The sequence below is a fragment of the Erithacus rubecula genome (genome assembly GCF_903797595.1).
Source record: "Erithacus rubecula genome assembly, chromosome: 5".
NCBI classification, from domain to species: domain Eukaryota; kingdom Metazoa; phylum Chordata; class Aves; order Passeriformes; family Muscicapidae; genus Erithacus; species Erithacus rubecula.
This window is the reverse complement of record NC_136687.1, coordinates 2214073-2358251: the sequence shown is the minus strand read 5'-3', so window position 1 is coordinate 2358251 and position 144179 is coordinate 2214073. Positions and strand designations below refer to the sequence as shown.

The following is a 144179-nucleotide window of genomic DNA, read 5'->3' as shown; positions in this document are numbered from 1 at the left end:
ACCAACATGTTAATTTTTTTTTACTGCCTGGCAGCACCTTCTGCTGTCTCTTTTGGACATCCTGCTCCAAAACCTCTGATCCTGAAGCCTCGAGAGCCCCAGTGGAGGATCCCTGTGGAGCGTGGGTGTCGCCAAGGGATTTTGCCATTCCCATGCAGTGCGAATCCCACCGACAGTGCTGTTGTTCCAGGCATCCTTTGCACATCTTGTGGCATCCATCTGCTTCCCTGGCTTCTACATAAACTCACAGGCAACAAGGAGGGGAGGGGGAGCAGTCCTCCCACACTTTTACCTTTGCTTGACAGTTTTAGGTTTGCAGGGATCTTGCCAAAAACAATTTCCCCGCCTCAGCCTATATGGGAATGATGTTAGTGGTACAGGTGCCTTTTAGGCCTGAAGTAAAGGGAGCAGTTTTGTCTTTTTCTTCTCTCTTTCAATATAAAAATATAGTCAGGATCTATATTCATGCTTACAGTGAATAAGTGAAGAGCAGAGCTGCATAGGAAGCTTCTCTCAGAGATTGAAGCTGGGGAAAAAAAGAATCTTAGGCAAGAACTCGTTTAAATATGAATTTAAATGTGACCAGATGCTTCATGGCACAAAGTTGGTGCAGCCATGTAGCTGGAAGTAGTGACAGTCAGTAGTGTACAGAAATACTTTGAATTATTTTAGCCTCACAGTGTCAGGTATGAACAGAGACCATGCTAGTCTGATCTCCCCTTAATGATGAGATACAAATTCTTGGTGCATCAGCCCATAACACAAGGCAAGCTGGGGATTTAGTTTGTGTCTTTAATAGGCTCCCAGGTGGCACCAAATTTCTTTTCTAGGTACTGTTATTGTCCTTCCCACCCTGATAAATGGAGCCAAGTGATATTAGGAAACTGTCACCTACAGACCTTCTGTTTCTTGCCCTTATTTTTGCCATCCAATGCTTTGGATAGCTGTTTTTTCTAGGTAGGGGCAGTGCTTTCCTTTGGAACTGGCTGTGAATAATCACAACTGGTGATGTGAATATTAATGGCAACAAGGAATGCTCCCAAACAGAACATGGTAAATTACCTACTGCTTTATCACCATGCCTTACTTTGCTAATTGAATGTCAGCTAAATGTTCCTCCAGGCATCTGACTGAAATGAGCATGAGCTATAGTGTATGTGTAAGACCACAAATAATAAATAAGCATGATTATGAAAAATGGTATTTCTCCCCTTCACCAGTAGCATGACTTCAAACACATCTCTTGTAAATTTGAACCTAAGGACTCCTTCAGCTGTTTTTTTATGTTTTTATTTAAAGTGTGTTAATTTCATAAATAAATGAGATTACTTACCTAGTCCAGATCACTTTTGTCTGAGACAGAAGTTATGGATTGCTGGACTGTTGCAAAGAGATCTCCCAGAATGCCATGAAGAAATCTGAACATCTGGAAGAGCTGTATGAACTTATTTTTCATGGTTCTGAAAGAGACTCTGTCATTTCTTTCTTTCCTTTAGGTTATTAACTGATTTTTGAAATCACCCTTATCTTTATCACTGTCTCAAAGAAAAGGAAGAAAACTGAATTTGTTACCACTGTTTACTAAAAACTGAGATAAGCTGCTAAGCTTATCAGTGAGTGAATGTAGCTCACATCAGCCAAGGGAGGCCAAGTGACAGCTCCAAAAAAATGCTTTTTACTCCATGAGATCTCCCACTGCAAACATCCAGCTATGGAGAGAAAAGAAACATCACCAAACCATTGGAAATACTGGGCACTTGGATTAGCAAGATGGACAAAAGGACATGATGTAGTGTAGTGCAAGTAATTTCCTTCTGCATGCCATTAAAATACAGCAAGTACAGATTTTCTCCATAAAATTACATGTGACATGTTCTCTGACAAAGTTACTTTGATAATGGGGATAAAATCTAAAACTTTTATCCTTGCCAGCATACCATAAGAACTTACATTGAAAAAAGATCTGAAATTAAACTAGGCATGTTTATAAATATCATCACAATATCTCTTTTCCCCCCACATTTGGCTTAACTGGCCATTCAGCTTTTGCTGTAATATCTGTCACATAATTTATCTCTTTTTTCCCCTCTGTTTTCTTGTATTTTCCTTGCATCTAAGTACTGTACAATACCAGCTTCTTCAGTTAGGCTTAATATTTGACATGTTTTCAGTCTTAAAATAGCTTAGTCTGCTTCTTGGAGTAATACAAACTGTGTTTTTATCTCTACATCTTGCTCTTGTGAGAATATCACAGCAGGAATTACCTCCCTTTCCCCAGCATAAAGTCTCAGCATTGTGTCTGTGTACACACAAGAAAACCTTTCACACCTTTTACTCATCTTTTCTGTTGTAGAACTGTCTTCTACACCAAGAGAGATTATTGCTGAAAACCAGTTTGATTGTTTGCTTCAAGAACATGAACTTTTTTGAGCTCTTACATCTTCTGTTATTATCTCAATACCTCTGTGTCTAAATGGACTTTCTTCCCCCCTAATCCTGAATGCCTGTTCCTATTTGTACAGCATTTGTGATTTAGTGAAAAAAGATAATTTTAGAGAACAGGAAAGACTAGTAGGGGTTTTTAAGGAAAATAATAATTTGACTAATATCTAAGTGAGAGAAACTGAGGAGGATCTAGCTGCAGGTGGAACTTGGAATACTTTAAGCTTCTTTTAGGCCCAGTGATCTTTAAAGACCAACCAGCTTGTTGCTTTAATGTAGATATTTGGCTGCCTGTGCTGAAGGGAGGTTGTCAGCAGCTCTCAAAAGATCTTTCAGTGCCTTGTATAATAAGACATTTCCTTTTGGACTTGACTGAGTGCACATAAATATCCAGGGATTGACTAACATCACTCCCTGTCCCTGAACACATTTGGGTATCTGTATTTTGATTTGGGTATGTCATTTTTGACACATTTACTTGAGTGCTGTATTGCACAAGTAAATGTGTCAAAAATATTTCCTGCTTCTCCTATGCAGTGAGACACTTCTGTGCTGGGTATTCCACGAGCAGCACAGTGAAGCCTCCCCATCCTGCAGGATATTTGAATTGGATATTGGATGGAGAGTCACTTGCAAGGTGGACACAGAGGCCCCTGGCTGCCCTGCCCTCTGCTTCCCCTTTCTCTGGCTGCCAGGAACCTGCCAGGAAGAGCATCCAGGGACTCACCTTGCCTCAGACCCCTGAAGCCACTTGCAGGCAAGCAGCAGATGTAGTTTGTTTGGAAAAAAAAATCCACAGGGGGTCTGTCTATCCTCCTTTTAATGCCAGAGAGGATGGGGCATGTACATTCACTGCTTTCAGAAAGACAAATTTAAAAATTCAAAAAAACCACAAAAAATACACCTGCTCTTTGCTGTTGTACTTAAATCAATACCCAGCATAGCAGGCTGTTAAAAGGCCTTTTCCTTAAATAGTTTCTTCTCAAAGCCATAGGAACAGGTTTTCAATTTTGTTAAAATTTTCCTCTGAACTTCAGTTGATGCCACCAAATGTCAAGGCAGGGGGTTGAGTGTTTGTGGGGATCATCTCAGCCTTTCATTGCAAGCAGGGCACTTTGCAGTGGATTCATTAGGTCTGTATTTTGAAGGGAGATAAAGAAGGTTTACAAATTTTGCATGTATTCAGGGAATGTGATACAAATTTTGGAATATTCCGTTCAAATACCATAACTTCTTTTTCTCACTTTTATAAAATGTGTTTCTGTCTCAAAGACTGAGACTCAGGAAATGTATCTTCTCCACTCTTCTTGAATAACTGACTTGATTTCTTTGAAGCTGCCTCAGTTTCTCCACCTCAAACCTTTCTTAACTGTACATATATCAGAAAAAAATCATTTTCTGTCTCTCCTCAGATCTCTTCTTGCCTTACAAACCTCTTGTTCAGACAAGCAGCTCTTAGGCAGAGAGTGCTGCTTCCCGTGTTGACCGCCACCTTCGAGCTGTTTGTCTCCCATCTGTTGTTTGTAAACACTTCATGCCTTGTGCTGCTGATGTTGTTAGCTCCTTGGAAAACAAGTTCTATTTTCTTATGTTTGCACACTGCATCAAAACAACAGGAAATCTGTCCATGACTGGGAAGCCCACGCAACGCCAGAATAGTTTGGGTTTTTTTTTCTTGCTGGGGATCTCAATTAAGGAAACTTGTCAGAGGTAAACAATGATGCAAGCTGTAATTCAGCATGGTTCAGCTGTGCACAGAATTTGTTTTCAGGGAGCTTGTCCAGAGGGCAGAGCAAGGAGAGGGAGACACCAGGGGAGGAGGGAAGTGAGCTGAGTGGGTGAGAAAAGGGACAGGAGGTGGCAGAGGAACAAGGCAGAAGGTGCAGATTAAGAACTGCAGGATATATTCAGGATATATTTTTGGCTCATGCCTTTGCAGAGCTGGTTAAAAGTTGTCTTCTGGAGCTTCTCTGTCCCTAGAATCCCTTTCTTTTCCCAGCCAAAGGAGAAGGATAGGGAAGAAGGAAGAATAGGAAGAATAGGGAGAAGGATTAATATGCAGATCTTAATAACTGGCACAAAAGAAGATTGACTTAAGAATTGTCAGTCTGAGGAGCAGAAGGGTTTCTGTGCTGCCATGGCTGCACATCCAGTTCAGGAATATTCTGCTCTGGAAGGAAAGAGCCAATGGATTTGCTTCACTTCACTTGATTGTCCTCAACCCTTCTGCTTTTTCCATTATTGTCCAGTACTTGCTCCTCACAGTGAAAATTGTTGGATTCCTCAGTACCCCAGTGCTGTTCTTCAGTGTCAGGAGTATTGGGCTAAATTGTGATCCTTTCTCAGGCCTTATTATACAAACTCCCTTTGCTTTTATGAGATTTATAGAGGACAGGCTTTATTTATATCTGATATAATGTTGCATGTTGGTAGTCTAAGGGTAACTAGGTATAGAACAAGAAACTTGGGTTTAGAAACTTTTCTTCTTATTTATAGTTTCTGTTTTGCTCTGCATTAAAGATTCTCTGTTCTTAATCAAGGGTTAAAGCAGATGGTTGTGATATATTGTTTCCTAATTAGAAGAAATGCAATTAAATGTATTTTCTGTCTTTTGAGCACAAAGCAGTGATGAAGATTTGTTTACTTACAATAATGTTTACAGGAATTATTTCCCACACCTTAATGTAAACTTTCTAATTCCTTTTTTTTTTCTCTTGACAGAATCCCAAGACAATGCATCTTTCCAGTAACTCCTGTAAAAATGCACAAGAGACTTTAAGCTAAAACATGGCCTGAAGAAAGTTAATGAAGTTGTTAATAGTCTGTGTCAGAAATGAGAAGACTGTGGATGCTTCTGGTTTTTTCTTCCTTCAGGCCTTGATGAGTCATGAAAATTATAGAAAGCTAATTTCTCTAATGGAGCAGGTTCTGTAAGTAAAAAAGGAGGGGAAAATCAAGAGAAAACTAAAATACAGACATCTGATGACAAGAGCTACTAGTGGTGGTGGCCAGTGTGTTGTAAGCTGGAATTGTCTTGAATCTTAATGGATGTTTTGACCTAATTTACTGAGTCTTCCTTGTTAATTAACTTTTTCAGAGAGGTCAAACCCTTTTTTCTGCTGAAGCTCATGTACTTCAACTAAGAAATCTTTTCTCATCTACAGAATAATGCAACATAAAATTCAAGGTTTTTTTATTCTGACAATATTAATGGATCATGAGCAATAAGCCTGGAGTATTTCACACCCCTTTGCCCAGTCCTCATTAAATAATTCCTTTTTGTGTTTGTGTGTGTGTGAATGATCCCAGGGTTATGCAGTTATCCAGCAGCAGGCTCATCCTCTGGAGCCTGGAGATGGATGCAGTTTCACACAGAAATAAAATGACATTCCAAAAACCCCCATGGAGCTGATCATTGTGAGAGAAGTGGGAGAAGAATGCTCCTTGTAAAACAAGGGAGCCACATTTAGATAAAAACCTTGATTTCAGTATCAGAAATGCTGTGAATGTTTCAGTTGAATAAAGCAGCTTTATTGCTTCTGAAAATGCTTGCACCTCCTGATCAGTCAGGTCAAGTGTTACCTAAGGTCTCACAGGCCTTACATAAAGCACACCTCAAATGGGAATGGCACTGCAGGAATATTGACATCTTAAATCATTCTTCCTTTTTCAATAACAGCTCAATGAACTGTCCCTTAAAAAAAAAAATTCAAACCCAAAAAATAAATAAAAAAACCAAACAAAACAAACCTCCTCCCCCAAAAAAAAACTAAATAAAAAAAACCAGAAAATGCTTTTTCATTGAATTGGTGAAGCTGCTCAGAAATATTGAAGGGACACATAGCAAACTAGAGTGGTCACAGGACTTGAAATAATATGTTGGGGGTGAGGGAGAACTACCTAATTGGGGAATTTCTCTAACAGGAAACTTGGATCCATTCCACTCCATGATTTCTTCATGCAAACAACATAAAATATTGTATAAAACCTGAGTGATTTCTATAACAGAATTTTGGCAATTTAAAGCAAAGCATGTTGCTATGACAGTTCCTACAAATCATTTAGCTTTGTTTTGTATTATAAATATGTCAAAATGAAGCCATTTCTGTCCAAACAAAAATTTTCCAGTCTTTTAAAAAATATTTCTTATTTGATAAAGTCAAGATGAAGCCTTATTTCAAATGCTGTAACTTAGATCTGCATAACCATAAACCCACAAGGACATAGCTTTAGTCTTATAAATAAGTAATGTCATTAGATACAGTATTCTTAGTTTAATTGACTTCATTTTCTACTCTGTATAACAATGATTGAAAAATAAAAGACATTTAACATTGGTGAAACCTTTTCTGGTGGTTTCTGAACTGGAAATCAATGTGCACAAGCCAATGCCAGAAAATGTCATCAGTTTTGGGGTTTTTTCAGTAGTAAAATGCTAAGTGAAATTTGAGTAGAGGGAATTACATCTAGTCCTTTGTAAATAAGAATCAGGTGAAATCTCAAAGGCAAAGACATAAAAATAGCACAGATTTATCATGCAGACATCATGGATGAAACCCCACATAAGGAACTCATTTCATTTTCTGCAGGTGAACCACTGTAAGTAAAAAAAGTGTATTTTTATGGGGGATATTTACCAAGTTGGCAGCTGAGTCTTTTCCTTCAGAGGTATTGAAAGGACTGGGTATTTTCAGATTTAGGACTTTTTACATCAGAAGAAAAGATGTTTAAGTTGGAGAAGGAGTTGTCAAAGATAGAATTTATTTATGTGAGGTAATAAAGTTGCTGAATTACAGTTAAAGCAATTTCTTCAATTCATGTATATTCCTCCCTTAAATTAACCCATGAATTAATCCAAATTAACACAAACATGGATTTAATCACAGATTGTCAGCTGATGGTATCTCCTCAGAGGAGCTGACATCTGTTTTACTTTGTGCTGTGGTCTCTGAAAAAGTGATTCAAGAACTACAACATGGCAGAAATAAATGCTTGAATTTTGTCAGGAAACTAGAAATCATTTGATTAGTGGCAGTTTATTTTCTGGTGATGTGAAGTGGCTGAGAAAGAAGGAAAAGGGAATATCCCAAAGCCAGAAACAAGCAGAGACCACACTGAAATAAAAGCAACAGAGGGTGGAATATTCTGAAAAAGCATCTGGAAAAGAGCTGATTTAAGATCAAGGAGATGAAGAACTGCAGGAGCCAGTGGTACCCACATTTTTTCAGCACATGGTGAAAAGCTTTATGCTCAAAGAAATAGAACACAGACTTTTCTCTTGGTCTGTTCTACCCCAAGCCATGGAGCTGTCTCAGAGACATAAAGCAGTTGGGAATGGAAGGGAAAGGTGGTCAATAGAACTTTGATGAGATGTTACAGAACCCTGTGAAAAGTGATTCTAATCATAAAATTGAAGAAAAACTGGTTTGTTGGGTTTATATATCCAAGCTCTAGGTAACTTCACTCTTTCTTCCTCCCCACACTCTGGCATTAATACAGTTTTTGCAATTGACTCAAAGGACCAAGATACACATATTTTATACTTTTAATGCTTCAATGCTTTTTTCCCTTTAGCAGGTTATAAGTGCATATGGGTTTGGGAGAATTTGGAGTAATAGGGAGTCAAATGGAAAGTGCTCCTGGGAAATTGATTATTTATATAAAACTGATGAGAAAACAAGAGTTTTATGGGAGGGCCCTGACTCTCTTAAAGGATATTTGGCTCAAGAACAGGGTACTTGCTGGAGCACACATTTAGGTGTGTCTGTTATTGCACTGCTTTATCCTGGGAGTGGAAAAACAATCTATCAGGTGCTTTTTATTAGATTTTTTTTTATTTTTTTATTCTAAGTGTCAGCATGTGTTGGGTTATATAGAGACTGATTGTGTGGACTTGTTTATCCAGAGATTTCTGCTGTCACTGAGCCATCAGACCATCAGCTGGGTTCAGACATGGAAAATACTTGTAAAACTGGGAGTCAGCTTGTGTAACACAACTCCTGTTTCAAGAACAGGTGTAAATTTATTGTAAAAAAATTGTACCAGGAAAAGAGACATGAGTGCTAAGAATATCTGTACAATATAAGAACATCTGTAATTGCTACACTAGGTGTGATCACATTTGATGGAGCAGAGTCATAGAAATCATAAGAGCAAGTGACAAAACAAAGATGTTCCAGAAGATGTAGAAAGAATCAACAAAAAAATCAAAATATACCATTCAGTGTCTGATTTTCTGAAGGTGAGTGGCCAATACAGGCCATCCCATAAGGTGCTCAACTCTGTTATACTGATAATATCTCAACTTACCCAACAGTAAAACATTGTCAGAGTAGTTCAAACCTGTGCTTTATTTGACACTGTAAATGCTTTTAAAAATCATACTAATGATTTAGGAAAAAAGACATGCAAATAAGCAGAAAAAAAGAGCATTATCTGAAGTGAGAGTGGGTGTGGTACCTTGACCCATTTAGAATATTAAGAAATGCTGCATTAAAGTATTGAAAATATATTTTCATTATGTATTGAGTGGCCAAAAAAAATCTTAAGAACCTTTTAAGGTAATGTATAATAACATCTCTTCTCCAAAAGTGGGTCAAGGCTTACGTAGTCTGCATTTCCAACGTGAGTCCCTCTTAAAAGGAAAATCCCAATGGTACAGAAGGAGCCAACACAGCAAAAGAGTCCAAATGCTCTATTTTGTGATATCCTTTGGCCTTGGTCTGCCTAGACCCAGAGCAACAGCCACAGGATGTGCTCTAATAAATGTTAGTGGCAAATTATCTTGAAATATTTGTCTTCAGTGCTGCAGAAGTGCAAAGACAGTGATGATAATGATGCTGTGTACTGGCTCCTTGTTTTGCCTCCTGATAAAAACTCTGTTTCCCATTAAAACAGCAAGAGGGGAGGGGAGGGAGGCTCCAGGTTACTGCTCACAACACAGAGTGGTGTAAGAATAAAGGAATAACATGCTCTGAGTGAGATACAACAAAGCACCTAATGGGATTAGCAGGGGTGAAAGGGAAGGAGTGAGCAAAAGTTGTTGCACCTGTTCAGTTAAGACCTTAATTCTTGTGCCTGTTATGAGTTTCAGGGAATTATAAAGCTGTAAATTACAAGGTAATTTGATGAGTTACAGCTGCATGGACATCAGATGCAGGTTGAAACTGTAAAATTAAGATATTGAGCAAATAATTTAAATAATACCGTTGTGCATCTCACATCTCCCTCATTTTTTTTTGCAATGGTATTTCCAAACACAAAGTTTCAGGAGTGCTTTCTTAGTAGGCAAACACTCAGGTATTCCAAGACATTCTATTACTTTAAATCTCTTTTTTTTTTTCTCTCTCTCTCTAAGGTGACAGTGGTTATCTCTTGAAAAATTGCCTAATCTCTTCCATGTTTTATCTCCAGATTCTCTCTGAAAACTGTATCATTAGAAATTGTAATGAAACTCAAAAAGTGACCAGAATAGTAATTGGCAGAAGACTTGACATCTACAAAACGGGACTTGGATTCTTAGATAAATGTGGTGGAACAGAGCTGGACTGCCCTTCATGTAAGTTCAGAGCAGCCCTGGTAGGTGTGGGGTTATGTAATACACCCATTAAAAGTGCCTCATCTGGGAAGACCAAGGGGAAACATTTTAATGAGTCAATCTAAATTGCTGAAGTAAATGACCATAATGATAGAGACTTGGAAAACTGTGTGTGCTTAGATGTGGGACTGCAGCACAGCAGAGGAGGTGCTGGCTCTGGCTGTCACACAGACCTCCTGCATGCTGGCTCAGATGTGCCTTCTGTGCCTTTACATTTCATCCTAGAACCACTTCAGTGTCAGAAAAATGGAAATTAAGAGATGCCATCTTCCAGTGCTAAAGGAAAAAGTCTGCAGACCAGTAGACTACAGTTTCAGGCAATAAATGATTTCCAAGCTCTTTATTTCTCATGCCAGACAGGAGGTCTGGGCACTGCTTACCCTCTCCTTCTGCTCAGTGAACAAGAAGGTTCCAGCAAATGCAGTAAAATTAGGTTCCTAATTTCCACTCCTCTAAGTTAGTCTATGACAATATCCCTCTGTTAGGAACTCTGTCTTACAATCAGGTATCAGCTTAAGGCACCCAAAATCTTTATTACCTCTTCTCTTGCCAAATTCATCTGGGTCCTGTAAGGTCAAACACACTTTCCCAGACAAAACCCTATACGAATGAGATCTATCAATTTTTGCACCACAAATTTAAAGAGAGGGAAGCAAAACCTTTCAGCCACAAGACTTTTCTGTTCTAACAAGAGTCTACTCAAAATTACTTAAATATGAGAGACTAAAGCAGTCAAGGTATTGCAGCTTTTCTGGGAAAGCTCATTTTAATGGACCTCCATATTCAGAATAAGAACAGAATAAGCTACTCTATGAATAGCATTAAAAGACTTAACTTTCTGTGGATTTCTGTCATATATTTTCTATACATTCTCCTCAAAATCTTAAAATATCTCCAGCTTTTATTGTGCCAGGTTTTTGACCTCCTCCCTGCAAGAAATGAGCACATGCTACACAAAGCTTGGCTTTGCCAGTTGTCCTGCTAATACACATATGCTGTCACACCAGCTGCCTCCTGGCAGAGGTAAATGTCAGGTTCTTTCCTGTCCCTTGCTATGAGGACAGCACAAAACTGTCCCTAAACAGCACAGTGCAACCAGAGTCCACTGTCTCAGTTCTGTTTCCATAATCCCCAGTATAGTAAAAAATTAACAACAAAAAGATGCATAGGGGGAAAGAATGAAGCACATTGCTTTTAATTTCTGATGAGAAATTTAAATTTTGTAGTTTTCATTTAAGTTTTCTCATCTTAATCTAAGTGCTACACAACTGATGAACTGTCTTAAGAGCTTTTTTCTTTCCTTCTGTCAATAGAAGTGTCTTTATTTCTTACCAATGAGAAATGAAGGGCCAAACCATCAGATGAGAGACAGCTTTGTTACTCCATTCAAATAAGATTTATGTCTGGCACTTGCTAGTTCTGTTCTGCTTATGTGAAAGGAAAAGAAATCCTCCTACCTGATTTTGTCAGGACTATCATTAGGGATCAAATTGACCTCCTCCTCCTCCACCATTCACATTTGGGAGTTTTTAGCCAAATCAGGTCCATCAGCAAGGTGAGAGGGTTGTGGAATAGTGGGAGAATTGTGCTCTGACATTTTTGGGGTGTCATGCACAGCTGTGGGATGAGCAAGGGGGGATGTTACTACCAGATTGATCATGGTTCATAAACTTGGGAGAGAAAATGTGTGGAAAATGTTTGCTGTAAGAAGAAAAAAAGTGAGGAATGTTCTTGCTTGTGGACTGGCCAGGGTGGACAAAACATGTAGGATGAATGTGGCTGTGGAGCAGCCAGTGACACCACATGAAAAGAGCTCTAGCAAGGGAACAAGAGCAATACTGTGTTATCTTCACTGCTGATTAAAGCCTGTAACTACTGCAGCTACAAAATTATGCACATTTTAAACAAAAACCTGCACCGTGTCACAAGCAAGAAAAACAAGTCACAGGGTGCAAGGCAAAGCTTTCCTCTGAGGCACTGCTGGTTCATCAGCCCCTGTCCCACAGTGGCTGCAGTGTCATCTCAGCTGGACACTCACAGCCCTGTGCCAAGCACTTGCCAAAATGCAGCTCCTTAACCCTTCACTGGGCTCAGCTGAGCCACCACAAATACCAAGAGAAGGGGTTTGAACTGATATTACCTTCAGTGAAAGATAGGCTCATCCCAGAATACCTCACCAGACTCCATATCCCTCCAAACAGCAAAAAAAAAAAAAAAAAAACCACAAAAAAACCCCCAAACAAATCAAAAGTAAAACAAAAAAAGCCAAATCTAGATGACCAGACATAAAAACAAAAAAAAAAAAAAAAAAACCAAACAAAAAAAAAATCAAACAAAAAAAAATCAATAGTATCCTGTTAAAGAAAGTCACTCTACAGAAAGGATTTAATACAGAAAAAAAAAATATTCATAGTTTTAAACAGGTACTGCATAACAGATAAGGAGTTCTGGAGAAACTCTGGAGGGGTTTGCTCAGTATTAAATGATGATGAAACATCTGTACATTCCATCCAGCACTGATTATGTGAAAGAACATTTGACATGGCAAATTACAGAGAGGCTTAACCCTTCAGCTTTTACAAAGAGGAAAAAAAGAACAGCTTATACAGCCTTGAAAATATTCAATTTTTCTTTTGTGCACATAAAAGCAAATTTATGTACAGCTTTTTTGTGTGTACAAGGCTTTTTCTAAACAGCTGTTCATTAAAAATATCAGTTGTTCTACAATGAAGAGCTTTCAAATATACCAAGGAAATGTGTTTTATTAAAAAAAATTCATTAAAGATATAAATGGAGATTCAGATCCTAAAAGGTTTGGGATTTTACATTGCCCAACTTAAAGCTGTTCTTAGATCTGTAATCCTAATTTCAATTCCAAATTGTTTTTTCTTCCTAAAGTTCCTGCAGGACAACCCATAACACTGACCCTCAATGCATCTTTTCCATCCTGATCCATTTCATATTGCTCTGTTCATGTTTATTAACCCCTCAAAAAACACCTTTCTCCACTGTGTTTCTACCAAAGTAATTAGAGGATAAAATCTGGCCACAAAACCCCTGCTAGGACAGGCAGCTACAAAGTGCAACCTAATTTGGGGAGTTTTCAGTTTCATCCACAAAATAATAACAATCCTGAGCTTTAAGCTGTCATAAAATTGTGGAATGGTTTGGGTTGGAAGGGACCATAAAGACCAGCTAAATACAATTCCCAACACATCCTGCTAGGTTGCTCCCAGCCCTGTCCAGCCTGGCCTTGGACACTTCCAGGGATCCAGGGCAGCCACAGATTCCCTGTGCCAGGGCCTCCCACCCTCCCAGGGAACAATTTCTCCCCACTATCCCCTCTAACCCTGCACTGTGTCACTTCAAGTTATCCCAAAGCCAAATCTTTGAACATGAGCCAAAAGTCAGCCTTGCTCAAGTATCACTAATTGTGTCTCTCCTGATGCTGCTGCCTTAAATCTCTTCAAGTCTTAAATCTCCAAAATCTGGTGTTTGCTCAAGCTGACATGAAATTGTTGCTTGAAATTCCCTTTCAATCTGAATAAAGACCATGATACAGGGGCAAGGTTGTAGCAAAGGAATTTTTGGGAGCCTCAGAAGAGCATCCCCTCAAAGCATTTCCAGCTATTTTTTGCACTGTGTTCAAAGTTCAAGACAGAACTTACTCTGAGATTTTGAATCATAGTGTAACATTTCCAAAATGCAAGGCTAAGCAAGAAATGTCATTCACTCAAGCCATCACCAAAATATTTTCAATTTCATCCCTGACTAATTGCATTACCTTATCCCTTTAAGTAGTTGTTTTAAAAGTACCATTGGCTCAAAATTGATTCCTTATTTTTAGGCAATTCTTCCTATCAACTTGAACCAACAGTGTTTAATCAGGTGATAAGTTTTCACACAGAATTGCTGATTATAGTCCCAAACCTGCAAAGTGATGCAGGATCAGAGGGGAGAAGGGTCATAATTTTTTTTTTTAATGGACTGGATCATTTAATAATTCAGCTAGGAATAATTAGTGCAGTTATTTTATATGATATCCTAAGGATACACTGAAACTTGCTGTCCTTTGTGTGATACCAGAAAAGGACACTGCAAATGCCAATTGAAAATAGACCAGAAATTTGAGATCATTGCTCCCCACCAGCATTTCTGGCACTGAATGGGACATTTCCATACAGCTGGAAGTCCTGAGTCTCCAAAAGTTGTCATATAATTCAGTTGAGGAGCACTGGAAACACAGCTAATGCTGTGCCATTTTCTTCTGTTTCTTAAATAATTTGGCTCTGATGGCATGAAGAAGCCAAACATCCTTGGAAGTGTCCAAGGCCAGGCTGGACAGGGCTTGGAGCAACCTGGGACAGTGGAAGGTGTCCCTGCCCATGGCAGGGGTGGGACTGGATGATTTTTAAGTTCCCTTCCAGCCCAAACCATTCTTTGATTCCATCACAGCTTAAAATTCAGGATCATTGTTCTTTTGTGGATAAAACTAAAACCTCACAAAATTAGGTGGCTCTTTTGTAGTTGCCTGTTCTTATGGCACAACTATAACCAGTTCTGTTTGATTTTCTCTCCCACCCTCATCTCCCAACAGCAGCCACCTGCAATTAGGTCAATATTCCTCAAGTAATTGCAAACTGATGGCCCAGAGGGTTTGGAAGCTATTTAAAACACACCAAACATACCAAAAGGTGATTTTTTTCCTCTCCAAACCCTCTCCAGCATTTTTCAGGCTCTTAAACTGACAACTTAACTAAATTTTCTGATGTTTAGCCTCTTGCTAAAGGCCCAAACTAATGGGTACAGATAAATCCTTGAAGGAGTACATCATCTCTTGCCAACATTCTTGGCAAAATTTATGATCTTGTTAATAGTTTTGTACTTAGACATTAAACAGCCCTTAAGTTCTCCCTCTTGGCTGTATAAATAAGGTTTTTATTCTTGTGAATATTTCTGTTCAGCAGATTTGTTGAGAGATACCTGACTCAAGTTTAAATCTGGAAAAGACAGGAAAAGTAAACAATTTCAATCTTTTCCTGGCAAAATGGTTTGGACTATGAATAAAAAATCCACACTAAGGTCCAAACATTTTTGTGGCAGGTGTTGCACAAACACTAAATAGAGACATCATTGCCCAGCAAACTTTGTAGATTAAGACAAAAACACATGGAATTGGACACAAAGTCTGAATTTGCATATAAATGAACATAGTAAAGAATTAAAACATTTTGTGGTCCATTTACGTCTCTGAGTATGGGAAATTTCTCTATCAAATCTTTTTGATGAAAATAAAAAGCTGAAATATATCAAGCAAATTATGTGCATAATGTTTAAAAAAAGGGATAAAGCTGAGAAGGATCATTTTAAACTAAAAGTAGTATTTAAAAAGTCCATTTCTTTATAGTAAAAAACAGAGTTTAAGAAAGAATTTGAATTACTTTGTTTAAGGTCAAAAACATACTCTTTCAAGTCAAAATAATTTAATCTTTCTTTTCATTTTTTGCCAGGCTGACTAGAAATGAAAGCAAAATGAATTATCAGAAGAAAATATTTCAGTCCGTGGAAAATAACAAAAATTAAATGAGGTAATTAGGCATTTGTAGTATTTTTGTTGCTGTTAATGCAGGGTAGAGGTTGGAAGTAAACAAGTAGCAAATGGAAAACGTGAGTAGGTTGCATGAGAAAAATGAGCTATAAACCAGGATTTAAAGAAAGATAACAGGGGTTTGGGTTTTAATGTGATACTCCTACATTTGGAGAGCAGTCCAAGGGACAGTGTGGAGATCCAGGATGAATGGACAGAAAAGAGAATTTGAGAATGCTGGGAAAGATCAGAGTCCTAATGGGTTAATGGATCCTGGATCTGGAGCTGGGAGCTGCTGGGGTGTGAGCACAAAGCCAGGAAGCCCCTCTGTGCTGGAGAGGCTCCAGCTGAGCCATCCTGCTTTGGGCAGCTCTGCCCAGATTTGGGGGCTCTTCTCAAAACCAGCGAGTGACAGGACAAGAGGAAACAGCCTCAGATTGTGCCAGAAGGTTTAGATTGGATATTGGGGGGAATCTCCTCACCCAAAGGGGTGTCCAGCCCTGGCACAGCTGCCAGGGCAGTGCTGGAGTCCCCATTCCTGGAGGGATTTAAAATCCATGTGGATGTGGCACTTGGGGACATGGTCAGTGGTGGCCTCTGCAGTGCTGGGTTATGGGGTGGGCTCAATGATTTTGGAGGGTTTTTCCAGCCTTAATGATTCCATATGAGAAATACCAATATAAAAGGTCATGGATATGAATGTGCCTCGTGTTTTCCTCATTTTCTCACCCAGTTTTCCTGTGAAAAGCCCCAGTGGCATTAGGCCACCCTGGCTGGTACATGAGGCACAAGATCTCAGCTCACTTTTCAAAGTAGTTCTTATTTTCCAGAGGGGAGAAAATGTTTAAAACCATTTCCAGTTCTGTTTCTGTGCTACCTGAAATCTACAGTGTAATCTGTCTGTTATTTCCCATTGCCACCAGGGTCACACCAATGTGGTGTTTCAGATGTTCAGAGTTAAACAGTGTTTTGCTGCTGTGTGGACAAAAATTATAGTGTTCAAAAGCCACACTCACCCTTGGATAATTTGTTTGTCTTTATTGCAGTAAATTTGTATATTGATCTTTATTACAGTATCATCTAACAGGATGTTTAGCATCCACACTGTGTCAGGCAGGGCTCTGCACAGCTATGAGGGAAGAATGCAGAGTAGGTATTATACCAGACAGGAAACAATAGATTTCTATTTTACACATGTAATTTAGGTTTATATGGAATAAAAAATTATATGTGTCTGAAGAAGGAATTTTCCTGATATCTGATTGACTGTAAAACTTAGAAAATATTTTCCCTGATAGGTGGGGTGTTTTTTTCCTATTGCCCTTTCATGACTTTTTTTTCCACTCTTTCATTAATTTTGTTGGCAAATTTCTCAGAATTTAACTGAGATGAATTTTTCTGCCTATTATACACCTCTACTTTTTTTTTTTCCTAATAATTTCACACTTGTTAGCATTTGGAAGGGTATCATAATAGCAGAGCTGCCATGCTGCTTTCATTGGCCATTCCACTGAAGAAAAATACACTGTGACATAATAAATAGACATGGAAGAAAAATTAAGTCCTATTTCTCAGAAGAACATCTAAAAGTGAGCCTATATATATAGGCTTAAGTCATCTAAATGACTTGGTGCATATTTTTATTTTAGTATCTGCAGGAAGATGGATCCCAGCCCATTAAAACTAAAATTTCCAGAAAGACAGGCACTCTGATGTATCATCTGTCAAGGTAAAGGGACTAAGAACCTCTAGCTGACTGATATGATGGATTTTCACTTTCCTACTTGCTTCAAGAAGGAAGAAAGTGTGGAGCTGAACAGCTGGTAACATTTGCTAAAAGATTATGGTGCTGAGATTCTGATTTAAATTTGACTTTTTGGTCGTAAACACATGAACAACACATGAAATGTTCTTATTCCTTGGCATACTTTCACTTGAAAAGAGTGATTCAAATGCTTCCTCTATAAAACCTGTATAGGATTAAAGAGCAAAGAGGTCTCCAGCTGAAAAAAAAAAAAAAAATACATGTATTTCCTGGAAAAGGAAGTCAAGCAAGAGTCTCAAAGCTTTCTTTAGGGTGACTGCTACCACCTTCTGTAAGACTGTTGAAACACATGTAAATGAGAAGTTTAAAAGTATATATATATATAGAAATATTTGGCAATATAATGAGACTCTTCCCTATATTGTCCCCTTTAGGCTTAGAGCTACAGAAGATTTTCCTGGTGTACATTTGCAGAATAACCACGTGAAAATATCTCTGGCCACTCTACCATAGGATGTAAATTTGGAAATATTTTAGAAATTATGTGAAGCAAGCCCACAAGCTGTCACAAATACTGTTAGCACCTCTTGTATGTGCAAATAAAGAGAGTAGCCCATGGTATTTGCAGCCTTGGATCAATCAGGATGGAAATCATATGAGTTATTTTGGCAAATTTCAGAGGAAAATGTTGGCTCAGTAAAGCCAGACCAAGACCCCCAAACCCATATGGATAAAAACAAATCAATCAATCAATCAATCAATCAAGTCACAGTGTTTTCCAAGCTTTGTCATCAGATGTTGTCTATCAAAAACCCATCCAGAAGTGAAAAGTTGAAGCAGCATGTGAAACTCTGATAAAAATAAATTACAGGATCATTTAGTGGAAAGGATGTCCAAGATCATAGAGGAAAGCTATTTTACTGGTTTTCTGAGAGGAGTCTGTAAACAAACTGTGAACATGATCCATCAGAACTCTGCAAAACCTAAATAAAATCTGGATTATAAATGGGGTAAGTGGTCAGACAGCACCCTTACATCATTTATCAACAAGAATTTTCAGTGATAAAATCACAGCAATAAAAGACTGATTTCACAGAACATTCTGAACCCTTTAGTGAGGTGGCCTGATTTAAGCTACAGAAACTTCAATAAAACCAGGGAAAAAAATCACACAAATAGGAGCAGAAAAATATGTCAGATATTTCAGATATGAAGCCACGCCTTGCAAAGTAGTGAGTCCAAAAGAGTGTTTGGATTTATAGAGGTCTGGAAAGCCTTCTTTACAGCCAAAGACCAAATAATATTGATTTGTTTGGTTTAGCTGAGGAAAGATTATGATTAAATCACCTTCTAATCTATAAGTAGGAACATGGAGAGAAGACATCTGATTATGGAAAACTCTTTAATGTGGCTGACAGAAGCATGGCAAAGGTCAATGGACAAAATCACTTTAATCACTTTGGAAATGAAACACACATTTTGAAACCATGGGGGTTCTCTGTAACAAATTGCTAAAGCTGCTTATTGATTCCCCATCTTTTTGAGCTTTTGGGGATGTTTTTCTTGAAGAGACCTGATGCTGTCAGAACTTACAGTCTTGATGCAAGACATGCTGTGTAAAAGTGCATGAGCTGCACCAAGTTCAAATTAAGTGAACATGTTGGTGTCTTCTGAGTTTATAACCTGTAAAGCTTTAATATTAGGCCAAATTATGCGCATCTGTATTTGCTGAGATAAGTTTTATTGTCCTTTGGGGAAAAATAAAGTTGATAATTTTATTATTTTCCTTTCATTTAATGACATGTCCAAATCTAGTTGGGTGGTTTGTGCCTGCTGGAAAGGAGAGTTGGTGTTATTTAATACTTCCCAAACATATGTCTCTGGGCTTCATTTTGTACACTACAGCTCACAGATTCTAAGAATTCATATCTTGTGTCCATCATTCTCCCACACACATCACTTGTTCTTTTTTTTTTTTTTTTTTTTGTTGTCCCTGATATTTTTAAGAAATCCAGATAACTTCCTACAGAGCAGTAGCAGCTAAACACTCTTATAATCTTCATTTCTGTGATATTTTGGGTTGTCTATGCATCTATTGCTGCAGCTGGAGTTGTGAATGTTGTTTTAAAAGTTTCAAGTGAGACCAATCTCTGTGGGAATATTACAGGATATTGCTAAGAATATGTATTGACAGATAAGTTTATTGAGCAAGAGGGAAGAATTCAACAGCAATTTCTAATACCTATAAATTATAGTTGGTTGGTTTGGTAAAAATAAAATAAAATAGGCTGATTTCACACACAAAGCAAATGGAAATACCAAGTTATAAAGGGGGTGTGTGGAGGGTGTCATAAGTTGTGCTCATCAAGCACTGGGAGACTTGAGCAGAGGTTTTGTAGCAGAAATGTTCAGGGAGGGCACATCAGTCCTGGTAAATAGAATTGGTGAGAAGTGATTTTTGACAAATAATGCAGGAACTGGCAGTAATTTTAACAAACAATTCTGCTGGCAGTGAGTGACTCACTCCAGCACAGTAAAGACTTTGTTGTTAAAAGTACTTACACTCACATTAGGAGCCTGAAATCATCCCAGACGTAATGGCCCACTTTGAAAGAGCAGGAAACATTAAACAGATTGGCCAATCCAGAGAAAATAATCAGAGGAAAATTTATTGAAAGGCAGTTCACCAAATAGCATATCCTGCAGTTAAATCCAGTGGATTTCGTTCTCCTCAAACCAAGACTCCAGCCTGTGATTTCAACTCAACAGCATGACTGTGTAAAATGACTGTGTAGGTCTTTCCAAGACTGTAAAACTAAGAGAGATTTTGGGGCAAGGACTGTGTAAAGATAGAAGCAACAATAAAATCCTTGTTCTGTAAAGAGGAGGGAAACCAGTGCAGCAGCAGCATGATTCATCCTCCTTAACTTTAGCCATCCAAAAGGTAGGTGTTGAATCAAAGTTAGTCATTCCTTTTTTGTCACTTGTGGAGGAAGATGTATCCTGCCTGCTTCAGATAACCACTTTGGGAACTGCTATTTAGAAAGAGTTCCCTCTCTCCATTGCCATGGAGGATACCCAGGAGAGCAGCCAGCAGAAAGCAACATCTTCCAACCTAAATCTAAACAAGATTGTTCTATCTCTAGGCTGCACCTGGGTCCCTGGAAGTGTCCAGGGCCAAGATGGATGGGGCTTGGAACAACCTGGGCTAGTGGAAAGTGTTCCTGCCTATGGCAGGGGGGTGGAATGAGATGATTTTTAAGGTCCCTTCCAACCCAAACCATCCTGTGATTCTCAGAAGTCCTTTCATAAGGCCCACTCTGCTGAAACCAAGGCTCTGTAATTTGCTCTCTTCAAGGTGTGTTGGTTTCAGTGCATACACAAGGTTCAGTAAAATGACTAAACAGAAGATAAATCAAGAGACAGACAAAGGCAAAGTAAAATTAACCACAAGACCTCAAGAATCACACTTGGCATCTGTAGCAAAAAAACCTCAAATGCCCCATATTCCTAATCTCAGTGAATTGAGGCAAAATGAAAAAAAATTGTTTTCAAATGAGATGATTTAACCAACATACTGTCCCAGTTGTTGAGGGTTAAGGGGAAATAAGTAATAATCAGCAATGAAAGTATAAAAAAGAAATGAAAGAGATGTTCAGATTGGCCTTGGATTAGATTGCCATGGGAAAGGAACAGGAAAACTATGGCATCACTGAGACATCCCTGGAGGTGATTAAAAACCACAGCTGTGGCACCTGGGGAATGGTTTAGTGGTGTCCTGGGCAGTGCTGGGGAAATTGTTGGACTTGATGATTTTAGAGGGCTTTTCCAACCTAAATGATCCTGTGATTTCCCTTTTTAACAGCTCTCTGCTTCAGAATGATTTACTGCAGGGTTTTTATTGATTTACAATTATTAGACAGTTATTGTAATTTATGTTGATGAAGCAATAAGGGAATACTGAAAATATTTATTAAATATGAGAAACTTCATAGCAGTTGGACATTAATCAAAGTTGATCATCTACAATATATGTGCTAATAAACCATTAGTGAATATTTAACCTGCAAACACAATGAAAAAAGCTGATAGATTACTTCCTTCAGGAGCAGAGAGAGACTTTGTGAGAATTTTGAATTATTTAAATTGTGACACAGCACAGGATTTAGAAGTGGGAAGCAATTTTACTGTGAGATTTTCTTTTTTAGTTGCTGAGTTCCTGATAGAAAGAGTGATGGAACTAATTTTGTTTCTTGTTGATTTAAACATCAGCAATCCTGGGGTTTGTAAAAAACGTTAAATATAGTTGTGAGTCAGATACTCTATTGTATAATGGAATTATTTGCCTTCTTTTATTTTAGTGCAGAAAGCATAATAAAAAAAGAAAAGCCCTGAGGAACTCGGGTTTCTCAGCACTTTGTTGCAGATGTCAGAGAAAGTGTTAGGGGTCAGTTTAGCATTTGCCTAAGTGACCTGATTAATTGGAGATTAAATGATCATTTGTTCAGCAAGTGGTGCAGAAGGCTGGGCACGCTTCCCTGCCCAGCTGAGCCAGGCTTTGCTAGGCACATCTCCAGGCTAGGGGACACTTCTCATGCTTGCTCTGTCCTTGGAAAGGTGGAGGGATGCTGGAAGGGACACTGCCTGGAAAGGAGTTAATCCATTAACGCCTCCTGGTTGATTAATTTTCTGCTTCAACTCATTTTCATTCTCATTCTGCTGATTGTTTCCTTTCAGGGAGGGCATTTGTGGAAAGGTTATCAGCCTCCTGGAAGGACACAGCAAAGCCTCCCAGCACAAACCTAGCCCACTTTTCCAAACAAACAGCTGCAGATGAATCCTGGCTTCACTGATGGGAATGGAAGTTTTCAGAGAATCCCAGAATGGTTGGGATTGGAAGGAACCACTAAGATCATTTAGTCCAACCACTCCACTCAAGCAGGTTTTGAGCATCTCCAAGGAAAGACATTCCACAACCACTCCTGTCAGTCTCCTCCAGTGATGTCATTCTCACAGGAAAAATGTTTTTCTTCGTATTTTGGTGGAACTTCCCATGCTTCAGTCTGTGCCCAGTGCCTATGGTCCTGTTGCTGAACACCACAGGAAAGAGCCTCACCCCTTCCTCTTGACACCCACCACTAAGATATTTTTATGCATTGATAAATTTCCTCTCAGCTGTCTCTTGTGGCTGAACAGCACCAGCTCCCTCAGCCTTCCACTATAAGGAAGATGCTCCATTCCCCTCTTTGTAGCCCCCCCAGACCCGCTCCAGGAGCTGCCTGTCCCTCCTGTCCTGAGGAGCCCAGAACTGCACCAAGGCTGAGCAGAAGGGCATGATCACCTCCCTTAACCTCCTGGAAATTCCCTAATAAACCCCAGGATCTTGTTGGCCTTATTGGCACAAAGATACACTGCTTGTCATGGACACTTCTTGTCCCTTCTCCCCAGAGCTGCTCCATCATCAGGTCATCCCCAGCCTGGGGTTGTTCCCCCCATTTGAATTGAATTTCAGAACTTTGCTGAAATTCAGGGCTTGCTACATTTTTTTTTTCTTTTTTCTTTTTTTTTGTGCTAACAAAGGAATCAAGCACCCCAATTACTTTTCTGATAACATTCCAATGGTAAAATAAATTAAAAAGATCCAGATGTTTGTTGGACATTATCTTAGTTTTTTAAATATCACAGAATTCTGGAATGGTTTGGTTTTGAAAGGACCCCTAAGATCAACCAGTCTCAATCCCCCTGCCATGGGCAGAGATACATTCCCCTATCCCAGGCTGATCCAAATCCCATCCAGCCTGGCCTTGGACACTTCCAGGGATCCAGGGGCAGCCACAGATTCTCTGGCACCCTGTGCCAGGGCCTCCTCAGCCTCACAGGGAAGGATTTCTGGTACTCAGGATTTTTCTTCCCCAGGTGCAGGACCCTGCATTTGCCTTTCTGGATGTTCACTGGGTTTCTCTTCACCCAACTCTCCAGCCTGCCCAAGGTCCTGCTGAATGGCCCCACCACCTTCAGGTGGATCAGCCACTCCTCCCAGTTCTGTATCCTCAGCAAACATGCTCAGGGGTCTCTGTCCTTTCATCCAGGTCACTGCAGAATAATAAGAAAAAGACTGAACCCAGCACTGGCCCCTGGGGCACAACACAGAGAACTGGACTGTGCCACTGGTCACAACCCCTGGGCACAATGAAGATGGTCAGGGAAGACCAAAATTTGGCCTTAAGCAAAATGTTTCAGCTCTGAGCAATGTGTGTATTACAAGCAGCAAAAATTGGTTGCTTTTCAATTAGGTCTGGGGAAAGGAGGAAATGGGCCATAACAAACCATGTTCAGTATGGGTGGGACATGCAATGAAAATCCAATTGCAGCAGAAAACTGCTTTTAGCAGGAGAGCATAATATGAGGTGTGAAACATTAAGCTTTGTAGATAGGGAGTTTCACTACACAGAAGTTGGTTATAATTACCAGAGGAAATTATAACATTAGGGCAGTTACCAAGGACATGTATGGTGCATTATGAGAAAGATTAGTCTGAACTGCAAAGGCTTCCTTTAAACTATCTTAATTAAAGGTCATTCAAAACTTCCCCCAACACCTTATTTAGATTGGCTGTAAAAGTACACCAAGTGCTAAAAATTTCCTCTGTAAGGTTTTGATCTGTGAACCATTAATATTTCCCTTAATTTAGCTTGTGTTCTATTTACAAATCAGAATTGCCTGCCTATGGAAATGGAGTTGTTGGAGGTAGTTATTCCATTACATGGGATTATTATTTTGTTATTCCCCACCACTCCAGCAGTTTACACCACCAGACTATTCTGCTCATTCACAGAAATAATTCTTCACAAGGATTTTTATTTCCTAATCACAATATTGATACAAAATACATTCCATTATTCTTAAGTATTCGTGGCATGCACTGTAACAATCCATCTGTTACCCAGCTCTGCAGAATGTTTAAACAGTGGGAATTAGGCATAAGAATAGGTAGGATTTCTTTCTTTAACTCTACCTGTGATTTGCTTAGCACAGTGGGCATGGGAGGAAGGAGAAAATAGCTTGGCTGATGTGTAGGTCTTTAACTTTTAATATTTTTGGCTATTTTTAAAAATATTATCAGCTGTGCTGCCCCAGCAGAACATGTAATAATAATAATATAGACAAGCATAGCTGTTAGCAGAGCTCTGGGCTTAAAATACTTAAAATAGAGATATTCTGCAATAATTTCTCTGAGGACTCTTTTTGTGGGCCTAATCAATGACAGAGGTGTAACCTGTCTTTATTACACCCTGTCACCAGCACTGATGCTTCTCTGGACTTTTCCCCACCACATTTACATCCATGATTCATCTAACTGGACATTCACAGATTTACTTCTGTTGTTCAATGCAAAGATGATGTCGATACCCAGTAAGTGATGAAATTCTCTTTTACTTCATACTATTTAATAAATCAATTTATACACTGTGAAAAGCTGCAAAAGATTATTCTTTTTATCCACAAGATCCACATATCCAGAGCTTCCATTTGTGTCCTAGATAGACTGGAGGGTGGTAGTGAGAAAAAATCTTGTAGGTATATCCAGTGATTTTATCCTTGGCAGCATTTAGAAAGGAAACAAAAGAAGTTAATTCAGTACGTGCTTCAATGTGGTAAATTTTAGACAGAAATTCTGCTTGCCCCTAACACTTTTACGAGTTCCAGGTGGAAGTTCTATGGCCTCAATGATTCAGCAATATCTGGAGATAGCACAAGCCATCAAAAGTGCAAGAATTATCCCGATCCTTCCTGTCTGCTGCCAGTAGAATACACAGCCAGCAATTCCCAAAGTCTCCCTCAGGCACTTCTCTGTTGGATTCACACAACATGTCAAAGAAATGATTTTTCTCTTTGATTACTGCAGTAAAATAAAAAGCACTGAAAAAGCAACATCTCAGAAACTTACCTTGCAGTTACAAGAAGAATCCAGTTCCCCATAAAGAAACGTAACGAGGAGGGAGTCAGGGTTGTTACTCCTCCTTACAGCACTCCAGAGCAACAATGCCATTTGGAGACCCTGAAAAGCAACTCAGCAATCAACTCCACAGGCCAATAGATTAAGATATATCAACTCCAACTTTAGTGCATTTGGACACTGTGGAAGTTCCTGTGCTGGCTGAAATGCAAAAGTTGGAGCACAGCAATATTTTTCTGTCCTGTTGGCTTTTTCTGCCTCTTTCCATCTGGCAGTGACCCTTAGTAGTTAAAGCAGGAAATGGAATTCTGGCTCTAAAGGTCTAAAATGGAGTTATTGTCTTAAGTAATAATGGAGAGAAATACACACATATACACACACAAACATATATCTACAGAGAGAACTTTAATGTACAAGTGCTTAAGTTTTACAAAACCATTATAGAATTAGGAAACTAAGCACCTTTCAAAAGCTTACACATCCCTTTCAAGTTCTGGTCCTGCCTTTTCCCCCCCTTCTTTTAGATTTCTGAGACAACAAAAAACATCTGTGGGATTTTTTAGTGATTTACTTTCAGCCCTGCCAATTATGTGCTGTTCTAATTAGAGTCAATGAGAGGTGTGGGCTTCTACTTCCCCTGTTAAAACATTATCAAATGAAACAGAGCATTTTATTCCAGCCTTCTTACTTGATTCAGCACATCACAGGTGTGGTAATGAAGTTGTGAACATATTTTTTTAAGCCTTGAGAGGAGAGATGATGGAGATGGTTTTGTGCATTAAGAGCTACAACCATTTGATTACTCTGATTTTATAACAGGTGTAAGTGGAACAAGCACAAACTGACCCAAAGAGAACAGTGACCTCCCAAACAGTGCAGGCTTGGCTATGCAAGGCTGTAACTACAAAAAAACCCCATGTTATTTAAGAATTCAAGATAACCTCAACTCAAGAACTTTGTATTTAGTGTATTTTCAATACAGCAAGAGGACATTTGAGCTCAAGGTCTCAGCATCCCCTGTTCAACACTTCCTATTTCCCTTTCCACTCCCTCTACCCATTCCTGCTCCTTGACTTGGCTGGCTTCACACCACACTGAATTGGCAATTTTTTCTCTTTGCCTTAGAAAACAAATTGAAGAAACAGCCATGTGTGCCACGGATAGAAAGGCAGGGAGGGGATTTAAATCAGCTGGCCAATTCCAAGGTTGGAAATGCTTGTTTGTAGCAAAGGGGAACTAATGGGTCTTACTGAGTAGCACAATGTTCAACTCTGCTTTCTCACCACTGTTCTCCATCAAACAGGGCTGCACTTACATATTTGTCTGGGGAAGGATAATGAAGAAACTGTGAGTAGAAAACAAAGAGCTTGTTACCAGTCAAAGATTAGCCCATGTTGTAGCCCAGAGATTTCCCTGCAAGCAATGTAGTCAGCAGAGCATAAAACTACATTCTACTGTTCGAGGTGCATTCAAATACTGTAGTGATAGGAAAATACACAACTTTTAACAAGGCAGCAAAATAACTTGGATTTCTTATTCGGCCAGGAGATTAATTCCTCACAACTTGCCAGATGTTCAGGAGGAAAGCAGATTTCTGCATAGAACCCAATGGGTTGACTTGTGTCAAAAAATTGTGAAGGCAATCCCAATTTAGATACCAGGTGCCTGCTTTGGAGATTGATGATTAACTTGAGAAAATCCACTGTTCTGGCTTTCAAACAGCAGTGAAATTACATCTGCAGGAAGATCAGACTGGTTTTACCCTGCAAAGGGTCATAAATGTCAGTCACCTGTCACAAATGATGTTGGCATTTATCACAGTGTATAAGAGAGTAAGTGGTAAAATAGAATTCAGGATACAAGAGAATTGATTCTGTATGGCTTTGGGATGGTTTCTAATTAATTATTTAGAGGTGAAAAAAACCTCCAAACAACAACTGCAGGTTTCCATCGGAAATAGAGAACAAAGTTATTTAATGAGCAGCCATAAAACACAAACAAGTTCAGTTGGCATTATACAGATAAGCTCAAAGAACTTTTTCAAGATTGTAGTTTAACAAGGGTACATATTTCAGAAGTTCTAATAACATTACCTCACCATCCAGCTGTTTATATTGTACTTGCAGCTCCTTTGAAAAGATGCCAAAATAAAGTAAATTTGAATATTATCTGCAGAGAACTTCTCTATGGAATAATCACCAGACTGCTTTTCATTATACCACAATTATATCATCAGCATCTAATGATCAGAATGCAGAGCAGCTGATTATTTTCATAATGCAATTACTTCATTACATCTTAGAAAACTCAGCTGCATGCAAACAGTTCTCTCCAAATAACTCATTTGTCTGATTAATCATCTGACGGGAACTCCTGTCTCTCTTGCCCCCTTTTAAACATTCACCTGTTTTCCCTGTGCTTCCTGTCTAACTTGGTCATTACAGCATTAATCACTCAGGAGGAAAGAGGAAGATGGGCTCTTTCTCAAAATATACAGAGAGGTCCAGATTTTCCAAGTGAGGCAAATGCAATTGCTCACAGGGATTTGCCCTTGCCACTTTCTGTGTGTGCAAACCTCGGGGTGTGCATATAAATCAGGTATTTGTGCAGGGGTTTATTAGCTGACAAATGCAGATGCTCCCTGGTACTCACACCCAGGCATTTGATGTGTCTGGTGGGTGTTTTTTAGGCAGACATTTCCAAATAGCTGACTTTAACCCTCTGCTCCTCACTGTCAAGAGGAATCTCCAAGGCTTTTGCTAATAACTGCTGTCCTTCATGTATATTTTAAAATAACTTGAATCCTAGTGGAGCAAACCAGATAAAAAGATATAAAAAGCTGCAGTGTTTGATTGTTCAGCAGGATCGTTTATACAGAGATGCTGGAGTAAAAATAATTAGCACTTCTAGGGATTTCCAGCTGAAGATCTGAAACCTTATTTGTGGGGAAAAAAAATTAGGCTTACATTCAGTCCATTCCTTTTGCAAAACTCAGTGACTCAGAGAAGAAATGTGAGGGCCAATATAGTGCTTCATTTTTGTTGGGTTTTTTTTGTGGTGCTTTGCTCAAGTTCACAAATCTCAAACAAGATCCTCCCAAGGAGGATCATACCTCCAGATTCCTGATCCCTTTCCCTAACAGATAACCACAGTTCCTTAAAGGATCAATCACACGCTCAGAAAGGGAGAGCTTTAAATGAAAATATTTTAGGCAAATCTACTGAGGCCTAGACATAAGAAGAATGATATTTAATTGAAAGAGAATCTGAATTAAATGCTCATATGAGAAACAGACTTATGAGATTGTAAAAAAAAAATTATTGTAACAATTATATTGGTAATAACAATGCTATTAGATATAGGATTCCTATTGTAAAGGCTTCTGTCATTTTGGGCGAGTAATTTATTCATTTTCATTTCTGTATACTGGTATTCTGATAATCAGCTTTACTCCAAAGGGGTTTTCTACAATTTGGAAGGGGAAGAAATTTGTAAAATTGCAGCTCCTTATGCTTAAAATCTAATTACAGCTGTAGAATCCCCTCTGTCTAACATTTTGCTTCATAGTGGTCCAAGTCACACATTTCACAGCTGGGTTTCTCTACAACTGTTATACCTCTGCATTTTAATTTTGTTAGGTAGGTGATGAACAGCAAGTTTAGGCTTGATTTTTAAACAGAACTTTCCACTGATTGCATTTTTACAGTTCCTATTTAACAAAGTTAAAAAGCATCCAAGTAAAAAATACAGAACCATAGAATTCCAGAATGGTTTGGGTAGAAGGACCCCTCACAGACCATGGTGTTCCAAGCCCTGCCATTGACAGAGACACATTCCACCATCAGTCCACCTTCCAAACTGTCCAGTCTGGCCTTGGACACTTCCAGGGATCCAGGGGCAGCCACAGCTGCTCTGGGCACCCTGTGCCAGGGCTCAGCATCCTCACAGGGAACAATTCCTGTCCAATATCCCATCCATCCCTGCCCTCTGGCAGTGGGAGCCATTCCCTGTGTCCTGTCCCTCCATCCCTTGTCCCCAGTCCCTCTCCAGCTCTCCTGGAGCCCCTTTAGGCTCTGGCAGGTCTCTGAGCTCTCCCTGGAGCTTCTCCTCTCCAGGTGATCACCCCCAGCTCTCCCAGCCTGGCTCCAGCCCTGGAGCATCTCCTGGACTCCTCTGGACTCTCTCTAACAGGTCCAGGACTTTATTGAGCTGAAGAGCCCAGAATTGGGATCACCCTGACCAAGGTGCAGCCCCTTCTCTTGGATATGGGGTTCTCCTGGGCCCTTTTCCCAAGTTTGTCCAGGTCCCCCTGCATGTCTGAGTTCTTCTCTTGCTCCAGCTTCTCCCCTCAGCCTCGTGTCACCTGTGAAGTCACCAGGGCTGCCCTCAATCCCACTCTGTGTCACTGATAAAGAGTCCTTGTCCCAGGCAGAGCTCTGAGGGACACCCCTCATCCCTGGGCCTGGAGCCACTGACCACAGTTCTGGCTGGATGTGTCCATCGAGCCAATTCTTTGCCCACTGAGAACTTCACACATCAAGTTTGGACAGAAGGAGGTCATGTGGGACCATCTCAAAGGCCTTTCAGAAATCTGGGTAGATGAGGGTCCTTCCCTTTTCCCTGGGCATATCCCTGTCCTTTATTCTGAGAACTATGAACCCCACTAAAAAGACATAATTTGTTTTAAATCAATTCCCACCTCCTCACTGGATAATTCTGAACAAAAGATTTGTCAATATCTAATACAGATTTTCCCTGAAGCTCCCAAATCCTCTTCAAGACATCAGATGTTGTTCTGCTGTGGAGAGATGTCACATCAGGAGCACAAACCCAAATAAACAGCACATCTTGCCTGCAGTGGGGATTCCAATCCAGTGCATTAAACTGCTTGAATTGATTCTTTATGCAGAGCAGGTACAGAATGGAAGAACTTCTGTAAAAGGCTTTACCTGAAGCCAATGTAATGGGGGAAAAGGGCAAAAGAGAAGAAAAAGCTGAAAGTGAAACAGAACTTCTGCCTGTGCTTAGGAGGGTCTGCACATCCTTGCTGAGTGGCTTTTACTGGGTTTTAGGAAGCAGGAAAGCATTTGGAGGCATTTAAGCAAAAGCTTAAAAGTGGAAGCTGCTCTCCTTCTGTCCTCAGGGCTGGGCTTCAGGCATCCATCAGAGCTTCATGTGGAAAACTCATCCCATGTGTGGAAAACCCATCCCATGTGTGGAAAACCCATCCTGCTGGCCCAGCAGGACACGAGCATCCCCCTAAACCTGGAGCCAGGCTGCCTCTGAGAAAGCAGCAGGGAACATGAGGCTTCTCTCTCCAGGTACCAGCAAGCAGGTTTGGTAAATACAGAAATAAATCCTTCAGGATTCTCCTTCTTGGGATTCTCCTTCTCAACTGATCTTGTTCCCAGCAGCTCTGGGAGGCTGTTAGTTGAACATCTTTCCAATTTCTTCAGCACTTTAAGCCAAGCCATTTTCAGTTAGTCATTTTTTACACTGTTTTTTAAACACATTGTCACCAAAAGATTGGCTGAATTTGAAACAAAGCTCCTAAATTTGTGGCAAACAAAGCATTTAAACAATCATCATGGAAACATCTAATTAAAAACTACCTAGTTATGAACTTTTTGAAGGATGCAAATTTTAGGGAATGAAAAAGTCTTTTGGATATTCCCAAAAAAGTGTGAGAAACAATCTGCTGCAATGTGATATCTTCACATCCTTTATGGCATCAAAATAGAGGAATAAAAACCCCATCTTAATAAAAAAGCCCCTCATTAGGTGCATGTTGTTTATTGTGCCTGTCACACTGGTAGTGTACAAGGGAAATATTACCCTGTGCACATCTTTCTTTTCACTCAGCTGGACTTTTGCCACTGGTTTCAAAGAGAACATGTTATCTCATAATTAGAGAAAGCCCAGGAAAAGCAGAAAAATAGGTCATCATGTTCAAAACAACTGTGATTCAATGCTTCTGGCCAGTTATTTTCATACACTGTGATTAATTTAAGTTAATTTAATTTAGCTTGTTTTAATAATTGCATAACTTTTATCTGGATGCCCATGCCAGATGGCTCAAGCAGCCTGAAAACAGGAAGATGCTGTAATTGTGGCAGCCTAATAACATTTATTTACTACAAGCCTGGCTGCCTGTCACCCTCACCAGAGCTCTCCAATATTGTGCTTTGCACTATATTGCTTCAGTGCACTTCACTTTTAGCCACACAATATTTTGCCTCTCCAACATTTTCTGAGAAAATTTGGGGTTTTATTGCACTTTTTCCCCCCTTTGTGTTTCTTGTGAGGATTCAAAGGGCCCCAGGTCTGGGTTTTGCCTCTTTGCCTCTGCAAATCCTCAGGTTAAACTGTGTCAGCTTCCTGGACTGATCATGGTCTGGATGATTTCTGTGCCTCAATAATTATCTCATAACATTTGGAAAATTAGTTTATCTTCAGGTTGTTAATTCCTTGATCCAAAATTGTGGAAATATTCTACCTCTGATTTGTTACAAAAAAAAGCCTTTCATTTTTAAAGCTGGAAAATGAGTAATTTACTGCTTACAAACAAGTAACTTTTCCTTTGGTTTGTTTCTGCTTATTTAATTTCCATTTGCTCACAGTTAGTACACCAAATAATTTTTAATCTCAGATTTAACATCAGCAATTTCCAATATTCCTCCTCTCAGACCTGTGAGTTTCATTTGCCCTTGTGCACCCCAAAATTCCTGCCAAAATTCTTGGGTGACTTTTTCAGCAATGAGGCAAATAAGGTGGAAATGCCACTGAATTAGGTAGTTCAAAGGGAAATATCAGAATTTTGGAGTTATTTTGGTATTCAGGTTTATTTCTTTTCTTTAAAAAAATCTTAACAATTGCCACACTGAAGATCACCCACTCTGACAGATGATCCACCTATGAAACCATGTACAAAAAATATGGATTTTCTTGAAAAATCCACTTCTGCTGATGTTTTTCTGCACTAATGGAGAAAGAGATTGTTATAAATACCCACCCTTGAGTATGTTGGTGCAAAACTTGTATTTAAATGAAATAAATCCATCAATATGCATTTATTTGGAGCACTTTCCTCTGTCATGCTCATCTGTGTTGTGCTACCAGAGATCCAAATACTTTTGTCAAACAGCAACAGGTCCTGTAAAACCATCTTTTTCCCCCTCACTTTTTACAGGAATAATGTTTTGTTTTTATGAAGCTTTTTAGGTAATGGGGACAGTTTTTATTGCTGAACTGAACCAAATATTTTCCTTAGAAGAGCTAAAAATCAATTGACCTAAGGAAAGATTTCATTAACAGGGACCAAACTATTTTCAGTGAAATCAGATCAGTGGGAAATTTGCTATGCATGACCAGGGACCCACATTCTAATTACAATTAATCAGTTATTCTGTATATTTGGCTGCTCTTTTCCTGTTCTCAAATAATTTGCAAATCACACTGAATTTTTTGCATGCTTATTTCTTGTCTGGAATTGTTCAATACTAATTTAAGTGAACCCATTTCAGCTCATGACATGTTTGTTCACTATTTATTTAGATTTAAGGGGTATTTTATCTTTTTCTGAATGAGATATGGTATTCTTCTTCCCTGAAATATCAAAGAGGGGATGACTCAAAAAGAAATGATCAAGATTTATTTGGAACGCTTGTTTTGTTTATTGATCAAATAAAATGTGTTCAGGTTTTCATTTTCCTTCCCCATTATCTGTTAAAAACCATGGGAAAAAGAAAGGTGGGGAGAAAATAAAGAAGACAATAGCCAAAAATACTGGTGTGTTTTTTATTCTGTTTGAAAAACCAATGACTGCAAAATGCTGGGCAGAGAGAAAAAGAAGATTTCTTGAGAAATGATGGTTCTCCTAAAAAAAAAGAAAAAAAATCAATGATATCTCATAGGAGGATGATGAATAAGAGATGAAAAATAACAATAGTATAATATTGTGCATGTAAGAATATAGGTGCAGAACAGCTGCTCATTGGGCAAATACCTGATTCTACAGAGTTCAATAAAAAACAAGAACTGAACAACCATTCTTAGTCCAAATTGGTGTTTCTGAATGCTGATTTTACAGCAGTCAGAGAGGTCTAGACTCACTTTCTTGGGAATGGATAAATGAGGACATAATCCAAACTCATTGCTGGAAAAATTCCCCTTGATATGAATGAATTTTGGGTCAAGAAAGGAAATAATGAGTTGGGAAATGAAAAGAAGCAATGGAGTTGTCAGGAGCTGTCAGGGCAAGTGTGATGGAGGCAAGAGTTGCCTTTTTGTTTAGGCATAAATCCCAAATTTCTCCCCACAGCTGGGACAGGGAGTGGCATCCTGTGGACACTTCCCAGGGTGTGAAGCCCAGACCTTTGGGGTTTGCATTTTAACAGGGGCAAATTCTCTCCCCACCCTCAGTTTCCTGTAGCATCTTTTTTTGATCCATCCCCTCCGTTCTTGGCAGTTCACAGTTTTCAAGTCATTCAGGAAAATTTACAAATTAACTTCCCCAACATGCTGTATCAGATACTCCATTTAATTTGTCTTTATGGTGTCCCAGGATGATTAATTATCTTCTGGAAATGCTCTGAGTATCTCAGACTTCTGTTTTACTGAATTTTTTAGTGTTACCTCTTTGTTGCCTGAGAGTGCACCTGCTTCTAATTATATGCAGATGATATACAATTATATCTTTAGAGGGATTCAAATGACAATGTTTCCCTGACTTTTAGTGCTGCCTTTCTGACATAAAGCTGTGTTTTAGTACAGGTTTTAACAAAGCTAAAATCAATTAATCATATACTTTGAATTACATCAGCTTAAGCATTGTAAAAGAAAAAAATAAAATGAGAGCTGGGGCCTCTTCATTCTAAATTGGGCCAGTATCAGGGAAAGATTGCATGAATATTTTAATTTTAAGTGCTTTTAAATTATTATGGTATTTTCTTTTCAACAGTTCCCATTCCAACAGACAACTGTAGCAGCAGAATTTTGAAAATCAATTTAGAAATTGATAACTACCTCATTAGAAGCCTAATTTTGTGATTCACAGTAATCTAAAAAGTGATTTTAGGCATATAACATGATGTTTTTGAGCATCACTGGCTCTTTGAATACAAAATCATTACAACCAGATATTAGCTAATGAGCCATAGGAAATATTAAGCTATTGATATAAACAGTGTTTTCTGAAGAGGTTGTAAAATGGATAATTCCAGAAACAGGAACAGGTAGAATCCATAAAATACAATTATTTTTATATTTTTTAAAAATTTCTTTATTTTTTATTAACATTTGAGTAGATAACACAAGTATTTCCTGCATGTTGGTGGCAATTTTATGTAGAACCATCCTCAAATGCCTGTGTGGGGAGAAGCATTTACTCACTGAATACAATATTAACACTGTTTCTTCCACAGCAGAAATGCACCAATCCTCAAAACACCCCCTAATTCTGCTCTCCTGCCAGGTGTGTCCAAGGACAGGCTGCAGAGAGCTCTGCCATGGCAGGAGATGCTGCATTTCCACTGCCCATCTCCACTTGGGAAGGAGAGATATTAATGGATGCTCCAAGCCAATGCTGGATTTGCATAAACCATTTTGAAGTGATGTGATTAAAGATGGCAAAATTGCAGTGAAGTTTTGGTTATTTAATAGCTCTGCAGTGTCCTTAGTGATAATAAAAGAAGTTGTGTTGTTGAAGGAGTGTGTAGATTGGTAAAAGGCATCCATTCCTGGTACAGAGCAGCAAAATTACTGACAAACCTGCTGAACTGGTTTTTGCATCCTTTATTCCTTTCTTATTAGGTAGCACAGAAAAATAACCATCTTTCCTGGTTACTCTGAGCATGAGAGAGGGATTCCTCTACTATATTGAAATCAAACACAAATATTCATAGAATATTGGTTTTGGGTTGGAAGAGACCCCTAAGATCAACCAGTCCCACCCTCTGCCATGGCAGGGACACCTTCCACTGTCCCAAATTGTTCCAAGATCTGTCCAGCCTGGCCTTGGACACTGCCAGGGATCCAGGGGCAGCCACAGCTGTGCCAGGGCTCACCACCTTCACAGGGAAGGATTTTTTTCTCTATATGATCTCACAGCCTGCACAGACCCTCCAGCATTGATCCAAGGGTTCCAGTTCAGGGTCTTGTCCTCAAACAGAAGGTGATTGGAGAAATCAGATGCCAGTGGAGCACTGAACACTAATTCTGCTCTGTGTGTTACATCAGTACTAATGATTTATTCTATTTAGCCAAGGACATGCACAGACACAGGCTTAGGAAGATCTGGCTCAGATGAAGAGGGAAATGGTTATTTCATTTCATGCCCCTTGGTACAGATGCAACAAACCTCTGGGCTGAGTGATTGCTAAATGATACTTTCCACATCTGCCCTCCCCTACACCCTCTATCCACTTACCATGGAGTGTAACTGAGGCTTTGCATCTATTTATTATAATTTTCAGTGGAGCACAGTTGACCTTGTGTTTGCAGGCAACTTCTTTTGACCCATCCACTTTAAAGCAAAAAAACACCTCCAATCAGTTTATAACAGTGGAACAGAGGGAGGAATATAATGATATTGATGAAATGGATATAAGACTACTGAGGCTGCATTTTAATTCAGTCCTGGTGCTGTTTGCATCTAATAGAATTCCTCTCAGGGAATTTTTTTAAGCTGACCTCTTCAAAGTAAATCACAGCATGATTCACTGTAGAGCCAGTTTCCATAATCAGAGTGTGTGAGATAAAGCAGAGCTGCAGTCAGGCATGCAGCTACAGGACAATTGCAAACCTTCATCCTGCTAGGAGCGAGCAGAGAAATTCAATTAATGCTCCACTTTTGATGAAGAATCAGCAAGGATTCATTGTGTTTGCTTGGAAGAGGAAATGGCATCAGGATTTCAGCACTCAGGTCCTGGCACTGCCACTCTAAAGGTGGCCTTGCTAATGGCAAGACCATTTTTCATGGTTCCTCTGTAGCTGGGGCTTTCTAGGATGCTCTATGGCCACTGCTTCATTGCTAAGTAGTGTAAGAACAGATCCATGGGGTGAAATATTTGGCCCACTGTGTGTATGTTTTAAGTATTTTCATGGTGGAGCAACATCAGTTCTCTGGTGCAGCAGCTTCTCCAAAGCCAGTCCATGGTGGGAACCAGCATGTGCTCACTCCAAATTTAGTGATTTCCAAACCACTCATGCAGTCTGAGCTGAGAGGATAAGCTGATACCATCCATGGATTATGAAGCTTTCCATCATGTGGCAACATTGCAGTGATGTACAAAGTCTGCTTTTGATTCCACAAGGCTGGGTGAACTCCACACTGCTGATCTGAGAAGAAGACATGAGTTTTAATGCTGAGTTTTACACTGGGAGATGATTTGCAATAAAACCACTTCAAAGAAGAAACAGCTTTAAAATCCTTCTTAACTTAAGCTCTTCTTCCTTCTCCCCAGACTTAATGCAGTTTTATTTATTTTTAAGATAGGGATTCACTTATAGGATAGTACTGGATGGTTGTCTCAGCCAGCTCTTTTGAAACTATATTTACCTACTGCATGTGGCCTGTTATGAGGCTTAAGGCATCTTTTAGAGGGAGAAAAACCAACAGCAGTTGCTGACATTTTCATCTGTATGATCCTGATTTCATCAGGTTCAGGGATCAAAATGCAGAGGGAGAAAATGCTGAAATAGTAGAGTCATTTATAAATTTTATAACAACAAATATGAGATAGAAAACAGACCTTTACCCACACGTGCTTTGGGTGCAGGCAAGGCAAACAGAATATGCATACAATATTTTTCTAGTGAAAATGAATAGACAAAAAGAAAGAAGAAGACACAGATCCTCCTCTCCTCATCCTGTCCAGACCCTACTGAGGTATCACTGCTGTCCTGGATGGGAGTGGTGAATTCTGTTCCTTGCATCACTGTCTCCTCACTGAGTGGCTTGAATTGATTGCAGATGGGGCTGATGGAATGTACCAGTTTGCTCCCCATTAAAAGCAGATTTTTTTCCATTGAGACACTGTGGGAAATACACATACAGGCCTGTGGGAGTGGAGTCCAACTCCAGAAAAAGAAATGAAAACAATCTCATTGTTATTTATGGTGAGTCTGGAGTCTGGGTTGGACTGAATCACTTTTTTTTTTGTTCACATCTCTGCTTAAATTCCTGCTGCCTTGTGTCTAGTTATCTACATCTGTGATAGGGGGTAAAGATGTTTGATTTGTCCTTTTTGCTGGTCAATGTGTGGAGAAAATGCTGGCAAACCAGGATATCTCCCTGAAACACTCCTGCAGAGACCCAATTTAACCATCCTCATGTTCTATCAGTTTCCCTCTCACACTGATCCTCTCTTGCCATGGAAGACATTCACAGCACTGTAAAATTACAACAGTGCCCAGGCTGCCCCAGAAGCAACAGCTGGAAAAAATAAGTTTATTCCTCAAAGGTGAGGTTTTATGTTAAAATAATTCACATGGAAAAGAAAAATCAAGAGGAATATCAGGAGCCAGTGTAACTTCCAAAACTCTGATATTATAATCTGTGGTGCTACACACTCACAGGGATCCTGAAATATTTCAGATTATCTGCCATATGCTGCTTGTCAAAGTTGTTGTGCACCACTAAGCTTTCATTAGAAGCAGAATTTCTTTTATAGTGAATTTTTAACGGCTTTGCTTTGAATTTAAAAACCTTTAGATGCAATCAGGAGCCCTTTTTTCACTCAGCTTTTCTTATCACCAATCCTTCTTTGTATTCCTCTTTATTGTAGTGCTTATGTATCTCAAAAGAACAGTGTGGTTGGCAGCCACCAGCTGTGACTGTGTTCAGGGCAGGACTGGTTAGCAGGGAGAACTCCTTTCAGTGTGGAAAATAAATAAATTCCCATGTGCATTTCAGTGCCTGCCAGAAATCATCTTTTTATTTCCAACTGAATGACCTGAATTACCTTTTTACATATACAGATGAACCAGGACTCTGAAGGCAATCAAAAGACCATTGCACCATTTTAGATGTTGATCTCTGAAGCAGAATAGCAAGAAGTCCAGAACTGTGTTTAGTGGTAAAGTCAGGTTTCAAAGTGTATTTTCCAGGTTCATGTAGAAAAGAAATGAAGTTTTGTAAATGTATTTTTGGTGACAAATACAAAACAAGTCCTTGCCTTCCTTAGAACACACAGAGTCTGGTGTCTGGAGCTCTGCTGTGAGGTGTGGGGAGGCTGGAATCAAATTCCTCCTCCTTGTGTGTTGAAATGACATAGGAAGAAATCATCCTGGCCATTCACCTCAAAGCCTCCTGGATTTTTCTGTCATTATTCTATATTGGGCATTTTCTTGGCGAAAAAAAAAAAAATCAGCAAAACTGCAAAAAAACAGCAAAACTCCCTGGGTAGAGTTTTCATTTGGGCAAATGATCCCAGGTCTTGTGCACATCTGTGAGTGAAGGTGTCCCTTTTCCCAACCACTCTGTGCACATCCTCTGCTCCCTGCTAGCCCAAGGAGTCACTTTTGGCACAGTGGCACCTCCCTCTTTATCCTGGGCAGGGCAGGGCTGACCTCTCTCACACTCCTAAACACCCCTCTGAGCTTCCAGAAAATGCATCCCCAAACCAGAGAAACCCTCATTAAATAATTTCAGATACCCACCACATAGCTGCTATCATCTGCAAATTCTCCAGCCAGCTCCCTTCTGACAGGGTTTGATATGGTGTAATGCAAAATGCATATTTATCCTTGTTTTTTGTATTTTATATTTTGTTATGGCACACTGCCTCCCATCATCAGGCCATACCCTGGAACTGATGAGATTGCAGCTGTTTGGGGCATGCATCACCTAAATTTTATAGAGTGCCTTCTACTCTTGATTTTCAATTGTCACAACCCACCAAAGATGTGCTGCTTCACAGCTTGGGGCTCTAAGTCACAGGAGATAAAGTGCATATTGGAAGAGTAAATTGAGTTTTTTACTTTAAATGGAAGGAAAGTCATAGTTGGGGTAAAGAAGAAATAATAAATCTATTTTCTGGAACAAATAGCAGCTCTCATGGTTTCCAGCAATAAAAGCAGGAAGAAAGGCCTAAAGACATGAACATTTAAACAAACAAGTTGAAAATCTTAAAGAAATGACAGTAGGAGCTCTGAAAACTGCTGCGAACTTAAAAAAAAAAAAAAAATCCCTCTTTATTTGTTTGGGTTGGTTTTGTACAGGAAGGAGGTGGGGAGAGAGAAAGCATTTTAAATAAGAGCTTTCTAACCACATGGGTTGAGGTAGGAAACTATGTTTTCATACTGGTTGCATGTAGAGAAATTGTTATTTTAAAAAATTTTAAAGGGGAAGCTGCTAAAAAAATAAGGGGGCAGAGAAGAATAATAAAATAACAGCAGATCCTCTGAACTGTGAGGCTTTGGGGAAGAATAAACAAGCAAACCCCTGTCCCTGGGAGAGGTTTCCCTGCTGGATTGGCTTTGCATGGCCAGGTTTGGTGGTGAGGGGGATGCAGGGCTGGCTTCTGTGGGAATCTGCTGCAAGCTCCTTCCATGGAGCCAGTCCCAGGAAGAGCAGCCCCAGGTGAGGGTAGAAGTTGAATTTGTTTCCCCTGGGATGGTATTTGGTGGGGGATCTCCCTCTGTGCTCATCTCAACCCATGAACCCTCTGTTAGATTTTGTCCCCCCTGTCCAGCTGTGCAGGGCAGTGCCAGAGTGGCTTTGGGGGGTGCCTGGTGTCCAGTCAGGGTTAACCACTACATATGCCATCAGAAAAGTTCAGGTAGAGGAAGTTGTCCAAATCCCTGTCCAGGGACTCAGCTACAGTAACAGGAATGTTCACATTTCCCTTTGGGGCTGCAGGAGCTCTGCTGTGCTTTGTAACCCAGTTTATTCCTCCCTCCCTCCCCCTGTGAGAGCCAGAAACCCACCTGCACCTTCTGTCCTGGGGTTGTCACAGAACAGTTTGGGTAGGAAGGCACTTTAAAGCCCCTTTTTTTCATCCACCTTCCTCTACCCCAGCTTGTTCCAAGCCCTGTCCAACCTGGACACTTCCAGATCTGCCTTCCTCACTTAAAGGCTCAAAGAAGGGAAGTGTAACCATATTGCAGCTGCCTACTTTGCCTGTTTTGTCTTTATTTGTTTAATTTATGACTCCTTGTCAAGTTCATGCCAAACCTTCATCAAGAGGTTCAGCAGAGAGATCTCTGCAGAGACAGGGCCTGCAGCAAAACTGAAAGTAAGGCATAAATATGTTACTTATTTTTCACATCTAATGTATTCTCTTAAAATCTCTGCTCTTTATTTGGAAGCTGAGCAACATGGACCAGATTCCAGTGTAATATTTCATTAACTCTGTTGGAATGACACCACTCTGTTGGTGTGCTGTGTTATTTAATACTTAGCCACAGACTCCACTGAGATGTGGAGTCAGATGCCAGCATTCTTGCTAGAAAAAACAATATTCGTGTTAAGAATTCACATCAGCATTTAATTATTAATTGTGCCTTAATTGGCTGTCATAAATTCATTTGCCCTTTGATCTACAACAGTGATTCTTTGGGGTTGTTATGCCTGCCTGCAAGCATGAGTAATGACTTTGACTTCAGTGCAAAGATGTCAGAATTGTGTTGCTGCTACAGCTGAGGTGACTAAAAGAAATTGAGTTGTGGAGGTAGTGGGAAGGTGAAGTCACAGATTTCCAGCATTTCAAAGTGTGAATATTTCACACCAGAGAAGAATTAGACCAGCCTGCCAGAATAGTGACAACACAAACATCTATTCTTGCAAATGAAAATTAATAGAAAATAATTAATGTGGTCTTTCGGTACCTAAATAGTGTCCAAGAAAGTTGGAGAACAATGGAGAGACAGGACAAGGAGGAATGGCTTCAAATTAACAGAGGGTAGAAATAGGTGGGATATTAGGAAAAAAATATTTCCCTATGAAGGTGGGATGTCCCTGGCACAGGATGCCCAGAGAAGCTGTGACTGCCCCTGGATCCCTGGCAGTGTCCAAGTCCAGGTTGGACAGGGCTTGGCATGACCTGGGACAGTGAAAGGTGTCCCTGCTCATGGCAGGGAGTTAGAATGAGATGAACTTTGTGGCCCTTAACAATTCAGACCATTTTATCATTCCTTAAAATGATATGATTCTATGATAAAGGAAATAAATCAATAATAGGTCCAAATGAACGAGCTAAAAGGTGCTGCCCATAGAACAGATGGGTCCTGTTACCTGACAGCTCAGATAAACTGGGAGGCTGCTCTCAGGCTGAGCCATAAATCTGAGCTGGCTTAGTCCAGCTCAGACTCTGCAGAGGGGACTCCTGGCAGAGGGGCTGTGCTCAGAGCCTGGTCCCAGTGAGGACATCTGACAATTCACCCTCCCAGCAGAGTCTCACATCCCTCCCTGTCCCTCCTGCACGTCAGAAGACACAAACTCCTCCACAAAACACCCTGAAACGAGCACAGACACTTGCACAAAATGCCAAAAGTCACAAAAACATGCGGAGGTGCTTGAGAAGGAATATTTTTAGCCCTGGTGTATAGCTGTACATATATAATCTGCAGGAGGATGTTTTTCCTCTGAGTTCTCTGGTAAGTTTTGCTCTGTTCAGATGAATATTATGAGCAGAAGGTGTCCCAGGCCAGTACAGGAACCAGCTGCTGACTTCTGCACGAGCAGGTTGGCAGCACATTTGCTCCAGGTCAGTAGTCAGAGCAAGAACATCCAACTGCATTACATAACTTGGCAAACTCCTTCCTTTTCCAGGCTCCTGCATATCCAACATTCCTCACTCCCTGCAACTTGAAAGTACAGGCTATGAGGAAGAGCCAGCTTTAGCTTTGGAATTCCTACATCCTGCTCTGAAATAACCTCTCCCCCATCCCCATGTCCCACATATTCTGTTGAAAGAAGATGTTTTTGTGCACTACAGGTTTTTGGCTCACGTGGATCTGAGCAGGCTGAGGGCAGGACCATACCTGGCTCCCTGTACAAGGAGGAAACTCCTCTCACACTTGCTGCTCCCAGCATAGATCTCCATCTCCAAGGAAACAGCCACTCTCATTCCCCAGCTGCTCCCAGAGATTCCCAGGAATGCTGGGGGTCCCTTTTTCTAAGGCAACAAACTGGGATTTTTGCATTCATTCACCACTGTTGCTCCCAAGCTGTTGTGTGACCTTGGGGTGAGTCATTTCCCCTCTCACTTGTGGGCATTTTGAATTTGTAACTCATTCAGGAGACTTGCTTTCTGCCATTTTTTTTTTTGTTGTAGTTTTTTAAAAAATCACTATTTTTCTTACATTACTTTTTATAAAAAAATTCAGACCATTGAGATTTTGTGTCTTCTTTACTTCTCCTTGCAATGTGAAGAAGAGAAAATATTAAACTCTTTAATGCCTGTCATGGGCACCTTCAAAAAGCATCCCTGGTATCCTAAGGGAATGACTATGAGAGGAATTGAAGAAAGAATGGATCTTCATCCTGCTACAGGATTTCTCTTTCTTGCAACAAACAGTAGTGGAAAAGTTCTCAATTTTGTTCTGCATCTGTGTGTGTTGGGGGTGGGGCAGCATTAAAATTTCACCTTTATTCATAGAATCACAGAATGAACCTTAAAATATAATATTGTTCCAAACCCCTGACATGGACAGGGACATCTTCCACCTTTATCCAAGAGGGTCAGCCTGACACAGGAAGGATTCAGAGCTTTTTTCCTCCCAAGGCATCTCACCCTGTGTGTTTGGCAGCTTCTGGCTCCAGCCAAACCACCCACCTGCCTGGCCCCCTGCCATGCACTCAAATAAACTGCACCCACCACTTTCACACCTCCAAGTGTTGAGAGGCTCCTCTCTTGGCAATGGCACAGTGAGGAATTTATGCCTGAGCACTGCTGAATGACAGGGAGACAGAAGAAAAACCTCTGCAGAAGCACAAATAAAGCAGCAGCAAGGAATCCCTCCCTGATGCTGATCTATTATTCCAGTCCCACGAGGAAGGCAGATGTCAGACAGCCCAAATCTATTTCTGGCTCACGGTCTCACCTTTTAAAACCTTGATTCTCCATGCAGAAAGTGATGATGCTCAGATCCAGAGGATGCAAAGGGAATTAAAAGTGCTTGAAAGGAGCATGCCAGAGTGCCAAGTATTTGCAGCAATGAAAAGATACCTACAATATTGATGACATTTTGGGTGGACTCTGAATTAATCATCTGTCTCTGATTCAGCTTTTCCCCTTTATAGAATCACTGAATCATTTAGATTGAAAAAACCCCTGGAGGATCATCCAGTTCAACCCCTCAGCACTGCTAAGGCCACCCCTAACCCCTGTCCCCAAGTGTCACATCCACACAGCTTTTAAATCCCTCCAGGCTTGGGAACTCCACCACTGCCTTGGGCAGCTGTGCCAAGGTTTAAAAACTCTTTCTGTGAAGAAATATTCCCCAGTATCCAATCCAAACTTCACTTCTTCCCAAGGGTGTACTGCATGTGTAGGAATCCATTTTCACATGTCCCTGCTGTCTATGACTGCCTCAGGTTTTGGGCACACGTTGTCTTTACTGGGTTATGAATATCTTCAGGCTTCACTGATTTCAATCAGGTTGTTGGCATTGAGCACCTTTGGAAACTGGCAGGCTTGTCAGTGTCTCATGGCATCCAGAGCCAGGAGGTTTTTTTTCTAGATTTTTACAGATTTAATGATTCAGTCAAGGAAACATAGAAGTGTTTTTATTTTAAGACAAGGAAAAGAATCCAGAATCCAAGTTCCTTGATTTAAACTCAGAATTGTAGAATCAGAGAATGGCCAGGCTTGACAGGGAAAAGTGGGGGTTTGTTAAGCTTTCCAGGGAAATGGCACATTTTTTATTTTATTTAATGAAGAGACAGCATATTTACATTACCAGCAGTAATACTTTTCAAATGAAAATGAAGCCATGAATGCACATCCTTCTCTCCCCGAAATTCCCTTCATTCAATGCAAGCTTTACATAACCTAACATTTCTATACCACTGATATCAGACTTTATTCTTTAGTAATTACTGGAAGTGCACACAGCCACTCAGCATTAGTGCTTTTTCATCTCTCTGAAGGATTGAGATCTCCATGTCTGGGATAAGATGAATTCTTTGCCTTTGATTCATTGAAACTCCAAACGTTTTACACTCAGAGCAAGAGCAATAAACTTTTAAAAAGTGCTTTTTTCTCACCAAAGCCTTGGAGGACAGCCCCAGGAATGGGCAGTCTGGAGCACTGGCCATGGCAGCAGCTCACAGCAGCATCCTGTGCTCAGCCCCTTTTGCTGCATTATCCTCTCCTGGGGTTTTCCTCACATCAGCTCCTCGTGAAGGCTCCGGGCTGCAGCTCAGCCACCAGCAGCTGAAATCTGCTCATCTCCACCAAACCCTCCATGCTTCACCCTTGCACTGCTTGGAGAGCTGGGGGATGGGGACTCACCATGAAAAACGGGGTTTTGTGTGGCTGAACAAACAAATTTGAGCCAACATGTATTTACTGGTGTTTATGTCATGTCAAACTCCCTTTGGGTGCAATGTGTAATTTTTGCCATTTTTCTTCAAGCCCTCATTGCCATGTCTCCACCTGTGGCGTGGCTGATTTTAAGGGGTTGATTTCCAGGCTAAAGCTCAGTGACACCTGGGTCCCCTGGTCCCTGCATGGCTCCATCAGTGGATGCTGAGCCTCAGGACAGCCCTGGGAGCTGCCTCTGCCAGCTGCAGATTTTCCAGCCTTAAACAGATTTGTAGCAATCAGCAGTTCCCACTTTCCAGAGGGACACAGCTACGTGTTTCTGGATTGCTGCTAGTTTTTCTCATCTGAAAGCTCTTCTCCACAGAACAAAAAAAAAAAAATATAATTTTTAAAAAGCCAGGGTAAAACTTCACATACTTCAAGAAATTCCTTTTTTCTCAGTTTCCCCCGAGCCTGTCCAATGTCCATCATCCTGTTATCACTTCTGCCCAGCATGATGAGCCCTCTTGAAAAAAAAGGGCCAAAACCAGCTGAAATAAAGCATAGGGGAAAAAAGAAAAACAGCAAAAAACCCCAGACTGACTCTCCCTCCTAAAAAATGATGTTCCAAAATGTTAAGAGAAGCTTAGATATCCCAAAAGCTTTAAACCAGACTGGGTTTTTATCCTTTTATATTTCCTTGTGGGTATAATATCTTTGTGGAAAAATGGTTGATTTAAAACAAACCCACAAATTCTTCTGAGGGGGAAAAAAATACACTTTGAAATTACTGACTTTTGCAATGTGGCCTATATTTTTAATGCAAATATTTTTAGTGCAAATATAAGGCTATTTTATTACATCAAAATTCATGGCACTGCAAACACATGAGGTGAGAAGCCAAAAAAAAAAAAGGGATGCATTTAGTCCACATAGCAAAATGGAAACCATTTCAATTTTGAGGAGAACAGTTTTCCTGTTACACTTAGGTGTGTCAAATGATTGTAATATATATGTTCTGACATATTTTAGGAATTACAAAGCCTAATCAGAAGTCTGAGCTGCCAGGTTATGTAATGCAGGAAGGGGAAGAATTGAGGTCAGACAAAACCTGTAGGATATTAAGATTATCCAAATAAAAACAACATTTCTGATTTGCTAATTTTTAACAGTCCTGAGGCATACAAGGTAAAAGAACAAGTGTATTCAAGAAAAAACAATAAACCCCCTATGGCAGCTGTCAGATTGCAAAAGGCAAAATAAAATGCTCTTTTACAGGTATTTAAAGCCAGAAGCATCAGTTGGAGCTTGATGTGACTTACAGATAAAAAGAAAATCTGTGAGTGTTAAATATTCGCAGGAGGAGGAAAATCACAGAGACACCACAGGGATGGCATTGAAGCCCTCTCCACTCCAGGCATTCCAGCTAATTGCTCACTGCTGCCTTGTGGCAAAGCCCACATCCAATATTCTGTGACTGGCACAGGACTGAGATGCTGCTGCTGATGATTCCTGATGCAGATGATGGAGAGAAGGTCCTTTAAAAAGGATAGGAGCTCAGAATCTGTGTAAAATTAAAGAACACAGCTCATGAGTTCTGATTCATACAGTCCATATAGTTTTAACTGCCTTAAAGCATCTCAAAAATGCTTGTCCTGGTACAGATCCACCTGTCCTGTAACAAGAACTTTAACATCTGGCTTTGTTTAAGCTGGAATAGAGTGAAGGGATGTGAAGGAAATATAACAAACACCTTCACAGGACAACCAAAGATAGACACAACTGTGATCTCTGCCTTAAAATACAGTGACTTAGGGAATGGTCCATTCACCCATGAGGTGTGAGTGCTGAGCTGAAATCCATCCTTAGCCTCAGAGCCTTCATCTCTTCCTAGAGAACAAGAAAATATTCAGCCCCTGACACACAGGGATCATTTATGGAATTGTGAAGGAATAGTTTAGGTGAGGTATTTGCCATTGGGCTGTTCTGAAGCTGCTATTTTTTCCAGCCAAAGAACAAATCAGGGGACCAAGAAACCCCATAATATATAAAATAAACCAGATTACTGTCAATTTTTGCTGACAGATAAGAGAAAAAGGTAATTCTACATTCTCTCCATCTTACCTGGACAGCTTAAGCACATTCTATGAGTGTTAAATTACAGGAACTGTCCCAGGAAACAAGTGAAAACCAGAGATCTCCCCATGCTGAAGCACCAGGCTACAGAGAGACAAATTGATGCCATTTTCCTCTCCTGTACACATGCATCAAATAGTAACATTAAGAAGCCAAGTACAAAGTACCCAGAATAGCCCAAAGTTTAAAAAGATTAAATTTCTCTTCTGCAAGGTGAAATAAGTGGGCTGAAACCCTTTGAGAATGAAAAAGGCAGGGAGCTGAGCCTCCTGCTTTCATGCTGAGCTCTTCAGCCACCACCAAACAGAGTGAAAGGTGCTGAGTGTCACTTTGAAAAGACAGCAGTGAACTCCAATCACAGTTTTCAAAGAGAAGGAAGCCACTTCAGAGTCTTTTTATGCAAGGACAGGTTAAATGTTTGTAGGCTCTCCATGCAATGTGCTGGTGGATTGTTCTGACTTTCTATGAGTAGTCCTGAGGCCCTAAGGCTGAACTGGCCAGAAGAGCCAGAACATGGCAGTGAAATAACCAATGGAATGGGACTTAGAGAGACCCAAATTCCCACTTAAAATCTGTAAAACAGGCTCCAGAACAACCCCCACATTGTGGAATAACCCCCAAATGTTTTTCAATGGGCATGTCTATTTTTTTTTAATCTTGTTTTATACCTCCCATTCTGTGCAGTGTGTGGAGCACAATCACTTTGCCCACTTGCCATGCTCAAGTGATTGGTAGATTTTGCTGAACATTTGTTTAACATTCCCTCTGCTGAGGGGAACTCACGTTGCATTAGACACTGTTCTGCGTCAGGCTCAGCAGGGCACTGCTGGCATATCATTAGATCAGATTTCAATGTACCACCAGACTGCTTTGGCTTAATCATGTTCTATCTTTCAAGGGGCAAAAGTTCCCATTTGCTCATTTTTTTTCCAACTAGAGGAGACTCAAAAAATATCAATTTAACACTGCTCTGGACATACAAGTCAACATAATGCCTTGTTTCAGAAACACAAGGTAAGAAATAATATTTTTGCCTCAGTAAAATGGTTCTAAGAAGTACACAGAATAAACAATGGCCATCTACACTTATTCCTAAAGTGGCTCCATTGGATCCCTTTGATAAGACCAGAATTAATTGCAGCATTGTGCATCACAGTTGGAAAAATTGGGGAGAAATATTCTGGACACTGACACAAGGCTGAGCAGTTTGTTGCTGGAATCTCTGTGTTTTGTTCAAGAACGTTCAGGTGGATGAGCTGATGTTTATCACAATGTGGGCACAAAACAAAAGCTGCCCAGGGACTCTGTAAATGTGCCAGAACAGTCTCAATGGGACTGCTCTCACAAACATTTTGGAAAGCTCTCTTTTCATAAAAACCACTTTGCTTGTGGATTGTGTCGTGTTGTGGCCGTGCCTCACCCTTGCATGTGATTTGATTTAGTGGGTCAGTGGAAATGATTTGGGGACACGTGGGAGCTGAGCCTGTTCTGCATCATGGGGTGGTCAGAGGGGGAGCAGAGGGAAAAATCCTGGAGGATTCCACGGGATTGCTCATTTATGCTCCTCGTGCTGGAGGCTGGCTACATTTAAAGCCTGGAGCGTGGTTCAGTTTGCAAATAATGGCTGAGTCATCACTTACATGGAAATAGAGGGGGGAAAAGGATTTTTTTATTTTAGAAATGTGTCATGTGAGGGTGGTGACACATCCTACACAGATAGACCATGGATAGAATCACAGAATCATAGCTTGGCTTGGGTTGGAAGGGACCTTAAAGATCATCTAGTTCCAGCTCCCTGCTGTGGGAAGGGACAGCTAATAATAATCATCAGCTCTATTCTCCTCAAGAAAATAGGTCTACAAGTAGTAAAATCTGCCAACTAAAGATAGTTTGGTATTAGAGCAGGGGAGAAGGTGCCACTTCATCACTTTAAGGACAAATCAGTCATTTCCAGAGACAGTTAAAACATGCTCAATTTGTCCTCAAAATATTGTCCTCAAATGGTCCTCAAATTGTCCTCAAAATAGATTTGTCCTCCACTTCCATGACTGGATCCTGCATTGAGAACCAGACAGGCTTTGCCAGATAGGATTCAGGAGAGGGGAGATGCAAGTGGGTTCAGAAGGAGTGGGAGCTCAGCTTTCAAGCTGAACCAAGACAGGCAGTGAAGGATAATTCCCTTTTGATTATTCAGCTCTGGTGCCAGCTCTGGATGCCTCACAGGCCAGGAAATGCTTCCCTAACCCCTTCATGGCTCTCAATGGATGTCACATCTCAAAAGCCAGAACTGAGGCATTTACAAATGGATGACCAAGTTTGTCATCTTGAAATTAAAGCCAAAGGTGTGAAGGTTGTTTTCAAAAGCAATGTGATTTATCTCAGTCACTTGATCAGGAAGGAAGATGAAAAGGGTTACATTGAAGAACTTTAGGAACATGTTTACTCTTATTATAATCATTTTTTGGCAAGACAACAAGGTAACAGGACTGAGTTACAGTGATTAATGAATAAAAGTAAATCATTTTCTACACTCACAAACATCACAGTTGGATAGGACAATACATAAAGATGTCATTCAAGCTTACTGTTTCCTTTATTTAAGTACTTGCACAGCAATCAGAATTTCCAAGAGTTTAGGAAGAAAAAAAGTGATTACAATCAAGAAATCTCCAGCCATAAACTGATTTGCAGCCTCCCTTATTCCTTCCTTCTTTCTTCCCTCTCCCTTCTGTGTGAGTCCCACTAAGCCAGCATTAAGGGATGCTGTGTGCATAATTAATGGCAGCTTTCTGGTTTGTCACATTAATAAACCAGAGGGCAGAGGAGCATCTCCAGGATATCAGGCACCAGGAGGAGAAAGGGTGCAAAGGTTAAAAATAGTCCATATGGGGTTTTTTGGCTCATATATTATCAAATTAAGAGGAGGAGAATTTTCCAGCCATACAATTTTGAAGCTGTCCTTACAGAGCAAACCCCTGACTTCCTGTGTCCTGGTGTCCCTTAATTCTTTATTTATACCCCTGAAGGACTCCCTGTGTAGGGATGAGGCAAGCCCTGCTTGGAGGATTTTACTGGTGACTGCTTCACTTGCACTTGAGCTCAAAGATATCACACAGGATGGATGGATGGAAGTTAAGCAAAAGAAATATGCAAAATTTCAGAGGAAAAAAAATCAGAAAAAATATTTTTAAATTATTTTTAGATGCCACCAGCTGCCAAATATTGTTTGTTACACCATATATGACAAGTGAATACCAAACCCAGGCCCATAGGGAAAGCTGTGCCTTACTAAGCCTCTTGGAAAGTAATGTTTAGCTGTCATGCAATTAAGTTTATTTGAATTAATCAGCTTCTTGAACTGTCTGGGCAAATGTTCACCCTTGAGACAGCTGATTTGTAGCAGTTTTCACTGATGCACTACAAAATTGCCCTAAAAATCAAACTGGAGGTCTGGGTAAACAACCACCTGTAGGTGATTTCCCCTGAGTTATGAAAATTTCTCTCAACAGCAGCGACCGCCCCTAAAATCACCCTGGTTGGAAAAGAGGTCCTGAGCCAAAGTTTCTGCAAGAGCAGCTGAGAGGGCAGCCCAGAGTTACCCTTCTGCTTTTCAAGGATGATATTCACCCAGAGCCAGGCTGTGTCTGTGCATGCACAAAATAAAATGTGCTCATATGAATTGTTTTCAGTTTACTTGTTTTCCCTTGTGTTTGAAATAAGAGCATGCAGAAGACCAGTGAGTGCAGTTTAGCTGATAAATGGCTCTGCTTCAACCACAGCAGTGCCAGTGCTTGCAATATTTCCACAGGGACTTACCTGTACAAACAATATTTAAATGAAGAGGCTGTTGACCCAGATTGCAGCCTCTAGATGCTACTGAAAAAATAGGAAATGAACACCACAATAATTGAAATAAACAGTCGAGCTTCCTACGGGCTGGAATGAGGTTCTTCCAGAGTTCTTATCCTCTGCAAATTAATTTTGTCCTTTTTAAGTACAATTGCAGAGTGGCTTAAATTTTTATTAGCACATAAATAGTATAAATAGGTTTTGTTGGTGTCACAGTCCCTTTTTTGCAGGGAGATGGTCTTGCAACCATTGAATGCACCAAAAGAAAACTCTGCTGCTCAGCTACATGTGCAGGAGTAGCTTCCATGTGGGCATGGAGAGACTGAGTTTCCAGCAGTGTATTTCTGCAGTGTGCACATTTACAAGGCAAGGAAGGTCTCTCTGAAGAAAGAAGACAAGGTATTACCCAGAGGTGTTTGGGACATTTCTAAGAAATTGCCTTTTCTTTGACAAAATGCAGTTTCATCAAAACTTTTTTTTTTTTTTTTTTTTTTTTTTTTTTTTTTTTTTTTTTTTGTTATTTTTCTTGAAGCAAACTAGATATCAATTTTCTCAGAAAAGGCATTTGGGTGCAGGCAGAAATTCTTGTAGAATTGAAAAGAGATGGGGATAAGGGACACAGAGCCACCATCCACTATTTCAAAGAGCTATTACTTCAGTGGGAAAGAGACATGAGGCACTGAATCTTGTGTTCCTACCACAAAGAACTAAATTGGAGTGCTCTAGGTGCCAAAAGGAAGAAACATGTGGCACCACTTGCTTTCCTTGCTCTGCAGTTTTTGTTGGTATCAGTTTACAAAGGGGGCTCAAGAATCACCTGAGCTCCACCTTTGAGAAAGTGAATCACTCAGGGCTGAGATCCTGAAATGGAAATTTCTAAATTTCTTGGAGTTTTTTTTTGTCAGAACATGTTAGAACCCTTCCTTTCCTTCCTTTCCTTCCTTTCCTTCCCTTCCTTCCCTTCCTTCCCTTCCTTCCCTTCCTTCCTCCTTCCCTTCTTCCCTTCCTTCCCTTCCTTCCCTTCCTTCCCTTCCTTCCCTTCCTTCCCTTCCTTCCCTTCCTTCCCTTCCTTCCCTTCCTTCCCTTCCTCCCTTCCTTCCCTTCCTTCCCTTCCTTCCCTTCCTTCCCTTCCTTCCCTTCCTTTCCTTCCCTTCCTTCCCTTCCTTCCCTTCCTTCCCTTCCTTCCCTTCCTTCCCTTCCTTCCCTTCCTTCCCTTCCTTCCCTTCCTTCCTTCCTTCCTTCCTTCCTTCCTTCCTTCCTTCCTTCCTTCCTTCCTTCCTTCCTTCCTTCCTTCCTTCCTTCCTTCCTTCCCCACTTTTTTCCACAATTAATGTATTTTTCAGAGTTTTTCTCCATATGTAGACATATTATTTTTTAAATCTCACATATTTTTGCCAAGCTGCTTCCTGCCCTGCCCTGATGTTAACTGCTTGGTTCCTCAGGTTGATCCCATTGTTGCTCCCTGCACACAAATCTTGTTTAGTCAATAGGATTTGCCTGCCTGAAGGAATGCAGGATCAACTGCATAAAGAAGCATAAAATAGATTTTTGTGTTTCACATCCTTAAATTTTTTATTCTTTTTTTTTTGGGAAATAATTCCCAAAGCTGTTTTTGGCTAATATTTCTTTTCCCTCACTGAACTATTTTCTTACACTTTTGACTTGCTGAAGGATATGAACTAGAGTCTCATTTATCAAGTCTTTTGGTCCAAATTTTACTTTTCCTTCTATTTTCTGAGTTTGCTGTACTTCACCATTTTATTTCAACACTTTGGCTCGATGCTTTCTTTCTCAAGAAGTTTGAATCCTTGATTCAGACAGGTTAAGCAGAAATCTAGCAATATTCCAGAAATCCTGAGAGTATTGTGATATGGGATGGAATATTGCAGGCAAACTGGAGAACCCACAATGTAAAGCCCTCAGAAGTCCTTAATGACTATGAAATATATTCAATAAACTGACCAGAGGGGATGTTTCCTCCAAATGTCCTTTTCTGTCACTTGGTTGGTTATGTCACTTCTTAGGGTACCCATCTCTGTTTGAATGTTGACAGCTTTTTTGATAGTGTTTAGGGTCTTGAGCTGAGAGTTTGCAGGAATATGTTGTTAATTATGAAAAAAAACCCCAAAAAATTACTTCTATCAGTTTGTCTTTTGGACAGTGGCCAAATCCACAACTTGTGTTGCAGGGGAGAGGAAAATGAGATTTTCTATTTATCTACATTCCACTTCTTATTTCAATGTTGCCCTCACAATATTTTTTCCTGAATCTTTTCTCTTCACAATAAATTAATTCTGAATCACATTTGATGGCAGTGTTCAAGATGTCTGCACACCTCTGACTTAGGCCATGGCTTTATAATATTCCCAGCCTTAAACCCTTACCCTCTCTGAACACATCTTGGCATTTACTTTGCTTCTTGATCCCTGCTGTGCACTGAGCAGATGTTTTCATGGAGTGGTCTTCAGTGACAGCAAGATCTTTTTATTGAATAATTGCATTTAATTTATAACTCAGCTATGCATGTGAGCAGCTGAATTGTCCTTTCCAGCATGTGTCTCCTCAAATTTGTCTGCAGTGAATTTCATCTGTCATGAATGTTGTGCAGAGAGATAAGTCTGGCCATCTAGAATTCTCCAAAGTCTTATTTGGTCTTGGCCAATCTAAATTATGTCACATAAACCACATTTTTCCTGGTGGAAAAAAAAAAAAATTTAAATTGCTGCTGAAGGCCTTGTTCCAGATTATTTACAATATTTGTTGATATTTGTCTCAGCTGCTGCCTGGATTTTGAAAGATATTTTTCATGTCCCAAATAACGTAGAAGGTATCATCCAAGGAGTTCAGTTTTGAGGCAAGGGATCCACAATATAACTGAAATATTCAGAATGATCATTATCTATACCTTGTTAAAATAGTTTTTTTTAAAGCATAAATATATAATTTTTAATTAATTTTGGTAAAAAAACCCCAACTGTTCATAATTACACTTCAGGTTACTCAATATCCCTGTAGGAACTTTACAGAGTTTCATTCTTTTGTGGATTCTTTTGACAAGTGTCCATGAAATGTGACAATCAAGCCTTGCCCTTTTTTATCTTTTTCCCAGTTTTTAACCCCAGGCAGAACCTTACCCCATGATAGACGACTTTCTTAAGCAGTTTTTTGTAAGGAATGCTGTTAAAAGCTTTTTAATAAATAATGTTAACTGCTTCTCCTCTCACCACTGCTTTAACAACATCCTCAGGCTCAGACCCAGCAGTCAATCTGTATTTAGCAGAACATTTCATCACTAAAAACTGAACACATGTCCCAGAGTTTGGTGGAGGAGAGCTGGATTAACCATATTTTCAGCCTTGCTGAACAGGTGACTTGCAGAGCAGATTAAGCTGAGCAGGGACTTGGACATCCAAATTATTCTTTATAATGTTATCTTAATCTCTCAGCCTTCTGCCTTCATCTTTTTTTTTTTTTTTTTTATTTTTCCATCCCAACCACCTGCTGTGTGTGTAATCCACGGATTGGGATTCTCCTGGGATGCTGAGCACTCTGCTTTGCTGCCTGACCCTTGTACAAGGAAACTCCCACCCCCACTTGGTTTCCCAAAGAAATGGTGTAGAAGTGTGCAAAACTCCTGGTAGTGAAGAAGTAGAAGCCTTTCCTAATTTGGAATGTCAGAGGATTTACCTGAGTGCTGTTTGTGAGTGTAATATTTGTGACTGAGAGAGATGGGGCTGGAGAAAAGAATATTCCAGGGACACTTTTCAGGAGCTGGCAGTACCTAAAAAGGCTCCAAGAGAGCTGGAGAGGGACTTTGGACAGGAGATGGAGAGACAGACAGGACACAGGGAATGGCTTCCCACAGTCAGAGAACAGGGTTAGATGGGATTTTGGGTAGAAATTGTTCCCTGTGAGAGGAGCTGTGGCTGCCCCTGGATCCCTGGCAGTGTCCAAGGCCAGGTGGGACAGGGCTTGGAGCAGTCTGGGATAATGAAGGGTGTCCCTGCTCAGAGCAAGAGTTTTAAGCAGATGATCTCTGCTGTCTCTTCCACCCTGAAGCACTCTGGGATTCTGTGAATATCCTCATGGGATGAGATTACCACATTCCACCCTCGTTCAGCCCTGCTGGAGAAGTGACCATCCATTCTGCCTGAAAGCAAGATGGAAAGGGTTCATTTCCCCGTAGCTAATTCCCAGGGAGAGAAGGTTTCAATGTGTCACTTGTGCCTGCAAGTCTAACATTCGTGGCAGCCCACAGATCACCCAAACAGCTTTTAGCTGCAGCTCTGTTTTCTTCCTTCTTTGCTCAATTTATGCCAGACCAATATTCTGCAAAGTATTTCAGTATCTGGCAGCAGAGAAGATTGATGTAGATCAGGCTTCTCAGCTTCCCCCATCACCAACTTGGCAATGACAGCCAAAGAGAAGAGCCTTTTACAGCACTGAATGAAGAATAAATCTATACAAATTTAATTAACCTCTGCAGAGCTTATTGAATCCTGACCAAGTTTAGTCACAGTTCTGTAAGTTTGGAAGTGCTTGGCATATTTTTGACTCTTGTACAATAGTTTGAGCTGGTTATATATACAAGCCAAATTTGTAAAATGAAATTAATAGTTGCTCTTATTGGGGTTTACTGGTGTAGGAATTGCCACCTACATATAGAAGCAAAAAACCAGTTCTTCTATAAATACAGCTTTTAAAAAAAATTTTCTCGAATGCAGATAACTAAAAAAGAAGAAAGCCAAAATCAACAAAGGTGACATGAATCAATGGATGGAAACAAAATAGCAACATTCTTTATTTTCTTCTGATTGGGCTTAACATGGCTGGTGCTCTTTGGGTCCCAAAGATGTCGGTGTGAGTTATGTCAGCTCATGCTGAAAGAGTGGATTTAAAATGAGTTGTCTGGATTAATCCACCCCTCCTCCTCTGTTCCAAGAGGATTGAGTTAAAAGCTTCATTCCAGCACTAAGGAGCCCTCAGTGCCACCTTTGTTATTTATTGCTGTTCAGGGCTGTCACTCCTCCAGCTCGGGGTCACTGGCCAAGGCTCCACTGAGCAAAGCAGGGTGGGCAGGAGCAGTTTTGGCATTGAAAGATTGGCTCTGAGAATTGCAGGAGGGAATTGTGTCAGAGGGAAATCTGAGGAGGGAATGAAACCGTGCTGGAATAGGCAGCAAGAGTTTACTGAGCTGCTGGAGGGAAGTCAGGAGCAGCTCCTTGCAGTGAGGACACAAACAGACAAAACCTTCTTTTCCACACACATTCTGCCACCCTTGCCCAAGCTCTAAGTGAAATACAACTTCTGCTGCATTGGTGACTCTTTCTAACAAAGTGGGAAGGAGTTCTTGGACCTGCTTTCCTTCCTTTGCTGTTAAATCCTTGTCCAGGTATTTTTGTCATTTCCTAGAAGCCCACAGGAGGACTCTTCACCTGTCCTGCCATGCTGACCTAATTTTTTAGTCAGTGATTTTTAAAATTCTTTAAAGAAGTCTCATGGGGAAGTTAGGTGTGACAAATAGCCAGAGCTTTAGACAGAATCTCAGGTGGATGCTTTGACTGGTGTCCTTCCTTGGTACCAGCCCAAATTCTGGATTCATGCCAAATAAAAAAAGGATTTCCATGGAATAACAGTGAGGAACCACTGAGGGGATCCCTCAGTCATTGTTCATCCAGTGTTGTCATCCCTAGGGCAAAACAAGGTTCTTTTACATAAAAAAGCTGGGTAACACAGTTGTCACCTCCCTTCTCAGGAGTTTAAAGGGAACATAGAATTTATATTTTTGAAGGTGGTCTGAGTGGACAAACCCCTGAGTGAAAATCTGTCCCCAAGGGTCTCATATCCAGTTTCTGGGTCTGTACCCACCTTCCTCTGCCTCTCCACTCTTACTGTGGATTTCTCTCTCAAACAATATATTTATCTCTTTATAATTTTGCTTTTCTGCAAACATTTTAGCTTCTCTTACTGATTTCTTTGAGTAAGATTTAAAGAGTAAAATAAGAATATATAAAATCTGTAGGGTTGTTTTTTTCCAGTTTTCAGCATTAAAAATACCACATGTTAAATTAGTTTTTAAATTCTCTCTTTTTTACCTTCCAGTACCTGAAAGGAACCTACAAGAAAGCTACAGGAAAACTTTATAGAAGGACATGGGCTGACAGGACAGCAGGGAATGACTGCAAAATGAAAGAAAGTAGATTTAGATGGGATGAGGGGCAGAAATTCTCCTCTTTTAGAGTGATGAGGCCCTGGCATAGATTGCCCACAGAAGCTGTTGCTGCCCCTGGATCCCTGATAGTGTCCAAGGCCAGGCTGGACAGGACTTGGAACACCCTGGGCTAGTGGAGGGTGTCCCTGCCCATGGCAGGGGGTAAAACAAGATGATCTCTAATGTCCTTTCCAACCAAAACCATTCTATGGTTCTGTGTTTCCATGCTTTTTACAAAGATTCATCATAACTTTGCTCTTTTTACAAATCAAATATAAAGCTTATTATTTTGCCATTCATGAACTCAGTTGTTTTCTCCAAGATGTGGGATATAAGCTCAGAATATCTGAAAGTCCTTGTAAATCTCCAGAGTAAATATCATTGTCAAAAAGTTCATTACTTTGCCACACTGTGACTTTCTTCCATATAGTGAAAGGTCAAATGTGCAGCAGATTTACTGAGGCCATGACAATATCCTCATAAATTTTGCCACCCTCCTGTAAAGGGTCAGATACTTGCCTTATTTTCCTATTTTTCACACCTCCATAAAAATATATAAGTGTACTAAAAGACAGCCAGACTTCATGCCCCCTAATTAATAATATCCTTAAAAATAGGAACAAAACTGACCCCACAACCCTTTGAGAGGGAAGCACTTCACTGCACTGTTTGTCTTGCTGCTGAGACAGGAGAAGGAGAATTGTGATAAATAATGATGAAATGAGGCTCTGTGGAAAGTGTTCAGATGCTGTGAAGATGATCTTGACATTGACATAAAAGACTCCAAAGCAGAGGAAAAGTGGTCTTGGACTGGTCCCAAAATTTCAAGTCTAATTGTGAAGCACAGGTAACACTTTCCTCCTGTTCTTATTTTCAAATCCTGATTTCTGGAGCTGCTGCTCACATCACATAGAGTTTCTTTTCTCTGTCTAATCAGAAATGGAAGACTTTCAGTGCTGAAATCTCTTCTTTCAGACCATCAGCTGGCAGAAACCTTCCACTGTCCATTACACATCTCTCTGCACCAGCTGAGCTTCTGACCACAGATGTTTTCCTGGCAGTGAGTAGGAAATGAGCATTCAAGTGAAGCAATAAGAGCTCTCTATTATTCATGAGAAGAAGAAAAAAAGCTACATTGTCCTATTCATAGAATATCTTCACTTTTGGATACCTCTATGAGGACTGGCCACACTTGCAGTGCTGCATTGCTTGTGAAACAGATCTGAATCTGCTCAGAATTTTGGTGACTCATTTTTCATTCCATATGTGCACTCGTGTGCTTTACTCACCCTTAGTCCAGCTGGAAAGGATGTGGAGAGAGGAGAAATGTAAGCTAATGTTTGAAAACCCTTTAATGCAGAATAAGCTAAACCAGTGTTTTCTGTAATTGGAGGACAACACAGGTTGCATGTCATAATGCTGGGTCTGTGATGGAGCTGGAGATCTTTGTTTTCAAATGACAAAATTCCTCTACTTGCTTATAAACTCTGTGTATTATTAGATATCTGATTTTCAGCTTGCATGGGAACACTGCTGCTCGTGCTGCATCCAAATGAAACAAGATCTCAGGCAAGAAAAATTCCTTCTTTAGGCCAAATGGAGAAAAAAGCCTCAAAAACTTCACATGGTTTTGTGTAAAATAATACAGTGGCTGCTTGGAGTCAGAGATTTTGAAAGTCAGAACTTGGAGGGAAAGACACTAAAGGTTAAAGTACAGGTGAGGAGGGCATGAAAATGGAATTTTTCACGTGCTTGTGGGGTTTGTCACATGAATATCAACATCAAGTGGTTTTTTTGCATATATTCCTGATCTTTTCCAGCAAAGCATCATCAGCCTTCACAGCAGCTCAATGCATCAGGATACAGGATACTGGCACTTCCCAGTATATCAAATATATACACTCACATTTTGCAGTAACAGCCATTACTCTGGGCTATTGTGCAAATAGGTCTGAATGGATCTTTTAAAATTCCATTTTAAACAGTGGCAGGAAAGGAGGAATGTGTGATCTAGTTGCAGGAAGAGCTGGGGAAAGGAAAATATATTATCCAAATGTGCATTTAGCTCAGAAGGGGACTGAATACTCCCAAGCCTTGTGAGCAATACCATGAGATTAACTCACTGCAGGCTGTCAAGGGCTTGTCAATGTATAATGTTTAATTATATATATCCTATGTTATAATTGCACCTCGTTAGTAGCTTGGCTTGTTCCATTGTCAAGGCATGCTAATAATTGCCATTTCTAGATAAACCATAACCAAATACAAAATACCTATTAGGATGATTATCTTTGTAAGTAGAAAGAATTAAGCCTAAATTAGTTTGGGGTTTTTCTAAAGGCAGCTAATTATTTAATTTTCTTCTGCTTACTTTACCAGGGTTTTGCTGAGCATAAACATATTTTCTATCCTGGCTTTTAGCCAATGAAAGGAAGATGGAGGATAAAGGGGGAGAGAACCTTGGTCATTGATTTGTAGCCTTCATTGCATAAAGGCATAATAATTATCTATCCCTTTGTTCTGCATTGCTCAGGTAGGAAAAAAGGAAAAATGTTCATTCCTAAGAAACAGGATTGCCATACCTGGTGACACAGGTCCAGTATAACCACTGCTGTTAGCTGGCTCTCATTAATAACTACAAGACTCCTGTTCAAGCCTAATTTAATTTAATTTTCCAAACGTTTGAACTTCTCCCAATTTCCTTTTGTTACTCAAAGCACCAAAACTTGGAATTCATAGGTAGTTTTCTAGTGCTTCTTAGTCAGTTTTTATTGAAGAAAGGCACTTTTACTCTTAGATCCTTTATTTAGAAATGTAGTTTTCATTCCACATGTAAATGATGGAGAGAGGCTGATCCTTAGCTCAGGTGCTCTGCCCTCCTTCTCTGTGACCTCTGGAAACAGTCTCAGTAGAAAACGAAAATAAAATTTCCATTTTAGAAAGTGGGATATTATTATTCAGCCCTTTTTTTTGTATGGGAGCCCTTCAAGCTCTTTAGATGTATTAGACTCATCAGGTCCTCAGTAGAAGTTACTAAAATATTCAGTTTTTCTTGGGTTTTTGCTTCACAGGAATTGCACTGTTTGGCACCAGACATAGACTTGATCCTTTTTCTGGCTGGAATTCTCATCAGAAAGTCTCTCATACCTGTTCAAATGCTACTGAGGGCCAAAAATAGAAGCACTGAGGTCACATCTGTTCTGCACACGGAGAGGAATGGGTGGGAACTTCAAGGGAATGGGAATGAAAAGGAATTTATCAGTATTGTGGTGGCTATCAGTGGGAACTCTGCCTGCCAGCAGGGCATCACATAAAAAGAAACTCTCAAAAAGCCCCTCACCATATGTGGGTTTATCCAAGCCATGTCCTTACAGAAGAGTCACAGATGAAGAAGTAGAAATGAGGAATGGCCACATTTTGGTTTCATCACTGGAGTTTTTGGCAGGCTTTGCTGCATAATTTTTTAAAGGTAGCAACGTGCAGCTCCTCTACTTATTTTAATTGGATCCTCCCTGTTTACTTATTTAGCAGAATTTTGGATATGAGGAAATAAGCTCAGTCTCTGTAGAAATGTTGGGAGACCCAAGTGACTGGGGGTGGTAGAAGAGGGAGAGATCTCTGACTTGGCCAAACCCATTCCTGTTGTGTTTCTCTCCTCCTTTGCACTCTGTAAAAACACACTCAGGTTTTCCTCAGGAAAAAAGTCCCTAAATTTAGGCCCCAAACTCATAGAAATGAAGATGTAACTGTGATTTGCAGAGAGCCTTGTCCTTTAACAATCAGATTTCTTGATCCTAAAGGTCTTTTCCTGTCGTTGGATGCTGCTGGGAACCAGGGAGAAAGCAGCCTTAAAGCCTTGGGTTTCTCAGGCTGCTCAAAGACAAGAAATTATAACAATGACTAAACACCTGCTGGAGATGTGATGTTCTGCACAAAGCATGATTTCAAAGAGGTGTTGCCTTCCTGGACCAATGAGCCTTTTCTATTCTGCTTTGCACAAACTACCCTATATAAGTGTAGTGTTTCTTTAAATAAAGCTCTCTCTCTTTTTTGCTTCTCCATTACAGGAGGAACCATGTTGCATTATCCTTTTCACTTCTCTCCTATAGCCTCAAATGCAACATTTTCATCCTTAATGATCCTGTGAATCCACATTACAACAGGGCAGCTCGTGTGCCTCAGGTCTTGCAGTGCCTTTGCTGTCCTGCCCTGAGTTCCTGCAACATCCTAACCTTGTTTACCAGGAAGCAAAATATCAGGAAATGATAGAGCAGGACAAACCCTCAGGAGGCTGGAGAGCAGCAGGATAAATTTGGGGGCAGCATGGGTCTGCTTTGCCAACAAACAGCCACTTTTTATGAGACTGTCCTATTAAATAATGATGACTCACTCTCCAGACAGTAATTTATTTATATGCCTTCTTTAATGTTCTGCAAATCACTGCTTTAAAAAAATGTCCAGCTGGAAGACAGGGAGGCTTGGGAGGCAGAGAATCAGCTTGATAGAGAATCAGATTAAATAAAAATGACATGGAATTTGACAGCGAGGACACGTGGCTGGAATAAAAAACATAACCATCCCCCAAGCAGAAGTGCAGCCTCATTGCTGGGACTGGTTGCTGTAGCTTGAGAGACCAAGTTTTTACTGGATCCAATGAGACAAAAACATTGAAGAAGATAGGAAAAGGAAAGGAGAGGTTGGCTGATATTTAGTGACAGCATTTCTTCCAGTCTGAAACACTGATGAGCTTACATTTTTTCAAGCCAGAAGGGACTACTTTGATATCATAGTTTGAATTAAAAAAACAAAAAGAAATGCTGTGCCTTGTAAGGACAGACCAGTAGAACCAGCATGAGACAGAAGATACTTTTACATTATAATCAATATTGGAGATATATATATATGGGGTATAGTTCACACACAGAAAATTAACATATCAGCCTCAGGGGAGGTTTCAGTGCAGGTTGTAGCAGCTGTGACAGCCTGGGATTGGCATCTGGACTGGCAGAAAGGTAAGGACAAGTGGAAGAGACAAGGCTAAAACTACTGTTTGATTTTTAATTGTGCCATGCCTTGAATCCCCCAGGAGTGTGTGGAGGGTAATACCCTCCTTGTAAGGTCCATTCAGTGCCATGGGTACAGATGCTTCATAGAGGGCCAAAGTGGGGATTACCAAGGGTCTGACTCAGTTTTAAAGATGTTGAGTTTTAAATATATTAATGGTGCATTTAAAAATTCCCCTTAACTGCAATTAATATCTATGAATTTTAGGTGAAGTTCTTTGCCACTGTCCCAGGCAATTCCCCCATTCCCCTCATGCCTGTGATTTCCTGGACATTTCTGCAGTAGCTGTGCAGCCTGGAACAGCTCAGCTTGTCTTGGCATTTTGCTTTGAGATGATTATTAACTGTAACAGAAGAGGGTTTTTTGACATTACTTCCCTTTCTGACCACCTGCCTTAATCTGTGCCTGGGTACACAACCTGCATTCTGAGCTGCTGTCTCTGTCTGGAGCTGGTGCTTAAAGCCCACACAGGAATTTTATTGTTTGCTGGGCAGCAGGAGCTTGGCCAACTCCCTTAGAATCATAGACTCATTTAGATTGGAAAATACTTCCAAGATCACAGAGTCCAATTTTTCACCCAGCACTGCCAAGGCCACCACTGCCCCATGTCCCCAAGTGCCACATCCATGCGGCTTTTAAATCCCTCCAGGGATGGGGACTCCAACATCACCCTGGACAGCTCTGGCAGGGTTGGACAACCCTTTTTGGGAAGAAATTTTCCCTAATATCCAATCTAAACCCTCCTTGACACAACTGGAGGCCGTGTCCTCTTGTCCTGTTGCTTGTTACTTGGGACAAGAGTCACCTTGTTTTGATTTGATGTCAGGGAGTGGTGGAGCCATGAGGTGCTGCCTGATCCCCCTTTTCTCCAGCTGAGCCCCTTTCCCAGCTCCCTCAGCTGCTCCTCACTCCCTTTAGAGGATGAATTACAGCTGTTCTCACAGCCTGCCCAAACACCAGGACTGTCTGTTGCCCCCCTTTAGGTGTCTCACTGCAGATTTAAACAGAGCCAAGTACTGCCTTGGTGTGGTTCAGCCTGCCTTGCCCAAGCTCCCATGGTTTGACATGAGCCAGCTGCTGGCAGGAAACCAGGAATCTCCCAGGCCATGCATGGTTGTCCTGCAGGAGCTCTAATGCACTAATGTGCTTATGCAACTTCTGCTGGGGAGCAGGGAGAGGAGCTCAGCTCCTGGGGGTGTTGACATCATCACAATTTCTCCTCCAGTGTTCACATATTGATGTTTCCCTTAGTATGGGGTTTCCAGAAAGCTCTTGAGATGTTTCAGTCTGAGAAATCTCAAACCCTGTGTTCTATCCCCCTCCCAGCCAACAACATTGAAACCCCTCTTGCCTTGGTTCACATTCTCTGCATGTTCATTATTTTTAGGAATATCCTTAGCTCCTCTGAAGGTTCAGAGGTCCTTTCATGGGAAGCCAAATGCAAATGGAAGAATAAGTCATTATTAACAAAATTCTCCTAATTCCAGGATAGTAAAGAAGCCCAGAGTGCTATAATTTCCACAAAATAGTATTTTCCACCTTCTTTCAGTTTTCAGGGGAACAGGGTAACACAGCAGTTAAAAAATAATTTGATAAATTCAGAGGCACAAAATAAGTTGATGCTCTGGATCTGGGCCACAACCTGCTTCCAGGTGACCACCTTGTCCATGGATAAATGGTTGTCCTTGATGGAAATGATTGCCTGTCTTTGCCTTTGCAAAGCTTGCCACCTTATCTTAGGAAGCTGTGTGCTTTTAAGTGTAAAATGAATGCACCTCTGGAATTAGCTAATGTCTCCATTGGCTATAGAAGGGGCACAGGTACTTTGCTGTCACTAAACACCTGCCCTAAATACCTGTGAAGTGACTTGGAGCTTTAGATTTTGGCAGGCATTGGTGACTTTTACTGCTGGACACAGAGGAGACACAGGGCTCTGATGTGCCACTGAATGCTGGCTTGTTTTATTACCATTAACATTTGATTAAATACTGTTGCTTGCAAAAATAATTAACCTCAAAATTAGGAGGAAATCAATAGCCAATGATCTTCTGACACCAATTCTTTGCTCTTGTGACTCTAAACCAGTGGTTATTTGTGCTGAGTTTTTGCTGTGAATTTCAGTGACAGAGAAGCATCCAGTGTGGAAAATGCTGTGTAAAACCTGTTTAAGTCAGATCACTGCCAGGTCTGTGTTTCTTGCATGCAGTGATCTATCCCAGACCTCAGCATAACTGGATTAATGCTGCATTTCTTCTTAATGTTTCCACCAGCAATTCACATCAGATGGCTGCAAAGCTTTCCATCAATAAATCCTCGCCCAATTCCTGCTTTATTAAGTAGAGAAACATCTGGATTTGGGGCTCAGATGTGAGATTCAGCCCCCACCTCTGGAGGCACAGCACCATAAGGAAGGGCATCATGCCCTGCAGCTGGTGATGGGATTCCCCTGGGACATCTGGCATAAAGGTGATAAAGGTGCCCTTGCAAAGTGCCTGGGTGGAGATGGGGCTGTGTGGAGGGGCTGCCTCCTGCCAGCTCCCTTTTTCTGCAAATCCACACAGCCAGGACCACCTGGGACCCAAAAAACTGTGACTTTTCAAGGTGCAATCCAGTCACTCTCATCACCATTATTGCACCGTGTGCTGTTATCCTCAATTTTTCTGCTTTTCTGCCTGTTCCTATTTTTTTTTTTTTAATTTCTCCCTGCTGTTCTTCTCTGTGCCTGGATGGCTGTGGAGAGCATTCAGTTCCACTTAGTAGTGATTTCAGGGAAATGCTCCTTGACATGCAGAAGCAGTGAAGTTGGGGATTTTGTTCCCTGTCCTTTTTCTGGAGTGTGTGCATTTCCTTGCACGCTGGCTGTACACAGACTTGGCTCCTCCAGGGACAGGAAAGGAATATTGCTTTGGTCTCCAGACACTTTGCAATGTCACAAGCTCTTTGTGCAACACATTTAAAATTTAGCAGTGAAAAAAATGAGGATAAGTGTAGGATGGACTGTGCAACACAGCAACGAGTTCTGGTGATTTTCCATCTTAAATATGAACTTCAATATAACTTAATTATTATTTTTCTGTTCTCTTCCCTTAGCTCCAGGTTTCATATCAGCATCACAGCACCATCCAGTTCCTGCTTGCTGAGACAGCTTTCATTCAGGGTCAGAATCAGGAATTCAGTGGATTTACTCCTATGTAAGACCACAGCAAAGAGGGAATTGCAGTTCTTCAAACTTGGCTCTTTTTCCAAGGCTCTCTTCTAGATTTTTTCTCAAGAAACTTACACTTGAAGAGTCTGATGGAGATCTGCTAATAGGTTCCAGGTATATCCTTAAAATCTAAACAAAGTATGTAGATCAAAAAATGGCTTATTTATAAATTAAATGATCTCTTCCATTGGAATGAGCTGTTTTTAAAGAGTAGAAGTTAGACTGTGGAACCTGATGTGGTGGAAAATGGTCAAGGAAAGACCTGAGTTATAAAAATTGCAGCATATCAGCACAGATTGCTGCTGCTGAGAAGATATTCTTGACATGATATTGATAATTGCTGCAACATTCAGTAGAAATTTATCTTCCCTTCTCCCCCTCCAAGCAAATAAAAGTATTATTTTCATCTACACCCATGGAACTGGCTTTTTTGTTGTTTGTTTGTTTGTTTGTTTTGTTTGGTTTGGGTTTTTTTGTTTGTTTGGTTGGTTGGTTGGTGTTTGGTTTTTTGTTTGTTTTTTTTTAAATTTTGATAGACATTTTTTCACTGCTCTTGGCCCTTTTTAAACAAAGCCTAATAAAACCCTGAATAGCTGTAAGTTCTTTAATTTTACTTACTCACTTTCAGCCCCTGCCTTCAGCTTCCTCATTATCTACCTGGAGTCTTCTGTGTGCAAATCTTGATTTAAAAATATGCAATTCCAGGTGGAAGGATTATGACACTTTTATCCCTCATTCTACCAGTCCAGCCCTCATTTTAAGCACAGTGACATCTGCAGAATTTAGAAAGGGTCTTTTCCTGAATATTCTCTGTCATCATTTAACTGAGAAGACAGAAAGGAAACAAAACTCTATGGAAAACAGAAAATAAGCTAATTTCAAAGACTTCACAAACAATTGCATTTAAAAAATGATAAATTAGTTGTCTGGGAAATAAGTCAGAAGTCTCAGCAGGTTTATGTTGCTGAGATAATCTGAAGTTATTCAGCACTTTAGGATGTGTCCCCTCAGCCAACCAAGATATTTTTGTCAAATCACAGAATCCTTATGGTTGGAAATGACCTCAAGATCATCAGGTCCAGCCTTTGACCAGGTACCACCCCTCCCACTAACCCATATTGTGAGGTGCCACACTTATTTTTTAACATCCCTAGGGATGGTGACTCCACCACTGCCCTGGGCAACCTGTGCCAGTGTTTCACTACTCTTTAAGTGTAAAAATCTTTTCTAATATCCAACCTGAACCTCCCCTGTCAGAACTTGAGAACATTTGACCTTTCCCAATGAAATGGCTCATTGGGTGACAGCCTGTTAGGAGAAATTACTTTCTGTTCCCTGTTTGACTCACACTGGCTCTTTCTCATGTGAATCAAGGTGGAATCTCTCTTTCCTCACTCACATCTCATTTCAATTTCTTTCTTCTAGCAAACAACAATATCATATTATCTGTTTAATATCTTTATTGAACTAGGGCTGGCTAGAAGTGTGTGCAGAGCTCCAGATGAGAAACAGCTGCTTTGGAAGGCACAATTAACATTTCCTGATGGCTCCTTGAAGCATTCAACCTGAAGCCTCCAGGATCACATTTGTCTTTTTGATGGCCTTGCCATGTCAGTGCCTCACAGCCATCCCCTGACTGACCAACACACCCTGGCATGTTTTCCTCTCAGCTGTTTGCACTGGAAAACTCAAAGCTTTACTACATTAATAGTTCCTGATCTCCAAATGTGTGACCTTATCACTTCAAAGTGCTAAACCATTTCTGTTATTCCAGTTCCCATTCAATTATTTCAGTTGTCTGACTCTGTGTCAGTGATGCCCCTTGTCATCAGTTTAATTAGTAGACTGTCAGTTTTGCCAAGTTTATTAGTGAAAGCATTATCAAGATCATTGTCAGCACCCAATAGTTGTAATTGTCCTCAAAAAAATCACTTTTCTTCTTCATCCCAATCCACTAACATCCTCCTACTGCCTCTCATCCTCTTACTTCCCTTGCAGCTACAGATCCTCCCCTGTTCTTCCACTGAACTTTCTCTGGAATGCCTTATTAAAAATTTCACTTATATTTAAATGAGCTAATGTAACATCTAAACCAGCAGTTTCCAGGAGATGAGTGTCTGTGACAACAAAGAACTCGTTTCCATATCAGTGACAAAGAAGGAAATGCTTTTTCCTTTTTGATACCAAGATTCCTAACTGATGGCATGTGCCATGCAGAGTTCTGTTCCCTTGGAAAGGCAGCTCTGAGTACAAGGTTGGATGACACATATCTTATCCCTGAGGTTCTTCAAAAGGAACTTCTTCCCTGATAAAAAGAGAAAAGGAAAGGAAGAGAGCTCCATTTCCTGGCTATGAGAACAGGTTTCCAGACAGGCTGGACAAAACCTTGCCTGACTTGGTCTGACCTCAGAGTTGATCTTGCTTTGAGCAGAGGCTCCTGATAGTCCGTCCCACCTGAATTTTTCTAGCACTCTATGATCCCACATATTATTTTACACTATCTTTCTCAAAATGATATCTGATCTCCAGGGTATCCACATCACTGGCAGAGAGAAAGAGAGTTTTCCAGAGGCAAAGCTTCCTCTAAAGAGTCTTTCAGTTTAAATGAATTGACCTCCATTGAGGTTTTGTGAATGGATGTATTTTCTGATTTGCAGAACTGAGAATGTGATAAAAATGAAAGGTATCTGAATACCTACTGTTGTTTTACAGGAGGTTTGTTTGTCTGTTTTTGGTTTTTTTTTCTATTTTCCCCACTATAATTTGACATGAAAAGCTCTTTTCTCTACTCTGCCTAGAATTGTTATGAAAAAGCTTTCTGCATGTACATGCTCAGAGAGCATAAAATAAAGTGGCCTGAATTGCTGGGAACAAACCTCAAGCTCCTCACAGACACCCAGAACAAACCACTGTGTGCACACAACACACCACAGTGTCTGCACTCTTTCCCAGCCTATAAACTCTGACTGTGGAGGCAAAACATGGAAAAATATCACCATGGGACAGGGGCTGGCTGAGGCTGTGATTGCCTGGAGCTAAGGGCTGGAATTTCTTCATGTAACACTGAGACAACTTGTTTTTTCCCCCTTCTGTCCTGAGGGCAATATTTCACTCTGCAGCTCCTCAAAACAAAAGGCCAAAGGAATATTATGACAAGTCCCCCAGTGATTTGTTTTTTGCCACACAAACCCAAATAGCCCCCATGGTTTTATTCCATTTCCTTTTAAACACCAGCTGCTAATGAATAACGGGCAGGTTGAATGTGTTTCATATATGGAATAGAAAATAACTAGAAGAACAAAATGCTTGGGTTGTAAAATCAAATAAGTAAAACTCAGGAAATGCCACAGTTTAAGTTGTTCATGCAACTTGACCTTGACTTTGTTGTGGCTGGGCTCTGGGTTGCAGTTGTTGCATGTTATTTTCCAAAGGCACATGTTGTGGTTTCATTCTGCTTCTCTCTGCTCCCACTAAGAAGTATCACATTTCTAAAAAAGCTCTGCTTATTTTTGCTAGGACTCCTCAAACCTTCTTGTCCCTCTTGTCCTCAACTACTGTCCTTCCCCAAAAATGAAATAAAATTAAATAAATCAATAAACCAGCCAATGAAAGTAGGGATAAAGTAGCTTTTGCTTTTTTTTTTTTTTTTTTTTTTTTTTTTTTTTTTTTTTTTTTTTTTTTTTGTGTGTGAAATTAGGAGAGCCAGGGGTGTTACTTATTTCAATGTGGCACTTGTGTGAGAAAGCTGTGTTTGGAATTCAGTGGAAGGTGGCAGTGGACATCTTTATATCAGTCCACAGGTCCTCTGGAAAAAAGAAATGTTCTCCATTGGGAAGAAAAGCAGTGTTCTCCATGGGGAAAAAAGCAGTGTTCTCCATTGGGAAGAAAAGTAGTGTTCTTCATTGGAAAAAAACAGTGTTCTCCATTGGAAAAAAGCAGTGTTCTCCATTGGAAAAAGCAGTGTTCCTCACTGGAAAAAGCAGTGTTCTCCATTGGAAAAAGCAGTGTTCTCCATTGGAAAAGCAGTGTTCCTCATTGGAAAAAGCAGTGTTCTCCATTGGGAAAAAAGCAGTGTTCTCCATTGGGAAAAAGCAGTGTTCCTCATTGGAAAAAGCAGTGTTCTCCATTGGAAAAAGCAGTGTTCCTCAGTGTTCCTCATTGGAAAAGCAGTGTTCTCCATTGGGAAAAAAGCAGTGTTCCTCATTGGAAAAAGCAGTGTTCTCCATTGGAAAAAGCAGTGTTCCTCATTGGACTACTGGGGTCTGGTGCTGCTGGGAGGGATTCAAACCCCCAGCAGTGAGTGCTGCCCTGGAGGCTGTGGTAAAACTCCTGAGGTTACAAAGGGCTTCTGACAGGGACAGGAATGGAACAAGGCACTGAATCCCAGCCCAGCTCCTTGATTGGAGAACCATTCTGCCAATTTTTCCTCCTTCATTCCTATACAAAATGAGAGAAACATGAAGTCGTGGGATGGTCTGGATTGGATGGGACCTGGAGGACAATCCAGTTCCACCCCCAGCCACAGGCAGCAGCAGCTTCCACTATCCCAGGCTGCTCAGAGCTCTGTCCAACCTGCCTTGGGCACTTCCAGGAATGGGGAATCCACAAACATCAAGCACTGGGATTACCCCAGGGATGAGCATGATACAAATGCACTGACAAATCATCTCACCCTTCTCCTAGGACAGCTCATGAACCTCTTGTGGAACTCCCTCTCATAGATTTCTGAAAAAGACATTTCTCTCCCTATTAGTTTCCTTTCTTGGCCTTGTAAACACATATGGAGGGAATTAATTTTGCACAGTTATTGTCTGTCAGTTACTACTTTATGCACCACGAGGTTTATTTGGAAAATTAGGGTGCTGCTCCTTCAAGCATTAAGCAGATGTTCACTGCTCACAGTGAAGGCAGCCCCTGAAATCCATTAAATTATTTGTATGTGGGAGGCTAAACAAACCTGCCTGCATTTGCAGGAGCAGGGACCTCTTAGCTAAAAATAAGACATGTTTTGGATAAAAGTCCAAGATTTCCAGTTAAGACAGCTGGTCCAGAACTTGTCATAGAGATGCTGTTTGCTTGTTTTTTGTTTTTTCTCACTGATCTCCTATTAACCCTATAATGGAAAAAGGGCAGCAGATAGACCTAGACACAGAAATAGCAATGGTAATTTATCTATTTATGTTCATGTAACCCCAGCATATGGTGGCTCACCCTTCACAATGTTCTCCTCCCCCAATATGATTTACATTGACTGAGAAGGGAGCTATGAATATATTTTTTTCTTGTTGGCATCACATATTAAAAGGTGACAGCTCTATCATATCATAGCAGCAAACCTTTGCCTGATGCCTGAGTCACACATTTCTCCAGGCTGACAGAACTGTTATTATTCTCACACTTTTGGACACATGTGAGCACTTTGTAGAGCACATTGATGCTCCAATATGTTTAGGAATTTGTACTACTTGTACTTTGTTTATGTCATTTTGGGGTTATTTCCATGCTGAGTTCCTTAGAATTTGAGTGTAGATCCAATTAAACTGTTCCTATTAATACCTACCAGTCATTTTTAGACATTTGAATGTATGAATATTCACTTTTTCAATTAATTTTTTAAAATAAGCAAAGAAAGTTAATGTGATTTTTTAAAATTTATTTTATTTTTGGTTTGGTTTGGTTTTTTGTTTTGTTTTTTTTCCAAATATGATCACAATCACAGAGCGGTTTGGGTTGGGAGGGACCTTAAATACAATTTAGTCCCAACTCCCCTGCTCTGGGCAGGGACACCTTTCACTAGAAATTTCAACTTTTAAATAACATTTAATATAGCCTTTATTTTCTTTCTGATGGAAAAAGTTGGAATTGGAGCAGGTCCCATGAGAAGAATCAGATTGTATCACTTAAGTGCTTTGTGCCTCAATTTCCTCATCTGCAGAGTAGAAATACTGATGACAGGGGTTTGGAGACATTGTCCACAATAGAGAAAAGGCCAAATTTGTATTTATGGAGGAGAGGAGACTCATTTAACCCATCTGTGACTCAATATCCTGAGGAGATGTGTTGGAGTCAGTGAGTCAGGTGTCTGAATTCTTCACAGAGAAATCAGAATGCAATGATTGAATTAAAGCCTTTGGATGGGTTGAAGTATATTAAGCCACTCACACATAAAGTAGATGCTTAAGTAGAAGTAAGTCAGTAAGTTTTAGTGTGAGCTCTAATGCTTTTAGTAAGTGAAAGGTTTCAAATGCCAAAGTTGCAGTGAGAGTTCTAGTGAAGGTTGAAACATACTGATATCTTCAGTAGAGGCTTCAGGACCACAGTTGTAAACAGTGATTAGACATAATAGAGCTATAATAAGAATATTGCTTACATTTTTCACATAGAACAAGATAATTGTATGTGTAGTTCTGTACATAACCTGGTGTATTAAAAAACTAGAATTCTAACAGGTTAAGGAGTGGTTGTCTGAGTTTGCATCTCAGCTTGTTGGGAAAATCCTGGGTAAGAGTTTGTAAAGGGAGAGTTGGTGCTTTTAGCCTTTGGCTTTTGCCAGGGCTTTTAGCCATCTGCTCTTGCCATTTGCTTTTGCTTTGCTGCTGCTTTGCCATTGCTTTTCTGCTTGCCTTTTGGGACTGATGTGATTTGTAATAAGATGCAATAAATAATGTTTTTAGCAACTATTAGCTGCTTGGCTTATTTAAGATAACCTGACAGAGTAGGTGTCTTAGAGCACCAAAGGTTAATAACCTGAAAGTGATGGGTGAGGAGAGCAAGGAGATTTCCCTCCCCACCCAGGAAGGGCACAGCTCCCTGAGCCAAGTGCACTCCTCCTGCACTGCCAGCTCTGATTTTGATTTTACCCAGAGCATTTCTAATTTCCTTGATTAGTGCAGCTGAAATCCAGCTGGGAGCCCCTTCTCCTCCCCTAGTGCCATGACAGGACTGAAATCTCTGCAGGTTTTTCCAGCCTAATGGTCCCTGTTGAAATCACCTCTTGGCTTCTGGCAGGGACAAGAGCTTTGTAAATCCTTTGTCCCAGGGATCCAAAGAGAACACACTTCCCTAAACATTTATATTTGTAACAAAGGTCTTCACATCTCTGCAAAATTCAGCTACTTCCACAACATGCTGCACATTCTAATTTTTCATGAACATCAAGTTTCTGGCCCTGCACTGAAGTTACAGATGTAGAAAAAAATTGCAACAACAAAGAAAACCCCAAAACAAAACCAGGAAAGGAAAAAAAAAAAAAAAAAAAAAAAGGAAAAAGAAAGACTATTGTCTTTTTCCATACAGGCTTATTTGACATCTACCCATGCTAAAAGATTATAGAGAAAGCAAGTCCTCTTAAATCAAACACAGTTTTTCTCAGGTATTCATTTCTAGGAGACTACAGTAAGAAATTGATGGCTTGATTTGAGTATTTAGGCCTGAATGTTATTTAATGCCTTTGAAATGAAGGAGGTAGTGAAAGAAGGATTTTGGGAGGGAAAAAAGAAGAAAACAATGGAAAAAACTGATTAGTATTGTCATGAGAAAATAGCTTCCTTCAGGGGACAACAAACTGGGTTGATGTACTGTGTGTACCAGAAGCTGAAAAGATTTGTGGAGCTTGGGAATTCAATTGCTGATTTTTCTGGAGTAATTTTCACATCCTTCTTCTCCCCCAGCCCTAGTCAAGACACCAAGTTAGTCCAGGGGTTTGGAAACTGAGGTGCCGCCTGCTGCAGTAATTAATTTGGTAATATTTGTAAAATCCAGGTTGAGTGTGGCTTGGAAAAACCTGGGATGGTGGAAAGTGTCCCTGCCCATGGCAGGGGGTGAAGAAGATGTCTTTAAAAAAGTCCCTTCCAACCCAAACCATTCTGTGCTCCTATGATTAAATTTTTGATGTGATGGAAAAGAATCTTGCCTGGACTGCCAAACACATCTCTGCACATTTCCATTCACCTTAATCTGTTTCTTTAAAGTCAGTCAAGTGAAAATCAGAGGTTTGGTTCTGCACCACTGACAGAAAGCAACACCCAATGAGGCAAAGCTCTGCAAATGAGGGGCAAGGACTGAGGGAGAGGCTCAGGAAGTAGATGCTCCTGCTTTGGAGATATTTGAACCCCTCTGAGCTCTCCTGGAGAACTTCAGAGGCATCTGAACTCAGAAACCTCAGTCTGTTACCTGGCACAGAAAATTGAATTGAGGTGCTGAGGATGGGAGATCACCTCGAGGTTCTTTGACTTCTTGGTTTGTTTTTGTTGTCTCTTTTCTTCTTTGACATAATGTTGTTGGCTTTGCTGGGGGGTTCAGGCAATATCAGACCTGACTTCTTCTGCATGACAAAACATAGAAGTGAAAAATGAAATATTTGCTTGCTTATGTTTAATTTTTTAATTTCTCTTTTTTGTTTTTCTCTCTAAAAGAAGAGTAAAGCTTTGAAATGGAAAAAAGCTCTCTCCAACCAGGACACTGTAGAACCTGATATATATCCTGAAGCAGATTAATGGGTCAAATTTTAAACCTTCCCTGTAGGTGGTGACCATTTCCAGAGCTTCCACCTTGCAGCCCCAACCTTTTACAACCAGCTCTTCCCCCTCACACCTAAAATTTTTTATTCAAACCTTTACCCATAAAAGATTAAAATGAAAAGGCAAAATCAAAGTGAGTCATTCTTGTGAAATGACTAATGTGATTAGTGTTATTGTAAAGAAGAGGTGGTGGAGCTGCAGTTTTGATCTCTCCCTACCTTGGGAACCATAGACATATTGAACAACAGACTTTTAGATCTCATGCTCTTGGGCAATGGGTTTTGCCTTTTGAAGTGCTTCTCTTTTTTCCCTTTCTTCCCTCCTCTCTCTTTTTCTTTTTTTTTTTTTTTTTTTTTTTTTTTTTTTTTTTTTTTTTTTTTTTTTTTTTTTTTTTGGTTGGGCAGGAAAACCAAAGAAAACCAATCTCTAATTGATCCCTGACCAGGGATGGTCCTCACAGTTTGCAATGTGACCATCAGGATCAGGATTTGTGTTTTGAGCTGTTGGTTTTGTGTTGAACATGGTGATAACTCTTCCCTAATTCCCATGGATGTAAAAGGGCAAACTGTATTTCACAGCTGGGATATCTGAGGTGCAGGGAGTTTAAGAAACCACTGAATTTAGTGCAGTAACTAATGGAGCTAGGAATGAATATTCACATCTCCAGGCTCCCATGCACTTATTTTGGAAATGAAGTAAAAAATATAAAATGCACAAGGAAACAATAGAATCATAAAATAGCCCAGCCACCACCACCATCTCCATCTGCCAACCCTGCTCAGTGATGAATAAAACCACTTTTTTTTTTTTTTTTTTTTTTTTACTGCTCCCTGGAGTGCTGTTTGTCATCAGCCTTGCTGAACTTTTCTCCTTTTTTTCTCAGTGTTAATCACAGTGGTGGTGGCTCTAAACTGTATTTGAGGGGCTAAAATCTGGGCTTTGCCAGGAGGGTTGTGCTCACAGCATTTACTTGAAACTTTCACAAAGAAAGTTGATTAATGCAAGTGGTTATTAATTAATTAGTAAAGACTTTAGATGTTAATCCAGAAATCTGCAGGATGGAGTCACAGCATCATGTCCTTGTGGGGATGTTCTTGTGGGGAGAGGAAATGAGAAGAGCCCCTCAGATCTGAGGTGTTTACAGGGCAGGGAGTTCACCTCTGAGTTAGTTCTTGAGCACCATTTTAGAGCCAACCAAGAGAAACAATTCATTTATCTTTTACAACAAATCATTTATCTCACCACACTTAGACATTTCAAATCCACACTGGGATGGTCTCTACTGTAAATTCCTGTTAGAGCAATTTAAATTGCCAACTCACATGTGGACACTGGCACTACCTAAAGTCAAAATTTAGAAGGAAAGTGAATTCCAAATGAAATTATTTTACCTACACAGCTGGATGTGGCAATCAGTGCTGTGGTTTAGTTGTTATGGTGGTGTTTGGTCAAAGGTTGGAGTCAATGTTCTTAGAGGTCATTTCTAACTTTCAGAACTCTGTCATTCTCTGATTTATTTCTTGGCTTGTTTAAAATATTTTCTTTCCCCTGAGTTTATGTAATTTCTGTGTATGTCTTTATGTTTGGACAGAGAAGCAATCTGAAGAAATAAAGGCTGAGGAGAGAAAAGGGTTGGAAGGAACATACAAGGATCATCTAATCCAAGTCCTGGCCCTGCACAGGACAGTCCCAAAAATCCCACCTTGTGTCTGAGAGGAGTGTCCAAACACTCACTGGGCTCTGACAGCCTTGGGGCCATGATCACTGTCCTGGGCTATGGAAAAAGGACTTTGGTTTATTCCAAATTTCATTTTGATGCAAGGGGTCCAAAGCATGAAATGCTGACAAGGAAATCAGTAAGGCAGCACTGCACTGGAGACCTGGTGATGGCAAAATCCAAAATCCTGTAATCACTAACTCTCAAGGAAAAAAAATGACTGATGAACTCAGCTATTACCAATTATCTGCATGACAGTTCTCTCCTAGAGATCCTACACTGTGCACCTTGAAGACCTCATTCAGCCTTACACCAGAATGAGAAATGGCTGCAGAAACTTCCTTTTTCAGCAGAACACAGGCAGCTTTGTGGCCTTTTTGCTGTTTATTGTTGTGAATGAGGGCCCTCTATTGAGGTTTCCCTCTGTAAGTTTTATTTTGCTAGCGTGGTTTTCTCCTTGATTCCAACAAAGTGGAACAGATCAAACTCACAGTTTGATAAGGACAGAGTCTCAGGCAGAATTTCAGCACTGGGATACAAGTTAAATTCACCTTACAGAGCCTCTCTCTAGGTTGAAAGCTAAAAATAAGGCAGCAAAAGTACTGGTGTCCAAAACTCACTGTTTCCACCATCAACCTCCCTGTTTTATAGGATTTATAAATCAGCTTTGAAAAGTTTCTCCAGGCTAAATTTTGGCATAGAAGGTCGCAGGCAAGACTTGGTTTACTAAAACTCATTAAAAATGGTTTGATGTTTTAAATTACACTGAATCAAGAGAGGAAAAATTCTATTTCTGTGGCTTTCAGCATTTCCTCCCATCCAATTTGAATTAAAATGTGTCTGAATAACTATGCTATGGTTCCACTTTCTTTTCTTGTGGTGTTGCCATCAAGTCTTTCTGTGGGTAAAGCAGCCCCTTTCTAATCTCCAGAATGTGCAGCTCAGCTGCTGAACACAGTTGGAAAATGTTTCTATTTCAGAAGTGGATTTTTGCTTTGAAAACTTTATAAAATCTGTGGCAACCTGATCCATCTGAGACCAGCTGAACACTCATCCATTTCTCTCTGCTGACCCCAGTGGACACTGGAAGAAGCAGTGTAAAAAATAAAAATGGCTTTGGTTAGTTTTTTATTGCAATTATGATATGGGTGGCTGGAAATGGGAAAAGTAGAAGGAATTCAGCATTGCTAAACACAAAGGGGCCCAAGTGGAAAGAATCCACCATAAATATCCATTCCTAGTGAAAGGCTCTACATTAATTATTGCCACTCAGAGCAGGGATCTTGGAGACCCTTCAGGCTGGGGCAGAAATTAGGAAGTGCTTGGAGCCAGAAAAGATCTTGGGGGTCACAAGGATGAGAATGGAGATCCAAATCACCATCACAACCCTGCTTGAATTCACATCTCTTGTGCCTCCATAGACTTATGGTATCTCAGAATGGATAATTCACCTCAAAAGCAGGGGGGAAAAAACCACACACAAAGGCAGCAAAAATGGCCAAAGGTGTGTAACAACTTCTGCAATAAGGAAGAATTCTAAAAAAATTCTTTTACTTAGCAACAACCAGGATGAACATGATCAGACACATAGAAAACAATGAGAGACATTGAAAAAGTGAGCAGGGAATCATTACTCTTCCTTTCTTAAAATACAGAGAGTAGGGGACATCCAATTCAATTATCAGTCAAGCAGCTCAAAACAAACAAAGTGAAACAGCATTTCATATGGAGCGTAATTAAATTACCCCAGAAAGCTGTGGAAATTTAAATGACTGTGCTCAAAACCTGGCAAGACTTTTTCAAGGAGTAGATGTAAGTTTGGAACCATTAACTGCAGTGGAAAGTCCTTATGCCACTTTCTGCCTGAAGGATTTTCCAGGGAAAAGATTTCATTGCAAATGTCTTCTCAGTTATCTACTTTCCTTGAAGATGTGCCACTGGGTGGAATCAGAGGTAAGGAACTAACCTTGGTGAATTTTCTATCTCACTCTACACAGTTATTTATAAATTCTTTCCTTTATTTTTTGGTTTATAAATTCCAGCCCTGGAAAAATGTGTTTGATTAATTAAGTTTTATAGCCTGTGGGTGGGGAAGTATGTTCTGAAAAGCTTAAGAAAGCACATAAATCTACAAAAGAATGTCCAGCTGAGAGAGCCTGAAGAGATGGGGAGGGTCAATTTTCAGCAATAATTGTAGCTGGATGAATCCAGTTATTGATCCACTTCACCCTCATCCTGCATCTTTTCAGGGAGATTCTACATCCACACCCAAATCTGCAACTGGCCTTGCTGTTGAATGGTTGGGATGATGAATGTGAACAGCTGGTGCATTCCTGTCACAAAATAAAGCAACACATCCCTTTGTGTTGGCTTTGGGAGCAGGATGGAGCCCAGGGTCACAGATTTCATGATGAATTAAAAAACAGAAGCAGTTTATTCATCAGGTGTGACAAGGTACTAAATTGCTTTTGCCAGCTCTTGAGGGATGAGCATTTTTAAGGCCACAACTCCAGGATTCTGGTTATTATCCAGGAATCTCAGTTTTCACTTAAGAAAAAGAAATTTAAGGATGAGATTCAAACAGCGGAGCAGCTGGAAATTGTGATATCACAGAATCACAGAATGGTTTGGGCTGGAAGGGACCTTCAAGAACATTCAGTTCCACCCCTGCCATGGCAGGGACACCTCCCACTGTCCCAGGATGTTCCAAGCTCTGTCCAGCCTGGCCTTGGACACTTCCAGAGATCCAGGGGCAGCCACAGCTTCTCCTTGTCCCCAGTCCCTCTCCAGCTCTCCTGGAGCCCCTTTAGGCTCTGGCAGGTCTCTGAGCTCTCCCTGGAGCTTCTCCTCTCCAGGTGAGCACCCCCAGCTCTCCCAGCCTGGCTCCAGCCCTTGGAGCATCTCTGGACTCCTCTGGAGTCATTCCAGCAGATCCATGTCATGGGATGCTTAGTCTGGGTTTCCTCACTCAAAGAAATAATGAAACCAGTGAGTCCTTACAGATTCTGCCTCATGAGGCTGCTGGAGTTGTTTTCTCTCTCGGCAGTGACTAAGTGAGATCTCAGCTAGACCTCAAAATTCCAGAAAGTTGGAGATGGCAGAGATAAAACCTACCTTAAAATTAATTCATTTCCAGTAAAAGTCTGCTAAAAATTGGGCAGAAAGACAAAATACAATTTAAATCACCAGGTAAAATAGCAAAACATAGAAAAAGTCATACATCTTTTCAGTTTTTTTTTTTTAATTTTGAAGCCATTTAGTTTTGTCCAACACACCTGACTACCTTTGGGAAAGCATATCAGGAAAAAAAAAATTCCTATATAAAAGAAGCTCAGAAGTGCTGGGAATTAATTGTTTGTGGCAGTTGGTCTGTTTTTCACACTGTGTTAACAACAGACTCTTGTTCCAGATCACAGGTACCTTGGGAATTTCTTTATTGGTTCAAAAGGTTTACTGAGACCAAGTTATGAGATGTTCTTTGAGTCCCATCATAAGTTATTGTTTTTTTTTAGAACACCAAATTGTGTAAAGTAATGGAGTTTTTGAAATAATTTCTGCTTCCACCTAGGAAGGAACTGCTGTTCTCATAGTAACTGAAGAAAAGCCTGAAGAAATAAACTGACAACTACATCAATCCTCAGACATACATAAAAGGAATATCAAATTTATCTGTTCTAGAATCTTCCTGCAGTAGGGGCCAAGCTTTGGGCTGCTAATACCTTCAGAAAGTGTTTATTTTTCTAAACATTCTTCAGATATTCTTTTAAAATGTTTTTCAACAGGTAGGATCCACAAGAAAAATTTCTGAAGGTTTGGATGGAGGCAAATAAGAGAACATCCAAATCCCTGTTGTGATTCAGCAGGTTTGACTTTGTTAAAATGTCCCTACAATTTGTAGAGGACCAAGGCAGATGCACTTTACATGGGGAAAGTGAGATGTTATCACCTGCTTAACTTAATGCACTGAAACTAGTCAGGTTCATGAATTTAATTTTCAGAGGCAGTGAGTTTTCCTTCTGAAAATCCTGCTTTTCCACAGAATGAAGAGTAGTCTTAAAGAAAAATAATTCCCTGTTAAGGTTTGAAGCTTGGTCATTTTGTTTTTGTTTGGTTGGTTTTGTTGTTGTTATTGTTTGCTTTGGTTTTTTTTTTTTGGTTTTTAATATTTATTTTTCCATAAGGAGAAATAGCCACCATATGTCTTTTAAGATCCTCACTGAAATGTACTATATTTTGAAACTGGTTACCATAATTGAGATCAGCAGCTGAATACAATCTTGAAAGACAAAAGGAGCTTTTTAACCCACCTGAAAAACTTTATTCTTCTGAGGAATTGCATTTTACTTCAGAGGCTTCTTCTTTTTTTTCCCCCCCTGAGAAACAGCCAGACAGTACACATAAAACTCAAGTAATGTTTTTTCGTTGTTTTTTTTTAAACAGAAATTCTCACTAGAAAAAATTGGTTTAGACCAGTTCTACAAAACATTCTCCTAAAAATGAACATTTGAACATGCTTCTTGATGGGGATTTGGCTTCTTATTTAAGAGTACAAACTTAAATTGGTTTCAAAAAAAACGAGCTCTTCAACACATCAGAATTTCCAACCATTTTGTGAGAGTTTTGGGTGGACACTGTCAGGCACTTTGCTGGTTGCATTTAGTCACAGCAGAGTGAGAAGCTTTAACATGGTGTTGACAACACTGGCTTAAGCCTGTTTGCTTTTGTTCTAAATACTACTGGGCTTTTTAGCCCTAAACCATTGCAAAGTCAAAGTAATGAATGAGCACTTTATGGCCTTTTGTTTTTGCAGAGAGAGAGAGAGAGAGAGAAAAATTATCTATCTTTATCTATCTTTATTGTGTTTAACAGTTGCTGTGCACCCAAGCAATAATTATTTAAAGATGAAGCCAAATATCAATATGACCTGAAATGCCTCAGTGCATCCTACTGCAGCTCGTGCTCCATAAACCACATTCATGAAGATTGAAGAATGAAGATTGAAGAATCCAAGTGGTGCTTGGGTGAGTGTTCCCCAGGGAAAGTTCATTCCTGGCTGGAAGTGTTGCCAGCCCTGGGGATCACACCCAGTGTCTTGATTTGAAGGACAGGTATCTGCCAATAAAGTCAGAAGCTTCTCTTTGAAATGGAGAATGTAAACCCCTTCCTTATAAATTATTATAATTTCGAAATTAAGGGGCTCTCAGGCAAAGATATGGGAATTAGGAACAACAGTTCTTTATTAGGAAAATTAAAATAGAAATGCAGTATTACACAGAACAATCCCAACCCTGCCAGAGTCAGAATCCAAGCTGGCACAGTCAGTCAGTCAGGGTGGTGGCACAGTCCCATTCCATGGTGCTGCATCCTCCTGCAGGGGCAGATGTGGTTCAGCTGGAGCAGTGCTCCTGGAGAAGGTGCAGTTTCCTCTGAAGCTCCAGGGATGATGTGGAAGGGTCTGGCTTTCCTCTGGAATCCAGTGGAAAGGCTGCTCTGGTGTTCCAAATCTCAGTTTTTCTCTGGGTAGGAAAGGCTTGGCTCCTGCCCTGGCTGGAGCATCTCCCAGTGGGATGATGGAATTTTATCAGCCATGCCCTGGGACTCAGTGGCCATGAACAGGAGATATCTCCTGGAGGGAGGATGGGCTGTGGGAAGGTAAAGATGATTGCCCAGCTGGTTTAAAGATGGCCCATTAGCAGAGAATATGTGCCAGGAGATCAGGGGCACTGCCCCAGCCGGGTCAGCAGATGGGACAGAACACACAGTGCTGGCACATCCTGGATTGCAACCCAAGACACCCAGCCAGGGTGAAACTTCTCACCATGGAGGTTTTTGAAACCTCAGAATTATCCTGGGGGGCAGGGGGTGGCTCTGGGAAGAGTGGGACACAGAACAGGGAGCTAAAACACCTTCACAGCCCCAAAATGACTGCACAGCTCTCCACTGGTTCATGGTTAAGCAGTGGGACGTGCAAACTGCAATTTGAGCTGTGACAGAGTTAATGCCTGACACAGGAATTAACAATTTTCATTCTTTAACTCATTGGCTGACAACTAAAGGTCCCCCAAGTGTGATTGTGGATCCTGTGAAGTTAATGCACATCTGTTGACTCTGTGCTGGCCAAGAGATCTCTGGAAGCTCCCTGAGGACCACCTAGTCCTGTAGATCATGGGCTGAAATTCACAGGCAGTCACCCAAACCTGAGAAAACCGGGATGGAAATTGAAATGAAGTTTCCAAATTCAACAAGTCCACGGCTGTGTGTCAGAGCCTTCCAAGAGAAAAAAATGGCACAGATCCTACTTGGATTCCAAGCTTCACTGATTTATGAATGAGATGGTAAAAGCCCTAAGAATTTAATTTTAGGATTATTTTATGTTTTCTGGTATGTGTCCTTGAATTCTTCCTAGGGGAAAAAAATATTAGTCAGCATAGGAAGCCTTTTAAAATTTAGTTGGCAGTTTTTAACATTTAGCAGTTCTACAATTTATTTTTCAAGCTGCTGATCATTTCTGTGGGGAAAACATTTGATAAAACTACAGAATTTGTTCATGGTCCCACATTTGGAATTGCTTCACAGTAAAGGTTGGTGGATATATGGCAGCAAGTTGGAGCTCCTGTATTTCCATACTGAGCATATAGGCATGTGCAACAATTTTGATGATTTTAGAAACTGTTGGTCACTGCACTGATTTTGTTCATGAGTTTCCCAATTTTTTCCATAGAGGTCTTCAGTATATCCAATACCACAGTTGTAATTTCCAGGGTGCATTTACCAGTTTTATACCCTGAGATATTTCAATATAAGCCACAATAGGTCTGGCTTAAATTAAAATTAAATTAAATTAAAAAACTGGTGACTTGACCAAAATCAAGATTTGTTGGAAGATTTTGTGAAAGATTGAAAACAGCAGACTTAATGTTCATTGAGAAATCCCCACCTATTTTCTGAGATTGGGTGGCTGAACATGGTTTAGTGTCACTTATATTTTGTTAGTTAGTGTCACTTATATTTTGAGGTAAAACCAGGTTATCTGAAATAATTCTCAGTGTGGCTTACCTAACCCATCCAATTGCACATGTGACTTGAGAATGGCATGGCCAGGATCACACTCCATGTGAAAGTCTAACTTCCTTTAGATCCATTAGGAAAAAAATGTAAATTTTTCCACAGAAACATAGGGTCAAGAAATATCCTGAGCTGGAAGGGACCCACAAAGACCCTCAAGTCCAATTACTGTAGCTTTGCGATTTCTTTTCAATGTATTAATTGATTAAACAATTGTTGAAAGTCAATTTAGTGAAGCAAGCCCATTTTTAACATATGTAATACATTATTTTCAAGCCATCCTTCTGCTGGCTTGAGCCCTGCTGCAGTTTTAAATTCAAGCAACCTGGAAGGAAGCTTTTTGCCTGAATTCTTTTTCTCTTAAGGCAATTGCAGAATCTACTCAATGAGGGAATAAGATCTGGCATTAGATGTTTGACTAAAGTGCCTTTGCCTGAAAATCACTTTCTTGGGATGTGATCCCTGTTTTGCAGACAGTTTGGAGCTCTCCTCAAGGGTATGTCCCTTCTTAGGTACAATGTGCAAACTTTATGCTTCGATTATGTGCCTAAATTGTTGATGATGACTGCTAAGCCCAGCTCCTACTTCACAGAACTTATCTTACACTTTTACTGACTAAACTAGAGTTGAGGTACACAGAGGTGCCACACAAGGTCTGAGCTCCTGGAAAACCTTTTACCTTTGAGGCAGATTGGTGCAATGCAGTGCACTTTCTATTTTGAGCCAAAAGGGAAATTCCCATTTTCTTTAAATATCATATATTCCTGTTTAGCCTCTAGGACTTACTTCTGCTTCACCAGAGGCAGGTAATTCACACAAGTGTTTTTTCTTCCCTCCTTCCACCTGTGCTAACCAGCAGGGGGGGGAAAAAAAATCCTTTCTTCAAAGATTTTCCCTTTATCCTCTTGGCATGAACACAAGCAGGAAGCAGGAAATTGCTTCCTCGCAAAATATCTGATAAACTGGCTCTTAGAGCCTGACAGTGGAAAGACACAGCTTTTTATTTCCTTGGACTGAGGTGGAAATTAAAGTTATGTTAGCTGTCTCCTGGGGTATTGATCACAAGCCTCTGGAAGGCTGCTGATGTGCACTTTTTGCACAGATGACCTCAGTGAGGAGTGTCCTCAAGCAGAGCCCCCTGCAGCCAGCAAGGATTGCTGGATTCCCCTGGCAGGAGCTGTGGCTTCCAGCCTTCTGCCTGGCATGTTTACTAAGGGGTGAGGAAGGCAGGGTGATTTTCCTTCTGCTTTTCCTCTCTGTTTCTTTATCCTAATAATTATCTTAGTAGAAATTTCTGAATTAAGTGGCTGAAATGGTGTGGTGCTCTTTAGGGCTACAGTAATGCACAGCTCTGCAGCTGCTGCCCGTGGGGGTTTGTCCTCAGCCATGCAAGAGACAGGCTGAAATGCAGACAAAATGCTTACCTGACTGTAGGATGTCACAGGAATATATGAAAAGAGTGGGACTGATGGAAGGAGTCTCCACAGGGGAGCTTGTCCCTCTTTCCCCAGACTAGGACAATTATTTCTGTACCATTTCAGACAGGTTTGATCTCCTCCATTCCACAAAGGTATCCTGCAGTGGTGTTTCCACTGTATCCCTCAGTGCTGGTATCCTACAGGCACTCTTGGTCTCAGCCTCCACTTTCTTCAGCTCAACTCAGCTCAGCAACTTGATCACTCTCACTCCTCTTTTCTGGATTCCCTCCAGCTGGACCATATTTTCTTTCAGCTGTGGTGTCCATAACTGGACACAGTGTTCAGTGGAGCTGCAAGTCCAGTTTATGCCTCCCTGAGGGTTTTTGTCTCTTCAATAGCCTTTCTCATCTCTAAGTCTTTCACTGATCCCAGGGTTCCAGCCAGTGAAATTTGCAGAGAAGTTTTGTTGAAATTATAAGCACTGACCAGATTTCAGTCTTACTTGCTGAAAGCTTTACTATATCTAGTCATAATGTTAAAGGTTAATGTGAAATAGGAAAAACAAATAGATTGGAGGGGAAAAAAAAAAACCAAACCAGGGAGAGTTTCGAGAGAAAATAACAGGTTTTTTGGGGGGATTTTCCTTGCATTTTACTGCAAAATTGAACTGTCTCCCTGTGACTGACACTTACATTGCATCTCCAGTGTGAATGGCAGGCTGCAGGCTCTAAGCTGAATCCTGTCTAATAGTTCCAATTTTTTAATGGGATCTGTGTTCAGGACTGATGGAATCAAAGACTTCATAGGAGGCAAATGCTTGTCCACAGAAAAACTTCCCTCCATGACTGAGATTTTATCTTCTTAGCATTTTAATTTAGGTGATTGTGTACAAATATTCAAGGAGATGATTTCAAGAGCAATGACTCCATGGGGTCTGTTTTCCTAAAAATGTCCTACAAACTGGTGATTTGTGGGTAGTTCATATCAGATGTACAAATATTAATAAATTCTCTGCGATTCTATTCCTTGTTTGAAAACTGGGGCTGATTTTACTCACATCTTAAATTTAAACCTGGGTTTGACAATAATAATATCTGCATCAGTCGTACACATGTCCAGATCAGCTGCCCATGTCATGAAAAGGACAATGTCTTGTCAAGGGAAGAATTTAAAGGCTCTAGATCAGCTTATGAATTTGTACAACACTTTGGGAAGGGTGCCAGAGCTGTAATGCAAGCCTGGTCTTTTTAAAGCCCACTGAATTGTATTATTAACCTTGGACTAAAAGAAGACAGGACCATTTTCAAATTTTATTTTGATAATTATCATGCACAAGTGATAGAGAGCAAACAGCAACCTTCCCCTGGACACCTACTCCTCATTTGCACATTCTAATTACTTACATTTGCATACACACATGAAAACATGGTGCTTTCCCATTAGTGCTGATCACATTCCTCATTAAGTTAAGTAAATACCCCCAAAATACCAACACAGTTGTAGCAGAATTTGACATTATTTTACACACACTAACAGCCAATGCATTCTTCTGGTTTTTGGTTATCTTGGATAACAATTTTAAAGAAAAAAAAGCAACAACTACTTGGTTTGATACTGGAAATAAACAAACTCATGGCTGGGTCACCTCCTGACTCTATTCTGGTTTTGCTCATCTGCACACAGCTAAAACAGTATTTTCTCCCTGTGAGTCCTGAATTGAGCTCTGGGCAGCCCTTGAATCTGCTGTAAACACAGAGAGAGTCTGGAGGGGAGGGTGGGAATAAACACACAACATTCCTGCCTGGAAGTTAGGATGGGTGTTGCATAATCATAGGTGTTATTTTGTGAGGGGGATTTTGGTGGAGCTGGTTGGGGAGCATGGAGATTGGTTTTTAAAAAGTGCTGTGAAGTCGTTCAGGCCACCACTGGAGCCTCTTGCTGGCACAAAAATTCAGCTCAGAATATTAGGGATGATATAAGGATGAATATTTAGCTTAAACCCAGAGCTTACATCACAAGAGAGACACCTAAATCACAGAACTGTAGTTTAGCTTGGGTTGGAAGGGATCTTAAAGACCACCTAATTCCACCCCCCAAATGTGCTGCATGCTCTGAGATAGCTCAGTGCTGGGCAGTTTTGGATTCTCAAAGACAATGAGCTCCACAGCAATCCCAGTGTTCTGCCCTGCCTTGAGCTGAGCTGGGCTCTCATCTGCTCTGCATCAGCAGAGCCAAGCAAAGCAGGCACAGAATACTGATTGCTGCTTTCAGGGGTGCTGCTGCAAGCACAGGAGGGCTGGCATAAAGATGTCAATTTGCTGAAACCCTTCAGTATTTCATTGAAGGGTAGGGACAAGCTGGTTTTTCCTCAAGGAAAATTTATCAGTGGGGAAGCTGAGAGGTGCCCTCCAACCACGGTGGTGTTTAAAGGATTCTTTAATAATCTACAAGAGACAGTGAGCAGGGGAAAAGGGGAATTTGCAGGTAACTACTGTGGCTTCCAAGGCAGGAGAAATCCTGACAAAAGGAGCTTTCCAAGCTGTATAAACAGCAGAGGAAATTCAGTGTAAGATGCAAAAATAATGCATAGTATCTTGAAATACTCAAATGTTTATTTTATACAGCTGGCTATGGAAATTCTACATTGTTTCAGCTCTAGCAGATCTGGGAGTCATTATAAATAACTTAATGAAAGTGTTTACTGTGGAGGCAAGGTCAGTGGAACAGTATTGTTAGTGTGCAATGAAAACTACAATGGAGAATAATAAATAAAATGATACAAACCTGTGTAAATCAAAATGTCTTTTCACCTTGAATACCATGTGTAATTCCAGGCACCTAAACTCAAAAGTTGACACAGAAGAAATGGAATTGATTCTGAGATTTGTAGCAAAAACTATTCAAAAATGAGATCATACATCTCAGAGAGGAAAAATGATTCACACCATTATAAATATGTATAAACAAATAAGCTGTAGAGATTATATAGTTGCAGAGCTCTGTTTAGAACTTTCTTCATTTTTTAGAACAAATAATATTTCCTGAAATAGAAAGGCAACCTTTTTTTTTTTAACAGGAAAGAGGAGTAATTTTTGCAGTAAAATCATAATTAGCCTTTGCACTGCATTGCTACATGATATTGTGGTGATCATAAAAGCTTAAAGATGCTTTTAACAGCAGGTAGAAACCTGGAATTCCTGAGGGTTGTATCCTAAATCATTCCTCTCTCCTGGCCTCACTGGCACCTCTCCCACCTGCTGGATTGAGGAGGTGCTCTGTGTCCTGGGCAGGACACACACACTGATGAGTTAATAGCTATTTCTCTGAGGGGTGAGATTAACATGGCAAAACCTTCCCTCTTTCTTCTTTCTTCCTAAAGGCTGGTGGAGCTTGACAGCTCAGAGACTTCTCTGGTTGAAACTGAGAAAGATGTTCAAAAGAGAAAGAGATAGAAAGGTTATCAGATCAAAAGAAATGAGGATAAAAGAGTCCTGCTTGTCCCTGGAGAAATGTAATTTGCTCCAGGCTGCAGTTCAGATTTCATCCTGGAGCAGCTTCTAAGGAGACTGATCCCAGAGTGCCACCAGGTCTGGGGAATTGCAGATCCTGGGAGTGTTCCCTGGGAGCACTGGAGCTGGACAATGCCAGGGTGGCTCTTCTCTGCCTCTGCCCACTGCTCTGGCAGCTGGAGGGGCAGGATGGAGCTGGGGAGAGCCAGCAGGATGCAGAGGCACAGGAGCAGGAGGTTTGCTGGGGCAGAGCCAGGGCTGAAGCCCAAATTTGACACAGCAGAACTTGAAAAAGTTGCAGAGCAGCTTGATCAGGAAACTTTGCCAATCTATTTCTGTTTGCTGGAAAGATTGTGCATCAGGCAAGGCTTTTTATTTCCTCCCTAGCTGCAAGAGATACATTCTACAGTAATTGTGGATATTTACTTTATACTCAGATAAGCCTTTTATTTTTTCTGACATTCTCCCTGAAAAATAAGGATGTCTTGTTTCTGATACTCCTTTTTCAGCTTGCAGCAGATGCTGCTTAGAGAGTGAAGAGTGAGTACTTCCAACCCAACAACACCTACCTGGGATCAAACAAAACTGTGTGCAGGAATAAAATGTCTCCAAGACACATTTTGTTGTCCCTACACATCTCTTCTGTACAAATACAGTCTGGGAAATAAAATACCTTCTGCCATCACATGCAGCTGGAGGTTCTTCAAAGTCAGGGAGTGCAATAAAAAGCAAAGTTTTCTGAGCTGTGCAGCATCCTGAGCAAATAGCCCAGATTATATCTGCACTCTGCTGCTGCTGCCAGAGAGCAGTGGTGGAAGATTTTGGGGGTACATTTTGATCCCTGCATCCTCTGGTTTGCCTTGAAAACTTTTCCATTGGTGGTCCTGGAGCTTACTGTGAAATGAACTCAGGAGCTGAGCCTGCAAGGCCAGGTTGTGATTTCTTCATCTGCCTTCACTGTTGGGAGCCAGCAAAAAATCAGGTGCTCAAAAAAGTTTTGAGGAGATATTGTGGGGGTCCAGTGAGAACAGATTCCATGAAAAATCCCACTTGTTACCACTGGGATATGTTTAAAGGTATCTCTGCTCTTCCTGGGTATTTGTACAATATCTGAAAAGTCACTGAGAGTCCTTTTGTGGGATGTACATGGAAAAACCCCTAGAGATGAATGAGTTTTACTGAGAGGTCAGGCCTATTTGCAACTTCTTCAAGGGAGACTGAGCTGCAAAACTTTGAAGTGGGAGATAGAAATGCATCCTTGAAATTCTAAATTTTTTTATTTTGTCATTTTAGGAAATGTATTTGTGTGCTGAAGTATCTGGTTGTTCTTCTGATGTTTTTATCAGATCCATGCAAAATGCAGTTGGTTCCAGCCTTGAAATGCAAATTTGTCTTACACTGCTCTTGCTGCCAGTGGGAAGACTAAAAATACATATGTAATGATGTTCCTGGAACATTTTCAAATGCCTTTAGATGATTTTTCCAGTTTTTTTTTTTTTCCTCCTGCTATCCAAAATAGTGTTAATTTCTCAGGCTCATTTTTGGCCAAAAATGTGTGGATTTGTATTTCAATTCAAAAATTCCTCTGAGGATAAAATAACTCAGCTATTAGAAGAACTTTGCCAAGTAGGTAGGTCATCAAAATGAAAAAAAAAAAAAAAAAAAAAAAAAAAAAAAAAAAAAAAAAAAATTGGGTTTTGCCAATTTATTATGCATACATCTGGTTTTGTGATTTTCTTGTTACTTTCAACATTCTTTGCAGTATTAGAATCCCAAAACAGCCCACAAGCCCGGTAATTCAGGAAGGCTTATAATTGAGGCAGGTCTACTTAATTTTGTTAATGAAGAAAAATGAGAGAAATAACAAAAAAGAAGCATAATCATCATAACCAAAGAAAGTTGTTATAAAAGCTTCTGACTGATGCCAACAGTGATTTTTGAAAGTGGGGACATTTTAAGGCTCATGCCTAAAAATATGGGCTTGGGAAAGCATATATAAGTGACTATTTAAAGTGTCAGAGTCATTTTCCTGCTAAAACCATATTTTAGAACTGTCTTGAGTGGAGGCAGAATTAGATTGATATCAAGAACCAGCATAAAATTCTTTCAAGAGACTCCACGCTCCTGTGTTTTTTGAATGGGAAGCAGGAGCACTCAGACCTCCTGAAAAGCAGAAATTTTAGAGATTTCGATCATGTTAGCCTAGAAGGATAAGTTGGGACATTTTGAGCTGGCTTCAATGTCACATCTTTAAATTTCTGGTATCCATCTTGTTGAACTCCAAGCATCCAGGGTGGATATTTCTGTTGGATTTGGTTGTCCACTTTGCCTCCAGGCAATGGAGAGAAGAGAGGATGAATCATCTCATCCTGGAGCAGTTTTCTAAACCTGGTCACATGAATTTTCCCCTCCAAGGGCACATTCCTCTCCCAGGAGTGTGGGATGGGTGTTGACACCACAGATGTCTGAAATTTGAAGTTACATCTTGTCCTGGAAACTAAAATCCAGACACCATCCTGTGAACATTTTGCTTCCTTCCTTTCACCACTTTTAACATATGATACAACAATGTCCCTTTAATGATTTCTTTTCCATGGGGCCCAGAGGTGGAACAGACTTTTGCTACTTGGTAAATTCAACTTCATACTGGCTGCAATAAAGAAAGTGAAGGTGCACTTAAGAGTTATAAAAAACCTTGGCTCTCAAACCATAAAATTTCCACAATGTGGGTATTTCAGGTGTCTTATTGTTGAATGTGCTCAAAGTAGCCCAAATGGGCACTGATGATAGGAAATCAGTATCAGGAGTGTGGTAAATCAATGTGTTGTCTGGATAGCAGGGTGAGGTTAAACATCACAGGCAATGATATCAGAAAGTGTTTTCAGAGATAACCACGTACAAAATTCTGGAGAAAGAGGCTTTGAGGTGAAGCTAATCAAAGATAACATGGCTAAGCTGGAGTGATTCAAGGTGAAATTCAATTCCCAGAAATTTCTTGGTGCTTTGATGAGAGCACGTTGCTGTCGTATCTGCAACTCCTAAAGAGGCATGGCAGGATCAATCAGACTTAGAATGAAATATAGTTTAATGATTAGCTGCAGAAAAGGATTTGAAATGATAAAGAGCATCAACAAAGAAAATAAATAACTGAAATACTTGGCAAAATTATGTGTGTTTAATGAGAATCAACTTAGCTTCATTTAAGATTGCTGTAGAGACTTAAGGTCATTTCAGTCATCAGACAGTGATGATTTATTCCCTAGAAACTAATAGGCACACTCCAAACCTAAATAGAAATGAAGGATTTGCAGCATATTACAATATTCTATATTGGCACTGAGCTAGAAGCCCTCCTGAATGAAAGCAAATGACTTTTTGTAGCTGTAGCATGGTAATTGCTTGAAGAACAACAACAAAAATTCCAACAAAAAAACCCAGCAAGCTATTTCTGAAATACAATGAACTAACAAAATAAGAAATGGAATTGAATGAGAAAAATATATCTGCTGAGGACAAAATCTGACAGCAGGGAGAATTTATAGCCCTGTGCTAATTTCCCACTATCAGACACTGAGCTGGATGGAAAAGAATCTTATCTAATAGATGTGGCAGAAGTGATGGGTTTGAAAGATGACAATCTTATCTGAGCCAATAACAAAGATTCATATTCATAGAGCTAAGTGTTAAACTTTCTCATAAAAGTGAAGTGTTTGCACCTCATATATTTAGGAATTAGAATCAGGAAGAGCTTCTCCTCCCAAATCAACCCCTATTGCTTTTTGGAATAAACTAAATGGCTTTACTGTGCTTGGGAAATCAGGTAAGTGCCTGCTGAGCCTGTTTGCTCATTTACTCCCATCACCAAGCTAAAGGACTTGTAAATGTGTTTGTAAACTGTGAGTTATGGGGTTCTGAGTTTGCTGTGCTGCAGGATTATGCAAGTCACGTAGTCCTGTACATTTATTCCTGCAGGTTTTCAAACCAAGCAGGAGCAGGCAGGGTGTGTGAGGGGAAGGGGAGACCCACATGCTGCACAGAGACAGGGTCAGTGTTTCACTGCTGACAGTCTGCCCTTTAAAATACAGAGTAGCAGGGAATGAAGCAGCTTTACCAGGATTTAAACCTCAGCCTTTCACTTAACTGCATAAATCTAATTTGGTCTGTTTTGCTTAAGCTTCTGGAAAGCTCAGGAATGCTTAGCTGCAGCTTTGGGGTCTCTTGGATCCTCTTTTGCATTAGGGTCAGCCTGGGCAGCATCTTCCATATTTCCTAACTTAATCTGTGTCAGTGTCTCCACCTGAAAGTTCCTAGCAGACCTAAAATCAGTGTAGTCAAAACTGAATTTTTTATTCCTTTCCCTACCAAACATCCACTGACTCGAGTTCTTCAGACACAGGTAACTTGTGTGCTCTTCTCTGTCTGTCTGCTGGGTGAGCTTGGCTTGACTCTGACTCATCTCTGAGCACTCCTGGCATAGCCAGGTCTAAGCTATAAATAGTTTTGGGTGATGCAATGACTTCAGGATTGAGGAAATCTCTTGTTCAGGTCATTCTCATCTCACACCCTCATTTTCTCTTTCCCCTGACAGCTTTTCTCCATCCATGTAAATCATTTTCAAACAGAGGTGAAATGACTGTTCCTGTAGTTCATCAACTCATCATTTAAGGGAATAAGGCACTTTCCTTTGTTTTTTAATTTATTTTTTTTAATTATTCCTCCATTGGAAATCTGCACAGCATTCAGCACAAAACACTTGTGCACTTTCACAGACCCCCACAGCCTTTACCAACCCTTCTGATGGACTCCTGGTTTCCTTACACTTCCCAATCAAAGAATCTTTGTGTATTGCATAAATGTCATGGTTTAATCATCAAATATTGATGGCAAAAACTTCAGGAGAAACATATTCACTGCTTGCCTTAGGGATGGATGTCTGAAGTGTTTGGTAAGACCATTTAACACTGAAATATTTACTGTGTAAAAGAAGAGCCCTGCTAGCAATGTTGTGATGGGAGAATTGGATGCTAACACATTACTTCATATAGTAAAGAATTATAAATGCAGCCACAAAAAAAACCAAAATCAGACACTGCCCTGGAGTTTGGGCCTGATGAAACTCTAGTTGAATTATTATTAAATCTCATCACTGTGTCTATTAGGCCACAAAGAACTTCAACTCAGGACTGAGCATGAGAGTGGAAGCAGAATTCACCTGCCTGCTGTCTTTCACATAAATATAGATGATGAGATCAATTATGCAAGAACCAGACTCCTTGCTGGCTCATTTCTCTTCTAGCAAGAAATCACAGAAGTTTCCAGAAGTTCAGTTCTCCCTAATCTCCTCAAAAGCTGGGACAGCACATTATCTAATGGAGATTGCAGACCTCCAGCATGTCTGAAACCATGAATAAAATAAATTCACTCACCCGAGATGAGTGATTACTTCTGCACTGAAATATTGCTTGAAGCATCCTGCTGCCTTAATTGCAGACCAATCCTCATAAGGATATAACACATTTATTTTGCAATGTGAATATCACTATATATATTTTTTCCCCTTGATTTGGGAGGAAAAAATTTCAACAAATTGCTTCTGGCTAGCTGGTGTCATAATGGTGAGAAAAACTATAAAAGGGAGGAAAAAAAGGTGTTGGCTTCAGGTGAGATGAAGGCTGAGATTGGTGTGATCTATTTGGCCATGAACTGGTTAAAAATCAGGAGTGCAGAGCCCTTTGGCAAGGCAGTGAAACTTTACCCAAACTAGATCCTCTCAAAGAGGGAAGTGCTGGAGAACCTGTGGTGAAAGATATAAATGAATATTCCAGGAAACCAGTAAAGTTTGGGCTGTATCTTTGACTGGTGCAAACTGGAGTTGGTGGAGCACTGAACTGTGGCTTGGATCTGTTGCACTTTTCCTATTTCTCCACTCAATGAAATGGTGGAGAAAAAACCAGAATTGCTCCTACCCAGGTGTGTGAACAGCAAAACATCTGCAGGGATGAGGGGAAGTCAGGGTGGGGAGAGCAGAGAGGAGATATTGTGAGGATATGCAGCAAGACAAACCAGGACACTACAGAATAGTTTGCAAATGTATTCCCAGCCTTAAATAAAACATTTTCTGCTAAAAGAAACACTTTGAGAAGATAACCCAAAGCCAGCCTGGCTGCAAATCAGTGAGGTATCCACAGGGCAGCCCATCAGAAATGCTGGGGCCACTTTCACCCCTGCCTGGGCAAGCTAAGGCAGCTCTTTATCACCCCTGGATCTTTATCACACTGGATGTGCAGCTGGCAGGCAGTTTTGGTACTTCCACTGCATTCAGGGCACGCAGAAACATTCCCATACAGTCTTTTATTGCTCCTGGGCTGCTAAAGGATTATCTGTAATTCAGGTGATTTGCAGAGAATTCCAGTTACAGCCTCTCACTGAGCCCTGTGCAAGAGATAACGATGAAAATGTATTTCAGACTGGAAAAATGCTTCCTATCTCTTACCCAGTCAAAAGTAGTTGCACAGCAGCAAGGTACTGTACTCTGAGATGGATTTTAATCTGCCTTACACCAGTTGAAATTAGAGAAACTTCAGGTGGAATCAGTAGAGTTGCAGTAACAGAAATCAAATCCTTTTTCAGCTCTGCATGTAGGGAGAGATTTATTTTTTTCCAAAACAAGGAGGATTGAAAAGCAGAGTTCTCTTTCCCCACATATCTGTTCCTTGAATATACTGATGAATTTCAGGTAGAATGAGTTAAGACAGGGCTGTGCACAAAGGGGATCAGGCAATGTTGACAAGAAGTAGCTGGTGACAACAGCAGTTAATACCAAGAGGCTGAGAGAGGATTTAGTGGTTATGGCACTATTACACAGACTGCTGGAGATAAGGCAGAGTCAGACAGCAAGGAGGCAGGAGGAACAGTCAGCAAGAGACAAAAGGTGCGAAAGGAGCAGCTTGGTCATCAGGAGAGCAAAACCACTTGGAGGTGTTTGTGCCCTTCAGCCCTGTGCTTGTTTGTAGTGGCAGCACAAGGGGCTGTGTCAGGACAGGAGAATTGAGCCCTGCAGGTGGGAAGGGTGTTTATTCACCATGTTCTGAACAGCCAGGCAGCCACATGGCCCCATCACCAGCACTTTGCCCAGCTTGCCTGGCACTCTCACACACCAGAGGAGCAGCTGCTGAAGGATTTGTCTCCTGACCCCACGGTGGTGCCCGCAGGGACCAGCCCTGCCACTCTGCCTCTCACTTTCTACTCCTAATATCACACAGAAACTTTGTGCTGTAATTTACTCCTCCAGCCTGTGTCAGGAGATTGCTTTTCATAAGGTCAGTGGCATTTTCAAAGAGCAAACAACAGGTTTTTTGCAGGATGCTGCTGCCATGTCCTGAGCACTCACCCAGATGCCACCGCCAGGCAGGCAGCAAGGTGTTAAGAGCATTGATGTACTGACATGGAGCAGGAAAAAAAAGAATTTCTATGTGCTTTTGAACTGCTTGTAGCACTCCTTCAGCCAAGTGATTCAAAGAATTGGAGAACATGCACAGCACTGTGCTGAATAGGGATAAAAGGAGCACAGATTCAATGCTTTCAGCCGAGTGCATCAGGCTGCAGATTTCTGACAACACCCCGGTGCTGTCACTGAGGAACCACAGACAAAAGGTCCCTGAAGCCCTGCCCTGCTGACCATCACACAGAGGGGACAGCCTGCCAGCCCCAAGCAGGTCTTCTGCCCAGAGGACTGATCATTATCATCTCTCTTTTTAACCACCCAGAGGCCAAGACCCCCCTGGAGCTTGGTATTGATCCACACTAAAGAGTAAAATTTTACTTTTTAATAAGGAAAAGCAGGTGGAGGCTGCAAAGCTGTGGCTTTTATCAACAGAACATCTTTTTTCTTACTTACTTGTTTGCTTAAATGTGAGCATTTAGGGAGTACCACAAAAGAGGTGCTCATCCATGTGTACCCAGATTTTGACAAGGAACAGTTTGGAAGATTTTACCTTGCAAGAACAAATACTCACCTCTTTTAGCTGAATTAGATTATTCTTTACCTTCATTACAAATAACTGTTTCTCAGCAGGGAGATTTCAAATGTAAAACACCAAGACTAACAGTAAAAGACAGAGAAAAACAACCCTCAGTTCCTTTTGTTTCCCTGTTTTTAACGTGTGCCAATTGCCCCAAAATCTGTTCTGGCAGCTGGGGACCACAAGCCAAATCTGGGCAGGTGGATTTCCAGCAATAACCTTTGATCCTCAGCCACATCCCTTGTCCTGGCCAGGGTGTAGCCATCACAGTGGAAATGCAGATTTTTAGGATTGTGGCTACAGTGACCAGAGTGACCCCAAGGTTATTTCCTACTGGCAACAAGCTGCAGAACAGCCCAAGCAGACCTGAGGAGAGGCCCCTGGATGTGGCCAGTGTGATGGTTTATACATGGCACAAGCTCTGAGCAAAGCTGTGCCAGAAGAGTGGTGGGAGCTGCACTGCATTTAAATGAGAGCCTGAAAAGCACTCTGAGCTGCTCAGATGGCAAAGACATCTGCATCAACATCCCCAGCCCAAGACTATAAAAGGCACAGATCTCCAAGTGCCAGGGCACAGTGTTGAGTTCACCAATGGCATGCAAAAATCAAGACAATACAGTCTTGGCTACTGATCTGTTGAATCTGTTACCAAAAGGAGCCAAAAAAAAAAACAAACCAAAAACAAGAAAATAACCCACCCCAAGAAACCATTCAGCACAGATGACTTCAATGAGACTCTCCCCATCTCCTGCAGCAAGTTCATTTCCCACAGAAAATAATTGACAAAGAATGACAGTTGCAACCCTTGTGTGTGTGAGAGACTGTATCTCAAAGCAAATTTTTATGAGATTCTGGAAGGAAGCTGGTCTGGGATAATTGTTGCTGGAGACACTGAGAGGCACTGAAAGCACCAGCAGGCATTTTTGACAAAACCCAAGAAATTCTTAAAATGTAAAACTCAGTGTGAAAGGGAAAAAAAAAAAAAAAAAAAAAAAAAAAAAAAAAAAAAAAAAAAAAAAAGAGAGAAGAAAAGAAAAAAGAAACCCCACTAACCTCCCCCAAACCCAAACTCTACAGTTGTGCAGCCAAAAGAGCCTCTGAAGACAGACAGTAAAGTCAACTCCCTGCAATGGAGAGTTCTTGCAATCAGAGAACACACAAGTGAGATTTTTTTTCTTTCCTCATGACCTGGAAAAAAAGTCTTTGATATTCTGGAGGGAATTAGGGAAAAAAAAAAAAAATTAAAGTGAGTGAAGTTCACTAACAGCCTTCTCCCCTTGCCTGCCCCTTGGCAAAGGATATTTTCGGACAGAATACTCTCCTGTTTGAAAATATTTTTCCCTGCTATTCACTATTTTTCTGAAAGTTTTCTTTCTCCTTTCTGAAGGCTGATCTGCCTGATTTATTCATATTTCTTAATGTCCAGAGTTTTACCTTATAGACAACAACAACATTATCTGTGTGGCTGGCAAAGAGGCCTGGAAATGTGTGGGGCAGAAGACCTGCAGTAATATTTTAAAAGTAATAATTTAAATCAGTAATGCATTTTGCTCAATTGCTTCTGGTGGGCTTTTACTTAGCTGGAAAATTCAGGAGCAAGTAACTAACTGTTCTCTTGCCCAGGACCCACCTCAGCCCTCAAATATTTTCCTCTGCCTCCAGAAGCTACCAGAAAGGAGATATATCCATATCAACAAAATCCTTTGCCTTATCTTATGAAACACAGGGAGATTTAAAGCCTTTCCCCTGTAGCACTTAGCAAGTGAGCCTTATATGCAATGTGGGGAGCAGAGCAGCCCTTTTCCTGTATGGATCAGCACACAGGAAATTTTCTTCTTTTTTTAATTATTCCTCCTATATATTTATGTCTGAGATCCTCTGAGTGGGTAGAAGACACCCTGAGAGTGGGAATGCCTCACTCCACAGCATGTGAGGGTTCCACAGCAGTGCCCCCCTCACAGCAGATTTTTGGGTAACACAAACAATTCAAACTGGCATCAGCTGCAAAAGTGGCTACAACTCCCCATTAAAAAGTAATTGCTTTCATTGTAATTTAAAAAAAAAAGTATTTTCATCTGATTTTTCATCTTTTCTCTACAGCTGAGACTCTTTTATGCGCCTGTCAGTATCACAATGTTGCCTCAAGAATGAAATTTCCTCCAAGCATCTGTTTCAGCTGATTGAATATTCTCCTACTGTACAAGACAAGTCCATTGTCTGATGAATGCATGTGATTTAATTTTTAAACAACATGTCAGGGATTCCTACAGCTTGTGTATGCAAATTCTTTACCTCTATGAAAGAGCCATCATCTTTGCATCTTGATGGATCACTTTCAAGGGAAAAGGTAGATAATTCATTTATTATATATATATATATTTGGTAGAAAATATACAAGGGTGATTTAACAGAGGGAACAATTAAGAAGATGTGAAAAGTTTGCAGAATTAGGAGTGCTGGCAATGCAGATTGGGTTTCCTCACAAAGAGCCTTTGTCAGGGACACATTGATATTCTAGGTAAGTCCAGACACTTCTAGGTTTTTTTTGTTGTGGCTTTTATTCATGGTTTACTTTAGGTTGCCTTTCTTTCTTCTTTTTTTTTTTTTTTTTTTTTTTTTTTGTTTTTTTTTTTTTTTTGTTGTCTGAGGTTTTACAGTAACTGCTCTGAGATGTACAAATTACAGAGCTGAACACAAAATGAAGTGGAAATGGGAAATTAGTTTACTGTGCAGTACAGTCTGAGGGATGTCTGCAGTTCACTTTCAGCTTGCTTTGAAAACAATGCTGCTTTAAAATAATCTTTGTGAGCTGACTTTCCTTTTCACTCCTGCAGAAAAGAAAAAAAAAAAAAAAAACAAAAAAACAAACCAACATTAAAAGGTTTGTTCTTAACTTGAATTGACTTGACATCATTACTTTGAGATAAAACCTGGGTAAGACAAGGAAGTTTGGCACTTTAGCCCAGGTTGCCACTGTAAATTAGAGCCTCCCTGGGGAGCCAGGCACAGGCTGGTGTAAATCAGGAGCAGCCCCTGGGACAGCCCCTCTGATCCAAACCCACCAGCTCAGTGACCAGCAGAGCACAGGGGGTTGCTGTGGCTACAAAGCGAAATAAAAACAAACACACCAACTTTTCCTGGTGTTTCTCCACAAATTAACAATGTCCAGCAAAGGTGGATTTAGCAAATCTGGCATTGAAATGTGAATGACTGGGCAGCAGACATGACATCCTGCCCACCCAGTGCTCTAGTGCCAGAAATTTTGGGTAATATGATCCCAAAATGGCCAGAGCCAAAGCAGCTCCATCCTGGCTGAGCAGCCCAAGGAACAATGCACTGCCTAGAAAATGTTCTGTACTAATGCAAACCTGCTGCCTGCCCTGCTCTCAGTGAGCTCCTTCACTACTGGATAAGCAATTCTGTCTCTCAAGGCTGTTTGATAAAGCTTTAGACCCATCCTGCACGTCCATGAGGTGACACAGTTTCAGAGATATTAAAGAATACTCTGGCTGCAGTAAAAGCAGCTAATAAAAGTTCCTTGGAGCTTTCCAAACTAGATTTTTTTTTTAAACTGCCACAAGGATCAGCATGCCAACATCAACCTCGTGCGTTGTGGAATAATGCAAAGATTTCCTTTCAAAATGTAAGTACTCTGAGCAGGTTATAGATCTGTGTTTTATTAAAACAATAGGGATTTTTCTCCAAATGCTGATTCATTCAATTTTCTTTCTGGTTTCATAGAAGAGAAAGTGCCAGAAACAATTACAGGCCATTTGCTTGGAGGACTCAAGGCAGGTTGTGGTTGTTGTGGAGAGTGCAAAGGTGAATAATCCTGTATGTAATTGGATTAATAGAAACAGACTGCTTTGGGTTGGAAGGGACCTTAAAGAATATCTCATTCCAAATCCCTGGGTGGGTAGGGGCATCTTATCCTAGACCAGCTTATTTGCTTATATTTCCTCTATTTTATGCTCAAACCAACATTTTTCAGGTGATTGCTTGACAAGCTCACCCCTGTGACAAACAGCACAAACTCCTACACCAAAAACTTCATACCTGGTCACAGATGTTTATCCAAATCCACTGCCTTAACCACACAATCCAACCTTCACCCCCAAATCCCAGGGATGAAAAGGTTGCTCAGGTCCTGGCTGCCAAATTATTTCTCCTACAAACACACTTTCTTCTAGCTGCCTCTCCCTGGTGCAGCTCTGGGAGGTCACAACCAAGCTCCTGGTAAATGGAACTGGGAAAATCAGGGAATGGCAGCAGATTGCTCCCACCAGGGGTAGTTTATCACTGGGTTTGACAAGGAGACTGCTGGCAGGAGTGTGTATCCACAGGGGAGGTGAGGTAATGCAGGCACAAGCATTAAGTTTCCATGAGGTCACTTTTTCGTAGCTGATGGCACAAAATGCAATTAGAGAGGGAGAAAAATTAGATTTAGTGACTTCCCATCTATAAACACAGGCACTCAAGCTGCATTTTAAAGCAGTGCACAGAGAGATGCAAAGGACTGAGTGGCTGCTTAATTTGAGGGACCAGCTCCTCAAGTCTTGGGCCAAGATAAGGAATCAAGGGCAGTTATCTCAGTGTGGAGGAGACTGAAGATGAGAGATCTCTTTTAAAATATTCATAGAATGTTTGAAGCATTCCATGGATATCAATGGAAATCAGCAGGCCTTGGATAAGATTTCATTCTGAACTACAGACTCTGAAGATTTTATATTCTTACTGAGGACCAGGAATAGAGTATGGTTCTTCCTCTGTAGGTGAGCCAATTTCTGTTGAAATCAATGTTTTTCCTGCAAAGTTATTGCATCATCCACTTCATTAAACACACAATGACCCACCCAGCCTTTTTAATGTCCAGCACCTCTGTTGCAACTGACTTTATTCTTCAGTTTTAAAATAAATTGTTTAGATTTTATCTTGCTCTATGAATTTGAGGATCTCCAAGCTGGTTATCTTCACTAACTCTGCTCTAAATTCTGTTTGAATTTCTAGGTGCTACAGCAACAGTTCTTTCTGATGAGAAAAAGGGGATTTTTTTTTTGTCTAAAATCATGTTCAAGGAAAGAAAAATTCGGTTACAATGATGCAATACCTATTTTTAGATGGCTCAATTTTCAAAAAGTTGCCCTTGTCTTGTTTAAATAAACACAAATATGAAAGCATAAATGTACAACGCCATTAATGTTTCTTTGTTCTTTAACGGAACAGAGGAAGAATCTGCCAATCCTTTTTCAATCCTCTGGTTGGCTTCCACTGAGAAATGAGATGATATAAGGTATTTCTAACAGGGTTTAAGTTATGTCTCAAACAGTTGTGAGGTTGTGTTATCTGAAAGGGTAGGGGAAATAATTGCTTTAACCTCAACTAGAAACCATTACATTGGGAATTTCTAATGGAACTTTAACCACATAAGAGTTAAATGTTTGATTCCAGTGCACTGTCTGGAGGAAGAGTAAAATGAGGAACAGTTTTACAAGGCTATTCATCTTACCTCAACATAGATAACCAAACCAGGAGCCTGGATCTTACCTGCTTCCAGTGCAAGAGTTACTTAATGAAGTATGACCTAATTAGTTGGTATTTGACGTCTGGCTGTGGGATAAATCCTACCAAAGAGAAATTTTGAAAAGCCAGGCTGAAACCACATCAGGAAGAATATTCACAGAGACAGGAAGACATGTATAAATCAGACTCCTTTTCCTCCTTCTCAGACATCATCACTCACAAATCATCTTTAATGTACGTTATAAAAATAATTAATGGGCCAATTAAAACTTATTTTTTCCCACAGCACTTCAGACACCTAATGTGTGTAGGCATGCTCAGAAGATGCCAGAAAGTGCCTGTTTGCATCTGGAGGAGCCTGGAGATCTTTGAAAATCTGCTTCTGAGAGGATTTGAAAATGCTGCCCTGTTTTTAGCCTTTTTATGTGAACCTTCCTGCTGTTATGCTCATTCCTTACAATAATGAAATGCAGAGTGGTAGAACGAGGGAGAGACTCTCTCCAAATACATTTGGAAGCTGCACAGCAGCACTTACAAATTGCTTTTTGACTAGCATGATTCAACAACAGAGACTTGTTAACTCCAGTCATGGATGTACATATCTGGTTTGTTAAAGACTGGCTTTGCCAAACAAATAACATCTTGTAGTGTTGCAAGGAAGCTGAAGCTTGGATTTCTTATGCAAGAAGAGGCTGCTGGTAAACCCCATAACATTGCTTTTGTCTTTAAATAAAGTATGGTGAGAATTCAACATGAAAGCAGACATTGAGCATGTTGTCTGATAATTTGGCTTGGGTTCTAATCAACAGTGTTTACTCAAGTGAAACGTGGTGATAAATACTCTGAATCAGAAGCTTGTTGTGATGCACTGCAAAATCCTCAGTGTTAAATTGGCTTCTCCCCCTCCTGACTGAAACTCTTTCTTTCTTTGAACAGACACGACACAAAACAATTTCTTCAAGGAACCTTGTAAGTCAAACATGTATCAAAGCTTATTCATTGAGCCTGGAGCTTCTATAACATAATTTGTAGAAAGAGAATTATTTAAAGAAGATTTCAATTGAAAGCCTTGGATTTGATTTTGGCTGTTTTTTTTTTTTTTTTTTTTTCCCTAGCTTATGTCTCACATAAACTCTCATCCTTATGGTTTTCTTTATAATTTTTTCTAATTTCATTTATGCAAGTGAGAATTGGGAATGACATCACAAAGTCATGGAGAAGCATGAAGGAAAGAAGCCTTTGCATAAGACTTGTTTGGATATTTTTTTAATAATTGCTGTGAATATTTAGAAGACTCACTTCAGCACTGCTGCATTTTGTTGTTTGGGCCTCTGGGCAAACCAGCTTCCCTTCCCTTCCCTTCCCTTCCCTTCCCTTCCCTTCCTTCCCTTCCTTACCCTTTCCTTCTCCCTTACCCCTTCCCTTCCTTCCCTTCCCTTCCCTTCCCTTCCCTTCCCTTCCCTTCCCTTCCCTTCCCTTCCCTTCCCTTCCCTTCCCTTCTCCCTTCCCTTCCCTTCCCTTCCCTTCCTTCCCTTCCCTTCCTTCCCTTCCCCTTCCCTTCCTCCTTCCCTTCCCTTCCCTTCCCTTCCCTTCCCTTCCCTTCCCTTCCCTTCCCTTCCCTTCCCTTCCCTTCCCTTCCCTTCCCTTCCCTTCCCTCTGTCTTTGGAAAATCTTGTCTTAAATCTCAATTCTCTGTCATACAGATGGAGAATTATCTTTTCCTCCACTTTTTGTACATCCTGTTTACTTAAATTCCTTAAGGATGGTCTTTGGTGAAGCACAATGGGACCTTGATCCTGGAAAAGTTCCTGGATTCTTCAATAATTCAGATGTGCAGAATCACCTCAGTTCCCACAAATGAGCATTGTGCATATAATGTATTGATTTTTTCCCACTTAGTGAGTTTCCCCTTTCTTTTCTCCTTTTTCCTCTGATCTTTTTGTTAGATAAAGGAGATAGAGATTTATGAGGTCAGAGGCCTAACAGAGAAAGAGCAATTTAACTGTGCAACAGTAAAAAAAAGAAATCTGAGCAAAAAAAATATCAATCTGCAAAGGAAGAAAATTCAAAAGATAAATAAGAAGAGCATATTTGAAAGAAAATTCCCTTTAAAGATGAAAGACAAATGATCTTTAACATCAAAAAGTACTACCCAAACAGAAGTCCAACATGATTTTGTTCTAAAGTAGTAAAGAGAGAAACAATTAGACTTAATATGAAAGATGGAAAGAGAGCTGGAGGAAATTCTAACTCAACAGAAAACAGTGCTAGGAAACAGAAATGCAAAGCAAGTGGGAACTAACAGGAAAGGAAGAAGATTTGTAGGCTCAGAAAGCCACACAGCAGAATATTATTGTCAAGTGACACATCTCTGCTTCCTTGAAGGTTGATGGGAATACCTGGCAGGGAAGTTTCAGCTGTTTTTTGACATACCTGCTCTGTGATTTTAACTGGCAGCTGTCTTTCCCATCAATGCTTTGTCCTCACTTTCCTCCCCCATTCATTTCCAAAATGATGAAATCTCATGGTCCACTCCTGGCCAAGGAAACCCAGACAGCAACATCTGTGCAGGAAATGCATTTTCACAGCAGAGCTCATTTTGGTGGTGACCCCACAGGAGCAGCTGCTCAGAAAGAGACTAAAATCCATTTAAAATGCCAGCTTGAAAGAGCAGCTGAAGGAAAGCTGGGCACACTCTCCTGAAATACAGACCAGAGGTAGCTGGGTACATTTTCTTTGAATTTAAAATGAAGAATCCTACTCAGTGACCTTCCCAACTAAATCTGTGTATGGCAGAATGCATAGAAACTTAGATTTGAAATAAAAGCATAGAAGATACCCACTCCACATAGAAAAAGACAAAAATTTGGTGTACATATAATTCAAAGCAATTTTCAATGCCATTTTCTGTCTCTGCTATCATTCACAGTAGGAGCAAATGTCCCAGCAGTGGGTAAATCATAATCCTTACCTTTCTGTAGAAAAAAAAAAAACCACTCAAAAACTCCAATTTTCTTTTGTAAAATGTTTGCTAAAGACCTTGATTTATTATCATGTAGGCATGGAAAGTGAAGACCTGCCTGTAACCTGTGAAGCACAGAAAATGAATGGTAAAGAATGCATGATGGGTCCCAGTTAGGATAAAATATTAATATTGTGAGTAGGACTGTGTGGGTATTGCAAGCCTGCTGCCATCTAATTAGAGCACATTGTCTCCTAGCAGAGTTATAATACAAATATTTCTCCAAACCCTCTGCTTCCCACCCCCAAAATGCCTAGGAAAATTCAGCATGTATTGTTGTTTAGATTTTTAAAAAAAGTCTTTTTTTTCATGGTGGAGGTGAGCTCTCATGGGAATTCAAAATACAACTCTTAGAGTTTCTTTTTTCTTTTTTTCCCTCTGCTGCATAAGGTGATTAAAAATAAGTGTTGAAAATGGGGTGGTGTTTAGAATATTTTAGAATGTGTGTCTTTTTAAGCATCCTACTTGCTGAGAGCTGAACCTCTGGATATGTTAGACACAGTTTTCTAGCAAATATGTCCCAGAACCTGGGTCTTCCAGGATGCTCTAAATATTTGGAATTTGGGCAGATGTTTTTTCAGGTTCAAAATCATCTCAAATTTCACTTGACTTGCACAAGCACCCCACTCATGGTTCTTTATTAGCACATTATAACAATTTTAGAACTTTCAGGAAGAAATCCTTTGCTGTGAGGATGGTGAGGCTCTGGCACAGGGTGCCCAGAGAAGCTGTGGCTGCCCCTGGATCCCTGTAGGTGTTTAATGCCAGGTTGGACACTGGAGATTGGAGCAGCCTGGGGCAGTGGAAGGTGTCCCTGCCCATGGCAGGGGTGGAACCAGATGAGCTGTCACCTGAAGATTCCCATTTCTCTGAATAGGAGTGTACAGGGGAGAAGACTTTTCTCCAATTTTCTCAATTAGATATAAAGTTGGGTAGGATCTTGGCTATTCTGCAGGGTAAAGAACTGAAAGCTGTGAACTAACCTCTGAGTATGGGACTGTATCTGAAAAGAATTTGTGTAAAGAGAAGGGTCTGAGCACTTGAAGTCAAAGCTCACAATTTTAATATTGAAAAACTGGTGATTAAAAGCCATGAGCCAGGCTCAAAGATACAGCAAAGCTGGCTGATAAACAATCTCTTAAAACTGGACATGTACTTTCTTGCCCTGCAGTTGCACTTGGGTTACATCTTCTCATCAGAGATTTTTCTCATTTTCTCAATGCCACATGTCCCATGCCTTGGTTTCACTGCTGGTATCAAGTGTCAGCACCTCAGCAGTGTGATCCTACACAGGGCACTGTGGCACCCAGGATGAGACACTGGAAAATCATAATTATTGCAATCAAAGGTTCCTGCACATCTGTCAGTGCAGACCTTGCATCTGAATTTTTTTCAGAAGGTCATTTTCATGTCATCACCTCACCTGAGTGTTTCACACAGGGTTGCCTCCTCCTTCACAGGGTATGGCAGGGAATATTTTAGACCTTGCCAGATGGCCACTACTTCAGGACCAGGAATACTGAAGGTGATCCTTTCTCAGCTAATTCCATGTTTCTGTTCTATGTTTCCAACCACTCACCATCAGAGAATGGCTTTTTCCCTTTTTGATAGGAGCATTCAATTAACTTAAAACAAGAAACTAGACTCCAGCTTCACTACTAAGTCTGAGTGTACGTAATAATAAATCACAAGCATGTTTTGGTTTGCATCTCCCATCCAAGGATGCAAAGAATTTCACAAGAAATCTTGTGTTTGAAGTGATGCTTGTGAAAGTGTTAACTTGCAAAAGGCAGCTTTAAAAAAGGAACTGCTGGGGATTTGCCTGTGATGAATGTAGGGCAAGATCAGCCATTGAGATTTCACAGTATTTCTCCCGTGATCTATTAAATGTGGTTGTCATGTCCCATCTGACATGATCTGGTTTCTGACTGACTTTGTTGGTAATAGTCAGGGTTTCTCACATAATTGAAGGCAGACTCAGCCCCTGGCACTGACTGTGCCTTCTAGGAAAGCACCAGGCTTTGATTGAAGAGCCAACATGAATCACAGTCTACTCACACCAGTGCAGGATTGTGTCAGATGAATGAGCAGGAATTTCCTATTAACAATCTCAGATTATTAGGCTAATTTTTTTTTTTTTTTTTTTTTTTTTTTTTAAGGAATAAAACAAAATAGTCACAGATGACCAGCTGAAGTGTGTGGCACAAAGCACTCCAAACACAAATTTTGCCCTAAGTGTCCCAAAACTTTTTGCACTTACAGGAAAACACCCAAATATCTGGAGTTGAGTTGTGGTTTCTCATGGTCAGGGACTCTCTGATTCCTATGGTGACAAGTAGCAGCTCAGCTCCCTTGTTATCCTTGCTATCCATGGAACACTTATAGCAAAAAGTGTGGTTTGCTCATTAGCATCCCAGTCATAAGAGTTATCCTGCTCATTACCATCTTAACAAGGGCACTTGAACAGGTGTCTTCTCCAGAGGGACATGACAAATCTCCATCCCTTATAGATACAAAATTCATTAGACATTTCTTTTTCTTGCACTATTCCATTTACCTTTTGTCACGGACCAGCAGTTTTTAATTCTTGGTTTCCCACAGCTCTTTATCTTCTTGCAGACTGGAGTGGAGTACATGCCTGTCTGATCCAGCAGAACTGCTCTCTCTAGTGAACTGGAAGAAATATGGCTAAATCAGAATTCAGCTGAAAAATAGGACTTCCCATAGCTACTGCAACACTGAACTAATTTTTTTTGTATTGTTGGGAAGACTTAAGATGTTGTTTTTTGTTATGGTGCTGCATTGTTTTGGATAAGATGAACCAGACAGCTGGTTTTTAGCTACCTCTGCTCAGATGTGTCTTACATCTTCCTGCAAGGTGCTAAATTAACTGTATGTATTCTACTAGGATCCTGAATTTTCAAAGACATGAGCTATTCCAGGTGATAACTCATTTTTTTGAGAAATCCTTCTTTTTTCTTGACTCTAGGTGATGAAGTTCCTAATATTGGCACTTTAGAAAATGCCCATAGTCAAATAGTCTGAGCAGGGGTTGTTGGGGGACCCTTTTTGGGCTATTTTGGGCTATTTTAGCCATTGTGGTTCAGAAAACTAAAAAACAGAGCCCAAGTCCCCATGGTAGGGATTGGGCAATGATTCAACCTGCAGGACTGAGCTGCTGCTGCTGCTGCTGAAAAACACCCAAAGCAATTTGAAGGACACAGCAGTGGGTGCAGGAATTAATCTGAAGTACCTGATCTCAGTGCCCAGCCCTGCTTCCTTCTAAGACACCCAAAAAGCAGATTTCTTACAGAATTTGGGAGTGAAGTTGAGTGCAGGAAGAAGGGAGGGTTGGAGGGAAGGTGTTTTAAGATTTGGCTTTCTGTCTCATTACCTCCACTCTGATTTGATTGGCAATAAATCAAATCACTTTCCCCAGACTGATTTTCTCTCCCCTGTCCAGCTGAGGAGGGGTGACACAGTGGCTTTGGTGGGGACCTGACATCCAGCCAGCATCAACCTCCCACAGACAAACAAAATTCAGGAAAAAGAAATCTCAGTCTACAGATTCACTCATGAGTCTCAGAAGAGTCTCCTTGACTACTATGTGTGTGTGTTCACCCACTTAACCCCAGGATTTTGTTTTTTAATTTCCTTATTCCATATTTGTGATTTTACTTAGGAATATGACAAACCACTGCCCCCAAAGTGGAATTAGCCTCTTTCCAGTGTTACCAAGATGGAAGAAATTATGGCTCAAGCACATAGTTTATGGTGGAAAAAATAAAAAAAGCTGAACTTGCTAAGCCATGTGGGAGAAATGGGCTTTAATAAGGGCATAGACTCAAGTCTGCCAATTCCCTGCTTGAATTTATCTCAATGTCAGCAAAGCACATTTGTGTTGAACTTTTTCAATTGCCTCAAGTTCAGCCCAGGATTAGCTTTGCACTAATCTTTCAAATTGGGAAGGACCTTAACATTTCCTGCAAGGTGAGCTCAGACAGAAATACGGGAATCACTTGAATGTCATAAATTACCTCCACTCTCCTCTGTCTGTGTGTGTGCTCATACAAGTAAATAAACAAGTCTCTATGTTTTGTCCTTCTAAAGAGCCTGTGGAAGCTTTTTTCAGTGCTAGGCTGACAAATTGAGTGTTTAATTTCCTAGAGAGACAATCAAATTTTGTGTGCTCCTAAACCCCCCTCCTCCTTTCCAGCTTCCTCTCCAAGTGAACAACACATTTCTGTCCTCTGCATTTGATTATGTGTATGATGAATTTTGAAGCAGGAGAATATAAAATATGTGAGCACTGAACAAAGAATTCAGTAAGGTTTTCCATGGCCTAAGGTAAACCAACCAGTTTGTTACTGCATATCAAATCCAAGCTTCAACCTTGCATGAAAAAACAAGCTGCTTCCCAAAAGTGGGAATCTATGAATGCACAAAAACCTCAAGAAAAAGTTATGACCCTTATCCTGACCCTTTCTAGTGTTACCAGGCCTTCTGTGCCAGGGCTCTGTAAAAATTTCATTATTAAATTATAAAGCAAACATATTCCTTTGCTAGCCATTCCTAGTTCTAGAGCAGCTCCCAGAGTGGAAGGAATATATGTGATAAGGCAAATAACCTGACAATCAGTCTCAAATCCCCCTGTGTATATAAAAATATGCTTAATTTCTATTTCTGCCAAAAAGCATTTACTTGTGTGCTTAGCTCTGAGTCCCATCAAAGGCAATTACTGTGATGATGAGACCATTTGGTATTTCTGTATGCAACCCATCTACAGACCCAATATTGAGGTAACTGCTTGCTTAACATTTTCAGGAGCACTCAAATACCAACAAATTCTGGATACAAATATATTTGATGGACACGGATTTGATTTTCTCAGCTACAAGCTGGTTAGACGAAACAGTCTGTGTGAACTTGTATTAAAATATATTCAATATATTTTAAGGTCTTCATAGATAACTGCAAGCATTTATAAAATGTTAGCTTAGTCAAAGCAACCACTAAATCAGCTGTGGGTAGCAGTCTATAAGGACTATGATGGAACAAGGGACTTTGAAGCTAAACCTACCTATATTCAATTAAATAGTGTTGGTTTTAAACTGCTATAGCAAAATAACCTGTTCATCTCAAATTTAATTACAAAGAAAATATTGCAACAGTTGTTTCTTACGTTGAAAAAAATTACAAACCACTGATAGTCTGAAGAGAGCTACAAGAAAATTAGGAATGAATGATGAATTGGATTCATCTTGGCTGCATGTTGAGGTCAATGGCTTTCCAAGGAAAGTTTCTCCCATGGAATTACATATTGGGGGAAATTCCTTCACCCAAAGGCAATGTGTCCAGGGTAGTGGTGGTGTCCCCATCCCTGAAGGATTTTAAAAGCCACGTGGATGTGGCACTTGGGGAAGCAGCTCAGTGGTGGCCTTGGCAGTGCTGGGGAAATGGTTGAGCTTGATCATAAAGGTATTTTTCAATAGAAATGATTCTATCATTCTAATTCCTTACTATTTTTCTTAGCACCACAAAGCTGCAGTGCCAGAAGAGGATTAACCTGTGTTGTGTACTGTGGAAACACATCCTGAAAAAGAAGAACTTCCCTGAAGAATTTAAATGTAAAAAGAGATGAAAAACAAATGAATAAAATTACCCTGGGAAACAGAGGAGAAGGAAGGGATAGAACTATTCAGTATCACAGGGCACAGCCTCAAGAGGACTTTTGAATTTTCAGAGAACAGACACATCTGGGAACACATGTACCTGCCACAGTTACATTTGCCCTGACAGCATCCTGCCTTCCTGTCTGTCTAAAGGGTAGGAAAACATAATCTGTGGAGCATCCCTGTACTTCTTTTCCAGCTGCTCATGGAGCTTAGGTTTTTAGCTTAAGCCAGATGCTGGGCATGCCTAAACACAGCTAAAACTAGGAAAGATGAATCCCAAGTGATGGGAATTTGAATGAGAGTTTTGCCTCAAAGTCAAATAGAAAAGGTTGGTATTTTGCTGGTTTTTATTTTAAGGTATGCTAAGAAAACTTTCCCTACCCTCAGCCATGATCCCTTGCCTGAAGGACAACACAAGCTGTCTGAATTTGTGGATGAGCACAAGAATGGCTAAAGAGAATGAAGATAGCCCAGAGGGATCACAGGGAAGGATTATAAACTTGGTTCTGACCTTGCTGAGCTTGAATTGGTACATAATCACACAGAAGATGATGTGAGTTTGCCTGGAGGGAGACTGGAGTAGAGAGATCACTCTCTGAGCTTCCTGCTTAGAAAGGATGAACATTTTTCCTGAGATTTACCTACAGGTGATTGACAGATCAAGATCAAGAAGGACTAAGGCAACTGGCCTTAAAAAATACAAGAAATATTTACCAGATGGGAGGAGGAGGCAGGATGGAAACAAGAATCTGAACTCATTTTCTCATTCTGGGCTTGTTTGATGATAGCATGGCTACAGCTAAACTGACACTGGTGAAATCTCTTTTTGTCATTGCAGAGGGGTTCAGAGGTGCTCTAATGCAGCTTCCAGCAGGCAGATATTGGGAAGTCTTCCTGGAAATCCAGGTGGTTCCCAAATATTATTATCCTTGTTCTTTGAAAGCAGAAGACACTCAGATTAAGAACACATTCATCTGCATAGTGAAGTGTTTGCTTTCATTCTTGGAGGCTGCCTCTCTGCTGCTAAATTAAAAGGGGAGAAAAAAAATTCTGCAGACCTGAACTGCCTTTTTGAGGTTTGATATGAGGTCATCTAGTGTATTTTGGAACACAAAGCCTCCTGAGGCAGCTTTGGAGAACTGTATAAAGTGGAAAGAAAGTTCACACGTTCTCCACACAATGTCCCAAGAGCAGCCCCATTCCCAGATGACTTTTGGCAGCCAGTAGATGATAAAAGAGCACCATGGAATGTGTTAGTGATTAGCAGCTTGGGCAGTCATGGGTTAGCACTTCAACCAAATTCCCTGCTGAGCTTGATGTCAAACAGTTCAAGAACCTGGAAGAGCAGTCCCTGGCATTGGTCTGCTTTCATCATTTATTCCCTGAGGAACAAGAAGAGCAAAATCCTCGCACATCAACAACCCAGAACCTGTGTAAATCAAATTCTTCAGTGGGAGTCACATCTTTCTTCTGAGCCATCCCACCCATTTAAAGGCATTTAACTAAAAGGAATATACTAAGACTTAAGTGATCTTAAGTTTTCTCCATAGTCAAAAGAAGGAAGCAAAAGAAATTAATTATTTAGAAAGCTTAAATTCATCCTTTAATAACTAATTTTTTCTATCCAATATTTGTATACTTGTTCAGTATTTAGTCAAACAGTAGTACAATATATAATTTCAAAATAATGACATTTTTTGCCTATTGACCAGTGGTTACTGTTCTGCAGTTATTAATCAACACCAGTTATAGAACATTGATTGACAAAAAATTCCAAAGTTGGGATAAAAATCTACCAACCCGTGAGACAAAACTTCCTGCCTGTCAGAGGTAGGGAACAGAAGTTGGTTTTCACATCCACAACCCCTGCTAGCCTAAAAACAAGCAAAGGAAGGAGCATCTTCACTATATGGGAGGTGTTGGATAAATGCTAGAAAAGGGAATAAGGATTCCATGCAGAGTGTGTACATAAAAATAAACATCCACAAACATAAGCATGCAGCCATGATCTCAGATGAGAGGCACTGGGTGATTTAAGTGACTGGAAATTTGGTTTGCTGCTGTCAATCCCATTCTTTTCCATGTGGTCTCATTTCCTGGGTTGCTTTCCAGGGTTCTGCTTCAATACTGAAGAATGGAATAGAATAGAATAGAATAGAATAGAATAGAATAGAATAGAATAGAATAGAATAGAATAGAATAGAATAGAATAGAATAGAATAGAATAGAATAGAATATCCTGGGTTGGAAGGGACGCAGCAACCCAGCTCCTGGCCCTGCACAAGGCACCCCAACAATCCCACCCTGTAACTGGGGCCATTGTCCAAGCATTTCTTGAGCTCTGTCTCTCTGGGGAGCCTGTTCAGTGCCCAACCACCCTCTGGGGGAAGAATCTTTCCCTAATCTCCATCCTAAACCTCCTTTTCATGCCATTTCCCTGACTCCTGTCACTGTTCACAGACAGCAGAGATTGCTGCTGCCCCTCGTGAGGATGTTGAATTCCACAATGAGTTTCCCCTCAGTTTTTTTTCTCCAGGTTGAACAAATCTCAGCCATCCCTCCTATTGCTTCTCCTCTAGAACCTTCACCAATTTTGTGGTCTTCCTTTGGGTGTTATAGCTTTATAACTTTAATCCTGATGCATCCTTATGACATGGCTCAGGAGAATGGACAAAATCTAGATGGTGATCAAAATCTGACTGGTTTCTAACTGCATCAGCATCCTCAGCTATCTACCTACATGATGCTGCATGAAATATCCATGTTTCTAACAAATCTAGAGGAGCCAGTTGGAAAATGAAGGCAGGAAGACAAGGCTGGGGGTGAAAGACAGAGAGTGATTTACAGGCAACCTCACACACACACATGGCCAAGAGTATAAATGAGGCAGAAAACCTTGGACAGATAGAAAAAGTAATGTTAATAAAAGCTTCAGGGAATGATGGTACTTTGTCTGTCTGTAAAGTTCCTAGCACACAATGGCAGCAAAATAAAATAAAATAAAAGATAAAAATTAAAATATTAGCAGGCCTCTGGACCAGAGGAGGTTGGCAAGGGCAAGCTCCCAGTCTGAAAAAGTTCACATGTGGAAATGAGGTGCAGCCCTGCCATCAGTGGCTGATGGAACACAGTGAGTGTGCTCTGTGGAGGCAGCAGAGACACAGCAGGTGATTCACAGCCTCGTGGTTCTCATCCTATTAAATGGAAATGAGGCATCCCCAGCCCAGGCTGCAGCTCAGGGGAGGATTGTGGCTGTGGCCATGAAATAGCAACGGGTGAGGGATTTTCCAATTATTCAAACAACAGTGAGTGAGAAGGGCTGCCCTCCAGAAATGCCATGAGTGCTGTGGTCACAGTCACACTTCCAGAGGAGTTATTTACAAAGCTTTATAAATTCAGTGCACTTCTAACCCATAACTTTAGGGCTATGGGATATAGGGAGTCATCTAGATCCATGAAAATCTCTCCCCTCCCTAGGAAAAAAGTTGTATCATACTGGAAACTAACACTGGGGGTCTCCTGATTGAGGTCCAGACTTCCAGAACCAGTGAAAAGTTCATCAGAATCAAGGGAAGTGCTTCTGGTCTTCCATCACCTTTGGACCAGGCTCTTAATGAAACCATCTGTTCCAATGCATCTTCCCAATGGAAAAGCAGCTCCAGGGGGAGTTTGAGACCATTGCTCTTCTTTGCCTTTTGTTTTTCATCCTTCACCATCTGCCCTCCCTTCTTCAAGTGAGTAATTAGAAGGTTTTAGGTGCCACAGAAAGAGATGAGAGGTGAGGCACAGGTATGGGCATAGATCACTCACCATTCCTACCAGGATGAGAAAACCTGTGATGGCATTGGAGCAATGAGTGTGTCCTAAAGCTACTCCTGAGGTGGTAATTTCTTAGCAGGAGTGTGGGTACAAACACACAAAGGTAAATGCAGGTACTGCAAACCCACTTTTAGTTTTGCCAGGTACTGAGCAGTGCTGAGTCAGTTTTCTGAGACTTTTGGTCTCTCTTCCTTAGGAAGCTGTTGCCAAAGCAACTTCAATCAACAAAAACAAGCAACTTGTACAGAAATGGGAGAGCTACACAAAATCAAACCAAATGGGATTTAAAAAACATAAGGAAAGAAAATATCTCCCACAAAGCTTGACCATCCTCAGCTCAGAATTCATATAATCAGGAGAAATACTGAGATTCCTTTTTCACAGCTGGTTCTACTCATCTGTCTTAGGTGTGGCAAAAGGAATTGCTGAGGATTTGTTGCTGCTCTTTGTTCTGCCACCTTTACTGATTGGATGATGCATTAGATTTTTTCTTTTTCCAAAAGTTCTGTTTAATCTCAAGGCTTGACTTGAAGCCAGCAGAAGTCATTCATTGAGTGAAAAGATTTTCAGCTTTTTAATCCACCTTCACAGACCATGTAGGAGTGCCCTGCCAGGCCATCAGTGTGTGATCCACACAGGGATGAACAGATACTGAAATACAGGTACTGAAATAGCATTTCTGTAGCTTTTTGTGCAGTCAATGAGAAAAAAACATCCCACCTATTTGAAATCAATATCTCAGGATGGGATCAATAGTACTTCCACAGGTGCCAAAATCCTTTTCCATTGATTCCTGAGAACCCAGAAAATGACCTTAGGTCAGGCACTCAGCTTTTAGATGCATCTACATAAATGAGTGGCCTTTGCTGTAAATTCTCAAGGCTTTCTGCTGCTTTCAGTGGTCAAAGGAGAGCTTTCCCTTCCTCTGTTACTCTCAGCAGGACAGCCTGTGAATCAATCCATATGCTGCTTCACAGACAAAAATGATAATTTTTGTCTGCATTCCTGGAGCAGGAGGGGCTGTCAACATTGTCCTCTTTGCTTTTTTTCCCCCCTGAAGCTGCAGTAGGTAAGGCAGTGAGATCTCAGCAGAGAGGAAATGAAGCTCAAGAACACTCAGTAGAATGTCCTGTCATGTCATGTGGGAGTGATGCAAAGTTAAACTCTCCCCTGTAGTGCAGATAAAAATTTTGTCAGGTTCTGGTATGGATGAACATCCCTGTTACCAGGGACATCATTTTCAAATATTGTGCTGCTCCAGGTCATTCTTAAATCACACTGGCTGTTGGAATGGTTAAGGTGCATAATATGAACTCAGAGACTTGTGGTTATTCTCTCAGACAGCAAAAATATTACCTTATTTTTTTCTGCATTACTGGTCAAAAAGCAAGTTAGGATTGTGATAAGAAAATGTGATTTGTGGGTTGGATTTCAGTTCTGGCTCCTATACACTTGTCTGGAGTAGTGCCTAAAGTGTCAGTAGAGCTGTAGGATTTCCACAGTTCCCCTTAACGTGGCTAAAACTCAGACAAAAGCATTGCAAGCACACCACAGAAAAAAAAAAATCTGATTATGGTCCCACTGCTGTGGAGAACAGAAGTCTTATCCACTATTTCAGATGGGTGTGAGAAAGCCCTTGAGCACCTAATTTCAGATGCAATCAGATCCTTTCCAGGCTCCTGAGTGAAGAAGAAAATATTCTTGTAGTGTGTTTGGTTGGAAAATGGATGAAAGATTTTTAAGGTGCTTTTAGTGTGTGCTCAAACCTGGCTCAGATTTGCACAAGTCACCTCTGAGCCCCTCTGTCCCAGCAGTACACTTGTTTTCTGTGTAATGTGATGTCTTAAGTCTGACAACCTGCATTGAAATAACCTTTCTTTAAGGCTGATAATAAAATAAATGTGAGTGTAACAATGCAAAAAAATGTATTAACCCCTCCAAATTCTCCTTGCTGACTTTGTGCAGTTAACTTGAAATGCATAACAAAGTCAATATGCTGTCAACACTCAGCTTTGAAAATCCAGCTGAGATCTAAAGATAACAGATCAAAACCTGTCATGGAACGGGGGCACAGTGCTGCTGGTGAACAAGCTGTCCTAATATTTACAGGTTGTTTTAAACAATAGCAATGTTCTGATTCCCCTGCTGATACAATCCCTTCTCATTGCAAATATCCTGGATATTGGCCCAGTGTCTCCATCTGATAGAAAGCTCCTGCTGGTGGCTGGCTGGAATAGTGGATGATGTATGGCCTTCAGCTGCTGGATGTGGCAGGAAGATGCATGAAGCCATGTGAGATAAGAAGGTCACAGGCAGAGCTCACTGGATAAATGCTTCCTTGAGGATCTTTGCTGCCTGATATAAGTCAGTTGTCCCAAGGGGAAAAGAGCATTTATGAAAGTCAGAGATATAAGTGTCTTCAGAACAAAGCATCACACAGAAAGGCTTTGATATAAAAGTGTTTACATTCCATGATTAGGGTTTGGGATTTTAATTTACTGCTCTGGTCAGGCTAAAAAGGAGCTGCTGGAGGTTTAAATGCTTGCAAAGTGTTCCTTTACCTTCCCTTAAATAAAATATAAATGTATTTATTGTGGCTTATATCTACTCATTTCAGCTTAGCCAATAACAGACAGGGACTGGGTTGGTAAGTCCCTAAGTGCATTGGAACCTTGGGAAAGTAGAAGTGCCCTTTAATTTGTTTGTAATTCAGGGCTGAGAAATCTGAACAAGATTAAACCCAAAAGGCACAACTGGTAAATTTTTTTTCTGTGTGTAGAAGCAAAAAGTGCCATGGTAGGACAAGAGGCTGGACATGCCCCAGCCTTGTGCACTCACAGCCCAGACCCCTCCATGCCCTGGGCTCATCCCAGGGTGGGCAGCAGGAAAATGGGGGAATTCTGTCCCTGTGCCCTGCTCAGGTGAGACCTCACCTGCAGAGCTGCCCCAGCACAGGAGGGACCTGGAGCTGCTGCAGAGCCCAGAGAAGGATGAGCAGAGGGATGGAGCAGCTCTGCTGGGAGGAAAGGACAAGAGAATTGGGATTGTTCAGCCTGGAGAAAACTTTGGGGTGACCTCACTGTGACCCTCCAGTGCCTGAAGGGAACTTACAGCAAATATGGAGAGACACTATTGACAAGGGCCTGGAGTGACAGGACGTGGGGGAATGGCCTCACAATGACACAGAGTGGGTTTAAAGGAGATATTAAAAAATAATTCTTTACTTGTCTTTACTTACCCAGAGAAGCTGTGGCTGTCCTTGGGTCCCTGGAAGTGTCCAAGGCCAGGCTGGACAGGGCTTGGAGCCACCTGGGATGGTGGAAGGTGTCAGAAGGATGGGATTTAAGGAGTCAGAACTGAATGGGATTTAAGATCCCTTCCACCTCAAATCATCCCACAGTTCCAAATGTGCTGCATTGTAAATATCTTGAAAGTCATGGCAGTAGAGAGGGCTTTTGGACTGATTATTCTTTATAAATAAGTGTCTCAGAAGTGCACTCTTTGCAAGAAGGACTGTACTCAAGAGCATTAACAAGGCCTAAGCAGATGTGAATGTCACTGTAATTTCCTTTTTCTGGGGCTTACTGTAGTCCAGATGTCAACAGCTGATGAAATGGAAGACCCAAAAGCTCAAAAGTGTTAAGAAATCAAGACATCTTGACAAATAGATACCTGCTTGTCCAATATAACCATGACTCAATGAAAAAAATTTAATTCATTGCTTAAGATTGAACATCCTTAAAGGACATTTTGGGAATGCACTTCAACAATCCATGAAACACATTCAAGAGCACAGCTGCAGGGAAGGAATAAAGTGTAGGCAATTATACAGAGGCTTGAAAAAGATACAAACTGGGCAAATTGTATGAATGTAATTGAATAAAAGCCTCCATTTTCATCAAATTATTCTCTATGCACTAGCAAGGTACTTAAAAAATAAAAAGAGATTTTTTTAAAATTAATGTTTGAGTTTGCATTTAGGCAACAGAAATGAGGTACCTTAGTCTGTCTATCTAAACACTGTATGAATTTTTATTGTAATTAGCATATGGAGATCCCAGAAACAGCACTAGAATTTAAGGGTTTTCAACAACATCAGAAAAAGGGATCATTTTATCTGTGTGCTAAATACAGGAGTGGTGCCAAGCTTGGTGCATCTCTGTTGTAAAGTTTGGCCTCGGGTCATAATTGCTAATGCAAAATGCAATCCAAGATTAAAAACACCCTAAACAGGGCTTTAATGACAAAGATCAGTAACTACTTGATCTAAACTCGCAGAGGCTCATCATTCTGCAAATGCACTGACTTGGACACTTAACTAGGGAAGAAGGTGCAGTTAGGTCTGCCTGTTTTAAAATCCTTATCTTAATGAATGTAGGAGATAATGTATGACTACAAATGAGGAGAAAAGAGGACAGCAGTTCTCAAGAGTTAAGCAGGAGTTTTGCCTGGACTTTCTTCAGTCTAAAAGATGGTGATAAAGTGGGGGCTGGAGTGAAATAAAAAGAGAAAATCACAGGGGTTTATTAAATAGAAGCTTGGAAAACACAGATAGATCTGGTTGGTTACCATGTGCAACACAGTGTGAAGTGTAGGGCCAAGATTGCTTTAAAAGACAAAAAACGTGCTAAAATGATGTCAAACCTTACCCTTAGCAGTGTCACCTGCCATCCAGGATCTGTGCCCTTCCCAGAGCTGCCCTTGGTGTCAAATCTCTTTGTCTGTGTCATCACAAAGATTTTCCCCACTGCAGCCAACAGAGCAGCCCAGCCTTGCAGTAGAAATGGAATAAAAGGAAATCCAGATAAAAAGACAAGTAAGAATGGATGAAACAAAAAAAGTGGAGAAGGACTGAGGTGAGGAGTGACCTTTTCCACATTCCCAGAACTGCAGGGTAGCAGCCAGATCCTCAGCTGCTGCTGAGCTCATGGAGAGACCCAGATTCAGCCTCCCAGACTTCACAGGGATTCCCAAATGTTGGATCCCTCTATAATAGGTGGAGACCATCCCCCAACCCAAATAACAGGAGATATTTGTAAAAGAAGAAACACTTCTTCTCCTTTGCTGGTTTTCAGAGCAGAAGTTTATCCATGTTTGCAGGGTTCAGTGTTGATTTTTAAGGCATGGATCATGGATTTCTGAATATGGGTCATTTTTAATCCTGACATAACCTGAAAGGGACTCCAAAGGGATAGGTATTAAAAATGTCAGATATATTGTGTTGCACTGCATTATTTGGTGATTGAGTGATTACTTCTACAAGAAATATAATTCTGATGTCAACATGTGAATTATATGGATCTAGTCTGCTGGAACAGACCATAGAGGTGTGAGAGAAATTTTGGTTTTGACTGTAAAAATTAATAGTTTAAAGGAGAAGGAAACACACTCAAATCTCTTTCAAGGGATCAGAGTGACATTTCAGCTTTCATTTTAACCAAAATGTTCTGTGTTTGATTGTAAATATTATTGTTCATTAGAATACATGCTTAAAACACCACATATAATGCAGTCATTTCAGCCCTGGTTCCCATAAAAACCCAACCCTAACAACAGCAGTCCAGCAAATAAATAAAACCCAAACCACTGATAAAATTAATCCATCCATGGGAATTTAAAATTCTCTCCTCATCAGAGAGCACAAGAAAAAACAAGGTTTTTGAAAGCCACTAATTATATTCAGAGCATAGCATGTCCTGAAATTCAGCCTTTTTCAAGGTGTCTCTGTCTGAGCACCTGAAGCACCTGCAATAATTAATTGCTTTTCCAAAACCTGGATGAGGACCCAGATTCCAGGAATTGTTCTGGGTCAGGACAGCAACATTTGGTCCCTTGATGAGATTTCTTTCTCATGCCACACTCCTCTGAGGTGCCTGAAAAAGAGGAAATGCACAATTTCCAGAGTGATAGTGAAACTTCTGCTGAGCTTGGAAAGCTTCCAGCAGTATTTTAGATGCTGCTGCAGTACAGACAAACCCAGCAGTAACAAACCTTGTTTGCCATTAGATATATTTTCTAAAATAAACGTGGAGGTAAAATTGCCAGCAAATAGGACCATCTGAGGCTTTTTACTTTCCTCCTGATTTATAGCTAGAACACCCCTGCAAATTTTAAGCTAGTATCAAATCCCTGCAGAATCTTTATCCTTCTTAAACCAAATAATTGTCTTCTGCAGGAATACCAATTTTCCTGTGCCTCTAGGCTTGCAGTCTTTGATAGAAATTTCTTTTGGATGCTAATTTATTTTGTTATATTACAGAGACAAAAATCTGTTTGCAGCCAGTTTCTGGTAGGGGAAGTAACACAAAACTATACCATCAGTGTGTATTCCAGAAAACTAGGAGTAGGAAATTATGGATAAATAGTCCTCCTGAATATATGGGATTCCCCCAAGTATTAGGATTATTCACTCTAAGTGGCCATGCAAAGAGGCTACAGAGGACAATGAAGATTAAAGGGCTGGCATGGGTCACTCAGGGGATCAGATTTATTCTAGAGCTGTTGCAGCTTTCCAAAAATTTGGCATCTTTCAAAGTGGTTGTTTGGACTCTCAGTGGCTGTTGTGGAGAAAGGAACTCTGGAGGATTTGCTTCTCATCCTAAGCCAGGGGTCTGTGATAGGGAGATAATTTTTCTTCAGAAAAAAACAGATTCAGCTCAGACAGTTCTCATTTCCAGCCAGCTTTTCCTTCAGCTTTAGTAATTTAAATATTCTTTGCCATGAAGAAGCTTTGGTGGGCCCAAAGCTCAGCTGATGTGACATCTCACAGGAATGAGAAGGACTCCATCCTCCAGGTGTTTCCAGACTTTTCCCTCTGGCTTGTCAGGTACCTCTGCAGTTTTCAAGGCTGATAAAGCATCCTCCTCCTCTTTCTTTTTCTTCTGCAATCTCCTGGAGAAATAAATTGACTGGTGAGGCAATGAGTTTTACAGCTTTGGTTGGCTTCTCTATTTTTCTATGTATGGAGGTAAATTAATTCACTCATTGCATCAGTAAAGATGATCAGTGCAAATCTGGAGTGCTAATTGGGATATCTCTAATTACCTTCTATCTTAGATTGATCCCCCAGGGTGGGCAGCAGGCAGGGGGATTCTGCCCCTGTGCCCTGCTCAGACCTCACCTGCAGAGCTGGGGCCAACAGCAGGAGGATGTGGAGGGGCTGGAGAGAGTCCAGAGGAGTCCAGGAGATGCTCCAAGGGCTGGAGCCAGGCTGGGAGAGCTGGGGGTGCTCACCTGGAGAGGAGAAGCTCCAGGGAGAGCTCAGAGACCTGCCAGAGCCTAAAGGGGCTCCAGGAGGGCTGGAGAGGGACTGGGGACAAGGGATGGAGGGACAGGACACAGGGAATGGCTCCCACTGCCAGAGGGCAGGGATGGATGGGATATTGGGAAGAAATTGTTCCCTGTGAGAGTGAGGAGCCTCAGAGAAGTTGAATCTGCTCCTGCATCCCTGAATGTGCCCAAAACCAGGCTGGACAGGGCTTGGAGCAACCTGGGATAGTAGGAGGAGTCCCTGCCCATGGCAGGGGGTGGAGCTGGATGGGCTTTAAGCTCCCTTCCACCTGAAACTGTGATCCAGAGACTTTTCTATGACACTTTTGCATGACTGACAAGTTGCAGATTTATGGAGCCATCCTTACACTGATTATTCAACATGATTTTTAAGCTCAGGTGTTTTCTCAGAGATGTAGTCAAATCTGTCTTCCAGCAACTGAGATTCCACTGACAGGGACCAGAGCTCTAAATTCCCAAGGAGTTGCTGACAAAGGGTAAATTAAATCCTTTAAGTTACCCCTGTGAATTCACACCAAGACAGTGACACTGACATCCTTGTTCCTCCCTGAGTGGGAAATCTGTTTAATCTGAAAAAGTACTTAAAAAAAAACCCCAAAACCAAAACCAACAATCAAACAAAAACCCATACCAAACTAAAACCAAGCCAAAACCCCCCAAACCCTTATTTTATTGACACTTCTTAACTACTATAAATTAAAATTTCTGTATCAGCAAGAGCCAGATCCTTAAAGCTAACTAGATGTCTGACTCATAATGCTCCATTTAGGGATTATCTCTTTGATCTCTTTGGAAAATAAGCTTATATTTTAAAAGATGTGATTTTCTCTTTTATGAAACAAAACAAAACAAAAACAAAAACAAAAAAAAACCCAAAAAAACAAACCCCACGACAAACAAGAAACCAAACCCAAACCTCATCTGGTGTTTATGCTCCTGTTCTGAATAAACAAAGAGATACAGACTGGAAACCTTCAGCCTACAGAACTTTTTGTGTTGCTTTTTTTTGCTTCTTTTACCCACCTTTGGACTTAATTGCCAAGACTTCATTGTTCATCAGCAGAAGTTGTGGAAACAAGTCACTGTTCCTGCAGCTCTGCAAGCTGTGGGAAATCATATTTCTGAAGCTGCATTGGTCTCAACAAACCAGGATTTCAAAATCTTTATTAACCATAGATGGCTGCTGCTCCAGTAACCCTGTTGAGCTCTCCTTCCCTCTTGCTAAGCAACAAGATAATTAACTTGACCGATGTCTTCGTAAATTTAAGTCAATTTTTCAGCAGTTAATTACAGAAAAATGATAACAACATTACACTTAAGGCTGTGCAGTTTTCTTTGCAGGAGGAGTGATAATGTTTGCTGCAAACCTCTGTGCTCTGAATTACAGCATTAATTTGAAATGGTTATTGTAATACCTGCCATGATTAAAGTTTCTAGGGCAATTTGAAGGTAAAAGAGAAACCTCAGTGCTGTTAAGGTAGAAAAAAATTATTAAATGAATAGTTGAGGTGACAGTCAGAGACTTAAGGCAGACACATCGTGGACCTATTCTGTGGTGATTCTCTTCCCTAGCAGTCAGGGGAAATTTTCCCAGAGTTCTTTCATTTGTAACAACACTTTTTTCAGATGCATTATAATCTAATACTTATTGTTCAAATTCTCCAGCACTTTAAAATTAAAAATCATATGATTCCAGAGTTTCTCCCTTTTGTGAGTAAGTCACAAAATCAGGATTTTATCTCTGGGATTTTCCTGTCAATGCATACCACACAATGGGGCATTTGCTGCTATTCTGATTTTGCAGCAAGTCTGATTGAAAAATCCTGCTTCATTTCTGAACTGAAAGCAGGAATTGAAGTTGTATCTATATTTTTTTTTTTTTTTTTTTTAACAACCAGGTCTCAGCTGAGAATTCTGGTATGTATCCTCACTCCTTTAAAAATGAAACCAATAATTTGAACAGGTGGCATATGATATAAATCACATATTGCAAAGTTGGGTTGCTGTAAATGCTAACAAAAATGAAACAAGCTTTTTAAAATATTGACAGTAAGATATTTCTTCTTGCTAAGTGTCAGTGAATTGATCTATGCAGCAATGTGCTGCTGTTCTTACAGACCATCATATCCTGAAAGAATTTCCTGCCTTTTTATTGAAATAATCTTGGGGTTGTCACTGCTGGGACTGCTACAGTTCATCTTCTCATGCTTGAGTTGGAGATGCCTTTGGTCCTTCAGAAATCAAAATTGCCACTCACTAAAAATTTGGCTTTTCAAGAAAAATGCAGCTACTCCTGTGTGGCTGTTGCAGTTGAAGCCTCATTTCCTGGGGGTATCAGGACACTGGAATGGAGCCACTTTCTCACTGCTTCAGCACAACTCTGTGCTGTGGGTTTTTGCTTGATGCAGCACAGATGCAGGGAACAGAGTAACATCAGTGCAGCAACCTAATGCAGAGGGAAGGCTCTGTACCTCTGCAAGTCATTGTTTCTCAGAGAAAGGGATGCTGTAAAATAGAGACAGTGCTGGTTGGAGTTTAACTCTTCTTGAAGCTTTCTAAAACAAGAGGTGCCACAAGCACAGATGATAAAATGTCTGTTTTCTTTCTCTCTGGTGGCCAGTGAGAGGAGCCCAGGGAATGGCTGGAGCTGGGCAAGGGGAGGTTTATTTTGGATATCAGGGAAAGGTTCTTTCCCCAGAGGGTGCTGGCACTGCCCAGGCTCCCAGGGAATGGGCACAGCCCTGAGGCTGCCAGAGCTGCAGGAGGGTTTGGACACCAGGGATGCTCAGGGTGGGATTGTTGGGGTGTCTGGGCAGGGACAGGGGCTGGATCAATGATCCTGGTGATTCCCTTCCAATTCTGTAGTTTCTCATTTTCTGTGACCTTGATGGTGCTGCCCTATTGAGTGTATTGGATGCCAGAGCAGTCCTGACAATCCCAAATTCAGTGCCTCTATTTCAGATGAGAGACTAACTCTGATTCACACCTGGTTTCTCAAGTAGGCATTGGGCAGTCCTGTCAGACAAAACCAAAATGCCCCTTTCTAGAAAGAGCAATTTATGGAGATGTTGGAGCTACCCTTGCATAAGAACTCACTTCTGTGTCTCCTTCCAACTTCTTCCCTACCTGTTCTGCAACACTTGCCATGATTTTGACTTTGGTCTGCCAGTAAAATAGTGTTGTGTCTATCTGATTACTTTCTGTAAATTATTTGATAATCACAGTTCTTTCTTCCATCTCAGTGAAGTGCAAGTGCTTCTGACAATGCTACTGCAGGGCTTGTGAAAACAGAATGTGGCATAAAAGCTGGTGTTTCACAGGGGAAGGCAAAACAGGAATGAATTCACAGCAAATATTAAACTCTTGAGGGAGGACTCATAAGAAGCACATAAGAAGTGTGGGGTGGCTGGTGCCAGTGTAGAGCTCTCAAAAATACAAAAAAAATTATATATATATGAGGTTTTAAACTAGGACAATCAGAATTCCCAAATACTTACCTAGAAAGAAATAAAAAGTATTTTAAATATCTACCTGTGGGCTTTTTGATCTGCAGTTCAGCAAGGATTCTCTCTTCATGTATTGTATTGAGACATAAATATAAATGTAATACAGGTACCAGGTACTGACCCTGGCTGAGGATCAGCCCCAAAGCTCCATTGCCTGAGAATACAAATGAACATAATTGAGATGGGCTTTATTTCTTTGTGTGATTTTTTATCCCTAGAGCTTAATGAATAAAGATAAACATTATTCCAATAACCGGACTCACTCCTTCAGCCATGTTTGCTTTCATTATTAGCTCCCTAAGAAGGCACAGCCCATGATCTTATGTCTACAAACCCAGCTCTGCTCCTGCTGCTCCCTCCATCCTCTCCTGACTTTTGCAACTCAGTCAGTCCCAAAGGAGGTTTGAAGGGGGGGAGGTAGGAGATTCAGAGAGAATTCAATATCCACAGGGTGGTGAAGAGAATTAGCACTCCCTGAATGGAAAGGACAGGAAGAACTGACATTGAACAATTTATCTGGTGGCAGTTGGCCACCCTCAATTTATCTGCCAGCACTGGCCAAGGGCTGGCAGGGGTGTCCCTGAAACAGGGACAACACAGCTTGTTTCTCCCCCAGCTGGAGGGTCAAATGGGAGTCTCAGAGGGTGAGAAATTGATGCTGTGAAGGCACAAACCTGTAACAAAGCTGGGTTTTTATCTCCTCTCTCACAGAACAACTTCCTTCATCGTTGCTTCATTACACTGCCAGGAGCCACATCCAACACATTCAACACAAGTTACTGAATTTACTCTGGTGAAATTTGGGAAACTTAAATTAGATGACTCCAGAAAACCCTCTGGCTTTAAATTCTGTGAAGCTGTGAAAAATACACAGGTCACAAAAGTTGAATAAAGTGAACTAACTCCTAAGTGACCTGTGGCAGTGGATGGTGGAAATGGACTGTTTGGCTGGCCATGGTCATCCAGATGTGAATCAAGGCTATGCAACTTTTAGAGGCAGTGATAAATGCACCACTGAGATTCCATTTTAATATTCCTGGTCAGTGTTGGACGCTTGACACTGTCCAGAGAATGTGGCAAAGTTGGACTGGATGGGGCTGAGAGCAACCTGGTCTAGTGGAAAGTGCCCCTGCTGGAACTAAATTAGGTTTAAGGTCCCTCCCAACCATAATAATTTTATGATTCTATCATCATATTTCAGAAAAGGTGTCTGTGAAGTACAATGAATTTACTGGATAATGTCAATCACCATGAAATTATTTGCTCAACTCTAATATTTCCTTTCCCTTTATGAGTGGGATTAACAATAATGGGATTTCAAGTGGAATAAATGAAACTGTTACAAAAGGGAGCACCTCAGAAAAGAAAATAAAACAAGCTGGGCAACACTCTTGTGCTTTAGCTTTTCACCTCTGGAGACTTGACTTCCAATGTCATTAAAGAGCCCAGCAGGAAAGAGGAGACCAAAAAAAAAGGGAATATTAGAGGCTGCTGGTCAATTTTTTGTATAATATGCATCCCTTGAGTAATATTTGATCCTACAGAACAATCTCATCAGAGACCCCTGAGCCTGATTCCAACATTTCTCCCCAGATACATTCCTCATTAAAGTGTCCCATGGTCACTGATGGGGAGAGAGGAGGACCAGGCTCTCTGTGCAGTCCCTTGTGAGGTGCCAAGGCAGGACAGAGCACATCAAAGAGATTGTGTCTGACACAGCTCTTTTTTAAAGGGATGTTCAGTTTCCCAGAGAAGTGGGAATCTTGCCTAACCCATAATGACCCAAAATCATTTTGCAATACGTCCTTCTGAACGAGTTTGGCCATGTAGCTTCTCACTGACAAAATCCTTTGATTTTCTAGGGGTGTAGAAAAAGATTAGTGCATAAAAGACCATCTGTCTCCATGCTGCTGACAGGCTAAAAGATGGTCTTTTTCCTCTCTGTGGAGCAGGTTGCAACCCTCCCAATCTGGAGGCAGTGTGCAATCCTTATCTCTGTGAAACACCAGCCTCAACAAGCATTCCCTTCTCCTCAGTTTGCTGTCCTGGGATAATCCCCTGGCTGCTGCATGGGCTGAGCTGTGTGTGAGCTCCTGGAGCTCCCCCCAGCCCAGGGACACAGGCTCATCCATCAGGTGTTGATGGTTTGGCTCCAGGATTGGATACAGTTCTGTCTTTCTGCCAGGCAGACAAGCCTTCCATCAGGAAAGCTTTCCATCCTGATTACTGATAAAGTCTTTTGGGAAAGAAGGGAGAGTGTTCCACCTGCTAGAGGTAGCAGACAGACATTATTTCCTGTGTTGTGGCCAGTGCTGTGCAGTGAGAAGCAAAGAACTGAGTCTCATTATTGCTCACACCAGTGTAGCATTTAGGGCCTGGGGCTTTTCCATACTTTGTGCTTTGCAAACTCAAAATAATAACAACTTCCCTTCCTGGGGGATTTTAGCATGAATAGGTAAGAGAGGCAAAGAAAATAAAGACTTTTATTCCTGTTTCAGGGATGGAAAACAGGCATGGAGAGAGTGAGCAATCTGCCCAGAACACCACTGAGTGTAAGGTCAGAGGTGGGAGACATTCAAGTCTTTTCCCAATTTCCTCACTATTTTTCCACAACTTTCCACTTGGGTTTGTTCACATTCTGCCACCTCAGGTATGTGCTGACACACAGAATATAACCACATTTGATGGTTTACAGCATTTGCAGCAGATATATACAGGAAGCATAATCCACTGTCATGGATCACTCTGTCCTTGCTTTTAGGTGTCTCATAAAAAAAATATAGTTACTTCCCCCTTACACATCACACATGCAGTGAGCTGGTTTAATATCAAGTTAATATTTAATAGTTTTCAAAATGTTATGTTATCCTCAGGGAAAGATGCTTCCTGAATGTAAAATGTAATCTCATATTTGGTGGATTTGAGTTTTGCACATGTCATTGGATCAGCTGCTGCTATTACCAGATAGGCTTATCTAGATCCTAACAGAGCTAAAAAATTGCATGTGTGTATCTTTTGGGTTGTGGTCTGTGTATCCTACCAGCCACATTCAGTTGCTTCATTCTGGGGGGTCTTTTATTTTTCCTGGAAAGGAGTCTCAGTTTCTTGCCTTCTCTCCTCCCTGCATGGTTTTTGGTTATCAGAATTCTCATTTCCCCATCCATAAAGTGTGGATAACAGAACAGGGCTGTCTGTAGTGTGAAATTGAAACTCCTGGCACCAAAACACAGCAGCTCCCTCAGCTGCTCCTGGTGCTGCAGACCCCTCTCCATCTCTGCTCCTTTCTCTGGACATGCTCCAGTCCCTCAATTTCTTTCTTGTCCTGAGGGGCCCAAAACTGGACAAAGCACCCAAAGTGTGACCTCCCACAGGGGGTGGGCACTGCCCTGCTCCTGGGGCTGCACCTCTGCTGACACAGGCCAGGTGCCATTGGCCACCTGGGCACAGCTGCCACATGTTGAGCCACTGTCCACCAGCACCCCCAAGCCTTTTTCTTCCTGGCCACTTTCCAGCTTCTCTGCCCCAAGGGTTTAATTTATCTCTGCTGATGTAAATTAGGGTTGGCCCTTTACATCCTGTGCTCACTCAGGCTGGGTGCTTCACCACAACTTTTTAAATGCTTATTTAGACATGTGGGAGAGACTTTCTGCTGTGCAGAGGATATGGATTTTAAAAAAGGCTTTGTTTCCTAAGAAAGTCATGCTACGTTACAGAGAAGCTAATCCAGACTCCTGCAGCCAGGAAGCTGAGAAGGTGAGTTTTAAATGCCACCTGAAAAAGAGTGTGAAATGAGCTGATTTCATTTATCATACTTGGACTGCTTGCCTGTTTCACAGCCTCCTTTCTAAGAAGGGTTCAAACCCACTCCAGTCCCTTTTGCTGCCCACTGTATATCTGCAAGGTTTTTGCACTGCCATGTTCTCAAAGGCTTTTGCTTCCACCACTCTTATTTCAAATGGTAAGTTTTGTGATTGTTGTGGAGCTGCCAGAAGCAGAGTAAGGTATGTGCAAACTTGTGTCTCTGCATCCATCTGAGATGGGCAGCTGGAGCTCTGACATGGTCCTGCCTTCCTTGCCAGCAGATTAGGAGAGGATTAGGAAAGAGAAGTTTAGCAAGGGGAAGCAGCATTTCATGTCTGTACTGCAGCAATCACCCAGCTGGCATCAGCCTGCATTTGCTCTGTGCTTTACATGTGGCATCAACAAGGGAGAACAACAGAGAGAAGCCAGGAAAGCCTGGAAGTAGAAGGCAAATTTTGTTGTAATTCTTTTATATTCAGTGTAGTGCCAGTCTGCAAGACAACTGCAGTACATGTGGGAAGTTTGGGTTAAGGATTTGGGCACAGCATTTGAGTTTCTGCTCCACCACAGACTCCCCATGGCCTGGGGCAAGGTATCAATGGCCAGCTCTGGAGCAGTAAGGTGTGAACACACCAAGCACAGAAACTCTGTGAGAGGAACCATCAGGTGAGTTTTGGTGTCTCCACAGACACGACAAACCAATATAGAGACACAGCTTGTGTCTGAGCAGGGTGAAAACTTCTCAAAGTTGGCTACTTTCAGCTAAAATGGCATAAATATGGATATTTCCACATCAGACTCCATTTCAAGGCACAAGACAGACCAGAGGATGCAAAACAAGTTCCTAGATCATAAATTATGCCCATGGAAATTAGTTCTAGAGCCCAGCTGTGTGCTGAATGCAGCACTCACACATTCCCTATCCCAGGGCCCAGATCTGGTGCCCCCCAGCCTCCAGTGTCCCACATGTGCAGCCAGTGTCCTCTCCACTAGGATGTTCCAGCCCACCTCTGGAAGCTGTCTCAGCATCCAGGCAGAAATTCAACATCCGTGGGGATGGAGGGAAGGTATTTGTGCTAAACATGCAGCAAAATATTAAATCATTGGAATTGTGGGGTTATGGGCTTGAAGGTTTGCACAGAGATGAGAAAATTCCCACTATTGTCCCTCTTTCTTTTTTTTTTTTTTTTTTTTTTTTTTTTTCTTTTTTGTTTTTTTGGTTTTTTGGTTTTTTTTGTTACTGAAGTCCCTTTCCAAAGAACTCAGGTCTTTCTGGAAGTGGTGTGTCAGGTAACAGCAATATTTCATACTGGAATATTAGTGCCATGTTTTAAACCCACTACACTGAACATGTTAAGGTCATGGAATTTGTCTGATTGTTAGAGTGAAAAGGTAGTTTTCCTGGATCTTCAGGGTGTAAGACAGTGAATCATCTCCTAGAGCAGAGGAGAAATGCAAAGCAAGCAACTCCTAAAGCTTGTCAGAGAGCAGGGCACCTGCACCAGGCAAGGCATTACACAAATGGACATGAGGTGAGCTAAAAGGTCATTTTCCCCTCCATTTTAAATATGGATCCAGAAGGAAACATGCAAACAGCAAGGCCACCTCCTGCTACCAATTATTCTGAAAGGCAAGAGTCCAGACTGTGCCACAGAGAACCACTGAGAATTTCTCATCAAAATGTGACTCTGGCAAAGTGAATACTCAGGGAGGTCAAATGCATTTCCACTCAGGGCAGTATCACTTCCAAGAGCCTGGATGAAGGATTAACAAAGATGACTTGACATTTACCTGGATTCATGTGCAGCTAATAGGGCTGATAAAAGTGCTCCATGAATAATGCATATTGGGTAATTCACAGATGGAAAGATTCATCTTCTTCCATAAGCAGAAGGGATGGGGGAGGGTGGAAGATCAGACAGAAAAGACTGGTCTTTAGATCCATAATGTCTTTATCAGTGGAAAGAGGGGTCAAGGTTTCCTGGTTTAGTACCATAAGTGCTTCCATTAAGGAAGTAATTTTAATTACATAGAAGGTCACAGCCCCCATCTTTGTTTTGAGGGGTTTATTTGGGAGGGGAGGGGAAGGTGGGATTTACAGTTATTAGCAAAATGCATTCAGAGCTGATTCCTCTGGGGGTGGTGCATGGAGGGGCTGAGCACAGTGTCACAGAGACACGAATAGCTGAGCTCAGAGAGGATCTCTGGAGATTGTTCCAAAACCCACAGCCACAGAAACACCAGCTACAGCAAGGTCTCCAGGCAAGCATCCAGGAAAGCTGGGTTTGGAAATCTCTAAGGATAAAAACTCCACAGTTCAATCACCTGACAGGAAAAAATATTTTTTTACCTTGTATTTATATTGTTTCTTGTGTTTCCATTTACCATCATATTTTGTCCTGTTACTGGGCACCAGCTGGTTCATCTCCTTTACTCAGTCGTCAGGTATTTAAACACTTTGAAAAGATCCCTCACAAATATAAATCAAATAAAATAAAATCAAATTAAATCAGTCTCAACTCTCAGCCTTTCTTCACTGAGAGATGCTCCAATCCTTATTCACCTTTGAGGCTCCTGAGGGAATGTTACTGTGAATGTTGTGGCAGCATTTTCACCATGGATGCAGTGAATCCTTGTGTTCCTGATTCGGTAAGTTTTAGCTTCCATATTTTTCAGATTCTGTACTGCCTTAGTCTGTGACTCTGAACTTCATATAAAGTGTTAGCAAGTTCTCCTCACAGTTCAGTCGCACAAAACAATCTTTCCAGTCCCAGAACCAAGGACACCACTGCACTTCAGAACCAAAAACTGCAAACAGTGCATTGAGGAGAGAATCTGGGAGGATGAGACTGAAGAACCTCAGCTGGAATTGGACAATTAACCCCAATTTGTAAATGGACCAAAACTTAGAAAAGTGTGAAAACCCATGGCTCACTTTGGGTGTAGCCACAGCTGAGCTCTTGTACTGCCCAAGGTGAATCCTTCAAAGACCTTTTAATAAATCCCTGCTTTATTCCTTTAACACTGTGTAGCCTCTGTTCCAGGCAGCCTCTCCAGGCATCATTCCCAATGAAAGGTGAATATTTGGGGGAATGTTTTTGTGTCCCAGACTGCAGCTGACAGGAGCAGCCATCCTCTGTGTCCTGCAGCTCATGGAAGGTGTGACACAGTGAGTGCCTGTCACTGTGCATCTGGTGCTCTCCAAAACCCAGCCTGGGAAATCTCGTGTAAGAGAGGCTTAGAGCAAAGATGTCATGCCTGGAGCCAGGATTAATGAGGTTGAATCCTACTGGTGGCCACAGAACTGATTCAGTTTGGAAAGAGCTGCTGTGGGGATTTGTTCATTACTGTGATGGGACCACAAATCAAGCACAACTTTCCCAAGGATGTGCCTGGATAATTCAGTAATATCCCCTTGAAGACCACAGTGCCCTTTAAATTCAAAAATCTGGGTTTTGCACAGATTAGAACAATTACATTTTTAATTAGGACAACTCAAAGCAATTTGGTAAAGCAGAGGAAGAAAGAGAAGACACTGTGTCCTTGCTTCTCCTTTTGATTTCAGTCAGCTCAGTGGTTTTCTAGGTTTCAGCAAATTCTAAATGGCTGTTTGCTCTCTCCAGCAGTCTCCCAGTCTTGACCTGTGGAATTCCAGGTCCCTGCTAAGCTCTCTGTGTTTTCCTGTGCCTGCCCTATCCTTCAGTCTTGAAGCCTCCTTGAGAAGATCAATTAAGCCTGGAACAGACTTCCCAGGGCAATGGTTGCAGCATCAAGCCAGCCACAGTTCAAGAAGTATTTGGACAATGATTTCTGGCACAGGGTGGGATTCTTGGGGTGTCCTGTACAGGGCCAGAAGTTGGATTCCATGATCCTGCTGGATTCTTTCCAACTCAGAATATTTCTGTTTTGATGATTCTTAGTCCCAAAGGAACAACTCCCAGTCCCTCTGCAATGTCCCAGTCATTTTCCAAAGGCATATGGCATATGACACAGCTTTAAAAAGCCAGATTTCCTTTGCCATAAACAATCAGCTGAAGAGGCTCTATCCTGTTGATGAAGGAGGGCAGAAGGAAGTTCCCCATACTATCAAAATTCTCCTTTCCCCTCAGTTAAAAGTTAATTTGTACTTCAGTGCAGTGTCCTTGAACCAAGGACATCCACTTCTTCACTCCCCTCTAAATTAGAGCTGGATTTTAGTCTGAAGTTGCATTTAAATGAAGGACGAAATTCCTCCTGCTTTCAACAGAAGGAAAATTTCTTTGCTTGAGTTGAATTTTACCCAGTTAAGAGTTCACACTTGTCTTGGTAAATAGGAAAAGACATCCCCAAGCTGGTGAGAGGCATTCTGACCAAACTCCCTGAGGCTGCACAGGAGGGTGAATTCTTCAGGGACAGAAAGCCAGGACATCTGCCTCCAGCTCTGGAGTCTGCAGGGATGAGCCCTGACTGCAGAGGCACAACGTGCTCCCAGCATCATGGATGTCTCCTGCCACCACCCTGGGACATCAAGGAGCAGTGACACCACTGCCAAGAAGGGAGTTTCAGAGCTCCCTAAAGGGGCTCAGCTCAGCCTGGGGAGTGCCCACATGTTGGAGTCAGTGAGCCAGGAGTCTCTCTGAATTCTTCAGGGAGAAATCAGAGTGCAGGGATTGAATTAAAGCCTTTGGATGCATTGAAGTATATTAAGCCTCTCACATATAAAGTAGAAGTTTAGGATAGTTAGTTAGGATAAATAAGTGAGTCAGTAAGTAAGTCTTAGTATGAGCTCTAATGTTTCTAGTAATTAAAAGGCTGAGATGCCAAAGTAGAAGTTTGAGTTCTAGTGAAGGTTGAAAATCATACTGATTATTTCAGTGGAGGCTCCAGGAATGTAGTTTTAGAGAGTTCTTAGACATAGTAGAGCTATAGTAAGAATATTGCTTACGTTTTTCAGGTAGAAGAAGATGAACCATATGCATAGTTTATATGTAACCTGGTGTGTTAAGAAACTGGAATTCTAATAGGTTAAGGCGTGATGCTCTGAGTTTGTGTCTTAGCTTGTTGGGAAGATTCTATATAAGAGCATATAGAGCATTCAGGAGAGTTGGTGCTTTTTGCTTTTGGATTTTTGCCATTGCTTTTACTATTTTGCTTTGCTTTGCTCACTCACTGCTATCAATACCCAAGGAGGACAGGAGCTGCCCAACAACATCAGCTTCCCAGGACCCTGACCAGGGCAGCTTCTGCTTCTGTTTGGGACTTTATACCAAAACTTAGTGTGGATTTCAACATCTATGACTGGGCTTTTTGAGACTGATGTGTCTTTGTAATAAACAGCTTTATAGCAACTATCATCTGCTTGCTCATTTAGGAAAATAACCTGATGAATTTGGTGCCTGAGAGCACCAGAGGAAAAACTTCACACCCACAGACTGGTCATGAGCAGGTGACACCAGTGTCACTAAAAAAGGAATAGGAAACACTGACAACCCATGCTCTGCTCTAAATCCTCTGGATGGTGTGGCTTCTAAAGCAGGATATTTAAGGAGGGGCTGGGCTCCTTTATGTGGTGATTTAGCACTTCAGTCAGCTGAAATTTGGGCTCTTTGTGTTTTCACAAACTGTGTGAGACTGTGTCTGTCTGAGTGTGTGACAGCCACTGGCAGCCACATCTCTTCTGGGACATATTTGTGGAATATCAGCTATTTAGTGCCATCCTGCTCACTCAGTGGGCAAGCCAGAAATAACTGTGGAACAAACCCAAAACAAGCCTTTCCTCTCCTGGAGAATCTGATGCCAGTGCATCTCTTATCTTGCCAGACATGAGCCTGGTGAAATCCCAACATGAATGTCCTCTGGAGACTGATCCTTGCTCTCCAATGGATGTGTAATATCCCAGGTGAGGTTTCCATGCTGCTCTGATACTGCATCCAAGGCAAGGATTATTGTTTTGCTGTAAATTGTGGCTGAGCTTTCACAAGAGGACACTTCTAGTTTGAGATTGACTTGCTTCAGAGAACATTGGACTGAATGCAAAGGCACCTGAGATTCAGCTACCTGAGTGGAGAGAGGAATGGCAATGATGTGGGAGAGAAAAGAGAAAATTTGGTGAAAGCTGGAATAAATGAGACCACAGGAACCTGTTCACTTCATGCCAAGAGAAAAAAACCAAAACCTCTTAGTGAATAAAAAATTGAAATATTTCTAATTCAGAGCACCAGGGAGAAATATAAATAAGAAATAAAGGATCATACTCCCTAACTGGAGAAAATGAGATGTTTCCTTGCCCAAGCTTGTGAAACACTGACCATGGGTAGAGGATCCACAGATTTCACCCCTGATTTTGCATTGGTGTGTAGAAAAGCCACATCCCCACATCCTTTAATCATTTTGTTGTTGGCTATAAGGGGCATTAATTATTTCTGCTATTGCTTTTCCAGTTTGTTTTTTGGAGACAGGAACTTCACCTCCTGTGTGTGAGTGTCCTGCCATGTGCTTGGGTTCAGGGAATATTAAAAAAAAAAGTGACTCCTCTTCCAAGAGGATTTGAGGGAGAAAATATTACTACAGAACTCACCTGAGGCTGCAGTCTCTGAAACAAGCAGCTCATCCATGTCAAGCAAAGACTTCAGGCTCCAGGGAATGCTGACATGGAGGTAGAGACAACTCTGAGCTGGGCTCACTAAATCTCGGCTTCATTTCACTAAGGCAGGGAAGAAGAATGAGTTTTAGCAACCAGGACAATTAATAATCAAGCCTCATGTTGGGTGAAAGTGTAATTAGCAATGCCAGATGGAAGGGCATCAACAGGAGGCATGGAATGCTCCCTCTCCCTTGGAATTTGCCACATTGCAGACACACAAGGTCCTCCTGCAGGAAAGTGGGGGCTGAAATCTCCCCAAGCAGAAGATGGAATTGGATTTAGGTTTATGTTCACAACACAAGCTTGGGTAATTTGTTAACATGACCTGCTGTGATTATTTTGTAATTCTTATGCTCCTCTCCCCTTTCTTTTATATTCATGCTGCAGCTACTTAGTTGTCTAAAATCTTGAATAGTTTTGGGGAAAACCTATAGGATGCTTTCTGTTGGTAAATTAGCTTCTCTCCCATCCATTTCTTATCCTTTCCTATCTTATCTAACTTGGAGGAAACATCCAAGCTATTGTAAAAGTAATTTTATTTTATTTTGAAGCAATCCTTTGGTAAACAGGCTGTCTCACTGCAGACTGCCCACTTCCATACTGAGGAGGAGGAACTCTAATAATAATAATAATAATAATTATAGTACAATATTTCCCTTGAAGCACCCCCAGGAGGTTCTCTTTATCTGGGAAAGATATTGGAATATTCACACCTACTCACCACAACACAGAAATGCAGTTCTTTAAAGGGGGAAATCAATTTTCCCTTAGCATTTAAAATACTAACTATGTACTTTGTTGGAGCTAAGTGGTCAGATAAGATCATACATCCAGTGCTGATGATCAGTCTGAAAGGGAGGGGGCAAAAGGCAACAGTGGGGTTCAATGATAACTGTAAGTAAAGAGAAATTTATTAATAAAAAAGAAAAAAGAAAATTGTTAGATGATTCTCTCTCCTCAGCCCAGTTCCACACCAGTACAAAACCCCAACAGTGCTGATCCCTCAGTTAAAGATCTGTTTGCCATCCTTTGTGACATTGACAGGGCTTTTTGCTCTTAGCAATATCCACTGGGATCTGTGGCACAGACAAATCCTCAACACTCACCTGGAATTCTGGTCTCTTTCCCTTCTGCTTTATCCCCTCCATTACTTTCTTTTGTGAGTCACAGTGGTGGCTGCAGTTCTGTCCCCTGAGATCACATTAGGGACTTCCAGAGAAATTAATCTGATGGGAAACTGCATTGTCAACCAAGCTTAATTCTTCTAATGAAAAGTATTTCCTTCCTGAAGGAAATTACAATGTTTGTTTAAAAACTTCAAACAAACCCCCAAACTTAAATCTTTCATTTTATCATATGAGAAAATCTATAGGAGTGGAGTTCTTTTGTTTGCTTGTTTAAGAAAAAATCCATTATACTATGCAAGGAGACTTTATGAAGGAAAATATATATGGATTAGATATTGGGAAGAAATCCTTCCCCTGAGGGTGGGGAGCCCTGGCACAGGGTGCCCAGAGAAGCTGTGGCTGCCCCTGGATCCCTGGAAATGTCCAAAACCAGGTTGGACAGGGCTTGGAGCATCCTTGGCAGGTGTCCCTGTGGTGGAATAATCTTTAAGGTCTCTTCCAACCCAAACCATTCTGTGATTTTAATACAGAGGGTAGCTGAACAAATCTGACCTATTTATTCTCTACAGCATCCTCATCTCCTGAGAATTTTAGTTATGTCCCATTTGTTCCTGCCATAAGCCCAAAGTGCTGCTTTATTTCCCTCTGTTTCTTTTCTTTTCCCTCCATCCCATCTCTCCCCTATTCCAAGGTCAATGTAAAAAAAATCCAGATCTGAGAAAACATGGAGAAATCTGGCATTCACCGTTTTTGTAACCCCAAACAAAAATCATATTAAAACCTGAGTTTAGTGAGTCTATGGATGTATGCATGGATAGATATGATTTATTGGATGTGTCAGGGGTTCACTTCATCTTTAAATAGGAAAACCATGAGGTGTGACTTGATGACTTATTAAAAAAATGTCACACTACCTAGGAAGAGTGACACCATAAAATACTTACACATACAATTCCTGAGAGGGGCTTGTCAGAAGGATATCCCAGCATACCATTTAATGGGAAAAAATAATTATTCACGGATTGTTGCTTTGGCTTTTTGCAAACAATGAGTCCAGTTAATTTTGTCATATCACTGGCTTGTGTTTGCAAGCTTCAATCACTCCTTTAAAAGAGTCCAGCCTTCCCAGGGCACATGGAGTGAAAAGACATCATTTTAATGGGCTTGTAGCTAATTAAAATGTGTGACATTCAGAATGAGGCTGGAACGTGGCATAAAAAAAGTAATTACAGGACAATAGATCATGTCATGGACAAGTGACTAAATGTGAGCATGTGCTGGCAAATACCATGGAGAAAAAAACAACTTGAACCAAGCACTGGGGACTCTGCAGGTTTCATCCAGAAGTGGTGGATGTGTTTCCACTTTGGATAAGTTTCAGGACCTGTTCTGCAGTTTTCCAAGGATCTGTCTTTGCTGTCCTGGTGTGGATTGACCTCTGTCCTCACAGGGGGGTGGCTGCTCTCAGGGACAGTGTGGCAAACAATGTTTGATTCCCAGGGGCAGAGTTTTGTGTGGGGAACAACTCAGGTTTGTAGGTTTTGCCTGATGTTTATTCCAGGCTGCTTGGTGTCCTTCAGTGCACCTGCTAAGGAAATTAATACATTCCACTGTCCAGGCTGCTCCAAGCCCTTCCAGCCTGACCTTGGACACTGCCAGGGATCCAGGCACAGCTTCTCTGGCCACCCTGTGCTCAGCACCCTCAAAGGGAAGAATTTCTTCCCAGTATCCCATCTAAATCTTCCTCTTTCAGTTTAAAAGTGTTCCCCTTTGTTGTATAACTCTGTGCCCTTTCCAAATGTCCCTCTCCAGATCTCCTGTACCCTCTAGACACTGAAGGTGCTGGAAGCTCTCCCTGGAGTCTCCAGGCTGAATAAGCCAAATTCTCACAGCCTTTCCTTGTAGGAGACATGCTCCATTCCTCTGATCATCTTTGTGGTCCTTATAGAAGAACAGATTCAAACAGCAACCTGGGTTTCAGAAGGCAGCTCACAAAAACAACAAAAAAAAAACCAGTCTGAATCAGAAAGGCTCCAGAAAAAAAAATTGGAAATAATGGTTGGATGGGCCAATTTGGATTGAGTTTGCACAACCTGTACTAATAGAGGGTGTCCCTGCCCATGGCATGGGGTTGGAATTAGAAGGCTTTTAAGGTCCCTTCCAACTCAAACCTGTGATTCTCTAACTGAGGTCCCCAAATAGATGATGAAAGGAAATATTGCTCTATGGGCTGATAAAATTAAATATTTTTGTGTCCTAGCTTTCTTCCTTTCTGCCTTTCAAACTATTTCTATTTATTTCAGATAGTTAATTCTTTTTCTTTTTTAGCTATGAACATTGGCTCACACTACTGTAAAGATTAAAGGCTTTTTTTCAATTTAAAATCTTGTTAGAATTAACCTCAGATTCTTAACTTAGCAGTCAAAATGGACTCCATGCTGAACTCAGCAATTCTTTTAAAAAAAGGGAATTTAGAATATCTATTTGTCTGCCTTTCAAGGAGACTAATGTTAGAAAAGGGAAAAAAAGGGCATAAAGAAAGAAAACAAAATGTACCAGTACTGTTAGATTTATTGCTTCTTTTATAATTTCTTTGGCTTATGTAAATTTAACTGAAAATTTTCAGGCCATTAATCCATAATACCAACTATAGCCCTCTTTGTTCTTAATTAAAAAAGGATGCATTGATAGAAGAGGGATGAGATTTTCAGAAGTACTCAATGCTGGCCAAACCCTGCTTTGATGAAGTCAGTGGTGAAAACTCCCCCAGAATCTGTCAAGAACAGAGTAGAGCTGAGCATTTCTGAAACCTTTGACAGCATTGCTGGGGGTTCAGCATTGTGGTTTCCATGAAGTTCAGTTTATTCTCTTTTTTTTTTTTTTTTTTTTTTTTGTCTTAAAACTGGTTTGAGCTGTTTGAAATCTACATCCCAAATAGGTTTTGTGGACTCCAAAGGAGTCTCTTGAGCTGTTGTTGGGCTCAGAAATTTGGAGTGGCTCACAGAAAAGTGCATTAAAAGCAGACATAAGGTGTTTGGGAGATACCTCAAGGAGCAGTGTTTGAAAGCTGAAATAAGACAAATAAATGTGGCAGGAATGGATTTAAAAAGTCTCAATGTGTTTATTACTTGCAACTGACACAACTCCCTAAGGTCAGTTGTAGTTTTAACACCTTTGTCCTCTGGAAATCCAGAGTGAAAACCAGAAAGCACAGAAGAACCAGAGTCCTGGTGCAGAGCTGGGAGAGAGGAACCACCCTGCAGCATCAGGAAAGAGAGTTCATGGAATCACAGGATGGTTTGGGTTGGAAGAGACCTTAAATCCCATCCCATTCCACCCACTGCCATGGGCAGGGACACCTCCCACTGTCCCAGGTTGTTCCAAGCCCCATCCAGCCTTGGGCACTTCCAAGGATCCAAGGGCAGCCACAGCTTCTCTGTACCATGGCCTCCCCACCCTCACAGGGCAGAATTTCTTCCTAACATCTACTCTAAATCTAAACACTTCAACCAAAGCCTTAAAACATCTTAAAATTCCCTGTGATTCAAACCATCAAGGCTGGTGGGGCAAAATTTCAAGACGAGCTGCGCTTTTTGGCTGTCAAAAAAAAAAAATTATTTATCCTTGTCGGGGGGAAAGACACAATGTGTTAGATTGTACATGTAGAATGTGTTAATGATCACTTCCTAAGGGATCAGATGGAAAACACAACATCAAATGGAAGAGCTGACCTGGTGGCTGGATCTCTAATTGGCCAAAGGGCTGTGCAAACACACGGTCCCTCTGCCACCCTGGAGGCTGCAGGAGAGGCAGTTTAATGGGGCTCTGCACACAAGTTTTAGAGCCTTTCATAGCACAGATAGAAATGATACATTTCATCTTTATGCCACCTTTCTAAATCACTAAAAAGTAAATTCAGTTAATGTTGAAAGGCAGAAGCCCTGAGCTGCTGCTTTGCTTTGCTATTTATAGTGTCAGGACCAGCTCTGCCTTAATCTTCTGGGTGTCATTCAATATATTTCTGACCCAACCAGGTAGAACAGAAGACTTGGCTGTATTTCCAAGCTCTCAGAGGTTTTAAGACAATCCCACAGCTTTTGCTGCAAGTAGCTTTTGCAGTGTACTGACAAATAATCTCAGGGAGAGTGTAATTGTCTACAGGAAAACATCAGCTGCAGAGAAAATACCCACAAAAAATTTCAAAAACCTCAAACAACAAAAAGCTCCCAGAAGGAAAAAAAAAAACATAATAAAAGAAAAGGAACATACTGACTTCATTTTCCCAGCAGATGTCTTTGCTGAAGTCCCTCCCTTCCCTGGCTCCATTTCTGCCATGTTAATTGTCATAACTACGCCCTGTAGCTCCTTGGTAGGAGAATTGTCACAATTAGCCTGTGACTTCACACCAGCTGTCTTGGCATAGACCAGACAACGTGCTTTGGACTCTGAACACCTGCAAACCCAGTCCATGGTGGATGTTTGGATGCTAAACCAAACAGCTGTTGCATTTCAGGCTTATTCTCTTGGGGAGGCTGGGGGGAGAGAGGTGGAAAAAGGTCTATACACCCAAATGCTGTAATTTTCCCTCTCTGAGGTTTATTCTGTGCATTCTCTTCCAGTGTGCTGCCTGTCAGCTGATGGAGGGATGGCCCCAGCAGTTATCTGGAGATTTCACAGTCTGTAGGGTTCCATATGTTGGTAGCTCTGAGTAGCTAAATAGAATAGGGGCAGGGAGTGAAAGAGAAAAAAAAAATCTCCACATCTATTTTGATTTATTTCTAATTTCTCCCTTTCCAGGGGTCTGGAAGGACAGTTTGGTTTGGTTGGTGCACTTCTGGATGAGTGTGATGTGGGAGCTGGCAGGCAGCACTTTGGCAGTTTTACCCCAGTGAGTTTAATAACCCAACAAGAGTTGCCCAGAACAGTGGGATCAGATTCATGGAACGAGCCATGAATGCATTTCTGTTCCCCAGTAACTGTTCAGTGGGATTATTCAAGAGATTCAAATGTGGGTGGCATCAATTTGAAATGCAGATGGTGTATCTTATTAAACACCATTTTAGCTATTTGTAGTGCTCAGAACAGTATTTGCCCTGAATTTAAATAACGATGTACAGTATTTGTTAAAAAACAAGCTTGGGCATGTTTTGTTTAATTAGTGGCTCGAAATTTCCCAGCATATGGCTTGTCATTTGCTAAAAAGACACGCAATTATGAAGTTCCTTAAAGTTTTACTATTTAAATGCAAAATTAACTTAGTATGTTCAGCAGTTAATGGCAGGCCATTAAATATAGTATTTACTAAACAAAAGACATATAGGAGCAGCTGAGTGTGCCTGTGCCATCTGTACCTCGAGCACTGTACATCTTTTGGTTCACAGGAGGTGGACTGGACCCACTCTGCTCCCACAGTTCATTACCAGAGTTTTCTGCATTTCTGTGCAAATGACATCGTGTCTGGTTATTATCTTTAAAGGCCTGGATGCTGCTTTAGAAACATCAATTTAATTTTTATACTTCAGGAAAGCAAGCAGACCATCTGCTTAGAAATCCCAGCACTTTTCTGAAGAGATGCAGATTTTTTTTTTTCCCCCTGACAGGTTTTGAATGGCCTTTTAAAGTTTTTGAAACTTTTAGCTGCCTGCCTGTTCATTTTTCATTAGGAAATGGAAATGAGAGTCTGGAAGACTGAAAGATGATGCATGGGGTTTTTTTTCTTCCCCACATAACTTACCTGCTCAGCTTCTACTCCTCACCACCACAGATGACTAATTCAGCTCGAGCCAGTCTCTCCATCCAACACCTCCATCACTCCCCAGTCCCAGCAGAGCTGATGGAAAGACTTGCCTCAGGCATCCCCACCACCCCTCATTGCAATATTATGCTCTCAAATGAGTCACAGATTGGAGGATTCTCATTTTTACTCTTGAGAGTGACTTATCTCAGCAAGCAGAGATGGAAGCAATGAAGCCTGATGAAAAAGTGGGAAAGGAGTGACCCCCAGCCTGACACATCCCTTTCCTTCACAAGTCTGATTTCATGGCTTCATCACACACTGCACTTCTTCAGGCACAGGCAGCAGGATTCATCTCGGTGCATTGTAGACATCGACACGAGAGCCAGGCCCTCCTAAGCTGAGAATTTATGCAGGAAAAAGGCTCTTTTAGGATTTTACCTCTTCTATACATTTCCTCTTGAAGAGGTGAATGAGAGCCCTGAAACCTCTGTTTCTGGTCATTAACTGTGAAGGGACTGTAGGTATGTACACTGAGATGCAGACTGCAAGTGAAGAGTTCAGAAATCTCATGGTTGAAATCTTCAGGTATCCTTGGAAAATTTCTGTGGATTTCAGGAAAGTCAGGGTTTTGCTTTGTTTCCTTTCTTATCACCACCATATCTTTTTTCAGTAAGAATAAGATGCTCAGCTCATCAGAGGGACAACCAAAGCCATGATCCTTTCCAGGGTGAGCTGTCAAGCAGGTGAAAAGAGAAACAAAACAAACAAGAGGGGAAAAGGTGGGAAATCAGAAGCATCAATCCATATCTGTTTGTTTGTGGATGATATTTATCTTCCCACTTTAGCCAGCTGCCAACACCTTTACTTCTATTTTACCCATCTTTCATCCCACAGTATCCCACCATGTCACTGATGTGCTTCACTCCCTCACTATGACTTTTTCAGGATCCTCTTTTGATTTACAGACAGGACTCCTGCCTTTACCACAGTGCTCACTCCTGCCTGCTCCACTCCTCTCCCCAATTATTGCTGATTTCCTACCCCAGCTCTGTTATTTTTTCCATGACTGTCTGATCTCTCTGTCTAATGAACAACTCCCCTGACTCCCAGCTCCCTGCTAATGAAGATGGAGAGAGCTTTACCTCTTCCATTGGCCAAATCATACAGCAATAGGAATTATGGTACAAAAATAGGTCCATAATGTGCTCACTCTTCCTTCTTCTGTGATTGAGAGTGACTTCCTCAAGGGAAATGCTTCTTTTGTTATCCACCTTCAGCTCTCATTTCCCTGCCCAGAAATCAATTGCTTTTTGTGGAGCAGGGGGATTACACTCTGCAGAAATGGGAAGGGGAAGGGGAAGGGGAAGGGGAAGAGGAAGAGGAAGAAGAAGAGGAAGAGGAAGAGGAAGGAATCCCTTCTGCTAGACCAGATTGTTCATCTAATGAATTGTGGATTGGTGCTTCTTTTTTACTTACTAAGATCTCCAAAGTGCTTCATTTTTTGGTCCAGACATGATGAATTGAAATATAGTTTGATCCTATGCGTGAATGTTCCTTGCTGGACAAAGGGTCGTTTTATTTTTTTTTTTCTTCAAAGAATTAGAAGATAATAAATTAAAAAATGCACCAGATCATTCATCCTTTTTTGGCTTTAAACTGTCACTCCAGCAGCAAAATGAACCCATGCACATCCAAAGAAATCAATAAGACTTGACAGCAAAGTATTAGAGGAACAGTGGAGGGAGGGAATAACACAAATTTTTAAAAACACAAAAACATTCTAAATAAATATGAAAATATGACTTTTCATCCCTACCCTCATACATCCAAATGGGATTCATTGTGGTCCAATTTTGACCTTCTCAGGTGCCCCAAAGTCTAAACAGTGCTTATGCCATCCAATTAAAGGCAACTCCAAAAATACATTGAATATTCAGAAAAAATTATAATAAGATTCACCCTGAGGAGCTCATTCCTCCAAGTTGTTGAGAAACAATACTTGGGGTTTCTGTGTTTAGGGATGTCATTCCCTAAGAAGAAGACATAAAAAGACACCTTGACAAGTTGTCATTAAAGATTTCATGGCAATAGCTGTGAGTGAAGGAATTCCTGCTCTGTTGCTGTGGCAAAATTCACATTCAGATGATTACATTTTGCCTGCTAACACTCAGGCAGCATTTTCAATTCCATGTGTCATTCTCCTTGTCTTCTCATCTTAAATTATTGTATAGTGCTGCTGTGCATTATTAAACAGTTGCCACATTTCATCCCAGTGGATCTTGCATTTAAATGATGGATTTACAAAGGCTCTGCTGCTTTGTTAAGTTTGCCTCTACAGCTGGTTGAGGGTTTACCTCAAGAAAAAAAGAGTTTTCCTTCAAAAGAAGACTTGAAAAATCACTGGGTTTCATTAAAAGTTGTCAAAATCTTTTCCCCCTTTCAATTTTCTCCTAAAGTTCTTTGAATTGAATATTAAATTAAATAGAGGTATATAAAAGAAATGGTGTTACAAATCAATGTTATTATTAA

The 144179-nt window shown here is 40.8% G+C and overlaps 1 long non-coding RNA gene across 1 annotated transcript in view; it reads left to right on the top strand.

The window, feature by feature from the left end:
* The window catches only part of LOC306802772, a 6764-nt gene extending 1036 nt beyond the window's left edge, over positions 1–5728 (top strand). The window contains exon 2 of the long non-coding RNA XR_013774468.1: positions 5164–5728. This is a non-coding gene — a long non-coding RNA (uncharacterized lncRNA). The remainder of the gene's footprint in view (positions 1–5163) is intronic.
* Positions 5729–144179: the final 138451 nt, after the last annotated feature.